A 131,752-nucleotide genomic window follows, 5' to 3' on the forward strand; every position below is an offset into this window, starting at 1 on the left:
GATAGCTTGTGTCATGTGCCTACGCTTTGCACATTATCAGATTTTTAAAAAATCGCCTTCCATGTTAAACCGCCACATCATGCCTATTTTATCAGAATCGTGCCTAATTTTTTTTTACTTTTAAGTTCTCCCGGTTTGAGAACGCGTGGACCTACAGGGATGGGAGTTGTACCCAAATGTTGGTTAGAGTCCCCGCTTCCTTTTGGCATTAAAAATTTTATTTTCATTTTCTTCAAAATTCCGCGATATAGGCGTTCGAACGCTTTGATCTAGAGACAGGGGAGTGGTGCCATATGAAAGCTTATATTCTCAGCTACCCGATAGTGGTATAATCCGGTTTTTCGATTTTTTTCAAAATTCCGAGAAAATCGCCTTCGAAAGTTGGGGTAAAATTTTTTTTCGAAAAATTCCCGAATCTTTGAACGCTCCTAGAAGCTAAACCGCTTGAGAGCAATTTTTGGGAATGATGCCAAATGATAGCTTGTGTCATGGGCCTACGCTTTGCACATTGTCAGATTTTTAAAAAATTGCCTTCCATGTTAAACCGCCACATCATGCCTATTTTTTCAGAATCGTGCCTATTTTTTTTACTTTTAAGTTCTCCCGGTTTGAGAACGCGTGGACCTACAAAGATGGGAGTTGTACCCAAATGTAGGTTAGAGTCCCCGCTTCCTTTTGGCATTAAAAATTTTATTTTCATTTTCTTCAAAATTCCGCGATCTAGGCGTTCGAACGCTTTGATCTAGAGACAGGGGAGTGGTGCCATATGAAAGCTTATATTCTCAGCTATCCGATAGTGGTATAATCCGGTTTTTCGATTTTTTTCAAAATTCCGAGAAAATCGCCTTCGAAAGTTGGGGTAAATTTTTTTTCGAAAAATTCCCGAATCTTTGAACGCTCCTAGAAGGTAAACCGCTTGAGAGCAATTTTTGGGAGTGATGCCAAATGATAGCTTGTGTCATGTGCCTACGCTTTGCACATTATCAGATTTTTAAAAAATCGCCTTCCATGTCAAACCACCACATCATGCCTTTTTTTTTCAGAATCGTGCCTATTTTTTTTTACTTTTAAGTTCTCCCGGTTTGAGAACGCGTGGACCTACAAAGATGGGAGTTGTACCCAAATGTAGGTTAGAGTCCCCGCTTCCTTTTGGCATTAAAAATTTTATTTTCATTTTCTTCAAAATTCCGCGATATAGGCGTTCCAACGCTTTGATCTAGAGACAGGGGAGTGGTGCCATATGAAAGCTTATATTCTCAGCTACCCGATAGTGGTATAATCTGGTTTTTCGATTTTTTTCAAAATTCCGAGAAAATCGCCTTTGAAAGTTGGGATAAAATTTTTTTTCGAAAAATTCCCGAATCTTTGAACGCTCCTAGAAGGTAAACCGCTTGAGAGCAATTTTTGGGCGTGATGCCAAATGATAGCTTGTGTCATGTGCCTACGCTTTGCACATTATCAGATTTTTAAAAAATCGCCTTCCATGTTAAACCGCCACATCATGCCTATTTTATCAGAATCGTGCCTAATTTTTTTTTACTTTTAAGTTCTCCCGGTTTGAGAACGCGTGGACCTACAGGGATGGGAGTTGTACCCAAATGTTGGTTAGAGTCCCCGCTTCCTTTTGGCATTAAAAATTTTATTTTCATTTTCTTCAAAATTCCGCGATATAGGCGTTCGAACGCTTTGATCTAGAGACAGGGGAGTGGTGCCATATGAAAGCTTATATTCTCAGCTACCCGATAGTGGTATAATCCGGTTTTTCGATTTTTTTCAAAATTCCGAGAAAATCGCCTTTGAAAGTTGGGGTAAAATTTTTTTTCGAAAAATTCCCGAATCTTTGAACGCTCCTAGAAGCTAAACCGCTTGAGAGCAATTTTTGGGAATGATGCCAAATGATAGCTTGTGTCATGGGCCTACGCTTTGCACATTGTCAGATTTTTAAAAAATTGCCTTCCATGTTAAACCGCCACATCATGCCTATTTTTTCAGAATCGTGCCTATTTTTTTACTTTTAAGTTCTCCCGGTTTGAGAACGCGTGGACCTACAAAGATGGGAGTTGTACCCAAATGTAGGTTAGAGTCCCCGCTTCCTTTTGGCATTAAAAATTTTATTTTCATTTTCTTCAAAATTCCGCGATCTAGGCGTTCGAACGCTTTGATCTAGAGACAGGGGAGTGGTGCCATATGAAAGCTTATATTCTCAGCTACCCGATAGTGGTATAATCCGGTTTTTCGATTTTTTTCAAAATTCCGAGAAAATCGCCTTCGAAAGTTGGGGTAAATTTTTTTTCGAAAAATTCCCGAATCTTTGAACGCTCCTAGAAGGTAAACCGCTTGAGAGCAATTTTTGGGAGTGATGCCAAATGATAGCTTGTGTCATGTGCCTACGCTTTGCACATTATCAGATTTTTAAAAAATCGCCTTCCATGTCAAACCACCACATCATGCCTTTTTTTTTCAGAATCGTGCCTATTTTTTTTTACTTTTAAGTTCTCCCGGTTTGAGAACGCGTGGACCTACAAAGATGGGAGTTGTACCCAAATGTAGGTTAGAGTCCCCGCTTCCTTTTGGCATTAAAAATTTTATTTTCATTTTCTTCAAAATTCCGCGATCTAGGCGTTCGAACGCTTTGATCTAGAGACAGGGGAGTGGTGCCATATGAAAGCTTATATTCTCAGCTACCCGATAGTGGTATAATCCGGTTTTTCGATTTTTTTCAAAATTCCGAGAAAATCGCCTTTGAAAGTTGGGGTAAATTTTTTTTCGAAAAATTCCCGAATCTTTGAACGCTCCTAGAAGGTAAACCGCTTGAGAGCAATTTTTGGGCGTGATGCCAAATGATAGCTTGTGTCATGTGCCTACGCTTTGCACATTATCAGATTTTTAAAAAATCGCCTTCCATGTTAAACCGCCACATCATGCCTATTTTATCAGAATCGTGCCTAATTTTTTTTTACTTTTAAGTTCTCCCGGTTTGAGAACGCGTGGACCTACAGGTATGGGAGTTGTACCCAAATGTTGGTTAGAGTCCCCGCTTCCTTTTGGCATTAAAAATTTTATTTTCATTTTCTTCAAAATTCCGCGATATAGGCGTTCGAACGCTTTGATCTAGAGACAGGGGAGTGGTGCCATATGAAAGCTTATATTCTCAGCTACCCGATAGTGGTATAATCCGGTTTTTCGATTTTTTTCAAAATTCCGAGAAAATCGCCTTTGAAAGTTGGGGTAAAATTTTTTTTCGAAAAATTCCCGAATCTTTGAACGCTCCTAGAAACTAAACCGCTTGAGAGCAATTTTTGGGAATGATGCCAAATGATAGCTTGTGTCATGGGCCTACGCTTTGCACATTGTCAGATTTTTAAAAAATTGCCTTCCATGTTAAACCGCCACATCATGCCTATTTTTTCAGAATCGTGCCTATTTTTTTTTTTTACTTTTAAGCTCTCCCGGTTTGAGAACGCGTGTACCTACAGGAATGAGAGTTGTACCCAAATGTAGGTTAGAGTCCCCGCTATCTTTTGGCATCAAACATTTTTTTTTTTCATTTTCTTCAAAATTCCTAGATATAGGCGTTGGAAGTTGGGGGCGCTCACTTTCAGCTCAGCTCACTTTCAGCTCAGCTCAAATGAGCTGAGCTATGGTACCTAGCTCAAAAGTGAGCTAGCTCAAATTTGAGCTGAGCTGTGAGCTGAGCTGAAATGTGAGCTTTTGCCAATTTTGCCACATGGAAATTACCACATGCAACTTGTCACATGCAACTTCTCACATGCAACTTGCCACACGCAACTTGCCACATGCAACTTACCACACGCAACTTGCCACATGCAGCTTGCCACATGCAACTTGCCACACGCAACTTGCCACATACAACTTGCCACATGCAACTTGCCACATGCAACTTGCCACATACAACTTGCCACATGCAACTTGCCACATGAAACATGTAACTTGCAACGTGTTGTGTGTTTTATGTTTGCCGTACTGCGGCGTACTGCATTTTTAAATACTAAAGTACTGCCTACTCTAAAGGTGAAACGACAGCCCTGCTACCCAGTGTGATCGTGATCGCGTCATAATCCCTTTGACATTCTTGTCAAAAAGTAAATTTTCATACTCACCCTCCCATAAGAAGTATAACTTCAATAATTGTTGAAATCATTCAATTCAGTTCCAGGAAAAAGAGGAACTATGAAAATAGGATACATAATATGCTTTTTGAAAAAAAGCCTAATTTTCTTGTTCCCCATAAACGACCTTTAGGAAAAATATTCACTTTCATTATGTTTCAACTTTATCTGATCAATATAACCGGGTTATTTTTTCCACACCTAAACAATTCATTACAAAAAAACACACACACAATTAACAAATATTAACTTTTAATTCACAAAAGAAGTTTTACATTACTTTTTTGTTTAATTTCAAAATAACATATAATCAGTACATTCAAATTATTCACAGAATTCAAAATTTAACAACAGCTTATAGCACCTTCACATTTTTATCTCAACAAAAGTCTTAGTAATCTTCTTCTTCTTCAGATACATGCTTTTGCTTCTGACCTTTTACTCTTTTGATTCCCCGGCTTGCATAGTATTCTTTTTGTTGTTCATGGGTCAAATCTGTAACGGCACTCACATGCACTTTTAAATTACTCTTATCAAGTTTGAAATCCCCATTGCGTTCATTTAGAGCTTTCAAGTTATCACAGAATGTGTAAAAGTGGAACATATCATCTTCGGTTGAGTTGTAGCTTTTGTCGTATTTTTCCTGTGAAATTCAAATTTTTCGATAAAGATATAAAATTTTACAAAAAAAAAAAAATTATATTGACAAACCTTATATTCCAACCACATTTCATCAGTGCAAGCTGTGCTCAGTGAGACATAAGCTAACATCAATGATGCAACGATCAAGACTACGAAATGTGACTTCATTATGAATCGGTGGAAAAAGGTGTGAGTTAAAGGAGAACTACTATAGCTTTAACGATTGACGATCTGTATTGCTTGGTAGGCAATCAGATACTAAAAAATAAATATCGAATTGGTTGACATTTAAGCTGAAAGATATTGTGCAGAAATATTTTATGTTCAAGTATGGTAATAGCCCTAATTACCAAACTGGTATAACTGAATAGTTTTGTTTTAAGGGGGAATGTATTGGTTTTAAAATAAAAATAGTTGCAGATTTTGTCCTAACTATTGTAACAAAGGAATGATTGCTTTCAAAGGCATTAATTACCATAATCGCACATTAAGATTTCCTTAAACTTGTTTTACTAGATTAGATTAGTTTTACAGATTATCAGATTGCTTGGAACCGGTGCTTTTCTTTGTGTATTTTTCCATATACTCGTAAATGACTATTGTGTTGAAAATGTCTGCAAGACTCTCAGACATTTCTGGTAAACAGGTAAGATAGCTATGTATCTATAAATTGCTTTTAATAAGTTCGAAGAATCGAAATGCTCATGCAAAAATTATGTTGCATGTACTTCCTCTTACACTGTGAAAATTAAAAGAAAGAAAATTAATTTTTTCAAATTGCTTGTGATAGTGAATAGTGAATGGTAAATAGTGAATAATGAAAAGTGAATAGTGAATAGTGAATAGTAAATAGTGAATAGTGAACAGTGAATAGTTAGTAGTGAATAGTGAATATTGAAAATTTAATAGTTAGTAATTAATAGTGCATTGTAAATAGTAAATAGTAAATAGTGAATAGCGAATAATGAATAGTGAATAGTGAATATAGTAGAGTAACTAAAGCAAATTATTAGGGAACCCGGCCGAACAGATCTGATTTTGACGATTTTTTTTTTTCAAACGTAGGTAATTTTGAACAAAAAAACCATTTTTTTTGCTTAAATTTCATAAAAGAAATGATAGCAATAGATTCTCTAGGTAATTTAAGGTAAACAAATATAAGGGAGTAAGGGACAATCTTCCATCGTTTAAGCGACAAATGCAATTTTCTTACAATCTGACTTCAAACACCAAAAAAATATTTTGAAAACAACGGCAACACCTACAATATTTTAAAATACATTTTTTAAAAGCCAGAAGCTCATTCTTTTCTCTTAAATTTAAATCCACTTAATTTATTCAATAGTTTTTGAAAAAAATGGTCCTCAAACTCAGAATAAAAAAAAAAAATTTAAAATGACTTTTTTCCAAACTTTTTCTCATAAAATATGAATTTATTTTACAAACATTTTTGGCCATAAATATAAATAAATAAATAAAATTAAAAATTACTTCAATTACTTCAATAAAAACATTTAGCTATTCAGCTTTCAACAATAAGGACTATTGAATAAATAAAAAATAACTTTATTTTTAAATGTTGAACTTAAATAAAAAAATACTATTAAAAAAAGTTCTTCGAAAATGAAATACTTTTTATTTTTTTTTTCATAAACCGTATTACATATTGACAATTTCTTTTATAATTTCAAATCATAATAAATGTGGCCAAAAAAAAATTGAAAATAAATGCATTTTATATTACGAAAAAGTTTTAAAAACGACATGCTAAAATTTTGTCAATAATTTTTTTTTCAAAAATTAAAAAAACAATTTTTTTTGTTCACAAAAATCTTCAATTAAATATAAAAAATCAAAACGGCAACACCGGCAATTTTTAATCTATAGACTTTAAAGTATTTTCAATTACCGACCGACGTTTGAAAAAAAAGATCATCAAAATCTAAGCTGTTCGGCCGGGTTCCCTAATGTTGCCAATTTTTGAGCTTTAGTTACTCCACTAATAGTGAATATTGAATTGTGAATAGTGAATAGGAGAAGAGGAAGAAAAAGAAGAAGAAGAAGAAGAAGAAGAAGAAGAAGAAGAAGAAGAAGAAGAAGAAGAAGAAGAAGAAGAAGAAGAAGAAGAAGAAGAAGAAGAAGAAGAAGAAGAAGAAGAAGAAGAAGAAGAAGAAGAAGAAGAAGAAGAAGAAGAAGAAGAAGAAGAAGAAGAAGAAGAAGAAGAAGAAGAAGAAGAAGAAGAAGAAGAAGAAGAAGAAGAAGAAGAAGAAGAAGAAGATCATGATTTCGTATTCCTTTCCATAGTTCCAAGTGTATCCGCATACGAATATCTTTAAATTCCACTATTTCTTTAATGCAAATTCAATAAAATGTTCTTGTTTACATAAGGAAATACCTGAAGTGCTTCATTCCGTCAATCAACAATATTCTCGTCAACGATGACTCTGTTAAACCTTTGCATTAATATTTCACCATAAAATACACAAAAAAAAATTGAATAAAAACTGTCAGATAAAATGTCAAAATTACTCATCGCTTATGATTCTCGCTTCGTTGTTGGGTCAACAAAACACGATGAAAACGATGATGACAAGAACGAAAGATTCGTTTCATTTGTTCTTTAAACTCTTGGTTGCATCGTGGTGGTAAGAATGGCACCTTATTCTTTTGATTATAATCATGTTGGTTAACAACCAGATGGCTTGATATAAGGTAGATATGCATGTTTGTTGAAGCCTCTTGAAATAAAACCTTTATAAGATCCCACGTCACAAATGAAAACAAAAACGAACCTAAACGCCCAACATCAAATCAACAACACAAACAATAACGAAGAAGCAACACTTACCATAACGATAACCCAACATAATAATTTTCTGACCAGTCATAGTTGCAGCGAACCCCAGGTCTGCGCGCTCCACAGACCATCAGAGACCACCCGTAAGGTATTGATGGGCATCTTGAAGTGGGAATGCATATCCACGGACACAAAACAAAAATTGAAGTTTGGTTTTTTGGCCTCAATTAAAGAGGTGGCTGATTATAATGACCGATAGTGTTAAACGTCACTTTTGACATTCGTGTTGACAGCCTGCGATTATTATTATATCACCAAGATTGGATCGAATGAGATTGAGATTTATATAGAAATCAATTTTAGTATGTGTGAAATGTTTCACTCTTTAGTCGGTATGAATAAATTTTAAGCCCACATCATCGGCAACAAAAGCAAAGGGTACGAAGGACGAAACGAAGACGATATTATAAGGAATTTGCAGATTTGCATTTTCAACAATATATTCTATCTCCTTGAAGACGCCCCATAAAAATGTATAGAATCAGAATGTGTATAGTGGATGGTATGATGGGGGTAAATTGGGTGGATGGATGTCCTTAACCCTGTCATCGAGATAAGATGAGGCATTTTACAAGATGATATTGCTTTTATTGTAGTATGGGAGGGATATTGTCTAACCGCATTGTCCTTATGAATATAAAGCACGTTTTTTGCAAAAGAAAAAGGGTGCAGTTTCGAAGAAAATAAAAAAAAAAAAAAATGTGTATAAAAAATTGTTGTTTTGTTTTTGTTGAATAATTTTTTTTTTCCTCAAAGGAAAGGACATGAATACAATAAATCGAATCAGATCGAAAAGGAAGGATCTGTATTTGACTCGGTTTATTTTTTCGTGATAAAAAAATCTTAAATTCAGTAAAACTCCACATTGTGGAGTCTACAAGTTCAGTTAAGACTATTTTTAATTACAAAAACACTATCCACAGCTTTAACAAGATTCAATCGAACATTAAACACTTATGTTGTCCGGTTAATAGGAGTCGTCCAGTAGCTTACATTTTGAATAGTTTCATTATTTTATGTTTTATGCTTTTATGACTTTGGTAATTTCTTTTATGTCATTTAGTGAACTTTTTCACTTTGTGCATTTCGAAGAACTGGTTGCCCATGCCCATAAGTAGTATCTATGTATTTTATAATAATGTGATATTAATTGGCTTTTAATAGCATGTAACGCCATTGAAAATTAAATAGCTTCCCTCCTTTGCATATGCAATGAATTTTGTTGGTATTCAAAAAAGTATGGAGAAAAACTTGAAAGAGTCGAATAACAATAATCATACCTGAGGAGCTTGTAAAAATGCTACGACTACTCGTATTCATTGAAATAATGATAAGCCTACAATTGGATGAAGCAAATCATGAGGTGGGTAATGTATTGGCCTATGAACTGGCTTGGTCTAGGATATAGGTTCAATACTCACGGTGACGTGTGACGGTAGTCGGCAAATATATTAAGAACTTGTTTTCGAATTTGAAAAGTAAACTTTCTTAAATTGAGAAATCAAACATAGTCTATAAAATATGTATAGGTAATGTTTAGGAGATGGGACAAACTATTGTCCCTCAGTTTATGTACGCGTAGAAAAAAAAGGCACCCTAAAATAAAAGGAAAAGGGTTTTTTTTTTGAAGGGACAGTAAAAATCCGTAATTGGTCCCAAAAAGCCAATGATTCATTGTATTTTTAGTTTTGTTCTCAATGACAAATTGAGCGTTTATATTTAAGTTCTAAGGAGTTTTACGCGAATCATTGGCTTTTTGGGACCAGTTACAGATTTTAGTGGCTATTCGAAACAAAGCATCCTTACAACCAATTTTTTTTTATGAAAACTCTTTTTCTTTCTTTCTATTCCAAATGCAACGTTTTTACGAAATTTCTATAGGGTGGCTCATAAATATAATTTTACTCAAAAAAACACCCTTTTAACCATAATATTCTTAAAGGCGCATAAGTTCCTTGTTTTCAATCTCAAAATTAACATAATTGCTAAATTTCAATAGGCTACCACTACTGTTACTTACTTCGCTTGGACTTATCGTCACTTTTCCTTATTTGACGATAAAAAAACCACATAAAATATTTTTATAGACTGCTTATATTCTTGATTTCTGCTATAGATTCTACCATTTTTGTCCCAGTTTTTGTGGTACTTATCCTGAATTCCATCATTTCTTAAAAAAAAAGAAGATATAATTTTGCAGACACTTAAGAGATTCTTTGTTCTTATAAGAAACGAAACTTTTTCACCAAGTTTAAATAAAATAACAAAATTTACGTCAGCTGTTATGATACCTTACTCACACATAACTCAGCCGTCAGCCCATCAAAAAAAACACCGTTTCACCAAAAAATTTTATATGAACTTTATGAATACTTTGTCCTTGCTTTATTTAAAACCTTCTTCCCGAATTATAACATGCATCATGTTTTCCACATTTGTTTCGGTTATATTTTTACCTTTTGAAGTAAAAAAACATGCACCCTTGTTTTTAATCGACAATAACTTTTCTTAGAGCATTCGTATTGATTTTATTTGTATGTCATTACATTCAGCATAAAAAAAATATCTTAAAAACAAGTTGCATATGATTATATTCCACAATCTTTGGTTATGAAGTTGTTATGAAGATGTGAAAAATCGACATTGATATCACGCCGGCGGCGCGGCGTTAGAAGTTATAGAGGCCAAAAGGTCGCGAAAATCGTTTTTCGCATATATCTCGCGACCTGTTGCTCGGAGGTCAATAAAGGTCTGAAGAAAAATTGTTCATCATAAAATTATCTACAAATATTGTCTTATGCATTTTTTTGTAAAATCAACCGTTTTCGGAATAGTCCTGATCAAAATCGTTCATCTTGACTTTTGTATGAAAATCGCAATTTCGCGACTCTTCAAGGACGTCTGGTGTCTGTAATGCCGTGGTTAAAACGTTATTTTCTATCAAGGGGTAGCTTTAATTTTTTAAGAGGTACCACCAGGTGGTTAAATTTAAGAGGAAAGAAAATTTGCTTAACTCTTTTCTGAAAATGAATTCCAGAATTTCAATGATGTCTGGTAGGGTGAATGCCGTGAATAAAACGTCTGGGACCCAGATTTTTGTAATCATGGTATTTTCCCTGATTTTTTGATATATCATACTTGTGGTTATATCTCCGACATCAAAAACTGATTTTTTTTTTTACTATTTTCGGGAACGTCTGGCAAGGGTAATGCCTCAAATAAAACGTCTATGAAAGAACTTTTTGCAATCAAGGTATCGCCCTCTATCGGCTCTATATGAATTTAAGTGGTTATATACTCGAGACAAAAATCGGAATAAATGCATTTTTCAACTCCCCATAAACCATAGAATGCCGTGAAACAAACCTGCCAGACTTTCGAATTCTTGATCAGAACGCTATTACCTACACATACATATGACCCATTTTCGATATAATCTGCTGCGGTCTCTCAGTCTATAAACAATAACAAAGAAAAACCAACAAAAGCTTGAAGTTGTTAAGATTGAATTCTTAAGATTTTCACCTTACGGCTTACGCAGACCAATTTTGATTTTTGTGACTGTCAACTATCAACAATCATCTTAGCCTATTCCACCCTTGAATTATATTGAGTTATCATTTTTCTTTGCGAACAAATTCTTAATTTCCCATACTTCTCATATGATTTGGGAGACTCAGACTACAATTAAAAGCAAAAAACAATAAAGGTGGGCTTGAGAATCCTCAATAAATAAAACTGGAATCAAAATAATCCTGGAAAATCCCTTAATGATTGCCGATGATGTTTTTTTCTCCTATTAAATAATATAAACAACAAAATCACCAACCAAAAAAAAGGAAGAAATCAAATTTCTAATATGACAGGATTAATCCTCCCCGCATGTAAACAATTACTCGAGATTTGTAGACTGTTTTCCAACGAATATTTTTCCCTTTAAAACCTGCAAAGCACTACCGTCACTAATCACCGATTAATTTAATCGCGGACTTAACCTGAATTGAGTGCACGTGCCCGGAGGGCACGTGTTTGTTTTGGCAGGGACAACCAAGTGAAATATTGTTCCCTTCATCGCATCGTCGTCATTTGAAACCTAACAACATTTCCAGAAATCAGAAGAACATTCTCACCCCCTGCCTCCTTCGGAAATGTTTGGTCCTTCGGTCTGTCATCAGTGGGCGCTATTCGAAAGGGCTGATGCTGTTTCACACATCATCATCATATCATAATAATATCTGGAAACTCGATGACGCTCGAAGGATCTGCGATTTATTATTGGGAAAAAATTTATTTGATTCCTTGCCGGTGTTCGAACACGTTTCCTGGGCGCGGTCGAGAATGCATAAACTTATAAGGACATTCGATAAGCGAGAAAGAAGGGGTGGGCGACAGCAACACACCTCTCGCAAGGATCCATTGACGCATAAACGTATGGAAATAAGGATATCTTCGGAAAGTCCTTTTTTTTCTCTGCTTTCATCCAAATCGTGTGTGTTATTATTTTGATGTTGCCTTTGTTATGACAGGATATGTTCTCCATTCGAAGATTAATGAGTTTCGCATGATCTCTGATGATTCGTCGTCGTCCTTGTTGGTGTTGTTTTTGTTATTTTTATTGATTTAAGTTTGCTTTTGTTCGGAATTATTTATTCTTTTGTCGTCGGTAAATGGGGGTTGCTTGGAATTCTTGGTCCTTGGTGTTTTTATGGTTTAATCAGGATGAGGCGTCAGGCGGAATTATATAAACTTTGTTTTTTTTTTTTTTTGTTGGCACACAAAATAAACAAAGCAAAAAGGAAACGACCTTAACAAAGGCAATTAAAAATTGATCCACTGTTTTCTGTAGAAAGAGAATAACAAAAAAAAAAAAAAACAAGAGATTGAAGGTAGATTGAGTTGGTTTCTGTGGATTTAATGAGAGGAAAAATCTTGACGAAATCTGTTTGGACGGACGACGACGATGACGACGACAGGACATGCATTGCATATAGAGAAGACCAGAAATAGACGATTTGCTGCTGGCATACGGATGATGTGCTTGTTGGTGGTGTGTACGAGTAGGCAAGTGAAGAATATTGTAGTCTTTTGTTTATGTTTATTGCTCTCTAATTGCTGCTCCTTCCTCTAAATGCCATCGGGTTGGTTTTAATTGGCAAAGAGAACAGAATGTGTTTTGTGTATCTACACAAATGTAGATAGTCGTAGGGGAATATAATTTTGCATTTTTATATGAATATGGATTTTTTCAAACAGCAACAGGGAACCAAGAAGGTCAAACTTATTCTAATAAACCGGTTTATAGTTTTTATTTTATAAAAAAAAAAAATAGTTTCATAATTACTTACAAAAAATCTCTAAATCTTCACGAAGAAAATACACCCTCAGGAATAACTTTACTTCTCGTATATTTAATCATAATATACATAGTTAAATATACCAGAAATCATTTAAATATACCAGAAATAAAGTTAAATATACTATTTGTAAAATTATCTTCTCGTTGTTTTTGTTCTCTGTGTTTCAAACAATTACACAGGTCAACACGAAATTTGTGCTTGGGTTGTGACTATAAAATTATGATAGCTATATTGATACTCACCTGGAAAACATTTTTCTTTTTTTTTTTAATTTGCTTTTGAAGTCAGCAGAGCAATTTCCAGTATTCAAGAAAATCTGTCTTTTACAAAAATTGTCGGATGTAATTTTGGCAAAAACTCGAGAATGTCTTAACCGATTTGGCTGATTTTTGTTTTGCTTTCATATTCAGGAAAATAAAAAAAAAAAGAAAATTAAGAAGAAAAAAGAAAAATTAAATCGAAATTTTCGTTTTGTTCGAATTTTTATCAAATGGGAGCTTGAGGCATTATTTGATACCTTCTATTTTCAATATTTATGATAGAAGTAATTCACTCTGATGGTATTTTTAATCTACAAAAATAACTGTATCCAAACTGTAGCCAAACTAGTTCATATTGAAATTCTTTATTTATTGAAACATTAAATTAATTTGTTTGCTTAGTATTTTTATTATTTTGTTGCATATACAGGGTGTCTAGAAAGTAATGGATCAAACGAAACTTAAGATCTCTCAGAATTTGGTAACTTGTTCAGCCCAAATCCTTACGGTTTTCGATTAAATATGCAGTTCTTGTGAAATTTCCCTACTTTGCATCAGTATTTCGCTTCCTCTGCCCATAATTGATTTTTGTTTTTTACAGTTCTTTCAATAAAACATTGCTTAACAATAAGAAACAATTAATTAATAAAAATATTTCTTATTTCATACGCCATTTTTCTGCAAATTAATTAACAGTTCCGAGTTTCGTAAAAACTCAATTTTTTGCTTTTATTTCACAGCAACAAGACTAAAAAATTTGTATTGTGTAACTCTGGTTTATTATTTTTAAAACTTATCCCGGTATCGCAGTTTTTAAAAAAGTATTAAAGTTTCCAAAGTTGAAGTTAAATAAAAAAATATTACAGTTTGAACTCAAAAAACAGGGTTTTTTCAGAGCAAAAAAACCTTGTATTCATCAAAACTTTTTTGTTATAATCTAAGTCGAATAAAGTGCTTTAGCAAAAATGTAGATGTTTCAATTAACTAAATTTTATGCCCTAACAGTTTTTTTGTACAATGCATGGTTCTTGAACTATAGCTCATAAGACTCGAGTTAGACTCACATGGTATGAAAATTGTATTTTTGTTCCATACACTACAAAAGCAAATCTTAGGAGGGGAAAGGGTGATTATCTATTGTTTTGGTTTACAATGAACCCAAAATGTGCAAACTAAACCCAAGCACAAAAAATATTTTTATTTTTGTCGACCTGTGTTATTGAAATTTTTTTAACATTTTTGAATTCAATTTATTATTATATAGTTTTAGCGTTCAATATATTTCTATATTCGACAAATCCAAAAATTAAAAAAGAAAATAGTGATTTAGCAATTAATGTTGTTAAAAAAATAGTTTAAATACTAAAGTGACGATATTTCACTATTTTATCAGCCTATAAACTTATTTTTGATTATTTAATATCCTTCATTGCCTCTGATAATAAAATATTGCTTTTTTTTTCAATTTAGTGGAAATCTAATAATTTGTTCGTTATTGTTTTTAATAAAATTTGGCAGTTCTATTTGAAACTTTACCATTCAAAGACAAATTCTTCAAATGAAGACTTTAATAACTCGGTTCCAGTTAATTTTCGAAAGATTTTAGAGGATACAATAAATTTTTTGAGACCATGGTACAAAACACAATTGCACCGTATTTTTTTCAAAGATTTTTTTTCTTAGATTTTTGGTAAATTTTCAAATGCTCGATTTAAGAAACATTTTGATAGGGTAGGATGGTATAAGAATGCGCGGTTGATAAGAGTGCGCAAGGCCATTTTCTACGGTTTGAAAGGGAATATAAGACTGAATGCACTTATTTTGGAAAGATCTAAATGAGTTTGATCTGCTGTCAAAATTTCATGCAAATGTGTTTGTAAACAGAGGTGCTAGTTAAGTTTAAGTTTTTTAGCACTTTTTTTCCCAATATTTCTTGCCAAACAAATTAAATTTTCCGCTTAACAACAAAAAATAACAATTAACAAAGTATGGGACATTAAAAAGTCGACAAAAAGAAACATTTGAGGAACACGTAAGACTGGTCATAAAGTGCATTGTGAAATATATATATATTCTTCGATTACATGTCTGAGCGTGTAAGAGTGCGCACCATGATGATGTATAAGAGTGCGCGGGTTATAAGAGCAGTAAATGCTATCCAAGGCTTTAAAATAACTGGCATTTGTCCATATACCAGCAAACAGCAGCTAGAAAAAGCAATTCCAACCAAAAAGAAACCAAATAAAAGTTTTACAAAAAACAAGCGAATGAGAGTAACTAGGAAATATTGAAATTTTTTCGGAACCAGTAGTCGAAGACTAAATTGATTGTTCCTCATGCAAGGAGTGATGGGTTGAAAAATACTCTGTTTATTTAGAGATAGGCAATTTTATTTGCGACTTTTGTGCGAACTTACACCTGTGCGCAGCTGCGCACTCTTACAAACTAAGCCGCGCACTTTTACACAATAGTGTGTATAAGAGTGCGCAAATTTCCTAATGTGGTATTTTGTTTATAACTTTTGAATTAATACATTTTTGTTACCAGTTTTAAGTTTTTTTCGTTGCTTTGATTATAAACTAAAAACTATATATAAAAAAAGTAGTTAAATTCTTTTTGTTATTGTTTTATTTGGTATTTTGTCTAAAATGCGCACTCTTATACCACCTTACCCTAAATGAGTACTATTTTGAATTCAAAACTCCGAAAATGTACGGTATTTATTTATTTTTGGATGAAACAAACACATTTCGTACATTTCTGTGTTTCACATTTCGCTTTTTAAGTATTTCTTCTTCTTTGGAAAAATAAGATCAATAAAGCAGTACTCTTTCAGTTTTTCATTTAAATTTTATTTTAAATTCTTGTTGATTTTTTTCTCAGTTTTTTTTTTTGCATTTAAGTATGTGTACAAATTTTATATTTAATTTTGTTTCATAAATATTTATGTTTACATATTTATATCAATTTATATATAATTTTATATATCAATAGGTAATTATTTATTTAATAAAACCTTATAGACCGAGAGCCCAGAGCAGATTTTGGGAGTTTTTGGATAACCGAAAATGGGTCATATGTATGTGTAGGTAATAGCGTCCTGATGAAGAATTCGAAAGTCTGGCAGGTTTATTTCACGGCATTCTATGGTTTATGGGGATTTGAAAAATGCATTTTTTCCGATTTTTGTGTAGAGTATATAACCACTTTAATTCATATAGAGCCGATAGAGGGCGATACCTTGATTGGCAAAAGTTCGGTCCCAGACGTTTTATTAGCGGCATTACCCTTGCCAGACGTCCTTGAAGATTCGCGAAATAGCGATTTTCATACAAAAGTCGGAAAATTATTTTTTGCAAGATTTATATGCGTCTGGTGGTAGCTCATAAAAAAATCACCACTACATCCAGATAAAAAATAAATTAGTGTGTCACGGCATTACCCCTACCAGACGTCCTTGAAGAGTCCCGAAATAGCGGTTTTCATACAAAAGTCAGAATATTATTTTTTGCAAGATGTATAACCGTCTGGTGGTACCTTTTAAAAAATCACCACTACCCCCTGATAGAAAATAAATCAGTGCCAGACGTTTTAACCACGGCATTACCCCCGCTAGACGTCCTTGAAGATTCGCAAAATGGCGATTTTCTAACAAAAGTCAGAATATTATTTTTGCAAGATATATAACCGTCTGGTGGTACCTCTTAAAAAATCACCACTACCCCTTGATAGAAAATAAATTAGTGCCAGACGTTTTAAACACGGCATTACCCCCGCCAGACGTCCTTGAAGAGTCCCGAAATAGCGGTTTTCATACAAAAGTCAGAATATTATTTTTTGCAAGATGTATAACCGTCTGGTGGTACCTTTTAAAAAATCACCACTACCCCCTGATAGAAAATAAATCAGTGCCAGACGTTTTAACCACGGCATTACCCCCGCTAGACGTCCTTGAAGATTCGCAAAATGGCGATTTTCTAACAAAAGTCAGAATATTATTTTTTGCAAGATATATAACCGTCTGGTGGTACCTCTTAAAAAATCACCACTACCCCTTGATAGAAAATAAATTAGTGCCAGACGTTTTAACCACGGCATTACCCCCGCCAGACGTTCTTAAAGAGTTCCGAAATAGCGACTTTTATATGAAAATCGCTGTTTCGGGACTCTTCAAGGACGTCTGGCAAGGGTAATGCCGCGAATAAAACGTCTGGGACCGAACTTTTTGCAATCAAGGTATCGCCCTCTATCGGCTCTATATGAATTAAAGTGGTTATATACTCGACATAAAAATCGGAAAAAATGAATTTTTCAACTCCCCATAAACCATAGAATGCCGTGAAATAAACCTGCCAGACTTTCGAATTCTTCATCAGGACGCTATTACCTACACATACATATGACCCATTTTCGGTTATCCAAAAACTCCCAAAATCTGCTCTGGGCTCTTAGACTATTATTCCCGTCTATATCTTGACGGAAAAGGTTTTTTTCTTTTCTTAGATTTTAAATTATTTTTTGATTTTTTTTAATTTTTACTATGGAGAGTTTTTTTCAAAACTGTTTATTTTTTTTTTTTCAATTTATTCTATCACTTAAATACAGCACAATTCCATGTTATATTTTTTTTAATTGAAAATCTAAATTTATTTGTTTGTTAGAATTTTAGAAGAACGAGCACTCACTACTCAGTTAGCCAAAAGGTGAAACTGCAAAAACTTATTTATTCACGAAATAAATACATACAAAAATTTTATCTCCGAGCAAAACTTTTTCACTTATTTTCATGGTGGTTAAAAAAAAAAACATTATTTGTGGAGTCATTAGCAAAGAAAGCACCTTCATTGTAGCCGGGGTCAGAACCATTTTATTTTCTTTAGCAAGGATTATAAATAATTCGGGTACCAAAAGTATATTTAGTCACTTCAGACAGCTACTTCAACTGTTCAACTACGTCAGTTGCCAATTAATACTTACGTCATCAGAGGCGCACTTTGAATACTTATCGACTTAACAGAGATTTTTTTTAAATTTCAGCAACTTTGTAATCTGTCCATTTTTTGCAAAAAGATTTTTTATGACTTTATACGAGATTTTTCATATTAAATATTCACTTGATCTAAATAAATGTAGTAATTCAAATATTTTTCATTTCAAATTGTTTCACCCTCTAAGCAGTACCTTTATTTGTTTATTTACTTAGAATTTGACGAAGATTTGATAAAAAAAATTAATAGTAAGAAACCTTTTAACGAGTAAAAATTCTCAGAATATTATTACAAATATAACTTTAGCATGAATTCAATGAAATTTTTGCATTTTCAGGACCAACCATTGAGAACTAAATAAAATGGCGTTATGGCAATGAACTTTTTGCAGGAGAAAAAAAATACAAGATTCAGTCGCACGTACTACTTGATATTTAGTAAAAGTTATTCTAAGCAACTTTTAACTTTAAAGCTTCTTTTAAAATTCATTGAAGCATAATTTTAACTTTATTTTATAAGAACTTTGATAAAACCTTAAAAAAATGTTTGCTCAATTTTATCATTAAAGTTAATAAAACTTTTTAGTACAAAAATTGAAAATTGGTTTATAAAATAAGGCAGACTGCAAACAAAAACTCTTCTATGGCATGTACTGTTATTAATGGCCAAAAAAATATTTTTTTATTTAAAAAATGTGACTTTATTTGCCACATTACATTTTGTATTTTTTTTTTTTATCAAAATAGAGCAATTTTTGAGAAAAACAAACTTTTTCATTTGGGCAATTCTGGTCCTAAAAATAAATTTTTGATTTCCCGTCTAGAGTATCACCAAATTCATTTGAAGTTAATAGAGCTTCAGTGGTATAGGCTGAAGCCAAGATAGAGACAGAGAGTCAAACAGACAGAATTAATTGCAAGTCACCTTTTTTGTCTTTTACCGAAAGAACACCTTCTGATTTGGAATGTTTGGATGGTAACTATTGGATCGTGTGTCTTTTCAGATGGATTGATGAATGTTTCTTTGAAATGTAATTTTATCATCTTGGGAATCAACCAGAAATTTGTATTTGTCATCATTTTTCCATTTCTCAAAAAGAATTCCATTTTTGACGTAGCAACGTAGACATATCGCTATCAGTGGCGTATTGAGGGGGGGCGGCTCAGGGGGCTCAAGCCCCCCAAGCCTTCAAGATCATGTTATTTTTTAGCTAATTTCATCATAATGTATATGGTTGACTGAAACTTGTTCGTAAATCTTATAGATTTAGAGGCAGCTCAGATGCTCGAGCCCCCTCCAAATTCTGAAACGGCTTTTTGTGTTTGTTTGAGTAAGAGCCTTAGCTGACGTTGAGGGGTAGGGTACTTTTTTCGGATTTTAGTCCGATTCGGAATTCTTCAGATCATTTTTTTAGTATAATACGTACGTCGAATAACATGAAAGTTTAATTTTGTAAAACTTCTTATTCTAATTCTATCTTAAAATACTTTTTTCAAAAATAATATATAAAGCTTTTGGAAATAGAAATTTTTGATATCTGCAATTCTTATCTGGAATTTGGATTAAAAAAGCAACATATTACGAAAAAATATATATTTTGGAATAAATATCAAAAATAATTTCATTGAAAATTAGTTTTTTCGACTTTCACTTTCTTCATTTCACTTAAGCGCATTTACTTGCCGAAAGTGAAATAAGATGTTCTGCATTTTTCACTCATTTAGATTTTCTGATCGAATTCAATTTACTTTGTTTCTGTTCGTGAATTTAGTTCCTTTTTCAATGAATCTGTAATTTTTGGACAAAATATTATCAAAACTTATATTTTAATTGTTTTGTAATGTTTATTTGCTGTTTATTTAATACAAAATGCATAAAACACCATAAGGCATGAAATATCAGAATTCAACACTGCCTCTGTGTTTGCAACTTTATTCGCTTTACGCTTTACCTAATTTTCTGCATTTCAATTACATATTTGATTTGTCTCTCAAAATGTGTCTTCTTATTTTTTCTTTATGCTTTTTTTTCCATTAAAATTGTCGATAAAATTGCATCCAGCAGCAATAATTTAACTTCAGAAACAAAATAAAAATGGATGATTCTTCAGTTTGACAGTTCGAATCAATTTCTAAGTTTTCGAAATCGATCGAAATGAAGAATTTGATATTTTATTTCACGTGAAATTGAAAAGTGATTTCAATTTACTTTCGGTCGAATTGTGAAACATAAGCGTTTTCATCGAAAATAGTGATGACTGATGAGTATAGCCATTGAATAATTACAAATAGAAGTGGACACCCAGGGAAACTTCCGCTGTAAAGTAATTGTCGCTTGTATCGTGCATTGAATTAAAAAAGCAAATCCAACAATCCAAAAGCAAAGCCAACAATCCAAAAGCAAATCCAGCAACCCAAAATCAAATCCTAAACAGCTTATACATATAGATAAAAGTTTTCCCATTACAAAAAGCGGAGATAGCCTAGAGGATAAGGTGAATGTCTGATAAGTTTACCTGCCTAGGTTCGAATCTGACGGGAAATTGAGATTGTTTTTTTTTTTTTACATTACTAGAATAAAAATTAATTAAATTTCTCAAAAAAAATCTCCGCAAAAACAAAAAAAAAACAATTTCAAATTTTACCGGTATTCGAACCTAGGCCAGTAGGAGCAAAAGGCATCGTCCTTGTTCTCTAGACTAATATGACTTTTCAAAATACGAAAACTTATATCAATATAAGCTCTTTGAAATGTATAATAATAAATTATTAGTTTTTGTATGAAGGTTTAAAAAAATTATTAGTTAAGATTCAACTCGAAAATACAAAATAGTTGAGGAGCAAACATGTAGTTCATCTATCTTCCGGTACTCTTATAGTTGCAGAGTAATCTGCGGTGTCACTTCTATTTGTAATTATTCAATGGTATAGCTCAAAAACTACACGTGATAGGAATAAATCTGTGAACAGTTTTGAATTCAGCACCATGACAAAGATCGAACAAAATTAAGTGTTTTTCAAAAGATGACTCAACTTTTTGTTGTTTGTGTAAAATGCTTGGGACACAAGAACTTTGAAAAACAAGAGACGGTAGTACGAAGCTGTCGATGTCGAGAGCAGTTAAATGCTACTATGCCACTTTCAGAACTGCAGCAGAGCGCTTCACTCTCGATCAAAAATGAATAAATTAGAGAGAACATTTTTTTGTAAATTTACCCTCTAAGAAATGTTTGAAAAATTTTCCAGCCCCCTCTAAATTTTTTTCTGGATACGCCACTGATCGCTATTCCCTATTTTTTAAATCTTTCAGGGTATATCGCTGGGTAAATTAACGGGGACTGCAACATTTATCCAGCTGCGATTGCAATCCTTTATTTTTATTTTTCAGGCGCTCATAACATAAGAGGCTCATTAGCATCACCACGCTATTTATCAGGTTATTCATTCAACTTATAAGTCGTCTGGACCCCTTTTAAATTATGACTGCTAACTCCAAGGATAAAGATGTTTCCCTATCAATAGACATTCTTTTAAACAGTTAATGGTTATTATTTTTCACCTTCGATGGACATGTTTGATTGTCTGTTACAATACGTAACATAATTTAAGCAAGTACCTACAGCTTAAGGTACATAACGGTAGCCGAAATGCTTTCTAAAGGACTAAAAATAGTAACAATTTTTTTGTTATTGACTATCCCGTTGCATCATTTTTGAATGCCATTCAACCGAAGTTCTAGAAAATCTTATTTTAAAGTTAAATCTGTAAAATACTATTTCAGTTTGAGGTTTTTTTATGTCTTCAAATTTCCCGACAAAAGATAAAAAAAATGTTTGTTTTAGATTTTCAAAACATTTTCAATCAATCATGGATGATGGTAGAAAAAATTTCAAATATATTCACATTGTATTTTTATTAATTCTTTTATTTTATTAATATTAATTTTTATTATAATTTTTTTTCTATACATTTATATTGAGCTTAAGACTAAAAAAAACTACATTATATTTAAAGTGGAAAAGACAAAAAATTATCATTTTACTAATTTTTGTTTAAATCTAATGTCAACTATTAATATTAATTCATATTGTTTTTTGTTTTTTTTTTTTTTTTTTAATTTTTCCCTTAAAGTTATATATCTATTTATAATATAATTCGAAACAAATTTTGTATTTACAAAAACATTTTTTTTTCTGGCTATGTGAGAGTTTTTTCTTTATTTCTTTTTTTATATAATGTTGTATTTCTTTTTATGTTTTTTTTTTTTTAATGATAATTTTAAAAATTAATTTTTAATACAAAAATTATATTGCCAATTAAATTAGCACAAAACTACGACCGGCAGTTGGTCTAAATTCGAAAGTGGTGTTTATGGTTGTGTTGGTATTTTTTGAGTATTTGTTTTTTTGTTTTGTTTTCTTTGTCAAAATAACAAAAATTTTTGAAAAATTTTAAAATTAATAAAAAAATGATTTAAAAAGGAAAAAAAAAAAAACTAATTAAAAAACGAACTGATACAATCACTTAATTATTACCAAGCCCTACCCTGCAGCGGCAAATAGCCACCGCATTGCTGCTGATGTGAATTGGTCATAAAGTTATTTTGATTTCTATAGGCCATTGCCAGACTATTTGACATTAGGGAATTATTGCAGGGCTGTTGTAGCATCTGGGCATTGTGCCCAGATACGGCACCATTGTACGTGGCCAGGAGTGTTGATGATGTGTCCGGTGAATGGGTGTGTGGGGCATCACCGGTTAGCAGATTACTGCCACTGGTCACTGCACCACCGGAACTGCTGCCACTGCCAGTCGAACCGCCATTACTGGCGCCACCTACTTGTTGTTGTTGCTGCTGTTGTTGTTGCTGTTGTTGTTGTTGTTGGGGCGTTGAATTGGAACTGCCCGAACATGGTTTGCCATCTTTGACTAAAACTGGTACAGCGACACGTCGTGGTGAACTCGCTGACTGAACAAAAAATACCCACAGGATGCGAAGGAAGTCAAGTCAATTTTTGGGTGGAATATGAAAAGAAAAAAAGAAAAGAAAACAAAGTTTAATTTAAGTTATAATTTAAAGGGAAAATAATACAAATAAAAATAAAAAGTATTAATACAGTCAAATAAGGAGAAAAAAGGGGTAAATCTCGGAATTAATGTTAGTAGAAATTTTTTTTGCTCAATATCTTCCTTTTGCCATTCTATAACATATCTCAAAAATCTAGAAAAATCTCATGTCCGCTTGTCGCGATTTCAAGGTCAAATCGCGAAATGGAGATTTTCAAAATTAGCAAAAATAGGCTATGGTATTATATACACATATGATACATGATTTCAAGGTATTTTTTAATGCTGATTCCAAAAAATCTAAAATCAAGACAATCTGACGTCTCTGGAAAAAGTTATACCTGTTTTTCATCTGTCAACTCATATTATTATAACAGTTGCAAACTTACTGCCGAAAACCCCTTAAAAGTTATGGTAGATGAACCAAATTTTGCATGAAGATTTTAGAATCCATCATTATTAAAAATCAAAACAATCCATTACAAAAAATATATATACCTACGAAATAATGGTATTTTTTGAAGGAGGGGCAAATTTTAGGATATGCACTAAAGAAGCTTCTTGTTCATCTTTGGGATAAGTGGTAATAGGCTAATTTTTTCATTTTAATCTTTGTTTGGATATTCTTTAACTACCCTCAAAAATATAAAAAAATCTCATGTCCGCAAGTCCTAATTTTCCTGGTTTGAAGATAAGGTGCAGATTTTAAAAAATTGAAAAACAACACTTCAGATATTTGTGTCAGATCAACATGAATAAGGTGCATTACTTTTCAGGGATGTTCAGGTTGACTTATTGTGAGTTTTTTTGAATAAGTGTTAAAAAATACCCTTAAATCATGTCGCTTATGTTGGTATACATATACAAATTTAAACTTTTCTTGCTAATTTTTTTAAGTCTGCACCTAACTTAGTTTAACCTCCAAAATTAGGACTTGCGGACATGAGATTTTTTTAGATTTTTGAGGGTAGTTAAAGAATATCCAAACAAAGATTAAAATGAAAAAATTAGCCTATTACCACTTATCCCTAAGATGAACAAGAAGCTTCTTTAGTGCATATCCTAAAATTTGCCCCTCCTTCAAAAAATACCATTATTTCGTAGGTATATATATTTTTTGTAATGGATTGTTTTGATTTTTAATAATGATGGATTCTAAAATCTTCATGCAAAATTTGGTTCATCTACCATAACTTTTAAGGGTTTTTCGGCAGTAAGTTTGCAACTGTTATAATAATATGAGTTGACAGATGAAAAACAGGTATAACTTTTTCCAGAGACGTCAGATTGTCTTGATTTTAGATTTTTTGGAATCAGCATTAAAAAATACCTTGAAATCATGTATTATATGTGTATATAATACCATAGCCTATTTTTGCTTATTTTGAAAATCTCCATTTCGCGATTTGACCTTGAAACCGCGACAAGCGGACATGAGATTTTTCTAGACTTTTGAGATATGTTATAGAATGGCAAAAGGAAGATATTGAGCAAAAAAAATTTCTACTAACATTCATTCCGAGGTTAAACCCTTATTTGACTGGATTATATACATATTTTAAAATTAGAACCTATAGATTTGATCAGAGAAAAAAAAAACTTTTAGAAAGACCTTTATATAACTTTTATGTTTAGAGCCATTTTCTTGATTGCACAAAATTTTAGTAAAGGTTTTTTCTTAATATTCTGATTATAATTTATAATTTCAAAAAACCATGGGAAACATATGACTTAAATGACAGAGCTCTGAAGCCTGAACCATGGTTGATAAAATCTTTTTTTTTTTCCATTACAAATTAAAAAAAAATATTAATTCCAAATAAAAAAAATTTTCATTGCAAAAGAAGTTTTTATTGCATTTAAAAAATTTTTGCATTAAAAAAAAAATAAAAGCATTGAAAATAAAATTTGTATTGCAAATAAAAATTGAATGCAAAATGTGTGCACTAAATATTTGTTTTCTTACAATTTTGACTATTAGACCATACATAAGTTTTGTCAACTATAACATTTAACCTAATTATGGTAAGATAGTTAAAATTTTAAGATATTCTACGAATATTTAAATTAAAATAATTAAAATATTTATTTATTTTTAATGCCGAAATTTTTTTTTTTCAACAAATTTTTTTTTAAATGCAAAATATTTTTATTTGCAATAAAAATTTTAGTTTCAATGCAAATATTTTTCAGTTGCAATAAAAATTTCTTTTTTAATGAAATTTTTTTTTTATTTGCAATACCTAAATGTTTTTTTTTTTTTCAATTTGTAATGGAAATCAAATGCATTTAAGAAAAAGTGATTTTTACAACCATGATTCAGCGTCAGAAGTAATAATGATTTTGATAAGAGGCTGCTCAAGCCAATTACTGTTTTTGTTTTTTTGTAATTTCAAAATTATGTATTACAAAGTTTTGTAAGTGGAAAAAGAAAAATTTTGTTAATAATGAAAAAAGAACATACATAATTCTGGAATACAATTTTGATATAGGATTTTGGATTTACAGGATTTTTTGAAATTTTGAATTCTGATTTTTCAAACAGAATTTTTAATATTCAAACAGAATCTTGGTCATACAGAAATTTTAAATAAAGAAAAACAACAATTCTCCAGTTCTATCCTCAACTGGATATAGAATCGGACTATGCTACTAATTCGTTAAGTGACAAAACTTGGTTCTTAAAATACTTGGTTACAAAATTCTGAATTTTAAAGTTTTGTATTCCTAACTTTAGTAAGTGATGATAAAAAGCAAAATACAATGGACGTCCAGTTTAATGAATACCCGATATACTGAATTTCGATATCACGAACGCTTTTCAGATTTACATTAACATTGACCGGACTAATATTAGTTCGTCAAAAATGATTTTGACGATATTAAAGATTTGCAGAAAAACATTAAGATCCAATTTTTGAATGCTGATTCAACTTAAAATTGTGGCGATCAGAATTTACAATATTAAATTAAAATTAAAAGCATTTCTTTAGGTAATCTAGAATTAACTTATATTCAGATTACTCAGCAAATTTTAGTTCAAACTAAAGTATTGAAAATTGATAATAGAACTCTTATGACACATCCTACAAATTTATGAACTTTCTGTTATATGAAATTTAAACAATTTATAACAAAAAATTAAAACAATTTTAAGAAAATACAATTTCCAAAAATCCTTACTTTGTTCTATTTATATAAACCATTTTTTATTTTATTATTGATTTTATTAAATTATAATTAAATACAATTTGTTTTCATATTTCAAGCTTTTATAATGCGAAAACAATATATTTACCTGATTTTGTTGATTTTGTTCAGCCATAGCTTTTTCCTTGGCTTGCCGTTTACATTTGTATCGATGATTTTGAAACCAAATTTTCACCTGAAAGAATACAAAAAAAAAAAATACACAATTTAATAAAAATTTGAAAAAAAAAAACTAAATATTTGATAAAAAAAAATTCCAGTTTCTAACAATATCTTATCAAATGCCCCCTCTCATTGTTGTAGTGCTTTGACAACAAACAATACAAAAATTCATCACCTGAATACGCTCGTAATGAGATTTTAAAAACACAATCATCAAATCACCCAAAAAAATATATAAAAAAAAAAAATACAAAAACCCCTAAAGTCCGATTAAGTATTGTCAACGAAAAAAATCAAAAAAGAAAAATCGAAGTCTGCTTTGGAGAACAATCGAGAGTAATCACAAAAAAACCACACACTCATTCACACCTGATCCGGTTGATCAGAGAGTTATAAAAGAAGGCTAAGTAGTTACAAGTACCTAATATTTTGTGGCAGTAATAGAATTGTCATCTTAGCACTTTTCAGGGTTTCCATCATTTACTCATAAATGCGCCATATATTTTTTTATTTCTTTTTTGTATTTTGTCTTCTAAGTCTTCTACTGATACCCAGATTACATGAAATGTCCTTCGAAATCATCATCAACATCATCATGATGTAGCAAAAATTGAACTCGTTTCGAGTCGAAACTATGAAAGTACCTACCTACCTTTACCTACAAATTCTATATAGATACAATGTAGTCTACACCTTAGTTTTGAAAATGCAATGGAAGAGTGGAATCAAATAAAAGACATTCAAGTGGATAAAGTATCTTCCTTTCTTGTGTCATCCGTCACAGTATTTCTCTGTCGCATAAGGCTTAAGACATATAGATACTTGAGTGTTGGCCACTGAATTGCGGTGCCACATGAGTTTTTTTATAAATGTTTTTTCTCTTTTTGTATCTTTTTTGTAAAGGATTATGACTTAATTCAAGTTGAATCTATCTTTTTAGTTATTTACACCGGGCAAGGTTATACTCAAACTCAATTGTTCGATATTCCATGACCCTTTTAACACCCTGTATGGATTTTATCTTTTTTAGTAATGCAGTAGCAAGCAAACTGCTTCTGGAATTAAAAATATTGATTTTTCATTTTGTGTTTTTTTTTTTTTCTTTCCTTTAAAGTGCTTACCTAGACATGAATGTTTGTTTTTTTTTTTTTAGTAAAGGATTTTTTAATATTGGCATTGAGCTAGCAAGGAAGGATTTTTTTGCAGGAATAAAAGACCAATACGAAGACATAAATCCTACCCATATTTTCAGGTCATTCCCATCGAATTCCACTTAGTTTATTGGCTAAAGTTGTCTAAAGAAAATCAATTCAATTACTACAAAAAAAAAGTAAAGTGTATAATACCCAACCTTGTGGAACTCCACTGTAAATTTTATTCCCCGTTCTCCATCGATTTAAACTTAGAACAAAACGTTGTAAGACATCTCAACAACATCAAAAATATCCATTTATTAAAAACAAAGAAGTTCTTAACTGGTATTGCCTCATGAAACCCGTCGGCAATTAAATTCTTATAAACAGGCTACTAAAACCCAATTCATCCCTTGTTTGAAAATAGTGTAGGTTTGCACCAAATTATATTGCTTACTAATAGAATAACAGGGATAACAATCATGATAATAATCAACACATTTAAAAACCAATTGTCGGAAGGTTCAAAACCGACAAACCGGAAGACGATAAACGTCAAGCCTTCGAGGTATTGCCAGTAGCCCTCAAGCTATCATCACTATGCCATCATCAACAAAATAATTGGGTTGCATATTATTCGAAAGCAAAGCAAGATGGCATTTGTGAGATTGCGAGAGGATATAACATAGAAAAACACCACTTAAATTTTTGGGGGAGATGACGACCATCCTGATTCTGATGGTGGTAAGTCTACAATAACAAAAAAGAAACCCTTAAAAAGCAGAAGTAAACATAGATAGAATTATAATTCTTGGACATTCCAAAAAAAAATAAATTGCACGACTGGGGTCGCACGTACTTGCTCTTATGCTTAAAGTAACTATAATGTTAAAGCTTTTATTCAAGAAATTTAAAATTCGATATTTTGAAGAAATTTCATAAGTAGTATAAAAAAATTAAATCTGTTTTTATAATTAATAAAACTCCGTTTTAAAATATCTTAAAAAAAAAAACAAATATGCCATTTTATTTCTCGTATAAAAAGGTATTTTTGGAAAAAAAATTTTGAAAATTGTAGGAGCCGTTTTTTAAAAAAATAATTTTTTATATATAAAATTTTTTTAACATTTTTCAAAAAAAAAGTTGGTATGCCATTTTGAAGAAATAATTAATTTACACATAAAAACTAAATTTCAAAATTTTTCATTGATCCGTTTTCAAAAAATTGATTTTTCAAAAAAAAATTTTGAAATATTTTTTAAAAAACCAAAAATGCGTTTTTTGAAAATTTTCTAAAATTTAAATATTATCTTTACTTACACACTTTTGTATAAAAATTTTCATTTAAATCGGGTTAATTGTGTACGAGATATTCAGAAACGAAAAAAACCGTTCTATGACAGGTACCGTTAATAACGGTACAAAAAATATTTTTTTTATTTAAAAAGTTGGCCCTTATGTGTAGTATTACACACAAAAATTTTAATCAAAATCGTTAGAGCCGTTTTTGAAAAAAATTAACTTTTCTATTTCCGTTATATGGCAGGTACCGTTAGTTTTGGTCATAAAAAAAAAATTTCAATTTCCCCTCTAGGGAATCACCAAAAACTGCTAACTACCAAGTTTGAAGAAAATCACTTCACTCGTTTAGGCTGCAGCTCCAGATAGAGACAGACGGACAGACAGACAGACAGACAGACAGACAGACAGAATTGCCGGACCCACTTTTTTATCATTCTCCATCATCGTAATGTCATGTAAAATTGTTATCTCGAGTTCGATTTTTTTTACGAATCCTAAACTTGCCCTATAGTACCTATATCGCAAGTAAAAATAATGTAACATTTTGTGGTATTGGTGAATTGAATTTGGTGACAGACCTCATCATCAACAAACTACGACAACGAGAGGGTATGAAATTTGGAAAAAAGGCCAGACATTTGTTGGGTGTTTGGTTGAAATTCTATTGTCATGACACTCGCACACAGCAATTACCCTTGGGTTGTGTTTATTTTTTTGCACACTTTAATTTTTTTCACCAAGAAGGGTGATTTTTTTTTGAGTTGGTATTTCCCTTTGGACAGATACCATGTGGAAGGGATTTTCGTTCCAAATCGGATGTGTTGTTTTTTTTTATCGTTTTTCTTTTTGGTTAGTATAGGTACAAAGTATATAATAGCCAAGGGTTGAAAAAAAAAGGAAAACAAAAATATCACAAAATCAATTACCGTTAAATAAACCTTATACGAAATGTAGTTAACTACCTACAAAGTTGAATAGATTTACGCATCATTTAAGAAACAAGTGGAGGCTTACAATTTTTTCTTTTTTGATTTGGGTTCAGTAGAAAAGAGACTTATTTTTTTATTTTTCGACACATTAACTGAAATTTTAATTTCAAAGGTAAAACTTTGATTAAAAGAGAAAAATTATAAATGAAATGAGTGAGCTTAGTAGAAGAAAGTATAAAGTCGAACCGAAATAACATGGAGATATGTAGAATTGTAGATACATACATACATACATAGGTACCTATAAAAGATTGTAAAAATTTCGATTGAAAAAAAAATGCATTTTAAATTTAAAAACAATTGCATAAAAAAATTTTGTATTGCAGCTCAAAAATATTTCCATTAAAAAAATATTTATTGCAAGTAAGAAAAATTTTGCATTAAAATAATGTTATCTCAACTAAAAAAATGTTTGCATTGAGAAAAAAAAATTTATTGCAAATATGTAAATATATTTTGCTTAAAAAAATTTTAGTGCAAATAAAAATTTCCTGCATTGGAAAAAAAAATCAATGCAAAATGTAAAAATACCCAAAATTGTAAGAAATTCGACCAATTTAAAAAAAAAAAATGTTTCGCATTTTTAATGCAGAAAATTTTTTGTTTGTAAGACAAATTTTATTTTCAATGCAAATATTTTTTCAGTTGCAAAAACATTTTGCTTTGAATGCAATATTTTTTTTATTTGCAAGAAATAACTTTTTTAAAGAAAATATTTTTCAGTTACGATAAAAATTTTTTCTTTTAATGCAAACATTTTTTATTTGCGATACCTAAATATTTTGTTTTAATTTGTAATGGAAAACAAATGCATAAAAAAAAATATTTTTTACAAACCTGCTTTCAACAAATAAGATTCGAAGGTTTTACATTTTTTTTTTTAACTACTCTTTGAAATTTATCACATCTTAGTTACCTATTTGAAAAAGGTAAAAAGTTCTATAGCCTATGCTATTTTATCCCAAAATATATTCGAAAAAGTAAGTCTTTTTTAGTATTATGCATTAAAATAAAACAGTATATGCATTAAAACAAAAAAAAAAAAATAAACTAAAATTATTCTTATTTTATTAAATATAAAAATAAAAGTTTTTTTTTTATAGGTTTGACAAATTCATTATTTCTTTATTTCGAAACATTGCCAATCCAAAATGATGCATTTTTTTCTTGTAACCAAATATTTCTTCCCATTAAACAGTCTTAATTTCATTTCAAATATGTAGATATCTAAGACCATTTCACAGATCCGGTCAGAAAATATTGAAAAATATGAACTCCTTGAAAAAATGTATTTTAACCAAAATCCCTAATCTGTTGCCTTAAAAAAGCAACAAGTTAATAGGATTTGCTAATTCTTTAAAATAATATTTTGACTTTATTTAATAGAAAATTTCTTACCATCTAACCAAAAATAATAAACGGTTATTTCTTTATCCTAAACTAACAACACTTCCATACAAAAAAAAAAAAACACCCCAAGTCAAAATTCAAAAATCAACAACAATTCATCGTTTGAATATTACTTATTGGATTAACCAAAAAGAACCTGTGTAAACATTCTAAACCCGCATCAGCGCAAGACCGTATATATTCGGATTTATATACCTGTTTTTGGGTTGTGTTTATGAAACATTTTGCATCTTTTATGTGGTTTTAAAATGTTAATCCCCAATCAAAATATTGTGGGTAAGAAAAATATTGCAATAATAATAGAATAAAATTATTATCTCCTTCTCAAAGCATTATAATCTTTTTTTTTATCCCATCAAAGAAATAAAGTTGAAATTCCCACGTAGCTAACTAATTATGTTGATTTGGTACAACAAAGAATATCCCACGCATTATATTGATTATAAGATTTTTTTTTCACGTTTATTTTGAAATTGAATGATGAATTCGAGTTAGCGGCTTTTCTTGCTTATGAGCTTTTCAAGTAACAAATTTAACAAGTTAGAGTTATTTCGTAAGGACATTGAATTTGTATTCAGAAAAGTGCATCGAAATGCAATCTGTGGTTGAAATATTTTTCTGTTTTTTTGTCACTTTTGTTCTAAGACTCTATCAAATTTATTATTTTTGAAAATCTCTATTCGATTCATTCTAACTTTTTTGTTTCCCTTTTGAACTAATAAAAAAGTCCTTTACCACAAATTACTTCTTCATGATTGATTCCTCTCAAAGAAAGAAAACAAAAAAAAAAAAGATAACAAAAAAACCAAATCCTATCACCTCCCTCGCATAATTCTTTCCTTAAAATGTTATTACAACTTGTTCAAATGAAGACAATCCCTTTTATATCCTCAAGCGCACATTATCCATCATCATCTATTGTAAATACACATCGATATTTCCTGTCAACAGAAAAAAAAAAAAAATCATAAAAAAAAGTAACAATAACAACAACAAAAGAAGAAGGAATATTCACAGCCCCAGGATATGCATGCAAAGGATATTTATATTCAATAATGTTCTCGTACATGAAAATTTACAGCTCTTTTAACCTTAAAAAAAAGGAATATAAACCCGCGTAAATCCGATAATAATGCGGGTAAATATTTGACATTTTAATCCAAAATCTCGCATGTACTTGTACAAAGGGAAAAAAATAACATCATCACCGTCATCATCATCACCATCATCGTATTGAACCTTTGAAAATGCTACTTGTTCGTGTGGTATTGGAATATTTTTTTCTTTTTTTTTTCATTTTCATTCACAAAAAAAAAAATTCAAAATTCAATCATGATGATGTAAGTAAATATTAAGCAGGTTACAGGAGGCTCAAACAGCTTATATAAAAGATTAAGGTAAAATTATCTGATTATAAAAGAAAAGGATAATTGATAATATTGTTCCATAAAAATAGGAAAAACCACAAAAAAGAGACGAAAGTTAGTGAAGCAATGAGTAGTTGGTCGATGATCTGAAAATGTTTCTGCCATTCAAGCGCCTCTCGCAAATGTTTCCTGACCTTCTCGAGAATTGAACATTTCTTAAATTCTACAAAAAACTGAATCACTCGCTCGACGGACTCGTTTTGAGCTCTAAGAAATGTTGGAAAATGATGATGAAGATGAAGAGGTGGTTTTCATCTATCGATGTTGACTCTCGTTCCTTCTCCAGTACTGGGCTTATTTTCAACTTTTCAGATCAAAAGGCAAAAAAGTAGGGTTTAGTTAGATAAATCAGTAAACGACTTCTCCTTTTGAAGATACCTTGATAGGTTCTTGTTAGCGATATGTTTAAAAAAACAAAGAAGGCGGTCGCATATGAAAAATAATACTGAGGTTCTTCTGACATGCTTTTGCTTAACTTTATTTCACAGATAAAATGATAAAAGCTTTCTTTAAATTCTCTTTACAAGGTTTGAAAGGTTCTGCTCAGCGATTACTATACCTTGACCTCATTTTGGCCAGATGATTGGAGCTCTAAATTTGCATTAACTCATGACTTATTCTGGCTGCTTCTTGTTTGAATTTCGGACGTTGTCATTACTGAGAACTTGTTGCTAGTATAAACAATAGGGTGAGTCAAAAAAATCGAAATTATTTTTTTTGATTTGGTACTCCGAAAAATCGATTGCTAGACACCTCTAGAATATACACACCAAATATGAGCTCTTAGTATTAATTTGAAGGTCCCCCGCTACGCAATTTTCCATTTTTACATCAAGCTTCTACTAAAAAAAAATCATTATTTTTTAAATCGACTTTTTAGCAAATTTCTTTACATATTCTTGTATGCTCTACAAAAAAGGCCCTAACTACTTTTTTCGTTTATCTAACCGTTTAATAGATATTTGAGGTCCAAAAATCAAAAAAATCTTTAAAAATTCGTTTTTTGTTCTTTATTTTGTAACAAATTGAAAAATTATAATAATCAAACGCGCAAGACATATTCTTGTAGGAAATAGATTGTTCCACAAAAAAGATCTTATTAACTTTTTTCATTAATCTAACCATTCTAAAGATATTCGGGGTCAAATTTAAATAAAAAATATAAAAACATTTTTTTCTTTTCAAAATTTTCTAATTCACTGAAAATTCATTATTTTCAAATTAATAAGATATATTCTTGTAGGGGCACGTCCTATAAAAAATTCCTCGGAATCAAATTGATTGCTTTAACCGTTTAGAAGATTCAAAAATAATATTTCCAACAGCTATAACAATTTTTCGTTACACTTTGACTAGTTCAAAAGGTTTTTTTTCAGCAGGCAGCAGCTATTTATTAGTTTATAAAAATTTCTGTTATTAAACCTTAAGGACTGAATTTATTTCATGATCATATGGAAATTTAGCAGGTCTTGTCTTATACTAAAACGACCTTATAAAGTTTAAACTCATTTCAGCAAGAAGGGGAAAACAATGTTTGAATCAATATCACTTTTGGGTGTTTGGATTATCGATGAACCATGGCAGCCACCACAAAAAAAGTGACGCCATTTTCTCCAGTTCCACTTTCGCACTGCGGAAAATTTTTCAATTCAAAATTAAACATAAACTATTAGAGGTACAAAAATCTTCTATAGCTTATTTGAAAGATAATAACCTAACCTAAACCTACTTATTTTGGGGTATTTTTGGGTGAGTTTTAATTTTTTTAAAATTGTTTGTAGCATTCAAAAAATCTCAAGCTTAAAGAACATGTAGTCTATGACTGTGCGCATACATGTGCAAAAAATTGGTATTTCAAAATGGTTTTTGACCGAATAACGGGAAAACAAGTTTTTTTGTCCCAAGTTTTTTGACCTTTTTTAACCGTTTTTTATTTTTATCTTTTTTCTGTCAACAGATAAATAAATGAAATATATATTGTAGAATGTAGATAGAATAGACAGGACTATTTCTGCGCAAAATTTCAATCAATTTTGTAGTCACAATTTTGAGATAGAGGTAAAATAAAGTTTTATTATTCAACAGTTTCTATCTTTTGATCTAAAGCAAATACAAATTTGATTTAACTTTATTGAGCATCCTGATGATGTAACCTTTCATTTGGTATATCACACATAACTGTACATTCACTACAAGCTACACAATGTTAAATTAAAAAACTTGCGAAATACCTCAAAACACCTGTGGAGATCTGTTGATCATGAACAGCCACCAGTGTGGGAAGTACCGTAATCTCAGTTCATCTCAGAAAAAATTCTAAATTTTTTCTAGGCATCGCAGAAATAAGATTGAAACGTCATATGAAAGGTAGGTGAAATTATAAGCTTTTACATGATATAAAATTTTGTATAGGTTGTCTAAAAAAAATTGATTCAATAGCGTGAGAACATAAAATTATATGTTTTTTTTTGCTTTTTTGATGAAAATTGATTCAGTTCAAAAAATTCTAGCTCTTTTTGTAGATGCCTAATAGACATGATCGATATATATATTTAGAGCTGAAGCAATAAGCTTTCACGTGGTATAAAATTTATTATAGGTTGTTATATCAAAAAAATGAATTTTTGGGTGATGGAAATGATTTTTTCACTTTGTTCATAAAAAATGATAAATTATTTTAATACTTTTTGCGCATTGTAAATATTTAAAAATGGTTTTATTATTTAGAAGAAATATTTGGCTTTTTAATGGTATAATTTTTTTTTGCAAGCTTTTAAAATAAAAAAAAATTAATATAATGAGAAAAGTAAAAAGGTAATTTTTTTAAAGCTTTTTCTTGTAAATTATGATTGTTTGAAATAAAAAAACGCTGCAATTGACTCATTTTAAAAGCACACAACCTGTTTTCTTACGACGTTATCACGTAAAATCATCGTCCGTAAACCGGTTTTACAGACAACCTCTTTTTTTTATGAGATCCATTGTTTGCTTCTCATGGAGACAAACTATGTGATTATTGTAATGGTAAAACAATAATAACGAAGAAGAAAAGCTAGGAAATAATCGACCCCATTGCAGTCAAGGCCTAATCTTACAACTCTCAACCACTCCTGTGTAATTTTAACTATTTTAACTAAGCTGATCCACTCTTTCATAATAAAATGACATTCTTGGAGATTTTGTCAGTTCGTATAACAAGTGATAAAGCTCCAGAAAAAAATGTGTATGCTCTAGGAAAAGAGGCAGGATTTGAACTCCGAAGCTCTGGTGTGACAGGCCATCACATTAGCCACTTACCCATGAGATTGATTTTGATGCATCCGATAAATAACTAAATTAAAAATGAGGAGTTTGAAAACTGATTTATAGGTTTTTCAAAAACAAAATTTAAAAAATTGAAAATGTAAGTATTTTTAGAACAGTCTGTAAAATAATAACCATTTACCAAGTAAGACACACGACTCAAATATTATGTTTGCACCAGCTTAGCCACCGACTTTAATGTGTAGTAAATGGCTTATAGAATGAAATTATGGGGTTTTTGTCGGCGTTTTGATATTCCTACTCATAACGCTCAGTGCTCAAATGATTTTATATTTTTTGTGTTCATACATGACGACCTCGCGCTCTAGTGGGAACGACACTTTGTCAGCGTTCAATTGGATAATCGTGTTTCCAGCTTGGGATAAAGAGATCGAGAGTGTTGTAAAAAAAGGTGCCCGTCGTCGTTATCGTTGTCGTGTTGGGGTTAATATGACGTGATTTAAATGCAAAACTGTGGGGTTGGGGATGTTTTTTCGAAGGAACAATATTTATACTTCCAGTGAGCTTATATTCGTTCATCATATTTTTCATTATTAATATTATTCACGCTAAATAGTGTAACGAAACGTTTTTTTTTTTTTCTGCAATCATAATATGCATAATGCAGCAAATATAAGCAAAAACGTGTTGTAGTTATATGGGATGTTTTGAACTGAAAACTGGTGCTGTTATGCCGGTTGTGCTCTGAAGTCTTCACAATGATTGACGTTAAAATCCACTTAAGAGCCTTTTTCATTTAAACATAAATGAGATGAACGGGGCGAAATAATCAAATTATAAAAAAGAAAAAATACAAATTACGTTCATATAAAAATATGATGATGATGGAGGCAAGTAAAATGAAAAGAGAAAGACCTCTGGATCTGGAATCTGAATGCGGACAGACAGACAGAATTTACTGAAACGAGAGTAGGTACAGCATGTACTTCAGATATACACTTCAGGTGGTATTTGAATTGTTGAATGTATGCTGCCAGTTATATTTTATGAATGTGATGCTGAGATATATGATGCGTTTTGACACGAGTTTATAGTTGTGAAGTAATTTTTAAATGAAAGAGAAAGAAAATACAATCTTATTTAGACTGAAAAAAGGTATTAATGCTTTTTGTTGCTAGGTTGTTTTATGAGATATTAATAGAGAAAGTGTCAATTATTCCTTTCCGGTTCTCTATTTTAAGACATTCATAGTAATGTAAAATAATTTATTTGTTCATTAACTTATTAGCAATATATGCGCCAACTAAATTTCTTTGATATTTCACAAAGCCAAAACAAAAGTAAGTGCCCTCTCTCCTTTTTGGAAAAAGTATGCCCACTGGCAAGGAGAAACATGTTTCCAAAAAATTACTTGGAGTTTTTAAAAAATTGAGCAATGTTTGTTGCAAGTTATTCAATTTTGGATAGTAACAGTTATTAAGAAGGGCTGTCAAAAAGTTGAATTCACGTTGTTGCAAAAATGGAGTGAGTCATATTTAACAAAGCAACAAATTTTCAAATGCAATAAGTACATAAAAAAGTTTAAGGCCAACACTGTTTAGTAAGTTGAACAGGAGAGAAAAAGAAAAAAGGTGAACCGAAAAAAATCCTAAAAAGTCCTTAGACCAAAAAACCACTTAAATTAGATCCTTTAGATTCGTATTGACGAAACAGAAACATTTTTGGTTTCAAAAAAAGCTTTGTCAGAATCAGAATATCGAATCTAGATCGGACGAAGTTGAAAAATTTAAAAACAAAACTGTACAAAATATATGAACTTTTATAAATAGGAAATTTTAGTCCGCGCCAAAGGGCACTTAGAATCATGAGAGTTCAAAGTACGGAAAACCGCAAAAAACCGAGAACAAAAAAATACTAAAAACTGAAAGATCTGAAATCTCCGAAAACATTCTAGTCCCTAAATCTTGAAATCTGCTTTTTGCCCCCGTATTTCAAATAAAAGAAATTAAGTTCTGAAAGCCACATATTCTAAAGGTTCCAAAATCGAAAGGTATTAAACCAAAAGTCTCTAAAGCTTAAAGTCCAGGAAAATTTATATACCAAAAGCCAAACACAAGACAACTTTTTTCCAATCATAAAATCAGAGAAACCTAAATCCTTAAAAATCGAAATTCTGAAATCCTCTCAAGAAAAAGAGCACACAACCGTAATTCTGAAAACTCCAAAAAACCAAAAAAATCCAACCTAATATATGTATAAATAAATAAATAATATTAAAACCTCTCAATAGAGTAAGTAAATCAAGAATTTTAAGAACAACTAAAAATTCATAAAACCCGATATCTTGAAAACATTATCCAGAATTTCCAAAACTCAAAACATAAGAAATATCAGGACCAACTATGGACGCGTATTTTTAAGTTCAAAATATTTGTTTGAAAAACTAAAAATGAGAAAGACCAAAGCTACGTCAAACCTAAATTCCCTAAACCTGAACTCAAAATTCTCGAAAATAAAAAAAATAGCTCAAGATCTAGAAGATTGAAATTTAATGCTCTACTGCATGAATAATGAACGAAATGAAATAAAAATTTTATTAACAACTTTTTAGGTTTATTAGGGGTTAAAAAAATTATAACATCAATTTTTTTATTTTTTTACATATATTTAAATTATTAGAAAAATAAACCATATATGGGTTAGTATACAGCAAGTCGATTTCCAGCAAACAATTAATAACCCATATATGGTTTAGTATGCATTCAAGGTATGTTTTGTAAAGTATGTTTTTATTACATTGGACTTTCCTTATTCATGGAATTTATTCAAACTCTTTCTTTTATTATTGTTGCAGAATGAACACCTTCCATTTTCTACACGCACACAAAACGTTTTCAGTCCGCAAATTTGACATATTGGTGTTTTTGTTTGCCATTCAGGGATATGGTCCATGTTTTCAGTAAGCATTGAATTCAACGGCTTTTGCCCTTGGTTGTTGTGAGTGAATTGAAATTTCGGGATTAGATGGGGCTGGACTTCCGTGACTTGTAACTCCCGTAACTCCCTCAGCTTTGTTTTGTTCCATCTCTGCTTTGATCACCTGCCAAACCTGAAGGGCATCCCCTTTTTCGTGACATTGTAGGTGTTACAGATTTGCAAAAATGCTCGGAGATGGCTTGTTTGATGTTAAAAAGGGTCAGAATCTGAAGCTAGATCGTCATCACTTCGAAAGCCATCACCAGTTTTAGCATTATCACACTTATTTTTTCCATAGAAAGTCTTCGAATTCATTTTACAAAAAAAAATAAAATCAGTTATGTAAGTCGCCAACGCATGATAACCCATATATGGTGTTTTGGAAAAAACGCAAAAAAAAGACAAAAATTGTTAAAAAAAAAACAAAAAACAAACTTCTTAAACATATAAAAGTATAATAAATTCATACGAGATTTATTTTTAATTGGATGCAACTTACTTATTTCTTATAAAAAAACACTTGAAAAGTTCGCACTTTTATTCACTGATTTTCACTTTAGACATGCTCTTGAAACAATGAGTTTATTTCAGAATCACGACTTTCTTACTGATAATAAAAACCGGTTAATTATAAAAAATAGACATAGTTTTATTAAAGTTTTTTCTTTTTGGCATTTGGTGCAATATAACGGGAATAAATCGATATGAAGTCAATAAACCATATATGGGTTAGTATGCGGTAGAGGGTTAGAAGTTCAAAAAACCCAAAAACTCAAAAGCAACATCACGAAAATCTTTACATAGGGAACATAAGATTCTTGAAACCAAACAATCAAAAATTCAAAACTCCAACGTCTTGAAATCACAAAAATACCAAAAGCTTTAAATTCAACCAAAAAATTAAAATTCTTAAAACTTAAACTATGTAGGTATGTATGTATTCGTCATGAGGTTAACTAAAAATCCAAAAATTTTAAACCATGAAAGTAGGAAAACTTGAAATTCGGAAAACTCCAAAATCCTAAAAACTAAACAATCTCGATATTTTAAAAAACAAATCAAGGATCTAAAAACACCCAAAGGCTGGAAACTCTACACACTGTAATGAAGAAACGCAGAAACCAAATCCCAAAAAAAAAACTCAAAAAATTCCAAATGCTTGAAATTAGATTTAGAGATTAGAAAAAAAAATTTCCCAAAATTCAGTATCTAATCTGAAAAACTTGGACAGTTTTGAGGATTTTGAAACACTTTTGCTTCTTAATTAACTTTTGACATTAGTGTGTTGACAGTTTATATGATGCATTCGAAATCAATTCGCAATTCCATGAGCCCAAAAAAGGACTTATAATTTGTTTGTACTAGAATATCTCAAAAAAACGTGACGGTACAGAGCTTAATTTGAATTCAGCAAACTCAAATTTTGTAGTACAGTATGATCCGGCTTATATAGGAGAATTATTTCTTAATTTTGGCAACCTACCAACTTGATTGAAGGTATAGATATTTTGGATAAGATTGGATTGAATAAAATACCGTCGGAAGAATTTAAAAACTTTCTGAAGGCCGCCGCAGTTTTTTTTTTCAGAAAGAAATTCGGTCTATTGTGATGTGTAATGATACTTTTTGATGAATACCATTTTTTGGCATAGCTTCAAAACTTCTCGAAATACTGCATTGACAATATTCTTATATTCATGATCACTATAACTAACTAAATCGTTTGTTAATATTGTTTTATGTTGTCTTGAGCAACAGCTGGTGTAAATTAAGTGGAGCACATAATTTCAGTGCCCACTTAATAAACGGTTCCACGATTCTGATTTAATCTTTGGACTTAAACGTTGCGTTGTATAGGCGAGATTAACATGTACCTAAAAGAATTTAAAAAAAATAATTTTCGGAAAAAGTGCGCGATTAAAGCAAAAAGCGTGTTAACAAAGCCTCTTCTGGTGGCTTCAACCGTCCGTCGGCGGCGGTGGTAATACTGGCAGGCGACCATTTTAATTCTTTTCAAAAACTTATTTACCCTAAATAATAAAAAAAAAAAAACTTAGAAAAAACCGTGTGCCACCACTAAACAATACCTAAGGGTAGGTAGGTTCTTTTCGTTCTATATACAATATTCTCTACATTTTTATATAACCAACGTACCATATTCCTCTAACAACTTATTTCGCCAAAAACCAACAACTGCTATGAATTTTATTTTATTTATTTTTATTATTATTTTAACTCAGAGAGGACGAACCATCAGGGTGAAAACAAAAAAAAATATATACCAGCAGCAGCCACTTGAAATCACGGACGATTATTTTATATGAATTTTTCGTGTGCGTTACCTTTCTATTTTATTTTTTACTTTATTTTATTTTTATTCCCCTTCCCGTGGTGAACTCTCAAAGTGAGGTCGTCCTTTTTGCAATTATTCGAATGGAATTTCATGATGTTCGTATGAAAATTCTTCTGTTCTAGTTTCTGATGTTGTTGGTATCCTTGTGAATATGTGATGTTTATTTACCAGTTTGTTGTTGTTGTTTTATTATTTTTATTAAAAGACCCTGTGTCAGATGCTTCATCCTATCAAAATCAAGCTGGTGTAAATGGTGGTTATAGAATATATTTTATACCTTAGCGTGACATATAGTAAGGCAGCCAACAAAAATAGGCTGAAAACATAACAATACAAAAGTTTTCAAGTAGTTTTGCACTCTCTTAAACATCTGCCCGATATATTTGGTTTCTTTTTTTGTTTTTTTATGAACCTACCTACTGTTATTTTTTTTTTGTGCTGTTAAAGTTTTTTGCGCGTTATAATATTTGATTGTAGGTCAATTACCTTCAAACAAACACACACTTAAAGGTTTTTCTGTATAATTTGAGGTTTTAAAAATTTTGCCAAAAATATTTGGAGTCATTCTTAATGTCTATCGAATTGGTAAAATACAGCAACGCAACGGTGAAACTCATTTGATCGCACCACGCCGCCAGCAATGGGTTTCTGTATACTTGTTTTTCAAACTTGCAAATTGCATGTTCCAAGTTTAATGCTATTAAAATTTAGAAAAGGTTAGTGTATTGCCTTTTCAATTAACTTTCTGGTGAAAATAGTCTTTTCGGACAACAGATTAATCCGTTTCATTTGATTTTGATACTTCCGTATCACCTATCCACTTGATTTCTAACTTTGTGAAAGCCAACATTGGTGTTCCTCAAGGTTGAACACATGGTCCCATTATCTTCCACATGTTTATTAAAATTTGCGATTTTGGCATTTAATTGTTGCCAACTATGTTTTAAAGCAAATTATTTAAAGCATATTTCAAAAATTTTTTAAAGTTTTTTAAAACAATAAAAAGTAGATTTTGAACATCAGAATTTTGAAAAACAGAATTTATAAAAGCATCATAATTTTAATCTTTGTTTCTGAAAGTGTTGCCACCCCTTAATATCATCAGTTTATGGCTAAATTTAAGTACAATGTATTTTTTTAATTTAAAGATTTTTAAGTGTGTTCAATTTTTTTTTCTAAAAATTCGAATATTTAATTTATAGCTCAACTGTTTGTAAGCGTGCTTAAATATCAAACGAAAATTACAAGGAACTCTAACTTTCCCTCAAATATTTGAATGGAAATGTGTCATAGTTGTTTCCTTCGCTTAAACCCTGACTTCTATTACCTTCATCTATCACAAAACACTTAGCCTTGGCCTCAATACATTACAAATCACTATTGATTTCGTATTCATTTTTTTTTTTTATTTTAAAAAAATAATAACTGAAATTTTTTCCATGAAAAATAAATTCTAAAAGTTTTCAGTCTCATACAACACATTTTCCATTCAAGACTAGTAAACACATGTTGTTTCATAAAAAATTTATGTCAAAGAAAATTTTTCAGTTAATAAAATAATGGTGGCAAGATTTCTATATATTATTTATTTTTCTTTTAACTTTTTCTTCAATGAAATTTTATTTTACATTTTTATAATAAAGACCGAACTTATTTCTAAAAGACAAACATCACAGAAAAAAAAAATATTCTCTAAAGAAGGAAAAAATTAAGTAGGTACAAGTGTCTTTCACATTTTAAAAATTAACCTTATCACCTCGAAATTGAAAAGCCTTCAACCCCATCTTCAAGTTTTTTTCTATAGAAATATTCTGTTGAATAAGTTTTGCACATATTTAAAGAAAAAATAAAAAAAAAAAATTACAAAAACTTGAAACAAAAAAAAAATCACGAGTAAAGAAATGTAATACAAATTAAGAGCCCATTTCGTCCCATCAACATAAAAGCCTTCTCGTCATCTACATATCCTTCACTTCTCCCATAGCATCATCATCATCCTCGTCTTCTCATCCTTGCGCTCGAATGCAATTTCTTCTTTTATAAAGGACCAACAAAATCTGTGGTGTATTTTATTTTGTTGTTTTTTTTTTTTTTTGTTTTTGATGAAGGATCTTGGAACAACATCCGAAGCATTTCCTGAAGTAGGTGCAATGAAATGATGCAAATACCGTGCTGATGCGCTACGGGGCAAAGGTCCTATTCAAAGCCAACTAACCCGGACTTAAGTGCCTCAGTGTTATGTCACAATATAATTCATCATCATATTGCATATAAAATCAACAGGAATATACACACCAACATCATAGCAAAAGGAAGGATGCATACTGCATATCCTTTTCTTTTCTTTATTTTTTTTAAATTTGTCCCTCCTTGCAGAAGAGGAGCTTTTTAATGCAAAATGCCAATAAAATTATCTCTCTTAGCGATGCACATGATTCGGTTGCATATGTGCGGTGTTTTTTTTCATACATTGCATAAGTAGGTAGGTATCCTGCCTCCTTTGCTGGGGCAATTTTGCATTCTGACTGAAATCTCTCATGTTGGCCTCCTAAATGGGTAATTCATAAATAAAGAACACACCAAAGACAACCTGACACAGGGTAACCACATTTCATGATGCTCATCCTGATGATGATGATGGTGATGATGGCTGAGAACAAGGAAGAAAAGCCACGTGCTTTTGAATGATAAAAAAGAACTTTCCTTTACTTTTTTTTAAATTAATTTTTTTTTTTATCCTGAATGTTGGCAATTTAAACAACAACACCACAGATTTATATCATAGCTATCTGTGTGTATGGTTTAAAGGAAGTGGTGTGAGTTAATTTTTTGTTTGTATCATGACACAAAATGTGCAAAAATTAATTTTATCTTGTTTTTATATTTTTTTTTATTTTTTTTTTTTTTGCTTTCGTCCCTAAAGTTATAGTAGATTGCAGGCAACACTTGAAAAATTTTCCCCCGCAAAAAAAGGATACGATCTTACATTAAAAATGAAAAAAAAAAATAATATGAAACGAAACGAAACACCACTTGAAGAATTTTATGACGATAAAATATAAAACAGGAAACTGAAAGATAAAATATATTAAATGCATGTAGGAGATGTAGCATGGTTTTATTTAAGTTTTTTTTTCTTTTTTTTTTATATAAAACATTTTTTACTGAAAGTAATGTGCTCCTTTGCATCTGAGAGATACAAAAGCTTGCACAGATAGAAATGTATTAAATTTAAAATGAATGCCAAATGGATTTACTTTGAGCTGAATATTTTCATATTCATATTTATTTTTTAACGTAGTTATTATAGATATTGTTGCGTAGGAAAATATAAAATAGGTAAAAGTGGTACCTACTCTTTGTTTCATTTTAAATAATAGGTTTTTTTATTTCATTTTAAGCAAAAACTCATCCCAAACAAAATTGATGGGCCACCCTAAAAAAATTTGGAAAAAAATTGCATTTGGGATAGAAAGCAAGAATAAAGAGCTTTTTTGGATTTTACTTTCTCTTCGAAAAAAAACACCCTTTCATCTAATTTTTTTTTTATAAAAACTCTTTATTGTTGCTTTCTATACAAAATTCAACGTTTTTAACGAATTTCATTAGGGTGGCCCATAATTTGTATTTTCACTCAAAAAAACACCCTATTACTCATGATATTCTTTAAGATACTTTAGATTCTTGTTTCCAATCTTAAGCTACCATTATTATTAGGTACCTACTTATTTTTTCCAATAAACGAACATTTTCAACACCTTAAAAATAATTCCAATGGCAAAGACATAATTTCTTATGAATTCCGTAAGGGTACCACCTTTTAACAATTGTTTTTTTCTGATTTTCTTTATTTCCCAAAAAAAAAAAAACACCCTTTGACCTCAAATATTTTTGCAGACTCCCTAGATTCCTTGTTTCTGTTATAAATGAAATATTTTTACCAATTTTTATTGGGATACCATTTTTGCCTAGTATTTGTGGTAGGTAATAATTCTTATTTTCATCATTTCATAAAAAAAACACCCTTTCACTCAAAATATTTTTTTTAGACTTTTAAGATTCTTAGTTTTTTTTTTTCATTATTATATTCTACAAGCAATTTTTTTCACTGTTTTGTTGATCTTCAAAAAAAAAACATCCTTCCACCCTATTTTTTTGTAAAGACTATTGCATTTTTGGTTCTTATTCTAAAAGCAAACTTTTTGCCAAATTTCATGAGGGTAACAATTTTTTTTTATCAATCGATTTTTATAATTAACAAAAATTGATAAATAGAAATTTAAATGCTCCCGAGCATTTATTTCTTGAATTTATTTTTGATAAAAAAATTCGAACCAATACTTAAATGATTTCATTTTTAAAAAAATGTTATTCAGCCAGCATTAGTTAATAAGGACTTTCGCTGGAACTACAACAAGTTACTTAACTTCTATAAATTGCTAGATATGTAAGTTCATCTGAACTTACAGTTGCAATCGAGAGAAGGAGGTGCTTTTGGAGGGGTAAGAGTCCCACATATTTACGTTTTTTCGGTACACCAGAATTAGAGTAAAAACGTCATAGAAAAAGAAAACAAAATTTATTTAAAAAAATATTACACATACACCACAGTGACCATATAGATTTTTATTTTATAAACGTTGCATAACTTTATACAACTGTTTAAATTTGTAAAATTTATTCAAAAACTTTATTTATTGTTGTCTTATATAACCGTGAATAATGTAATATTTATTTTTTTTAATTAAAACATTTAAAAAACAATTTAAAAAAAAGTTAAACAGTGTCTATGTGGACAATAATCTAATAAATACGAATGTTAAACTTTGTACCATGCAGACAAACAAAATTGTTTATCCCATTCCCACCAGGAAGCCAAGAATGTAACATACCTTATCTAAATCATAACCAACTATTAACATGTTGTAAATGACAACTTTGTTTGCAGTGGAGGAGTAGAAATCTCTCAAATAATTGCTTGCATTGAGAATAACAAAGGAACAATAATGAAAATCACTTTTATTTTAAACGGAGTGATTAAAAATAAGTCCAAACGACCTTGGTAAACCTTTTTAAATCTTTACAGAAGTAAAGTATCTTTTAAAAGCTGAAAAGGGTTTTGGGTATTGACGTAAAAAAAACAGAATTATTTTTTAATTGATAGTTAAATTAACTATGCATGTAACCAACCCAAAATTTGTGAATTTAAACAAATATTGACAATATGCAAAAACTTACCTGCGTCGGCGTTAAATGTATTAAACTTGCTAAATGTTCTCGTTCAGGCGCTGACAGATATCGTTGTTGTTTAAATCTTCGCTCCAGTTCGTAAACCTTGAATAAAAATACAAAAAAATACAAAAAACTTAATCAAACTTAACAATATCCAAGTCAGACTTGACTAATTTTAAATGTTTTGATTACAAAAAAATCTTCAATAATGATCAATCAGCACGTTTCAAGACCTTATAATCATATATTTATACAACAAAAAAATCAACAAAAATCAAAAATCAACCAACTCTGAACGTTAACCTCAAATAACAAATCTAAGCCCCCTTCTTTTCAAAACTGCGATGCTTTAAGTGAGTACGTCTATAGAAACTTTGAAGTCTTTCTTATAGCTTCTTTTTTTATAAAAAAAACGAGAAACTCTGTTGCTGCTGCTAACGTCAATTAATTGTCATTTAGACAAATATTGACAGTTAATGAAATATTTGCCATTTGTCAACATTATGATGCACACACTGCGCACAACCGCATTTATGTCTGAGGCAGCGCAGCGTAGCGCACCATATCGATGATCATCATCATCATCATCGATCGCATCGCGTATGGAGGATAACCCTCGTTGAGTGAAATTACCTGAAAAGGCCAAACGAGGCATCAATATACCGCAACGCTAAACCAAACGTCATTAGAAAAGGCATTTTTTTGTATGCATAATAGTTCCTAGGTAGACCGTTTATTTGGTGTGGCGCGGTAGTGACGGGTGGATGGCGGCGTTTCTATCTCTCTTTCTACATCGAATGCGGAATGTAAAGAACGTATAGAGTTTGCGAATCATTCGCATAACGCATGCCGCAGCATCTCGCATATCGTCCTCGGCCTCGGTTGACAATTTAAGCTAACATTGTTGGTTTTTTATATTTTTTTTGAAATATTTATTTGTCATGATGATTATGGAAAAAGGCGCACAATAATATTTATGCAATGGATGAGTGCATTTTGTTGTTACAACAACAAAATATTCTCACTAAAGAATATATTTATTTATACGGTTTTTTTTTTCTTTGTTGCTTTATTAATATTTGCGATTTAAAAAAAAAAGCGCGCTTCCAAACAGTATGTTGTTCGATGGCATTGCATTGCAACGCATAAGTGTTTTTCTTTGGTCAATAAAATAACAACGGATTTTTGTTATTGTTGGAAAAAACTCTTCCGCCATGACTTTGGGTTTTTTAGGGAAGCACATTATTTACATTATTGGCATTGGTACAGGAATGTGCTGAAAATTTGGAGTTTTTTTTATCTTCAAAAAATCAATAATTCTTGTTTCCGCCAGAAAAAAAAAACCTTAATATAGAAATGCTCCAAAGAATACTCCATTGGATCTTTAAAACCGCTTAAGAAAATTTTAACATAAGAACCTTCTTAGAGCTCAGTTGCACAAACACAAGGAAATCAACTGCAGTGTACGGCTCATCTCCAACTAACTTTAAAAAAATTTTCTTTTTTTTTACATTCCAATGAATAACCGGCAGCTTATTAAATATTATTAAAATATTGTTCCAGTGACAAAGAAGACAGACAGATTTACAATTGGAGGTAGCAGTCCGACTTAATTCGATAGGAAAGTATTTGGAGCCTTTATTATTAGATGCAACTTAAATGAAAAAGATTCATAAAAAGTGTAATTATTAATGAATACATAAAAAACTTGCCATCATGTTTCATATTTTCAGAACAATTTGTATTAACAAATAAGATATCAATATAAAAAAGTTACACATGCGCCACAGTGACCCGCTGCAGTTAAGATGCAAACAAAATAATTAAAACAAATTTATATCTGACTAACAGTTACACCAATTCAACTTTGTTGACCATTCAATAAATGTCAAAATTTTACATATGGGATGTTTAGATTTCGGAGCCATTAATTAACCCTTTCAAACCCAAGCTATGAAAATCAATATTAAAAAATGGTTTTTTTTTGGTATTATCGGGTCAAAAACATCACAAAAGCAACATGCACTGCCTATGACCACCAAAAAAAGTCGGAGAACTGAGATAATAACTTTTTATGAAACTATAATGTATGCTACTTCTTCTAAGCAAAAAAAACAAAACACTTTCTGCATTAACATTTTTTATATCTTTTTTTTCAAAATTATGACCATATATAAAAAAAAATTTTTTTGCAAAAAAAAAATGTGAATTTTAGTCCCTTTCTCGATAAAAAAAATTAAAGGTATGATATTTGACTAACTTTTTGTAATAATCCAGTAACTAGGCATTATTATCTTTCAATTAAGCCATCGTAACCTAAAAAATTGTTTAATTTAATATTTTTTACGAATTTTTAAAAAAATGTTACATGAGAGTAACGCTGGGTCCGAAAGGGTTAAGTATTGCAATCAAAAATGAGTAAAGTATTTCTTACCTGCATGGGTTAGCATGCAAAAAACAAATCATAAAATAAAATGTCGGAAAGTTGCAGAACTTTTTATTTACATATATTACCTTATAGTAAAAAATACTGCAAAAATTATGTAGTACTATGTTTTTGATACCAAGGGCTACTATAGATACTACTATTTTGTTAATTTTTCTTTTTCAGCTTTCGTGCAAAAAAAAAACAAAAAAAATCCACCTTTTAAAAAACTACATTTAAACAAAATCGCAAGCACTAACTTTTGGCTTAGAATAAAAGTAATGGTTAATGTGTTTGTCACATGGTGCAGTGCCTATTTAATGGTGAGGTATTCGACAATTCCTTATGTTAAACAGCACTCAAATTTCAATAAAATCAGTCGCACACAAGCTGTTTCGGTCTTGTTCAATGACATAAAACTGAAGAATCTTCAACTACTGGAACTTTTGCCGACTGTTTAATAAGACCTCAATGTGAGTCTCTTGATTACCAAATTCAATCATAACACTGGTCAACAAAATCAAACTTTTTTTTTGTTGCCGGAGCAAAAATATACTTTTCTAAAGGTTTTCGGTGTGCTGAACTTGAATCCGAAGTCAAAAAAATTCTAGCAGCTCCCGTTTTTGAGATATTACCGTTAGAAAATGCAGCACTTCGGACCTTATTCTTTTATATAAGGAAAATTGTTTGAGCAAATTTAGTAACGGTTTTTATAAGAATTATTTGCCACCTTTTTAAATCTGTTTAAATCTCTCCGATATCTTTTTTACTTCCCGAGATATCCTCAGTTGTTTGGTATTTTTATAAATTTTATAACGTCATTATCTTCTTTATGATATATGAAGCCACACCCACTGACTTCAGTTTAAGATATCTCGGGCAATACATAAGATATTGAAAAGATTTAAACAGGTATCGAAAGATGGGAAATAGTTCTTATAGAAACCGTTACTAAATATGCTCAAACAATTTTCCTTATACAATAGAATAAGGTCCGAAAAACTCAAAAAAACGTTTTTTTTGGATTTTCTAACGGTAATATCTCAAAAACGGGAGCTGCTAGAATTTTTTTGACTTTGGATTCGGAAAGATGGGAAATAGTTCTTATAGAAACCGTTACTAAATATGCTCAAACAATTTTCCTTATACAATAGAATAAGGTCCGAAAAACTCAAAAAAACGTTTTTTTGCACTTTCTAACGCAAATATCTCAAAAACAGGAGCTGCTAGAATTTTTCGAGTTCAGCACACCAAAAACCTTCAGAAAAGTATATTTTTGTTCCGACAACAGAACCCTTGTTAACCAGTGTAATTTATCAGGTTTATCTAGGAGCTAACGATTTTTCTCCAAAAATTGTTCGGTTATTCACCAGTTTATGATTAGATTTTTCATTTTCAGGAGAAATTTACAGTTTAGCTTGATAACTATCAGTTTTAGCAGAAATGTATCACTTTTAACTTAAAAATGCTACTTCTTTCGGCTTATAATTTTAGCTTCTACCTAAATTTTCCCAATATCGCAGAAATTTAATAGTTTCAACTAATATTAACGAGTTTCACTAAGCATTATTGCATTTTAGTAAAGATTTCCAAGATTCTACTGAGATTTACCAGTTTTGAGAAGAAACTTTCATTGCAATAGGTAAGATTAACAAGTTTTAGTGAAAAAAAATGTACTATGTTTTAACGGAGATTCCTTAGATATTTTCTGCTGGGAGTCTAGCTAACTTTCTCTTTAAATTTCAGCTTGGATCTGAAAACTACCTGCTTCTTCTGAAAATGTATGTTTTGCTGCTGAGAAACTAAAATAATCCAATAAGAGGAAATCTCCAATTACTTGAGAAATTAAATCGGAGTAACCGCGAAGACTGGAAGAGTGTATCTATTACATGAGTTCCAGATATCCTATTAAACCACGTTTAAAAGTATGTAACGACTTGTAACAAGAAATGGGTTTTAAATAATGTCATGTGCAATAGAAATGTTTTTTTAACACCCCACTGTTGATTGACTGAATTTAAAAGAAAGAAAGAGGATTATACTGAATTTTGGCGATGCTTAAAAGGATTCAATTAGGAGTTTTTGAGTTCGCATTACATTAACTCATATTCTCGTCTTTTTTACAGATGATGGTTATATTTCCATTTTTTGTTGTTGTTGTTTTTTGAATTTTTTAATAAAAACACAAACAAAGTGGGTAGCAATATTGTAACGTTATTCATTTTAACCATCATATTTGCACTCAATCGCGAATATCCAATAAAACTTTTGTATTTATACAATGAACAAAAAAAAAAAAACAACAACAAAACATACATATACAGGGTGTCCCACAGTCACCGCCCCAAATGAAAACCATAGATTCCTGAGGTCATTTTAAGTCGAAAAACTTAAGAGGCAATTTTCTCGTTTTGGTCCCGTTTTCGAGTTACCACGGTTTTTATGATTTTTGCTCTCTTGTCCTTTAACTGGCCTTATCTTTGCCAAACTACGTTTGATTTGAAAGATTTTTTTTACAACCAATCAAGAATTTATTACAGTTTAAGTTTGTCTCAAAACTTTTTTTCTGCGGATAACCGTTTCTCCGCCATTTTGCATCAAACACAATTTTCTTCGTTTTTTAAGTTGTTGCTTACACTTTCATATCAATTAAGTAAAAAAAACACGTTAATAAGTATTAATTTTTTGTGCTTTTTATTAAAGCCCAATTTATTTCCATAAAAAAAAATAAGTTTCATTTCTTAAAAAAGGCTACTGAAAGTAATTAAAAAAAATAAACAAACTGAGTGAATAAAAAAAAAATAATTTTTAAATAAAAAAATAATTTAAATGATTTAAAACTTTTTCTGAGCTTTGTCTATTTGTTCTTTTCTTAACCACAATAGCTCAGAAAAAGTTTTTAATTCATTTAAATTAATTTTTTATTTAAAAATTATTTTTTTTTATTCACTCAGTTTGTTTATTTTTTTTAATTACTTTCAGTAGCCTTTTTTAAGAAATGAAACTTATTTTTTTTTATGGAAATAAATTGGGCTTTAATAAAAAGCACAAAAAATTAATACTTATTAACGTGTTTTTTTTACTTAATTGATATGAAAGTGTAAGCAACAACTTAAAAAACGAAGAAAATTGTGTTTGATGCAAAATGGCGGAGAAACGGTTATCCGCAGAAAAAAAGTTTTGAGACAAACTTAAACTGTAATAAATTCTTGATTGGTTGTAAAAAAAATCTTTCAAATCAAACGTAGTTTGGCAAAGATAAGGCCAGTTAAAGGACAAGAGAGCAAAAATCATAAAAACCGTGGTAACTCGAAAACGGGACCAAAACGAGAAAATTGCCTCTTAAGTTTTTCGACTTAAAATGACCTCAGGAATCTATGGTTTTCATTTGGGGCGGTGACTGTGGGACACCCTGTATATAAATCTCTTATACATTATGAAGGTTGGTATAGTCCTACCTACTGTACGTGTACATTTTGTATATATTTGAGGAGAGTCAGAGCAGAAACAGCAACAACAGCATCGATATTGGTACTTGAAAAATCCATTAACAATAATGAATTCTCAATTTCAATACTCTGATGATTTTGAAAAAATAAGGGTACGTTATATGGATGGGTAGATACATGTATTGGAGAGGGGTAGGTATGATGGAAACGCATATATCGCGTTTATTGCGATTTGTGGTTGAAGAGTTTGTATATGCACACGTAGGTATAGATACATAACTACTTTAGGTTTCATTCTCATCGAAACCAATATTGCAATTTTATATCAACGGATGCTGCTGCAGCAGCCATCAGTTGTGATTCCACATTGATTCGTGGCAAAAACAAAACAATAACGAATATGGAATTGATTGAAATCATATACACACACTATAAAACATAGTTACACATACAAAGGTAAAACAAAAAATATGTGAATATTAATATTTTAAACTATTATTTTTTTAATTTTTGTTTTTTGTCGTTTTAATCATTGGAAATATACCTAATTTTATTCCACAATTTTGCAGTGTGTATGTGTGTGCGATTTTATTTATTAGAAATTCGAGAAGGGAAAAAAGTTAGATAAACAAACAAAAGCAAATAGGTGCCTATAGGAAGAACGAAATTTAGTTTAAGTTAATTAAGGATTTTTTAAGAATTATTTGTTATGGAATTGGAATTTCTAGATTTAAGAAAATTTAAATATTTGCACAGCTTTAGAAGTCTCTAATGAATTTTAGGGAAGTTTAAACTATTTCTATTTGTACATATATGAAATGTAGTGACTGCTGTCAAAATGCAGGAGAATTACCTATCAAATCAATACAACTATTTCTGAGTAACTCACTCAATCTCGTAAAATTTTTTACGAAGATCGTAGGTTCTTTACTAAGCCCTGATTTTTCAATCATTAGACTATCCAACGAATAAAGTCATAATAAAAAAAATAGATATTCCTAGGAATAAGCTCTAACTGAGGTTTATTTGACTATTGAAAAATTTGGCCCTAAGTTTTACAATAGGTTTCAGGGCATGAACTAAAATTTTTGACCGCGAGAAAAGTACCTACGAAAAATTGGTTTGAGCAAAACAGAACGTCAATTAAAAAGGTGAATCGTCCAATAATAGAACAAATTAGCCTTGCTCTGCCTTTGATAGTCTTGTGTGAAGTGTTTTAACCACTTCAACACTACAGATCTTAAGGCCAAACTTATTGAGCACAAAGTACGTGTTGAAGAAATACTGTAGTGTTGAAAATGATCAAAAAGTTATCAAATTTGTGTATTAACTTTATGGAAATTTATATGAACAAAGCCATTGATTACATTAAAAATTTAGTAAATGATGACTGTCGATGGACCTCAGAAGGGTCTTTTTGAGGGTTTTTTCTTAAATGGGCTCAATTTGGCTCAGCATACCCTTCATCGCAAAAAGGACCAAATATTTTTTCTTTGAAATGTTTTCAGTATAGCCGGACTTAGTAGAGCAAAAAATTCGTCTTCGCAGTAAAAGGAATTTCGAACAAGTTTAAAAAAATTGACTTGAAGTTTCCTTAAATCAGCAACACGTTTCTGACCTAAAATTAACATTAGCAGGAGGATTCCGGTTTTAGATCCTGCTGCCAGTTGCTTAGCTTTATTTATAATATAATAATTGTAACACCTTTATCAGACAGACGCATCAATAAAGCTTTCATAATCATACCACGAATTATTTTTTGCAGAAAGTAGGTAAATTATATTGTATAAACATACCGCGATAATGTGAGATCAATATTTGCTAGTATGCTAGTATGCAATACGGCCATTCCAAAGTAACGGAGAGAACATAAGACGCTTGTTATGCAGTTTATTTCGCTGAAGAATCAATCTATTTCCTTGAATTTTAATGAGTCATGAGGGCTCATCATAAAGTTAATATCTTAGAAATTTCACAAAAAACTAATCATTTTTTGTCAAAAATCAAAAATGGCCGAGTTATTCACTAAAACTTGTTTTTCTTCAAATCCAATATGGCGGCCCTGGCTCCATATTGATTTCCCCAAAAAACTGGTTTTAAGCTCCCAGTGACCCTCTCTACCGTTTTATGAAAAAAATTTCACGATTAAACAGTGACGGAACTTTCCTGGAAAATTTATTAAGCATCAGTAGATAGACTTGTAAAATTTCTAATATGTGTATTTTTTTTTTATATTTTGACAACTTACTTTGGACACCTCCATAGAATCAAGACGGAGCCATGCAGAAATCTGCTTAATTTAATACAGATTCTATTTGTTCAAAGCATACCTTTTTTCACTGTGTAAATAAAAAAACGTCTTGGAACGAAAAAGAAGCAAAGACAAAATTATATTAAAAACGTTTAAAATAAAATTGCAAGATTTTAAATTGTCAATTACTTTACAAATTGTAACAAGGCTAATTTTGAAGAAGCTATATCTTTGCCAGAAAACAAATGCACACTAAAAAATAAAATTGAATAAAATTACTAGATTTTTCTAAATCCATTTTAAGTAAAAATAATAACAACTGATTGTTTTGCAACCCCATTTATGACCCTATCAACTTAAAAGTCATTCATTTTTTTTTTAAATTTTAGAAATTTGAAACTCATTTTAACCCCAAAGCAAAGCAAAAAAAGCAATATAGTTAAATTACATAAACAGAATTATATGAATCCTTCCCATATCATTTCTACTGGTTGGCTTGGTAGCAATAATTTTGCTCAGTTGACGATTCTAACAACAAAAAATGTAAACCTTTCGGTGGTATTCTTTCTCCCCCATAAATAACTACGACAACGGACGTCCATTCGGATTAACGCAGAATAAATGAAAGTTTGTCGTCAAATTTTGAATAAATATTTACTCTCCCAACCAATCCGCGTGTGCCAGGATGCGAGGACTGAAAGAAAAAGAGTTCCCTGTTTCCCCATTTTTGTTTGAAAAATGTTCTACCTTTTTGCTATTTTTGTGTACATTTGACAAATAAAAATTGAAAAAGACCTTAGGGGATAGGTATGTAATGTATTACTTTTTCGTTTGGTTTTGTTGAATTAAGATTCGCATATTTTTTTGTTCATTTTCTAGAATTTGTTTTTAATTTACGAGTAAATGAATTTTGTTCGAGACTAATAAATTTATTACTTTTTGGAGTAAAAAACAACACAGCAAAGGATGAATTCTTTTGTCCGAACAAAAAATTATAACATAGCAAAATTGGCAAGGATAGAATTTTTCATTTCATTTTGTTCTTGATATTTTTCTTTGTTTCCTTAACTGAACATGAACAATAATAATAATAACGACGACGAAAAAAAAAACAAAAACTAAGGTCAGAGAAAACATTTAAACAGGGGCGGACTTATTTTAGTGTAATGTAAAAATGTTAAGGCCCATTTGGTCAAGCTAATCAGTGACTTTTTGTCCAGTTACAGTAACTTACTTAAAGGGTAAGGGCCCAATTTCTTTTAAAGTTACCAAGAATTTTCCAACATTGACACAGGGATTCCACTTACTCAGGGCCTTAAACGATTTACAATTTATTCTAATGCGGTTTTTAAGGTTTAATTTTGTTTCTCGAAACTAGGTTTAATTTTGTTTAAAATGCTTCATTTTATGTCTTTTCAAGTACACTAAGTCCGTCCCTGTATTTGGATACAAATTCAACAAGAAAAGAAGAATACAAAAAAAATATATTTATATTGCATTTATCTTTGAATCTAAAAAGATCCAAAAGTTTTCCTCTTTTCTATATATTCGACCCCCATACAAACATATGTATATGCACAGACCTCTGTTGGAGAAAAAAAAAAAACATCAAGAATCCTTTTTAGTAAAAAGCCTTAAACGCTTATAGAAATAGAATAGAGAGAATATATATTTTTGTATAGTTGAGTTAAGAGAGAGAGATATACACGATGAAGAATGAATGTATATTTGCGAAGCACTTAAGATGCCAAGTTTTCTACTAATACAAACAATAAGAATAATAATAATTATATATTTCTCTCCTCTACTAGCAAACGGTCTTATGATATACTCATAGTCTTTGTACAACACAGAGCTACTGTTTTTGGTGGCATACAGTACAAACCAAGTATAACATAGGTACATAATAATAAAAATAAAAACTTATGTGTGGGCATAGATACGAGTTATTTATATATGATTCCCCAAAAAGGAAACCATTATCATCGTCATCATCATCGTCAGCTTTGAGCCTCTTCAAGTCTTTCGTATCTTTGATGTAGATATAACAGATACATAGAGCTCATAAGACAAGATACATTATTTAGATGTTTTTGTTATTTTCTTTTTGTTTTTATTTTTATTTTATTTTGTTTCTTTGTTTTTCTTTCATTTTTGTTTAATTTAGAGTTGAAGCATTAAAGAACAACAACTTTTTTGATGGTCATTTTGTGCCACAAATATACAAATACCTATTTCAATATAATAGTAGGTATGCGTTTGTCAAGGTTTTGTTTTGTCTTTTTAATAAGGGGTAAGGGTTAAGTAAGTAATGAAATTAATTTAGTTGAAATGAAACATTTACTTTTTCATTATAAATGTCTGCTATTTAATGTAATTATTAATTCAAAGCATTGTCTGGATGCTCTTTTACTCATTGTTGCTTCACAGAACTTGAAAATGAAAACGTTTGTTTGCTATTAACCAGAAAAAAATTTTATCAGTTAAAGGAGGTATTTCAATGCAAGAAAATTTTATGCAGAAGAATATTTTTAAATATCAAGTAGGTATCTGTGAAAGCTTTGCTTACTTTCCATTGTACATAATTTCCAGAGTATCATTTTTTGACATTTATCAAGCCACATAAGACATAAAGTCCAAGACCTTCGGATGAACAAGAAATTTAAAGTTTTCAGGGTTTCAATTTCAAGAGAGTCTTACCCATATTGACGATATTGGATCTGAGCTTTAGGTTTCTTTTATTTTCGAACTGGTTGACATACTGCATTTTGACGTCCCTTACTTTAGCGGAACACTTTTTGAAGAAGTCAAATAGAATTAATCTAATAAATTGTTGCTAATAAAGTTATAATTTGTTGCGCAAACTAAAAATTTGAATATTGTACCTATGGGTTTTGAGTTACTGAATTTTCCGCTTAAATATGTCTGAAGTTAGCGGACAAAATCTGAAATTATTAAAAACAATAGGTTTGGCTGACCTCGAAATTTGTAGCTTTTTAATTCTTTTCAATTCCATAAACTTGGTTTTTATTGCTTTAACAGTTTTTTTTGTTATTCAAAATTCCGCTGAAATATGACTGAAGTTAGCGGACGAAAATAGGAAATTTATTATTTTTTATGTCCAAATTTTAGCAAATTTAATGCTAATTTTTTGCGCAAAAATGAATATTGTAGCTCCATTCAGTCATTTTTTATTTCAACTTAAAGTCTCAGAAGTGCACTTCCGGTTTGATCAGGCCAGTGAAACATTAAAAAAAAAAATAACTTTTTTTAATTTTTATATTTTGCCAGTAATTAAGGCTTTTGAAAACAAAATCTTTGATACAAACTTCAGTTTTGAAGCTCCAACATTTTTAAAAATATTCAAGATTAGACATCAATTTTTGGACTTAGCTTAATCTAATACAGTTTTAGGCCCAAATCCAACAAAAATTTTTTATCATTCTGGCGGTGTCCAACTCAGATGATCAGGGGCGTAGGGTACAACTGACAATATTTTTAATCTTTTTTGGATAATGGCATCGTTTCTTCATTTCGCACCATTTTCTTTACAATATGTTTTCCTAAAATTGAGGAAAGTTAAATTGAAGTTTCAATTTTTGTTTACAAATCTGAATATTATTATTTTGAAAAAGTAATGATGCAGATATATCATTTACAAGATCCCTTTTAATATACATATGCTGAAGTTTTTTAAAATAAAATGCACGACTGGGTCGCACGAACTTGCTCTTAGAGTTAAAGTTGCTTAAATTTTTAAGATTTTTTATATAGAAATTTGGAAAAAAAAATAAAATTCGTTTTTTAAAAAAATAAAATAAAATCTAAAATTAAATTGCCCTCCAAAACAAGTATGCAGTTTTGATTGAAATATTAACATGTATTTTTAGAAAAAAATTTCAAAATCGTTAGAGCCGTTTTTAAAAAAAACTAATTTTTTATAAATAATTTTTTGGAAAAAAAGTTTTAAAATAAAATTGGTATGCCATTTTGTAGAAATCACTAATCGACATCTAAAAACAAAATTTCAAAAAAATTCAATGTCCCGTTTTCGAAAATTTGATTTTTCAAAAAAAAATTTTCAAATTTTTTTTAAAAATCCAAAAATTATTTTTTTCGAAATTTTATTTTTGGTTTATATTTAAATTATATAAATGCTTCTTCACAAAAAGTTTCGTTGAAATCGAATAAGCAGTTTTTAGACCTTAGCTTAAAACTAACATTTGAATTTTTTAAACAAAATCGTTAGAGCCGTTTTCGAGATATTTCAATTTTACTAAAATTGGTATATGAGAAGTACCGTTATTTTTGGTCCAAAAAATTAATTCCAAAAACCCCTCTGGCGAGTCGCCAAATAACGCTACATACCAAGTTTGACATTAATCGGTCCATCCGTTTAGGCTGTAGCTCCTTATACAGACAGACAGACAGACGGACTTCCGGGACCCACTTTTTTGACATTGTCTACCATCGTAATGTCATGGAAAAATGTTATCTCAACTTTTTTTTTTGTACGAATGCATAACTTGATATGTATATAGTACCTATACCTATCGCAAGTAAAAATTGTGTTGACTGAAAACTTTAGAGCCATTTAATCTTCAAAAATTAACTTGATCCAAAGGTGTTAAGTCAAGAAAAATCTTTGTTTGCACTGATAACAAAGTTTAATTTATAAAAGAAAGTTGGAAATATCAATGTGATTAATAACCAAATGTGAGAATTCTTTTTGAGCTAGTATAATACTGTAGAAAAATGGCTTTACGTCCTTATATTAGTACCACATAATTTTAAAATTTTTTGACTTCAACCCTTTGTACCGAATAATTTCTAACGGAAGAAGATACGCTAGAGCTTTGGCAATAGGACCAAGAAAGAGAAAAAAAAAACTGACTGAAGTCCAATAAAAATCAGAAAATCGATTTTTTTGACTTAACGCCTTTGTACCCGCCAGCAAAGATACATATGTTAAAGAAGTTGCTAATCATCTTGTCTGAAACCTTTCTGATGCAAAGAATTCAGTGGTGCTTTTGTCAGCTTTAATGAGTAGTTAAGAAGTTTCTTTATAGTCATTCTGCATAAGGGTACAAATATATAAGCATAACGCAATGGCTCCTTAAATGCTTCAGCTTTTTGAGAAAATTTGGACAAAATAGCTGACAAAATTGTATTCGTTATATTGTATAGACTCATATTTGTGTACTTTCTCATTCTTATTATTTCTCATAATTTCGGTTGAATTTTGCTCTAATTCATACATCTTTCGTGTCTCGGTTCTCATACAATTTGTCCAATTTGTCAACTTAAATCTCAGAACCATTGTTCAACTAAAATTTATATATTGACAGAATATAATCCTAATTTTCATCAATTAAATTTGCCGCCCGGCGGCTATTAGACTTAGAAGTTCGGACTAATAAATTTCCGCAACCGATATAATTCACTTCCTATACATTGTTGAGGTACACGAGTAATTTCAGACTCACAACATATCTAACCACAAAGTATTGTATCGTTTGCGGCAAAGCTTCTTTTATCGTCTTATTCTCAAAGTCTACAATAAAGATAAATTCTTCGAAGATAGCTCGTGTTCATGAATTCATTGAGCAGCATGTTGTCGCTTAAATAAGTTCTTTGTATATTTCTTTGTTTGTCTTGTACTGGAGAAAAAAAATTTATAATAAAAAATATCGTATTTTAAGATCTGAGAGATTTTCATTCAAGATGCGGGTATAGCTCAGCTTAGAATAGTTCCCCATATTTTTATACGAAAAAGAATCTTATCGATGCAAGTGTTTTTTTTTTTTTTTTATTCCGGGGTGGATATATGGATAACAATAGTGGAAGTATCAAGCTTATATGCAGGACGTTCCTTATATTTTTTTTTCCATATGAGACAAATAATGTGTGTTTTGTTCTAAATCGAAAAATAAGCGGGGTCTTTTATATTTTTTTTCTCTTCGAAGATTAAGGAGATATGATGTGTACGTGACCTGGATCGATTCTGTTTATATATAAAAATAACACAACACAGAGAAAGAAAAATGCAGAATTCCTTGGGATATTCTTTTCCTTGTTATGAAATAATATTGAACGGCACGAACTTTTGCAGATAAAGATTTCTATTTTTAAATCTATTTATCCTTTGATGACACGGGACGTTATTTTACATTAAATTTAGTTATATTTCATTTTTACAACTTTTTTACCTTAGTGCAAGGGATGATGGTGATGAGATATTATATCATATCGTGGTTTATCTTATTCAATTGAAGATTCAATCAACACGTTTGGAAAGAAAATAATCAGCTTGGAAGGAAAGAAAAAACTTTAAATTCCAAAGTTATGAAAAAGAACACAGAAAAAGAACCTTCGGGAATAAAGATTTCCACTTTAGGGGGATAAGAAAGAGTTTTTACCCGCCTTTGCCAATATGTTGTTTAATTTTGGTTAAAGTCGGATTATAAAGGTTTTTTTTGTGATTTCAGTAAGCACCTTGAGTTTCGTTAATGTGTATCACAGGTTTCCCAGAAGGTATCGCGGGTTTTCATGTTAAACATCGTTGGTTCCCCCGGTAAGTATAAGGATTTTCCTTGAGAGGTGTCAGAAAGGACCCCTTAAGTTTATCAAGTTTTTCCCTTCAAGGACGATGAATCGCTTTCATACAGGTTATTTTGGTAAAACATTAATGGGCTGCCAGGGTTAGTTTCACACGTTTCTCAGGTAAGTATCACGAGTTTCGGGTTTCTTTTAAGGGCATCAAGGGTTGTTTGGTAAGTATCATGGGTTCCTACGGTAGATTTCAGGATCTCGATTTGATTCGGTAGGTATGTATCACTACTACCGGGCTGCCCCGGTAAATATCATGAATCATCCTCAAATGTATCACAGGTTTCTTCTGTAAGTATAAATAGGTTTCTATTGTTTACTACTGATTACACGTGTATCACGAGTTCCGTCGGGTAGTATCACGGGTTTCCTACATATTACCTGGTAAGTATCAAGGATTTCCACATTAAATATCACAGGTTTTTCCGATTTCTTTGGTAAGTATCACGGGTTTATGTGGTAGGTACGTATCAGGAAGTGCCTGTGAAGTATCACAACTACCCTCGTTAAATGTCACTGGTTGTCGAGGTAAGCATCGTTGTTCATCCAGTAAGTACCATGGACTGCAATCTTAAATATCACAGGTTACTATGATATATATGATAGGCAGTTAGTTTTAGTATTACAGGTTGTCCAATTAAGTATCACGAGTTTTTTTCTTTAAGTATCACAGGATTCTTTTTTAAGTGGGGTAGTTATCAAAGGTGTTCTTCGAGTGTCATGAGTTTATCTTATAAATATCACAGGTTCCCCCGGCAAATTACAGGTGTTTCCTTGGTAAACATCAATATTTTGTTATCTATGGAAATAAGTTCCTCTAGAAAGCTCTTTTCTTATATTAGGTATATTCGGAAACAGAACAATTGTGATTATTTTTGACTGAGCACCTTCACTTCTATCAAAATATCAATCCAAATGACCCAAAAGTATGGAATCTTCCCAATTTTTTCGACCGTGAACACACCAAAAAAAAAATAAAATGCACGACTGGGTCGCACGTACCTACTTGCTCTTGTAGTTCAAAGCATCTTTATCTTAAATATCTATTGGAAATTTAAGATTTTGTGGAGAAAAAAAAAAATAAAAACAAAAAAAAAAAAATCGAAAGTTAAAAAAATTCAATTTTTTAAATATTTTTTGAAAAACTTTTTTTTAAATTTTTTTTTACATTTTACACTTCAATACCTATGATGTCTGTGAATTTTGAAAAAATTGACTTATGCTTTGATGAAATATATGAACTTAAAAAACATGTCAATTTTTGAAAAACGGCAACGCCATATTTCCGCTCTCGGCATTTTTTGAGAAAAACTAAAAACGCAGTTTTGTTAGAATCAATAAGAGTACTGCGCACACCAAATTTAAACGAAATCGTTAGAGCCGTTTTCGAGAAATTTGAAATACCTCGAAAACGTTATATGGGAGATATGCGTTAAATTAGAGATATTAAAAAAATAAAAAAAACGTTCCTATTGAATTACGTAAAAATCATCTGTACCAAGTTTCAAGCAAATCCATCCATCCGTTTAGGCCCTAGCTCCATGTACAGATGGACGTACAGACGCACAGACGCACAGACCGACGGACGGCATGACGAAAACCACTTTTATGATCATCTCCATCATCGTAATGTTGGTTTTGATTAAAACCTCGATTTTTTTTTTCTACACGAAACCAATACTTGCCCTATAGAGCAAGTAAAAAATTGATAGTAAAATAGCTATCAAATTAACATTTCTGAGTGACACAAGTCGTCCAACAATTAAAATATTAATTTTGATATGGGTATCATATCATTATGACATTTTTTAAATTTTAGGTTGATAATGAAAATGTCACTCTGATAACACTGGTCTGCAAGGAAATCCTCCTTTAAATAAAATTATACTTTTCTAAAGGATTTTTGTATGCTAATTCCGAATCCGAAGTCAGAATTGACCTAGCACGTCGAGTTTTTTAGATTTTTCCGTTAGAAAATCTCAAAAACCCATTTTTTTTTGCTGTTTTCGAAGAAATGTTTTGGCATAATGTAATCTTTTTCAATTAAAATTGTTACGGTTTATGAAAGAACTTATTTTGTTCTTTCAAATTTCTCAATATATCTTTTCTTCTTCCAGATATCTTAATTTAAGTAAATTTAGTAGGTTTGGTATATCTTCTCCTTAGAACAAAAGTATACTTTTCGAATGAACTTTAGTGTGTTAATTTTGAATCCGAATTCAAATAATTTCGTTCAACTCTGGTTTTTGAGATATAGTAGTTTTTTTTTAATTTTCTAAAAAAAAAACTTGATTTTGTGATGCGAATATCTCAAAATCATAACGTGATAGAATTTTTTGGACTTCGGATTCTAACTCAGCACATTAAAAACTATAAAGCATACTTTTGTTTCTAGGAGAAACAAATCTGGAGCTTTACAAAAGGCAGTTTTTCGAATGATTAATTGCAAATAAGATATTTCTAAATAGAAAAATAGTATATAAAATTAGAAAACACGTGCAAATTTTGTTTAATGTATTTTATTATGGATTTCTTTACATATTTGACTTTTTAAATATAATGGACGTTGATATTTTACATTTTCCTTAATTAAGGTGTTTTTGTTCATGTAGGATTTACTAAAAAGTGAAGGATTTCGATATTTCTGCTTTTTTTGTCAATCAGTATTGTAAAATATGAGTGAACATTAATGTAAAAGGACATATTTGGTGTCAATCAATAGGTCATATTATGAGGAATAAGTCCTCCTTGAGCTCAATGCGACAAATAATTTTAATTTTATACAAGTTCAAATGAATCTAAAAGGATGATTTTTTAGAAACTACCCACATTTTTCAAAAATCATTTTTACAAAAATGGTACCTGAAAAAATTTTCTGAAACAAGATTTAGATTCAAGAAAGTCTAATCTTTCATAATATTAAAAAATAATTTGAAGGAGAAAAAAAAAGTTAAATTTTGCAGACCAGTGTAATTTAAATGTCAATGTTGACTTGGTTTTATGTTTCAGTTTCTTATAATGATATTTCTTTCTTTTTCTTGTTTATTAACTTAAGGGCTTTCTTTCTTTTTTCTTTAAAATGAAACAAAACATTACAAAGTGAATATTCTTTATGTATAATAATGGTGATAAACTAAAATCTTATTGCCGATCAAATTTTCTCAGTAATTCATATATTTTTATTAAAAAAAAAAACACAAAGCGCCTTTAAATTTGTGCAATTTAAGAGTTTTTTTATTTAATATTTGTAAATAATAAGAAACAGATGAAAAATTAATATGACAAATTGATAACAAAATATCAAAAAAATTCAAAAATGTGATATTTAAATATCATCCAATAAAAATATTATTTTGATACATATTTTAATTATCATAAAACACATTTTCTCAGCATTTTTTGCTGATATTTAGAAAATGTTAATTTGATATTTAAAAAATGTTAAATTGATATTGGTTTTTTTTTCGGTCCATCATCCTAGAAAATTCCTTTCTAACTTCTGTTTCCTAGGTGGTGGTTAGCAATCAGATTCAGGGATAAGAAAAGGCCTTCGAGCAAATCAAACAGTGACCTTCCCATTCTCATTGCGCATTTTACCGCATTGTTTTTCTTGAACTAAGTCACCTTTTATAGTTGTGAAGTTCTTTCGACAATCGCGGTACTAGCCGTAATAAGTCCCTTCATCAAACAACCTGTTAAACACCTGTGATAAAAGTCTGTGATAAAAGTCTGTGATAAAAGTCTGGTTGAACACACACTTTTTGTGGAAACCATTTAACTTATGAAAATTATTTTTAACCATTCCAAAATATCATCCCAAAATGGCTCCAATAATAATAAAAAAAGAAAACAATCACTTTCGATGTTTATCACAATTCCTCTGATACTCAAGCCATCTTGAATTGGACGACCAACAGTCTACGTATAAATTTCTACTCTGCCATTTGATTTAATTAATAATGGCTGCCTGCAATAAAAAAAAAATGAGGAAATACAAAATAAAAACAAAAGAAAAAAGAATCTAAAGATGGACAGAAAGTCAACCAGCCAGATTTCAGAGGAAATTCAAACTCAAAATTAAAAAAAAAAAAACAAAAAAAGGAATAAAAAGACAAACATCTTCATTGACAAACTGGAAACCACACACACACACACATCCGTCCGTAGGCGGAAAACGAAAAGACCTGAATCTCCAGAAATATACCAGAAATTCAGATCAAAGTATCTATAGAGATACGTTTTTTTTTAGAATTTTATTAAAGTGGACGGTTGACGGGACGAATGCGACGACACGGTGGCGATGGCGATGGCCACTTGAAAAACGAGTGAAAGATGTGATAGCAAAGCTTCTTGATTTTCATTTGTCAAATGATAGACAGACAGAAAGTCGAGATGCAGAGAAGAAGAAATAAAAAAAAAAAAACAAGAACCACTTGAGGAGAAAGACTTTGAGAGTCTTGACAGCATAAAGCACTTGGCCTGGTCTCTGCTGATGTGATGGACGACTTGATTTCGTATATCACATCTCAGCTATACAGAGCTTCACCAGAAACGAAAGTGCAGCACCATTTCACTTTTTTTTATTTCTTTCCCCGAATTATTTCCAATTCTCAGGGTAATTTAATTTCTTTTGACTTCCTTCCTGGCAATTTTTTTTTTCAGTTTGGAGAAATGAGAAATTTTTTATTCCAAACTAACTATTAATTTATTTAATTCAATTTAATTTAATTGTATTTGATTTAATTTGATTTTTTTTTTTAAGTTTATATTTTATACTAACCTGTGCCTGTGTGAATAACACTCGTCGTTTCCTTCGTTGCGCCAACGGAAATTGCATTGGTTTTGAGTCACTGACACTGCACGCCGCTAAACTTCCCATATTACCCATGTGTCCCATTGAGCCACCCGCTGAACTTCCCATTAATCTTGAGACTGGAAATAAAAAGAAAGAAACGAATTTGTTAGAATGAATTCAATTGAATTCTTATGTATTTTTTTTTTAATTTAAAGACGAGGTTAGACTAATCAAGTCCTTTGGAAAAAAGTAAAGACATAAAATGAGTTCCATAGTTTATTTCAATTAGGATAAGCCTAATGAAATGAACACACAAGTGAACGAATTATTTTTTAGGCTCACATACAAGGACCTGTCTGGAGTAAAAATTTATAACTCATTTCAAAAGCTATTTCGAAGAAGTTCAGAAGGTATAGGTACATTAGAAAACTTTATAATAATTAAATGGATAGTCGCCAAAGACATTCGAGATTATGGTTTAATGTTTCGATAGGAAGAAATTTTAAACTTGGCAATATTTTCATACTACTAGTAGGTACAGTCTAATACACAAATAAAAACTGATGTTTAACCTATCCAAGCTATTCAAACCAATTTCTGTCTTTCAATTATTTAAATCGATTTATTTAAATTTTTTGGGAATAGATTGAGCAAAAACTAATCAAGCTCAAATTTTGAACACTTTATATCAAGGCTTCAACGTTCTCTAGCTACTGCTTAAAAAGATAGAGGCATCATAGTTCCCAAAATTCATAATTTCAAAGTTTTTAACATGTCATGAATGTGAAGTCCTAAATTGACCAAATTTTAACGGATCCTAGATGTACAATTTAAATTAAACCATTTACTGAAAATCATTATTCAAAGCGAAATTTCTCTTTTTTTTTGTCTTTATGACTTTTCTCCCAAGAAAAAAAAGGTTTTATTTAAAATTATGTGAAATTGAGAAGTTCTCATTGAGAACAATAGTGGAGTAAGTCATCAAATTAAGTTTTGAGCTAAGAGAGATTTAAGAAACAAGGTTCTTTTAAAACAACACTTTTTTTGGATTAAAATTACGCCACTATTGTTCTCATAGCCTCATATCTAATCCAAACATGAATTTTTTTTTTCAATTTTTTTTTTGTGTCTGATCTATTTTAATAAAAACGGAGAATACAAAATAAATAAAAAGAAGAAGATGCGAGCTCTACTCAAATAATCGAGATAATTTTAGAAAAAAAGGCTATGTCATCCTTCAGTAATCCGTATTTTTGTTGAAAAACTAAAAACGCAGTTTTGTTGGAATTTTTTAAAAAATTAAAAACTTTAAATTTCATCAAAATCGTTTAAGCCGTTTATGAGGGATTACAATAACTCGGATATTTTGCATAGGTTGTACATGATCTAAGCTTGATATTATTTTAATTCAAAAGAAAACGACTTTCGCACGGTAGTGTTTTGATGTTTCTTATGCAAAGATGTCAGTAAAAACAGGGTCACTCGGGCGTATGCGTAATATTTTTTTATTCATGGCATGGTTAATATTCCTCTTATTAATTAATCATATACTTTTTGGCCATTTTAACTTTTCATTTTATATATAAAATTAAATTGATTGTTCTTCAACACTTAATAAATTAGCAATGTTATGACTCAAAAGTGAGCCACGTCGAAAGCATCTTATTATGCCCTCATCTTTGATGTCGAACTGCCTTTATTTTTATACCAATTAGTTATTAGAGATTAAAACCTCGAATTTTGTCTTTAAACGAGACCAATGCTTACAACAATTTACTAGAGATGTATCTAGTAAAACAATAAGTTTAAGTAGGCAATAAATACCTTAAAGTAAAATTAAAATTTTGTATGAAATTTACTAACAAAATAATTTTGAGCATTATTTAATTTAAATTATTGTATAGTTTTAATTTACACTTTTTTTTAATCAAAAATATTAAGTAACAATATGTATATAAAACTTGACAAAAAATGTAGAAACAAAATAACAACTAAATCCATTGGATATCGTTTTTGTCATTTTTTTTTTTTGTAATTTTTAATAGGGAAAATAATTAAATATTATTGTTATTTTTGAAGTTTTTTTTTTGTAAATACTAAAATTGAGGGTCTAAGAATGTTGATAAAATTTTTATATTTAATACTGAACTTTTGAGTCCGTGTAGCAGAAATAATATAAATAACGGGCGGTTTAATGCAGTTGTTGAGAAACAATTGATAAATCTAATTGCAAATTTAAGATGCAGCATCAGCGATCTACATTGACTTAAGTTTTTGCTTTTTATTTCTGATTATATACCTACAAATATCAAATTCTGGATTTTTTTGTATTATCTTTTGCTCTTCCCTAAGTTCTCCGATTTTACAAGCTATAGCCCTCACTTTCGATGGTCGTCACTATGCTTCCTCGATTGTGACATAGATCTTAACGCAGTTATGGAAATGGATTTGATTCTTAATGCAATAACGTATTTAACCCAATAGTAAATTCATAATTGAATAATTTTTGAGAATTAACCCTCTGTAGGCACACCTCTTTTTTGCGAATTTGGTTTATACTTTTTCATGTCGTTAGAACTTTTTTCGGTCTCACTATTTTATAAAGAATCATATATGAAATTGATGTAAAATATTCCGAGGAATTCAAATATTGTATTCACAATTTAAAAAAATGTATTTTCACCCTTATAAAGACACTTTTTTGTGACCACTTTTAATTTTTGTCCTGCCAAATTCGCACCCGTGTGCCGACAGAGGGTTAAAAATGAAAGCAAAAATTATATCGCTGGTTAACATATTGAAAGGATAATCCATTACCAATTTGTCCAAGAAAAACACATGACCATACCAAATCATCGCAGTCTAGCTTCATCACATTCTAATGTTCATAGAAGGTATTGTTGTTATTTTTATTCCAAAAAAAAGAATTTCAAATAAAAATATGAAAACTTCAATCTCAATATTTATTTTAAAAATTGCTTAAATCCAAAAAATATGTATGTACCTACGTCAAAAGAGGCAAACGACATGCCAATACCCACGAGTTCAGTTCAGGGCAACTGTCATCGTCATCGCCATTGTTGTCACATCGTTGTTGGTCCTCGGACTATGTAAACATTTCCCATTTACACATGAAAAAAAAAATCTTTTTATATTTTGATTTGATTTCATTTTCTTCTTCTGCTCTTTCCCTGGGTTTTGTGTGTGGGTTTTTGAATGTTATTATATTGGGAATACACATTTTTTGAAGGTCCAACAAATTTCAAAGTCTGCATAAACATACGAGAGTGAGTGTATATTGATTCAAAGGATGATGCATGCATCAGTCAGTGAGCCTTTTTTGTTGATATTTTTTTTTTTGAAAATGGACATTGGACATGTCCAGAAATTGATTCGACGATTCAACTTTCAAGTGGCCCAAAGAATAATATTGGAAAATTGAAAATAAAATCCTTTCAAGATGGTCGTGTCGTGTCATTTTTTGTATTGTATTGTTCAGTGATTTCTATTTCTAGCGAAATTTCTTAGAAAAACTTAAATGGGAAGGTAAAAAGCATAATATTTTGAGAAATGATGAAAATAAACAATCAAAACGAGTTGAAATATCAATATCTTTAAAAAAATATCTTTAAAAGAATTGAAAAAATTCCAGTACATTTCCATTCAGGGGAGTGTTAATATTTGCGAAGAATTCTTTATCATTTTATAAAATCTACTACAATTTCTTTCATTTTGGCGAATGCCAGACAAATTATTTTTTTTTTTTAATAAAATCTTGGTTAAAATATGAGTTTGACAATAAAACGTCAGCAAATTTGTGTGGAAACTGCTAGCTTTTCAGTATTGGAAAAGAAGGTGGCTTCCCCAAACCTTTAAAATAAAAATAGCTTATAGCCAACTTTTCTATCTCAACTCAAAACCAATATTAAGGCCTTGCTATAACAGGAAAATAATGAAAAAGTTTATGTTTGCGTCAGGAAGTACCTTATACGACGATATCGTTTCGTTATTCTATGAGGTAAGCAATTCCATACAAACACTAACACACACAAACTTATAAAAATTCCTTAGAAAAAAAAAAGTAAAAGATTGAAAGAAAAATCAATTTCGAATAAATTTTCATAAATTACTCTCAATTCACGTTTGAGATTGTTTACCTTTGGCTTCAACATCCGACAAAACGTCAGAGCACACACACAATTCCTTTCCTTGGTGCCTTGCTTAGCCTATTGCAATGTCACAGAGAAAGGAACTTCATATGAAGGTTTGAGGTGAAAAGCCATTTTGCTTCATTCTTCTTTTTATATACGTTTATGTAGTAGAATATCAGCGGAAACGATATAGAAGGGCATCACGGAAGGGATTTGAAGTTTGTTGGTTGACTTTAAGCTTAACATGCCTACCTTCTCTGTATGTTATGTTTGCAGGTCTTATAGGCATTCTATACCCTACAAGTTGGTATATGTATAGGTAGTGGTTCGTTTAGTACAATATTTATATTTGATAAAAGAAGCTAAATCAGCAAATCTTCTGGATAGAAGGACAAAAATCTCACACACATATACATTAAATCCACATTCATGCATAGAAACATGAGCAATAATGCAATTCGGGTACTTATGTTGTTATACATTATATTCTCATTGATTTTTCAGAATTTTTAATGTACATACATTTTTTTTATTGAAAAATTTTAGCAATAATTTTGTTTCATTGATGATGATAATGTTTTTTTTTAAGCTAACATGTCAGGATCAGGACATTCAACTTGGCTTTATCAAGTCAAATTAAACGATGGTTTGCTACGAATGATTTCTCATTAATTTTATGTGTATTCTTATTGAAATAAAAAGATTTAACAAAACTAAAAGGATGTTCACCTTAACTAAGAAGGATTCTTTTTTTTTTTAAATACATTTCATTTCGCACGGTAGATACTATGTTAAGGTGGGAGAAATTAAAAAGATTTATCGGCTTATTTTAAGACGGCAGTTTTTTTGGCAAAAAAACCTTGCAGAAATTGCCTTAATTTAATACAGATTCCATTTGTTTTAAGCATTTGTTTTTTTTCTCTGTGTAAGGACGGAATTCATAATCGTCACTATGAGATATGAGAAATATTTTAGGCATTCGCTAAAGCGAAGTCATCACTTAAATTTACTTCCTAGTAGTTGCCACCAAAAGCACTTTAAAAAAGTTCATTTGATCTCAGTATTGATGTTTATGATGACAGAGGTTTTCCTATAACGTTTTATAGTTTTTTGAAGGCATTACATTCTGGGCCCTATTTCACCAAGTTACAAACTTGTAATAACAAGTAATTTTCACAATATTTGTGAAAAAATCGACTAATTTTGTTTCACCAGTTTCTTGTGATCACAAAATTGTACTTGTAATCTACAATTTTAAATTTGTGAAAAAATCCATTTTCTGTTTCACCGAAACTTGTATTTTACAAGTAACAAATTTGTGAGCTTTTAAGTTTCTTGTGGGTTTCTGTTTCACCAAAAAAAAAAAGTTACAAGTTTCTATTTATTTGTGAAAATTTTCTACAAGAGTCAAGACGTATGGCATTTTTGATACAAGTTTGTAAAAACCGTATTTAGAGTGATTAAAGTGTTTAAAATGGCCTTACGCCGAAGGCCATTATTATTATTTTTAGAAAAGCTATGTTAATGTTATTCAGGGTTGTAAAAATGCATTTGAATTTAAAAAAAAAATCATTTATTGTATGTAAAAAATTTCATAATGAAAAATATTTACATTAAAAAAAAATATTTATTGCAAATAAAAAAAATTGCTTTAAAAAAATGTTATTGCAACTGAAAAATATTTGCATTATTAATATTTTTATTGCAAATAAATATATTTTGCATTACAAAAAAATTATATAACAAAAAAAAAAATGTTCTGCATTAAAAAAAAATCTATTCAAAATATGTGTATTAAATATTTTTTTTTAATATTCGTCGAATCCCTTACAGTTTTGACTGTTTGGCCTTAGATAAGGTTCAATAGTATAGGTAGTTGAAATAACTAATGTAGGTATGGTCAGATACCCAAAATTGTAAGAAACTCGACGAATATTAAGAAAAAATATTTAATGCACACACATTTTGCCTTGATTTTTTTTTTCTATTGAGAAAATTTTTTGTTTGACATAAAATTTGTTTATATATTTTAATTTATAATAAAATTTTTATTTTCAATGCAAATATTTTTCTGTTGCAATTACATTTTTTTTTTGTAATCCAAATTTTTTTTTTGCAATAAATATTTTTTTTAAGGCAAATATTTTTCAGTTGCAATATTTTTTTTTAAATGCAATTTTATTTCAGTTGCAATCAATAATTTGTTGATGCAATTTTTTTTTTTATTTTTAGTAAATATTTTTTTTTTTTTTAATTTGTAGTTGAAAACAAATGCTTTAAAAATTTGTATTTGTGTTTCAAATCGAATGAAAACATCATAAAATATCTGTTTTAAAAATTTTCCTGATCGCTATAACCTGCCTCTTAAGTATAAAGTATGTATGCAAAAATTCGTTCTCTTGTGATCAAAGAGGCTTGTTTTCATTTCTCATATTTGTAGTTCTTCATTCCTTAAATTATTTTTTTAATTTTCCTCACTATTTACAATTTTACTATTTTACCTTTTGTTTTACTGCTATAAATCCATGGATGTCATTATAAAATAATAAATATAAAAATAATCTAGCAATACAAAAATCTTATTTACAATTTTGTTTGGCATTTAAAAAATTTTCTTATTTGATCAAACTACTAGGATATGACAGTATTAGTTATTTGACAATTTTCCGTTTAAAATAGGGTTGCCAAATAAGAGCACAAGTTTTAAAAATGGCAATCCTATTTTTTCATATTCAATATCAACTTAGTTTTAATTTGAAACCAATTTTAACCTCTGTCGTTATGAGTTAAGTAACTCAACGGCCACCGCTAAGACTATAACGAGCTTTACAAGTTTGTAGGATAAACTTGTTGTTTACAAGAAAAAAATATATTTGGTGAAACGGTAATTCTACAAACTTGTGGTTTTCAAAAGTTAGTTGTAATTTTTTTTTTCGATAATCACAAATTTGTGAATTACTTATTTGTACTTTGTGAAACAGAATTCCATTGTACAAATTTGTACTTGTTATCTACAAGTTACAAATTTGTGCTTGTAACTTGTAGTTGGTGAAATAGGGCCCTGATCTACATGGAGAAAAATGATCGGTTAAAAACAACGTAAAAGTCGTGTAAAATTAACAGAGAAGATTTTAAATATAGCACCGGCAAACTAACCCCGGTTAAAATTACACGAGTCGACTCGGTTATTCAAAATGGTTTAATCTTACTCACTTTCTCGGTAAAATTTTACTAAAATTTCAATATAAACAAATTGATCGGTTAAAATAAAATTCTAAAATGGTAATTTTAAACAATTTAACTTAACCGAGGCGACTACGTTTATTTTAGCAACGAAAACTACGTAGTTTTTAACCAAGACTACGTTATTTTTAACACATTTTTTTAACCCACCGAAAAAACTTCTCGTAGGTCCATTATTTTTCTGCATGTAACGGCTTGTAACAATAGGTAATTAATAAACTCAAACTCACAGTCCAAACTCTTTACAAAAAAAAAGAATTAACTTTATTAAAACACCAAAAACAAAAAACCTTCCAATCTCGATAGCTTTGCCTTTTTCACAATACGGTCTCTGTCTCTCATGATTTGCAAATCTTAAACCACTTGCTTCATGAAATCAATCCAATACCTATATAGCTCATGATATCAAAACTACAAATAATAACACCTGAAATTTGATATTTCTAATTCGATCCGCATAGGCTTAGTCATGATTTCATTTGACAAGTGTTAACAGAAGCTATATATCGTGTCTTCACTTTACAAAACGTTTATTCAAAACCCAAAGAACAATTAAAAATCATATCGAATTACTGTATACTACTGCTTTAGGGGTGCACGTCTATGAAAGAATACCCTTATCATAAACACACATCACTCCCGCCTCACTTCAACCAAAGTCTCGCATCACTTAAGAAAAGGGGATTTTATTTATTATTTAGAATGTCCTAGAGGCTTTTCTCGGGTGTGGATAGTGTAACCTGATACAATCATTAGTTTAATCACCTATTTATTCTTCTCTGTTGAATGACATTTGTTTAGATGACTTCAATTAACCTGAGGGTTTTTAGTTTTTTTTTTTTTTTTGTTTTTTTGCTTGCTGTCATTGAATATTGTCATAGTTTGTTGACAGAAACACACTCATTTGACAGAATAAACAAAAAAATAAAACAACTACAATTTTTTTTTTCTCTTATTCGGTAGCTTAACGCCATTTTGGTCACATTTTAACTAGACAAACAAAAAAATGAAGACCAGTAGCTTTTATAAATAGATTAAAAATAAACAAAAAAGAGAGGGGCTATTTATATGTACTTAAAAGTTTAACGCTTCATAGTGACTTAAGTCATTCTTCATTTTCTTCTCTTATCAGCTGTCAGGTAGCACCTGTCAACTCTTTTAGTGCTTCTATAGGTCACCAGACAAAAGCAAGTGTGGTTTCAAACTTGTCCATCAGCCATTGCTTCACTTCTATACCCTCTTGGATATCTTTATATATTATCGTCTTGTCTTGTTTAAACATTCAAAAGATAATGTTTGCACTCGAAATTGAGGTTTCTAGTCTAAATCAAATATTAAAACCTTATACTATGATGGAGAAAATTAAATGATGACAGCGTGAGGGCTCAGAGGCTATAAGAACAGAGAGGACAAAACAAAAATAGAGATAAAATACAAAAACAAAAAAAAATGAGTAAAAGGGCCAAAGGAGGAAGATGGAAGATAAATATTCTATATATTCAACAGATACAAAATCTTCAAGCCTATACCACCAACAATTTGTATAGATTTCCAAGAAGAGAGAAGGGAATGAAGACGAGACTAGTATAGAATTGAGAAGAAAAAAAAGAATGGTTAAGGGACAAAATGGGTGTTTAATGCAGTCGATATAGATACAAATGGGGTGTGTGGCGGTGGTCTATGGTAAAGTATGATGAGAGGGTGCGTGTTATTCTATGGAATTGTTGTCTATAATTTATTTGATTACTTAAATGACATACCAAAACCAACCTATTTCAAATGCAAAAAGGGTGGAATTTCATTATGATGGTTTTGTATTATATTAACTGGCTTGGCTTGGTGAGGGAGGAGGAGGAGAAGAATGACGATGATGATTTTTGCTTTGATATTGTTTTATCAAATTTGATAAAATTGTTGTAAGCCAGAAAAAAGGTAAATTCAATTAACCAAAGCAACACTTAAAATTATTGTGTTAAATTGGATGAAGTTAGTTTTTATTGTGACATTACATCTGGAGAAATTCTTAGCACATCAGATGCTGTGTGGTCAGGTCTCTTACTATAAACTTGGCTAGCCCTTTATGACAATACCTTCCGATTAATTTCTAAAATGTTAACACTATAGGAGAATTGTAGATTTCTTAAATTCCTGCGGACTCTATAAAAACCTATTTAGAAAGTAGGCCCTGGTTTTCTAGACCCGTACTTCTTGCACAGGCTGGCTCTGACGTCTTTGTTGTTTGTTGGTTTTGTTCAAGCACTTGAATGATGTTTATTATTCAATATAATTTTAATAACTTTGTATTATTTTTGTTATTTTTTTCTTCGTTATGATGTTTATTATTATTCTTCGTTTTTTTCGCATCGATGCACGGTCATCAGCAAAACTATTGCGCTGAAATCAGAGTGGAGAAGGATAAAGAAGCATAAACAAGAGTTGATTTTCTTGTTGAAGTATTGTGATGAAAATTGGTTATTGTGTCGTCCAATATCCTGCACATTTTTGAATATTGCAAGAATAGCGAGATCAGGTGTGTGACGGTTTAAAAAATTTCACACTTCGTACATATATTGCTTCTGAAATCTGTGAGAAGATAAAGAGCATTTGCTTATAGCAGAGACAAAAATTCGGAATTGGATACCATTTAATTATAGAAACAGGATTTTCAGAGTTCTAAGCAATACGATGTTCCCTCATCTCAGCATCCGCGAAGGAAATTTACGGTATATGAACGTTCAAAAAAACCTTTTTTCTAAATCCGAATAGATCACTATAAACTACGTCGGGAAACCATCACTAGAACCTGCAAGAAATTGTGAAATTGAAAAATTTCACTGGAAATTTACTAGACTCCCATCAGGAGTATCAGGAGATGAAGAAATGTTTGCAGAAACTACACCGAGCATTTCACAGGCTAAAACCAACCCAAAATGGGAGGTTATAAGTTGTGGCTCTATAATAATAGCTATCTTGCAAAGTTAATGTAGATAGAAGATACCATAGCAATCGCCTGAATATGAAAAATAAAAAACTAGAAACTAGCAGAAATCTAGTGCTAAATTATTACCGAAAATTGAAAATCAAACAAAATAATTCGCGTTCATTTTTGGAGTCTAACAATTTAAAAGGGGTGGTACCATAATGAATGCTAAAGCATTAATCACAATGTAAAGAAACCACTTTAATCAGATACTGTGATAAAGTATAAAGATCAATATTCACAAGAAAGCACACACCAACTAAATTTCCAAACTGATAAAAATAGTAGGTATTTCAAATTGAAATTTTCTACAAATTTACTTTTTTCATCATTAATCAAATCATTATATATGAAGACTAGAATGCTCGCAAAAAAGCAGTGCAATTTTAGAGAGTGGAAAACATTTTCTAGAAAAGAGCAGTAAAGTAACAAAGAACAGAGAGCAGATTTGCTTATAAAAGCACTGAAATCTTTAAGATTACACGATTTTTGTAAGGTTGAAGACTGAACAGTATGGAGCTATATTGAAGTGCAATCGCAACTGTTCTCTGCTCTGTGGAAGAGCAAAGTGATTGAAATCAGCTATCGCAATAGCAGCCTCAGCTTTTGCGAGGATCTGAAAATAAGCATCTTGAGTCTTAACCCTCTGTCGGCACACGGGTGCAAATTTGACAGGACAAAAATAAAAAGTGGTCACAAAAAAGTGTCTTTATAAGGGTGAAAATACATTTTCTTGGAATTGTGAACACAATATTCGAATTTTTCGGAAAATTCTACATCAATTTCATATATGATTCTCTATAAAATAGTGAGACCGAAAAAAGTTCTAGCGACATGAAAAAGTATAAACCAAATTCGCAAAAAATAGGTATGCCTACAGAGGGTTAATAATGGAATCGTGGAGAAAGAAAAAAAAGATATCTACTGAGGGTGTTCACCGTGTTCGGTATCAAATTTGAGTACTAAATGTTCTTCCAATTTTTAGTAAGATTCGGGCTATGTTTCTGGCAACCGCAACAAATACAATAATGATAATAGTTGGTTTGTGTTCATTTTTGTCAAAATATTACGATATATTATGTCAGTACCCGCTAGATATCAAAAGTGTTTTCGTAAGAATTCATAGTCTAAAAATTGTCAACTATAACTTGTTTTGAAAGAAAAGAGCATTAAGATAAACCTTTTCAAAGCTGGCCGTACCAATTCAAAATGAAAATAAAAGTCTTATATAAAATATATAAAAACCTTGATATTATAAAAAAAAAGCCATAACATAAATAAACCACTGCTAGCTATATGTACTCGTGCATTACATACATATTTATACACTTCAACCAAAGTTATAATGAAGATTAAATAAAAAAAAAATCATAATTTATTTTTCTATTATGATTTTACAAGTTCAAGTTGAATAGCAATCGCACCCATTCAATTCCTCAGACATCAGGCTCTATCTGATAAATCAACAAAAACAACAAAAATATTCAAGTTGAATAATGTAGACATTCGTTTAGAGTATAACAACAATCTTGAATCAAGAAGTTCACCTTCCTCCTGGTCTACAGTACAGACTTCTATCTAGCGTACATAAAGACCACACAAACCAAACCCAATAAAGTAAATGAAAATATATAAAGAAAAATATTAAACATTTATTGAATAAATTTTTAATACAAATATTTGAATTAAAAAAATACCCCTGCAACTTATAATTGATTCGAAACGAATCAATGACGATTAAGTGTTAAGTGTGTCTATTTATAAAAAAAAAATACTGTATTCGCGGATGTTTAACTACGCGCCAAGGCTTGACAAGGTCCCACGCTTTTTTTCATGGACTTCCTTATAATAAAGTTCCATATAACTTGTCAAGCTTCTTCTGGATAAAAAAAAAACTTCGTTTTTATTGAAGGTTTTTTTCAAACTTGCCTGTGTGTGTTTAAATAGTTTTACGCGTATTTTCATTGATTTTATTCGTTTTCACTGGAATTCTATTCGAAAACGACAAAAGAAGATTTAATAAAAATACAAAAATATTTGTGCTGAATGGTAGCTGAATAGGTGTTCGGAATCGAATTCAGACTCTGGGAATTCATCAATTCACGGTCATTATTCTATTACACAACTCATCAGTGTCAGTTTGTTTTTGTCGTATCAACTTGATTCCAAAAAAAAAAAAAATCACCCAGTCATTGAGGTATATTGTATTCCCGACTATCAACAACTTTGGAGGGTGATGATGTGTGTGAGAAATGAAAAAAAAAAAACAAAAAACAATCTCTCTCATATGTCATGTCATGAGCCCCCAATGTTGTCGAGATAATTGAGGGGGGATCATCACTTAAATGACAGCGATGAGTCGATGATAGGTGAAAGTTTATTGTGTTTGTTGTTTTTGTTATCAAAATTTTCTTTTGAAGATTTAGGTTTTGATTCTTCTCTTCTTTAAATGATTTCTTGAAAGATTTCTCAAAAAGAAATGATAATAAAATTGTTCCTAGAAAAATGACACCTCTATAAGAATCCGAAAGAGGTGACATGATTTTACTTTGGGTTATGTGGTAAACCCTTTGACATTTTTTTTTTTCACAAACCCTTGATATCAATGGTTAAAGTCTGAAGGTTTTCCACAATTATTTTGAAATTGGTTTTGTAAGAGTGGGTTATTTTATAGGTAGCTGAATTAGAAGACCACAAAAGAAGCTTTTAAGGTTAAAAAAAAAAAATTTTTTTTTCAAGTTTATGTCAAGGTAAATTATAATTTCAAACAGTTCACTGAAAACAAAACCACTGTATTATTTGACTTTAGTTTTTATATTAGGAAGAGGTTAGCATTTCGAAAAATTATAGATATTGGTAATTAAATCAAACGCTTTTAAATTTATTAATAGCTAATCTTTAAGATGTTGCAGTTTTTAAAAGACACTTGATTTACTATTTTAGTAGCAAGAGAACCATTACTTATATAGATGAAGAAATTTAGTAACGCATTCTTGTACACAAACATTATAACTTAAAAAAAAATTCAATATCTAAGCAACTTCACCATCTCAAAGCTAGATTTTGAAAATATGCTGCAGTTAGAACTTTCTTTTGAAGGCATAGAACTGCGTTACTTTACTACAAATTTCAGTTATATTTTTTTTATTTATTAAAATTAGAGCTCTCATATACCTATGACAATTTTAAACTTTAGTAACAACATAAATCTCCCATAAAGTTTAATCAAAGACACATTAATTTCAGTTAAATATCCTAAATAGTTTATATCAATCAGTTACCAAAAATGAACTTACAAATTTCAACTTTTCTAAAGCCGAAAAAAAGAAGAAAAATTAGTTCATATAAAGGTTAGGGATGGATGAAGCGAAGACAATTTAAAGTATCTAATCAAATATAATCAGAAATGCTTTATAATACAGTCAAATAAGGTGAAAAAAGGGGTTAACCTCGGAATAACCTTTTTCTTAATTTTAGATTTTTTGAAATTATTGTATTATATGTGTAGTGTATATAATACCATTGTCTATATTTGCTTATTTTGAAAATCTCCATTTCGCGCTTTGACCTTTGAAAATCGCGATTTGCGGATATGAGAATTTTCTAGACTTTTGAGGTATGTTATAGAATGCCATAACAAAGGTATTGAGCATTCATTCCAAGGTTAAACCCTTATTTGACTGGATTATTAAACAAATTGACAAAAAGTAACTCATGGGCTAATTTTTGTACCAGAGTAGATTTTTTTTTAGCTAGAAACAATTTGTGCTTTCATAAGGTTGTTATTCCAAATTGGAAAGTTAAATACAAAAATATTAAACGTAACAGAATATTAAATCTTTCTTCAAATTTAAAGCAGCGAAGGAGTAACGCAGTTTCATATACCCAATTTTACCGTAAATATGATCTTAATTGAAAAAGAAACAGCAAAAATGCTTTCACTATCAAAACTGGTATTTAAAAAACTCTGTATAAGTATAACAATAATACAACATATTGTCATAATTTATCTCTCAAATGCGGTAACTCAAAGATAACGCACTAAACACTAGCACCTCTTTCGCTATGAAGCTATACTAATTCACCTTGCATATTCCTTTTGAACAATAGCTATTATTTATTTAAAGAGTTACAATAAGTCGTGCAAAATGCTATACATTTAATAAAACTTCAGTAATTCGTAACGCAGCTGCGCGCAGGTTAGTTAATTGTATGTATGTATAAATATTTTTTCTTGTTTAAATTATATGTGAAACCAGTTTCTCCTAGGATATAATAAAGTTGAAAACTCATTACTTTTCGGCAACTGTATTCAAGTAAAACGTCGTATACAATATATTATGAGAAATGCCCTTGAGACTGAAACTTATGGTATATTTAACTTTATTTCTGGTATATTTAACTATATTATGATTAAATTTACGAGAAGTAAAGTTATCCCTGGCGTTTTTTTTTTTTTCTCCGTGTAGACGGAATACATTTTTCTTTAGTTTTACAGATTTACTTAAAATATTTTCAGTAAATTGTCAACATAATCATTATTGTAATCCAGAGCAAATAATCTCATCGATAAATTTGCTTAAATACAAAATTAAAAATGGCGCCCATTATTATTTTGCTAGAGATATTTGAATGATAAGTAGAAATAAATAATAATAAAAAAAAACACATAAGTAAAAAAGCAAATATTATCATCATTCCAAGGATTATCTTTTATGTATGAGCGTATTCACAATAAATACAACAAATAAGAAAAAAATCGTCGATCTATTTTATTATTATTCAAACAACAATTCCGCAAAAAAAAAACTTCGAACATCAGCGACAGGGATGAACTGAGAGTAAAAAAATGCAAAGAATAAACAACGATTGTGTCGTATAATCCTTTAGCAATAGATTTTTGAACGATTTGCGAGCTCGATTTATTATTCAGGTTTACAGGAAATCCGTAGGTACATTAAAATGTATATTCATTTTGTATGTTTTTTTTTTTTTTTTTTATTTTCATATTTCTGATGTGTAGATGGGGGCACGAAATAAAAAAAATATATGTGTTGTATAATGTTCCTTAATAGTTGTGTATATGTCCTTTCTGAAGGAATATAAAAAAAAATGTTTAAAAAAAATAATAAATGTACGGAATTCAAACGAAGGCTCGCGTCTATATGGAAGCATCAACGCTAAAAGCATCCTGCATACTTTTTTTTCTATTTTTTTTTTATTTAAAATACAAACGTAAATATGTGTGTGCAGATATTCTTTGCATACATCAGTATTTTTTTTTTTTGTATAAAAATGGAGTTCATGGGTCCTTTTGTTCGTTTTTTTTTTGTATTTTTATTTTTTTGCTTTATTTTGATACGGAAAATGTGCTCTTAGTGAGAGAATACAATAGGAAACGTCATTTGAAGGATTGAGGGTACAACTTCTAACCGAGAAAGAGGACTTATTTTGTACCTACATTTTCTAAATGGTGAGCTGTTGTTTATTTTTCTTTCTTTTTTTGCATTGATTTCAGCTTTTAAGCTTTTTTTTTCTAGAATGCAGACAATTTTTTTGCATTTTTTTAAGTAAAAAAGAATTTTGTATGAAAAAAACTTTATCTGTCAGTGTCTTTTTTTGCATCCTTTTGTCTGATCCTGAGAACAAAAAGAAAACAGAAAAGGTGCGTCATGCTTTGTTTTTACACTGAATATTTGATTTTCAAAGAAGTTCTTCTATTTTTAATTGAAAGCTATTGTTACCCATCACGATTTGATAAACGTCAAAATAATAAACACCATTTTGAAGAATCCTTCTCCTTCGCAACTGAACAAAAAAAAAAAAAACTATCATGACCCCTCTTCATTTTTTTTTTTTCAGTTTTGAATGAAAATTAGTTTTCCATTAGTAATGTCAAACAAATTCCATGAGCCAATATGTCAACAGTAAATGACTAATTTTGCTGATTTAAAATTCAATATTTGCTGCTGTTGGCTGCGGCAACGCGGCACGGCGCACCGCGACAACAACGACGACGACAGCGGGTTTAAAAAATTAATTTTTTATTCATTCAGTCTTCAAATTTGATTTTGTATTTGCTTTTGGTTAAGTGCTTGGTAAATAAACTGAAGATTGGGTTTTTTTTTCTCTTCTCATTTTGGTTTGTTCATTTGACTACCTTTTTTTTCTAATACTCTGATGTGATGATTTTTCTCTGATTTGATTTTTCAGGGAGAGTTGGTAGGTACTTGAAAAATTTTTACATAATAATATTTTTATTTATGATTGGATTGAAATGATTTATTCATAATAAATTTTAAACAAGGTTGTGTGTAGGGTTAAAAGAAAAAACTTACTTGCAAATCGTGGATCGTTAGCTGTTGAACCATACCAACCAGCTGAACTTCTCATGTCCGTATAATGACCGGCCAATGATAAGTTGTCAGTTGGTCCACAATAACTTTGCACACCCGGACTGTGATAGAGTGGACCCATGGCATATGGATTCGCCATGCTGCTACTACCTAAAGCACTGGGTGAATTTATACTACTTCCGCTAGAGTTTGATCTGCAAATAAATGATAAAAATTTTATTATAGTAAGATGTCGAGTTTATATTTTTTAATGTTTAAAGATATAAAAATATTTTTGTCTTTTATTTTTAAAACAAAAAGTAAGGAAAAGTTTTTCAAATTGATGGGATTTCTTAGAAGAATTTTTTTGAAGGATTTCTTTTATTTTAAGTGATACCTTAAAGATGAAATATAAAGATGAAAATTAAAATTCCCTAATTCTTAAATTTCTTGTTTATGATAAGAAACTGTAAATCGTCGTCTTAGAATGAAAACCTACTATATGACTGTAAACTACTAACTCTACATAAAAGTGATTGAATAATAATTCAAAAAGCTTTCAAATCTCATCACTTCTTTTACGTTTAGTAGTATCAAGTCTAAAGAATAACTTTATATTTTTTTGGACTCAGAAATTTAGAAATATATTTTTTTTACAATTTATCTAAAAGATGAGCTAGCTGTTTTTCTATTAAAGCTCACAATATGTTATTTGAAATGACTTTTATAGATAAAATAGGGATACTGTAATTAATTTTATGGCAAACAAAAAAAAAATTCAGAGCAACAGGCTATAGAAGTTGGTTTTGGTATACCTTCATATAAGCACTTTAAGTGTAAGTACATAATTTCTAATGTTTTAGTACGGAATTTGTAAATTTATTGAAGATAAATGTACACTTTTAAAAATCTTTTAGGGAATAGTTTAATAATTGTCTGTGAGAAATCTTAAATCTAAGCAACTAAAATAAATAAATAAAAAAAGATGATATGTATTTCGGAGCTTTGGATGCTTTTTATATTTTTGTATATTTATGTACAAAAAAAAAATTGTAAAAAAAAAGCGGGCGAGGGTTTTTTTCTAGTTTACTTAAAATTAATTTCAAACAAAAAACAAGACAGTATTCAAAACTTTAAAAGTAAACATTTAATTTTTTGGTAACTTTCTTAAATTATATTTTTTTTTAGAAGAAGCGTCCTTTTCTAGAAAATTTCAGACAATATAAATAAATGGAGACTGGCAATATAAATAACTTCATCCACAGAAACAAAAAGGAAAAGACAGTAAAACGAAAATAGTCAGCAGTCAGTCACTTCGAAATCGTATTTCATACGATAAAAAATTTACCGAAAACCATAGCCCGGAATTTTTCGAACTTACTAAATTGATATTTCCTTCCCCCCACCGCATTTTGAATTTTTGGTTTTCGTCAAATATCTCGGTCTCTATTGGTCTTAGAAAAATGTAACATGACTTTTTAATTTATCGATAAATTCGAAAAAAAAATTATTTTAAAAAAACATGAAAAATTCACTTTACATTTTCAATGTCTGACAGACTTTTTTCTACGACCTACCTAAAAATTGGACAACAACTAAATTCCAAGATGGCAACGAAAGATTATATTATTTATATAGCACCATTTAATTTTGAAAATTAAATAACGGGCTTACTTGTACGGTTAAGACATTAAAGACAGCGAATGATAGGATGAATAAAACCTTTATATCCACCTCCTCCTTAAATTGATTGTCCCAAATATAAAAAGAAAAAAAAACTAAACTAAAACAAAAAACAATAAGTTTAAATTCTTATTTTTGTATGAAAAAAAAAATTATTTTAAACAAAATAGGGACTCTGAATAAATACCTTATTCCCTGGTGAAAAAGTGACTATTGTCAACCTTGCACTATATTTTTACTCACAAAATGTATTTAATCAAAGCATACAACTATTACATATACTATTTTTAAAGTCCCAACATTATTCACATGTGTTTTTTATAAAATGACTTTTTTGTTACGTATACGTCATAGTGAACCGTAAAATTGAAATCTACTAAAAACTAAATAACTAAATCATTATAAATATCACGATATTTTAATTAATGATAAGAATGAAGAAATACAACGGTTCATTATAATATGTCGGGCGGATGGATCTTTTTAAGGGGATGAGGAAAGAAAAATGCTGATGAAACTACAAAAAAAAATTTTGTTCAGCTTAATTATTTTACATAATTTTAATATTGAATTTTATGAAATAAGATTGTAGATGGTGCCTAATGCTTTTATTAGTTTTTATTATTACCATTACTTGCGTTGCTTCGCATAAAAAAAATATCACTTGTATAGCAAAATAAGGTTCCAAAAACACGATTTTTTAAGTTTGTGACCACATGTAACCAACTTTGATCGCATGGATTTAGTATTACCATAATTCAACCGTTCATTCTACCGTTCTTGAAAATTTTTCCTTATGAAAAACCAAATAATATTAAAATTTAATGTTTAACGCTATAGTCCGATTTGTAGCAAAGAAAAAAAATGATTTTGTAAAAACTTAATAGATGAGATTAAAAGACAAGAAATAATTGGAATATTTTGTATGTAATTTGAAAACTTTACTGAATTTAAAAATTGCATTCAATTAAATTTTCTTACAAAAGATACAATTTTTGTAATTTTTTGAAAAAGAATAATGTGGGTAAGATGGTTGAAAAAAAAGTTCAAGAGGTTTAGATATCTGCATTCTAATATTTTGTTTGTCTTTTTTTCCGTTTTTTTTTTTTTCAAAACAACTTTGTAAATATAACTTTTGAAAACTTTAGATTAAAACTATCAAGTAAAAACAATCAAAATTTTAAATTTGTGAAATAGTAGATTATTAGTTTTTGCTGTTATTTTTTATCATGGTGCTTTTATTTTCAAAGCTATTCAGTTTAAGAAATTCTTAAAAAAACTACTGAACTCAAAATGTTGATTTTAAAAACTAAACATTCAACTTTTTTCCAACTACATTTAAGCTATAACAACACCTCAGTTTTAGAATTTAAAAGTTCTGATAAGTTCGTTGGCAAATCTCAATTACGGTTTAAATTAATTCAACTTGTTTTGAGCTGCGTGTTCTGAAAAATATTTTTAAAACTCAGAAATAGAGAGCATTTAATCAAAATAATTTTGCATTTGGTACCAGATAAAGAATTATTCAGTACCTATTTAATTGCAATCAGTAGATTGGACGAACAGAAAAAAGTATAAATAAATAAATAAATTATTTCAGATTAATTTTGCATCAAATTCAGTGAAGTTCATTGAGAGTTCCAGTGGTTTTTGAGCCCGAGAAAGGATATTTCAGAATTTGGTGATTCGAAAAATTCTTAAAAGAATTGCGATTATGTTAGAAGTGATTTAAGCTAAATGAAGAACTTAAAATGATAAAGTGTATAAATATAAAGGTAGGTAGGTACCTACCTACCTATAAATATAAAAGAGGCAAAATGAAATTCCATAGACCAAAATGTATTAATAAAATAAGCCAATTTACCAATTAAAAAGATTAAATTTATTAAAACTTAAAATGTGATATAACATTGAACTTATAAAGAAGGATTATTTAATTTAATTAATTTGTATTTTAAGCAAAAAACATTCAAAAAGCCAAAAACAAAAAAAACCTATCCTAATCACCAAATATTATTCCGTATTTAACATATTTTTTTTTTTTTTGTGAGAGAAAGATAATATGTGTTGAAGAAGAAGTAGAACATACCTATAGTTTAATTTGAGTCGCATAATTTAGTAGGTATTTTTGTAAAGAAGTTATTTTTCTGTTCTCAGTTTTTTTTTGTGAAATTTTCTAGGCAGCAATGCCACCACCAGCCACCACATCAACAACCAACGATATTTAAACGTTTGTAGGTATTTTTCTCAGAATCTTAAATCCGCCGCATCTCCATCATATCAATGCGTCCTCATTCTGATGACATCAATTATATTTACTCGCGTATTTCTTTTTTTTTTTTTTCAAATGCAAATACGACAAACACGTAGTAGGTACGTCGTCATCTCGTCATCATCATACTCAAAACCAAAGTATTAAAGGATATTCATTTATACGTTAAAAAACTCCTCTCACACATATCAGTCCTCTCTACGTTTTTTTTTTGTTTTTGTCTCTTTCTCTCACATCTCACCAAGAACATAAAGTACTCATATTTAATTCGAAAGCCCTACAGAAGATGGCATAAAACCCTTCATAAATCCTTTAAGGACACTATTTACAAGAATACAACAAGAAAAAAAATTTTTGAAAAACATAAAAAAAAAAATAAATCCTTTTTACATATTTATATGTGAATTTTTTTTTTTGTGGAAAGGTTTTTTAAATGCGTGTGAAGAGGGTTCTCTAAGTATAAATTACTCACCTATATGGCGATGGAGGATTCGTGCTAAGCTCCAGCTTGCGATATGATTCCTCAATCGGACTCAGTATGTCTGTCACACTAAACGGCGTCGAATGACTGCTATTCAAAAGCGTATTCTGATGCTGATGGTGCAGATTTTGTAAGTGCTGGAGATTGCTCAAATTATGATGATGATGATGGTGATGGTGGTGATGGGCGGCAGCAGCGGCTGCGGCAGCGGCGGCGTTTACGGATGTCGAAACGGATGTTAATGCAGATTGCTGTTGTTGTTGCTGTTGTTGTTGTTGTTGTTGCTGTTGTTGGTGCTGCTGAACAGATTTGGGCGATAAACTCATAACCAAATCGACGCCATTTAATTCGGTTAGGAGACTACTGGTATCCTCGTGATGTTCGGGATCCTCCGCAAAGGCTCCAGAATTATTATTCTGATGGATATTGGCCAGTGTGGCTGATGACATACGCGTTTATTATTATTTTTAAAAAAGCACAATTATAAGCGTGATTTTTCATCAAAAAAAGAAATTTATATTTTTTTTTTGTTTTTTTTTTAACACTCGCGATATAATTTTTTTTTTGTATTTAATTTTCTATTTAATAGACGTTTTAGGTATTGACACTTTTTTTGTTTTGAACACTCTGTTTGGATATAGATTTTTTTTAAAGGATTTTCACAGAATCACCATCCATATAATTATCCTGCGATATAAATCTGGAAGAAAAAAAAGGACACCAACAAAAGATATTGTAGAAAAATATTTATTTTTAATCGCGACAAATATTTTAACATTTATTATAAATGCATCATCACACAAAGGACACACAAAAAAAGAAAGAAAATTATTTATGAATATTTATTATAAATAAAAAAAGGACCGAATTGCATCAACGTCCTTAAGAGCCCGACCGAAAACTAAATCCCAACACCTATCACAAGAAATAAGAACCATGGTGTCATCTTGACGAAAAAAAATGTCCTTTTTTATCCCTTTTACCAGGTAGCGAGATATATTCGTAAGGTATTTCTTATTTTTATTTTTCTAATTAGAAAAGAAAGTTACATATATGTACATTTATATGCATTTAAATAAAAAAATGAAAGAAATATAAAAAAAAAATTGAAGATATAAGGAAATGATATCCTTTTTTGCATATATGCATACCTACATAAAATATACATCTATTTCCATATACCACAACCAACAACATCATCATCAACATTCATCATCATCATCACCGGAAAGGTTGTTACTTTTTCTTATCTTGCGGATGGATGGAAAAGATGGCGCATATAAGGGGTGCAAATAAAAGGAAGGAAACAGCATCGCGCGACAACGACGGTGATGGCGATGGTGGGTACTATATACTACGATGAGTATAGTAGGTATAGAATTTCGGAAGGAGTGAGTGCGAGGCCAATGTTTATATATAAATACAAACATTAACACAACAAATTTGTATCTTCACAGCATCTTCTTGCATGAGCTCCAGCCACCACACAAAAATGTATAAGGTGAGATTGCATCTTTAATTGAAGAAAATTATGAATTACCTGTGTGACTGTTTGTTCTAGATACATATGCGCGCGCTTATCGCGGTTTTTTCCTTTTCTTGTTGTGTTTTTTTTTTTTTGCAATGACATTTTTCTCTCATTTTTTTTGCAATAAGATGTTTGAATATAATGAGTTAAGAAAAAATCAGGCACTACCTATAAGAAACATTATCCTAGATATGATTGAAACGGGATGGTATTTTCTTTTTGTAATTCTTTTTTGTAATGTTTCTAGTTGAAACAGTTATTATAGCAGCTTCAGTTTATTTGTTTTTAAATATAAATGAAGTCACCAGGAAATATTTAGTTCTTGAGAATTTAGTTTCTTTTCAGTTGAAAATTTAATAGTGGAAATTAAAGTAAACAATTTAATTAAAAAAAAAAAACTTAAAAACAAAATTTAAAAACAAATTAAATTTAATTTAATTTTAAATATTCTGTTTCTGTAGAAAAATTATACAATTCTGGCAGGATTACATATTTCTAAACCTAATATTCCCTTTTCTTCATAAGATACCTGTTTGATTATAGAAAAATGTTCATACCTTTTTAATTCTTGGTTATATTTACTTTTAAGTTTCGTTTTATTTTTTACAGAAAAATATAAATTCCTTGTGAAATGCAAACAAAATTTAATTTATTTTCAATATGATATGCTATTTTATAGAAAATTTTCAGCTCAAAAAACATTAACAAATTTGTAATTGTTCCCTTAACTCAAAATAAACTTAAATTAATATTCAAGTTTAGTGTTTCTTATGTAAAATTCAAAACTTTTATGCATAGGCATGGGTGTTCTTAAAGTAATGGTTCAAACGAAATATGCTGATAGGCCAACTTAACCCTTTCGAACCCAAGCTATGAAAATCAATATTAAAAAATGTTTTTTTCGGTATTATCGGGTCAAAAACATCACAACTAAGAAATATTAATAGCAAAAAGTTATTTTCCAAAATAATAAATAGGAAAACTAATGTGTTTTTCTCATAACTTTTTATGAAACTATAATGTATGCTACTTCTTCTAAGCAAAAAAACAAAACACTTTCTGAATTAACATTTTTTATATCTTTTTTTCAAAATTTTGAAAAAAAAATGTGAATTTCAGTCCCTTTCTCGATAAAAAAAATTAAAGGTATGATATTTGACTAACTTTTTGTAATAATCCAGTAACTAGGCATTATTATCTTTCAATTTAGCCATCGTAACCTAAAAAATTGTTTAATTTAATATTTTTTACGAATTTTTAAAAAAATGTTACATGAGAGCTACGCTGGGTCCGAAAGGGTTAAGTTTGTGTTTGTCGTTTGATTTTTTTTGGATTCTACATCGCGAAATGTGGACGACTACTTTTATAAGTTTTTTGAGGCTAGCCAAAGAATATCCAAACTTTCCATTTTGCTAATTTTCTTAGCTTTAAAAAAGATCTTTCAGCTTTGCTGCAGTACAAGTAGCAGGCAAAAATAACTAAAACAAAACAGATTTTGAAAACTTAAAAGAATAACAAATATCCTTACATTTTGCATAAAAATCAATTTAATTAAATGTTGAGTGGAAATATCACATGAGGCTATGGGACACCACTATTAATTTTTACGGAAGATTTTCAAAATTTAAAAACTAGAAGAATATACCAACCTACATAGTTACTCCGAAACGGTACTGAGGAGGTTAAAAAATTCTTCTTCTTCTGACAGCTAATTGAAATGAATATTGATCTTATTCTATTTTTCAGCAAATTTCTGGTCAATACTCAACTCATCGCACCCTTTCGTGTAATGCATGAAATCATATTCCAACTTTGTGATATTTGGTGCTTTTTTAAGCTTTTAAGGTTGATTTAATGAAAAAACATTGCATTGATTGAAATTAGAAGTTGATATTTAAGTTAACAAAAACCGACGGCAAATTTTTTACTAGGTACACATAAAAAAGAAAAAGTTGCAAAATAGAGCAAAATAAAGTTTGATTTAGGTATATGACGTGTTGACTTTGAAAGAATTTTAAACTCAAAAATAGCTTTGCCTGATTTTTAAACAATTGATGTCAACAAAATTATTTTTAAAGCTGCCATGTTTTTAATGTTTTATTTAGAATTTAGATTGTCTTACCTTTACAATGATTATCTACTGCTATTTAACATAATTGGAAAAGTATAGATACGAGCGTTGCTATTCAAAGATATATGTAAGCGAACATTTATTTCAAATTTTTCCTCATAATTTTGAAGTTATTGGCATGATTTGCCGTTTTCTTATTTCCCAATAGAATAAAAACTATAAACTTTAAGGGGGTCTACTGTTTAAGGAACGGTAGATATCAGGTTTTGGCTAACAGTTAACAGATAGCATTCAAATCTAATTTTCAGAAAATATGAAGTTACACACTTTTCTGGTTCCACCGACGATATGCACTTATTTCAACTTCATTTAAATGTTCGCTCATATGTACATAGTTAATTTCCAGAAAAAAAATATTATATTTTGTTTGCAGAAAATTCTGTTGATTTGCGAGCATTTCTGCAAATAAGCGCAGGTGCGCTTAACATCAAAATAATTTAAAAGCCAAAAGTTTAAATGACCTCAACTCCAATGCGTTTCTCTCTTGTACCACAGAGGGCTTATAAATTATTTGCTTTCGTATATTTACTAAAACGCAAAATTTTGGTGGATGATTAGAAAATTAGACCAGAAAATTAATTATACCTACTTTGGATGCGGACATCAACTCTCATAACAATGATCGTTCAATAATCTCGTTTATTTAAGGCTTACGTGATCGGTGCTCTATTGTACCAATCTACAAATTACAATTTATCACATTGTGAAACAAGTAACAAATTTTGTTGCACAAATTTTTAAATAGGTGCAAAAAATTACAAACTTGTTAAAAAAAAAAACAATAACAAATTTATGCCATGGGCGATCATACCAACGCGATAAGACTGTTCATGTAACGGTGTAAACTCGTAGCACAAATGTCAATTTTGTCATATGTGTCGTTTACCGCATTCACATCGACAGTAGATATTTATCCCTATTCAAAGGTTTTTGTTCTAAAACAAAGTTCCAAAAATATTACAATGTACAAACGCTTTTGACCAAAACAAGATTTTGAAGTAATTTTCGAACTCCTTCGAAATTGCATCCACAAAACTGGACAGCAAGTAAATATATATGAAGGGTATAAGGGAAAAACAGCACAAGTCTATTCCAATTCATTTTGAGAAAATTGCATTTTAAATTAATTAATTAATTTATTTAATTTTTCAGCAAGTCTTAAATTTGTTTTATAAAAGTAAGGATGCCATCAGATAGTGCTCAGTAAATACTATAAGACCTCATCATTAGTTTATTTTTGACAAAAAGTGGACATGTACCGTTTTTTCCCCCGGATCCTTCATATTTATTAGAAATTAATGTTTGTAAGTTCAGATATAGGTATGTTGCATATTCTAGAACTTTTTTATTTTTAATTACAATCGTTTAAAGTCGGTTTACATCAAAAGAGCCAACTAAAGTTTGTCTATCTTTATACAGTCTTTACAAACCGATTAAGCCTAAGTTCAAAACGATATTTATATAAGTACAAAATATACCTAATTTCCCTAATTTTCGTATGTTTTCGCCAGAAAACATTTATCAAAATGGTTTCTCTTGAGATTTTACTCGCTCAACTAAATCTCTCCGAGTAGGTACTAATACAAAATGTACAATTTTAAAACAACTATCTCCTACTAGAAATATCTTCCGCAAAGAAACTCCGCATCTTTGCAATAACTTAAATAATTGCGATTTACATGAGCTTTTTTAAGGTAGCATTTTTCTTGCATAGTAATTTTTTTTTTTATAATAGGTATGCCGAACCGACGGCTTTTTTTTCCAGATAGTTTAAGCTTTTTTAAAGAGCAACACGTACAAATTTTCTATTTTTTACATATTTATGAGGAGTTCCATGCATTTCGTAAATGTAATTGATTTATTCCTAAAGGAATACTGACAGCAAATTTTTAACAAGCAACAGAATATAACAAAATGCGAGTATTACATAGAATGAAACACACATATTAATAAAAACAAATATTTATAAATATAAAATTACCTATAACAGAGCATAGTTTTATCCAATTGAAGAATGCGTTGAACAGGACCAAAGACGAACAAAGTTTATTACTTTTTCTGTCAAATTTCAACCGTAAAATATGAAAAAATTGACAGTTCTTAGTTATAAATCCTTTAATATATTTACACTTTTATTCTTTTAATTATATTGGTTTTCAAAATTAATTGATACACTACTTTTGTTTTTGTATTTATCAAATTGCCACTTATAGCTTATATCCTGGTTGAAAATTTATGTCAATTGCACTTGATCTAGATATAAAGTAGGTAGTAGATACAATTGTTATACACTTAACAAATAATACAAAAATAACGATAAGTATTTTGTTTTACTGTAAAAATCACTCTCTTATCATCATCACATACACAAAAAAAATGTGTTACGCGGCGCGACGGCAATTCAAAATATTCAAGTAGAAACACACAACAGAAGGAGGCATAAAAAAAGTGTATTTCAACAACACACAACAAAAAATGTACTAGAATTTCAAACAGAGACACAGAGAAGGGTTTTCGTCTATGATGGCGGGCGTCAAGTGTAGATTAGAGTACCGTTGCACTTCGTGGGCAATCCAACTTCCTTTTTCCCATTCAAAAAAAGCGAGAGAGAAAAAATAAAACACAGAACAAAATACTAGGCTAGGTATCAACAGAGTGATGTTTAAGTACCTAGTTGTGATGGAATGGAGTTCTTCACGCAGAATTTGTACAAAAAAAAAGTAGTTATCAAAAGGACTAGAGTATTATAGATAGGTATCACACGAGTTTGTTTGTTTGTGGTTGAGAATATTTTTGTCCACTGTTCGCTAATATTTAATTAATATGATAATGACGTTGATGATGATGACATAAAGATGATCACTACGACAACGATACTAAGAAAAAAGAACAACGACGACATAAAGTAGGTTCTTTTACTTTTTTTTTTTTTTTGTTTTGTTTTGTATAAATTAAAAGAAATGATTGTTATCTTTGCTATCAAAAGACGATCACGGGGCGAACTACTACACGATAATGTCAACGATTGACATTAGTGGCTGAATGGCTATTACAAATGGCGGCACGTCAAATTAACAACCTAGAACAACCGAAATAATATACACAAAACAAAAAGTAACGGCGGTCGGTCCCAAGGAACAGCAAGAAAGAAAAGCAGATCAAAAAACCGTGTAACTATACAAGACAACAGAAGAAGCAGAAAAAAAACAACATATACACAAAACACTGCTGCTGCTGAAACAACAATTCAGCTCTCAGTAAATTTATTATGAATATCCACTCGACACGATTCCGTCAAATGAAATAAGAGGTCTGAACAGTACTGACGAGTGCTTCTCAGATGGCTTCTGGATAGCCCTCGAATAAAACTTTTCCATACCTAGTACTTTTACAAGAAAGGAACAACAACAACAACAACACAACACAGAATCACACAGCTTCCAACAATGATTGCGACGTGTTGTGTGCGCCTCACACACAGTTGCATTTGAACAACACCGTGAACCCGGTTGCCAATTGTATAAGCAACCCTCTAGAGTTAACAGAGGGAGATGGCACTCTTGACTGATTGTACTAGATGTAGTGTGTAGATGGCTTTAGAGAGAGAGGGAGAAAAGAGACTTTGTGTGTAAAACAATAATGGTTGCAGCAGTTTGAAGAGGTGGGTCTGGGTGGGCAGGTTTTATGCGAGTGTGTGTGTGTATGTGTGTGTGTGTGGGGGGTGATGCCGAATTATATTATTTTCGGCACCAAAAACGGTACTGGCAACAACAACAACGGCACACTGTCAGCGCCAAGAGAGAGAGCGGCGAATTCCACCATTGCATGCATTTGAGAAGAGGAGTAGAGTACAGAGAGATGATACATTTGTATCTGGCTGTTTGAGTGTGTGCGGTTCGATGAGGTATTCCGTTTGTTTCACAATTCAGTGGGTACCGTTGTTTTATGGGATTTCCGTGCCGCCACCGCTGCCGTTGTTGTCGCGTCTCATCGGTCTTCATCAGAAGCAGTATTCAGCACCCCCGTTACGTTTGTCCATCGCACACAGAGAGTATAGAGAAAGAAGAGTGTGTGTTGGAAAATAATGGGAACCGAAAAGTACCATCCCACTTATGTGGGCTTGAATGAGCCGAGGAGCCTTCCGTCATGAGTGTGTTCGTTCGTTCGTCATCCATATCGTCGAGTGTATCCTGTAGAGATGAGCAAAAAATCACGACCTGTGATTTTTAACCTGTGATTGACAAATCACAATCACTACCTGTGAACAGTCTTCAAAAAACCTGTGATTACCTCAACCGTGAATTGGATATTCACTTTTTACTTTATAGTTCGCACTTAGCACAAATAGAGCATTTACCCTGAATGTCGTTTTTGACAAGTTTGTTTGGGATATGGCGTGATTTCTCTCACATAGATCAATCATAAAAAAGATCTCTATGTTTGAACTTTGCACTATAAGTGAAGCAAAATTTTTTGTCAAAAGTAAATTTAAGTGCATTTGCGGGTTCAAAACAATTCCCTTTTATACTAGAACTGTTGAAAAAAGTTATTTTTTCCAAAATCACAAGTCATTTTCAATGCGTTTTCGTGAATTCCGCTTAAAATAATTCACGTTTACACTTGACTTGTTGCAAAAATTTATTTTTCCAAAATCACAGGTCAAAAGTCATTTTCAATGCGTTTTCGTGAATTCCGCGTAAAATAATTCACGTTACACAAGTGCATTGGAAATTCAAAATATAACCTGCGATTTTTCAAAACAACTTTTGCAACAGTTCTTTATTAAACGTGAATTGGTTTGACTGGAATTCACGCAATTGCTTTGGAATTTTTTTTAACTTGTGATTTTTCCTAAAACAACTTTTCAACAGTTCTTGTTTAAACGTTTATTGGTTTGACTGGAATTCACGCAAATGCTTTTGAATTTTTTAACCTGTTATTTTTCACAACTTTTGCAACAGTTCTTTTGTAAACGTGAATTGTACTGACCGGAATTCATGCAAATATTAAGGATTTTTTTTAAACCCGTGATTTTTTTCAAAATAACTTTTGTACCAATTCTTATGGAAACGTGAATTTAAAGCGGAATTCACTAAAATGCATTGAAAATTACTTTTGAAAATTATAACCTGTGATTTTTCCCAAAACAACGTTTCAACAGTTCTTTTGTAAACGTGGATTGGTTTGACAGGAATTCACTTCACAAGTGCTTTGGAATTATTTATAACCTGTTATCTTTCCCAAAATAACTTTTCAACAGTTTTTGAGTAAATGTGAATTGTTTTTAAAAGAATTCACGCACACGTTCGGTAAAATTAATGTTTTGTTTACCCCCTACAATCACGTATGGCTCCAGAAGAATCACGGTTTGCCCGCGAATATTTGCTGTGAAATCGCAGGGCAAAAATCGTAAAGAAATGTGTATATTGGAAAATACAACGTTAATAATGCTACGTGTAATTTATTTTTGGGGGGATTTTCATAAAAAAAAATTGAAATCACGGTTAAAAATCACAGGTTACAATCACCGTGAATTCAAAATCACAGTCACAGGTATACCTGTGATTGAAAAATCACGACTTAGCTCATCTCTAGTATCCTGTATCGCATCGTCATCATATATAGATACTTTTTTTCATTTATGCGTATGCGTGTGTGTGTGTATGTTAGTGTGTGTGTGTGTGTGTGTGTGTCGATGGTTTGTGTGTTTGTAGGATATTTTATGAAAACTTGTCATCGCACTCGAGCGTGTACTTTTAGAAGAGGCTAGTGAGTGTCAAACACAATGGCCATAGAAGAGAACCGTTTCGTCGTCGTAGTTTGTGTGTAGCATAGCAGCTAGCATGTGGAAGGCGAACGTATGAACGAAATGGCGAGAGGGGCGATTAAATGGGCGCTCAATTGAGTACGAGTGAGATCTATATAGAGAAAAGAGAAGAGGCCCGAAATCAATGAAAAGGTAATTTTCAAAAGGCGTCAACCCAATGGGCCACACACCTTTATCTCTGGAGATTTTCTGGACCCGTTTTTTTTTTTCTGTTTCTGTTTTTTGGTTGTTTTGTTTTGTATTGTGTGAGGTGCTTTAAAGTGTGCAATATATTTCTCAAATTAGATTTGAGATGGATTTTTTTTTTTATATTCGTATGCTCCTTTGTTGTTTTGACTGTTGTTGCAATATTTCGTTTGATGCGTAGATACATTACCTACATAGCTATGGTTGATGTTGTTGTGTTATGGCCAGGACATTTGGGTTCTAGGATGTATACGATTTGAAATTGGTTTGGTTGGTATACTAAAACATCGGAGAGAGTAGCAGATGATGATGATGTGTTTTTTTTGGACGCGCTAACACAGAGCTACATATAGATATGAATTTGAATCTACCTACCTATCTAGAGCTGTAAAATTGAAGGGGGTACTTAACAAAATTTCTAGTGGCACTAAAGACACCAAACAAAATTCATATAGAAAAAAAAAAGTAGAAAGAATAAAGAGAGAGTTGGATGGTTAAGGTAGGTTTGTTGGGTATTAGGTACGTTAGCTTAGCACCTTTTTTTCGTATATGGAACGGGAATTCATACGAGTAAGCAAATGGAAAATGCAATGTGACATAAGCGCCTGGCTCTTCATCATGCATGCATAGAGTTTTGACTTTGTTAGTTTCTTTTTTTTTAGAAAATTTGTTTGTGTTTCAATTTTTATTTTTCCTTTGATTTTTTTTATTGTTTGAAGTTCCTCTATTTTTTTGTCATTATTAGATATTCTCTTAAAAATGAAATTTAAATATACAATAGATAAGTACGTTGCACGTAGGTTCCTATCTCTTTGAAATCTTGATCAATATTAAAAAGCGGAAATGAAAAGAGAAGGTTAAAAATATTTTATACCTCTGTACCAATTGATCATTATATTTATAATTGATGAATAGGTACTAATAGACACGTTAAGAATGTACTAAAACAACAATACCTTACAAAATTTCAATAAATGTTAAAAAAATTATGTGTGCAATTCACACGTGGTAGAAATGAAACCTTAAAAATCATTTTTCTTGGAAAAACAAAATCGAAAAAATCTATCTTTTTTTTTATTCCATCATCTTTAAATCCATTTTTTTATATATGCAAACCTACAATCAATTTTATATCATCTGTTTCTTATTGTTTCAGCTCAAAACATTTATATCGACTAGTCTATACATCAAAAAAGCAAACAAAGCAATCTTTTTTCACTTCTAACTGCATTAAATGAATTTTTTAATTGACAACTTTAAATAAATTGTATATCATCTGAAAGCCTATTATTTCACCTTTTACATGACGCTTTAATCATATTTCTACGATGCCTACAAAAAAGTAAGAATATTTTAAAGCCAACGATGTCGAAATATCAAACTTAGATTACGGTACTTCCTACATTGGTAGCATTGGCAACAGATTGCACAAGTGTTTTGAGGTATTTTTCAAGTTTTTCAATTTAAGATTGCGTAACTTGTAGAGCACGTAACGTTATATGTGATATATCAAATGAAAGGTAATATATTATCAGCATGCGTATTAAAGTTAAATCAAATTTGTATGTACTCTAGATCAAATGATATCACGTGTTTAGAAAAACAACATCTTTCCACCGTTATCTCAGGATTTGCACAAATAGTTTATTTAATTACCTATCTGCAGCATAAATTTCATTCATCTATCTATTAAAACAAAAAAGTTATAATCAATTGATTTTTCCTGTCGCTTTTTCGTTTCATCTTATTTTTTCAAATCACTACGATACTAAAGAAGTTTTTACTTCAAAAATTACACATGACTTTTAAAAACCAGGATAATTGAACACTTCGAAAAATTAGAAAAAATTAAGTATTTATAAGGTCTAAAAAGCATACTTAAAGTCGTTTTGGAGACCGGCGCGGCGGCGATGACATAGTTAAAGAGTATCAAACGATAAAAAACAAGATCATGTCTTAAGCTTGAAACAAAATGTTGGAATACTGAAAACATCAGAGTCCGTTTCATACTTGTTAAAAGTTAAAAGCATATACAAGCCTTCTACTATGCCATAGAATAAGGTAAAAACGTTCTTGCGGAAGAGTTACTTGGTAATATCAATGAATTTTAAATATTTTGAAGTTCAATGATCTTTGGATATAGGTATCTGAAGCTGGTGATGCAAGAAAAGATGTGGAATATTTTCAGTGATTATGTTTGTGACTTGTGAAAAAATGACTTCCCCATTGACCTTATGAGCATTTGAAAGAATGAGATTTTTGCTTTTAATGGAGTCCTATATCCACAAGTCACAATCCATCCAAACACTAAGAATTTGATGCATTAGCGAATGATTTGGAAAAGGAATAAATAGATACAAACTTATAATCTGCAATGCTAAATTCAAAAGACTGTGCGAGTTTTCAAAAAGATCAAAAACAGTAGATTTTGATAGTACATATTTTATCCACTTTTAGCCGTATTCAATTTTTTCAATATCTATAAATGCTCAAATGATAAAAATAGACCATTTAGTAAAAACATCAAAAATATTTTTTTTTTTTCTCTTTTTTGTACAGTTGTTCTTAAGTTTTTTACAATATTTCAATTTTTAATTTTTTTAAAAGGATACAAATCGATAGGAAATTCAATTATCTACAAAAAATTAGTCAATACAAATTTTCAAATTCGGCTTGCTTTTCAAGTTATAGACAAAAACTCAAAAAGTAATAGAAAAAGTCGAAAATATTGATCGTTACAAAAATGGTCATATCTTTATAATTAAACCATAGATTTTAAAGAAAATTATCTTTTTATCTTATAAAAATGTAATGATTTTTTCTTTCAGTAATAAAGTTTTTTTTCAGAAATTTTCTTTAAAAACTCGATTTTTTTAAAATGTTTTAATACATTGCACTTAAACATTTAGAGTGACCCAGAAAAGTTGTTCTAGTGTTTGTTCTTTATTTACTCAGCTTCCAGGCGCCGGCTTTTCTGTTCATATTAGCCGTTTATTACTCAAGAAATAGCCCGAATACTAAGTACCTACACAGAGAAAAATATGATTCGCTAAAAACTAACAGATTGCCATATTGTTTTACCGTCCACACATTTCATAAGTAAATCTTATTAAAATCAACGATTAATAAGGTTTTTTTAAGGAGATTTCTTATTGTTTTTATAGAGAAAATCTTATTAAAATTTGACTGAAAAGTTGATTTTTTTTGCAACTTAGCACTACACAGAGAAAAATAGACCACATAAAATAGAACAAAAACAATAAGATTTCTCTATGGTTTTCATCCAAGAAGGAAACCTTATTAAAACAATCGGGTTTTCCTTATTGTTTTAAAATCTGCAAAAAAATAAAAAAAAAGATGACCAGGCTGGGAATCGAACTGGAGACTTCAAATCTTTAGTCGCCCACCTTACCACCTGAACCAACCTGCCATGAAAATATTGATCGCGATTTTTGTTCTAGTGCTAAGTTGCAAAAAAAATCAACTTTTCAGTCAAATTTTAATAAGATTTTCTCTATAAAAATAATAAGAAATCTCCTTAAAAAAACCTTATTATTCGTTGATTTTAATAAGATTTCCTTATGAAATGTATGGAAGGTAAAACAATATGGCAATCTGTTAGTTTTTAGCGGGTCATATTTTTCTCTGTGTAGAACAAAAATCGCGATCAATATTTTCATGGCAGGTTGGTTCAGGTGGTAAGGTGGGCGACTAATGATTTGAAGTCTCCAGTTCGATTCCCAGCCTGGTCATCGTTTTTTTTATTTTTTTGCAGATTTTAAAACAATAAGGAAAACCCGATTGTTTTAATAAGGTTTCCTTATTGGATGAAAACCATAGAGAAATCTTATTGTTTTTGTTCTATTTTATGTGGTCTATTTTTCTCTGTGTAGGCTGGAAAAAACAACGACACAAAACTTTGAAAAATCATATCTCGAAAACCTATCCATAAATATTTTTTTAGATAAGATTTTCGAGTTTTCTGGGCTCAAATCTATACGAAAAGTATAACGGCACTTGGTGTTCAAAAAATTTGTATTTTTTTGTAAACTAGTGTTATATCTTCAAACACGAAAATAATCCGAGTTTTGTTCCGTAACATCAAACAGACCGAGAGCTGGTGGCAGATTTGTTTGCGCCATAGGTAACCAATTCATAAAGTCGAAAAACTCAAACGTTTAACAGCACATTTTCTTATAAATATTTCATCATCATACTGCGTTGCTTTTGAGAGGTATGCGTATTTATTTAATATAAAAAGCAACACACTGATTTCAATTTTTTACAGGATGTGATGCAAGTGCCGCTTTATTATTACCCTAACTATCTCAATACCAATATGAAGCACAAAGATATTGTTGAGTACAAAAATATTGTCAAGTGGAATTTATATCAAAGGTTGGAAAACAAGTTGATGTTAAAGATGAAGCAAGGAATTGGAACAACGAATGATGGCAATACTTCACTAAGATTTTTCGGAAATGCAAAGGTAGCTGCAGGTATCGCCAAAATAGACATTAGTTTAGTAATCAGACTCACAGTCATATCGGAAGTTATTTGCAGCAATTTTTCAATCTAAATTTAAGACTATTGAAGAGGCAGGGCCACAAGAAATTGGATCCTTGCCAGTTGGATCACTTTTAAAACAGGCCCAAAAATGCCGGTTTAAGAAATGTAGGTAACTTAGGACCTTCTAGTCTAGAAAGTTTTCTCGGTTATCAACGAAATTCAATATATTCCATATAATCATGATTTTTACCAATGAGTCCAAATGTGTGTAAAGCGGCTAATAGGCACAATACTTATTGTGTGTCATGACACCGTACCACAGGCAGCATAGCGATCATGATCCGACACAAAAATTCAAAAAGTTTGTATTTTACTCACTCCAGTTGTACAAAAGTTTCGTGTCTATGTTCCGCCCAGAGCCAAGTCCAAAACATATGTGAAAACATTTATTCCGTTTCTCCGCTCTCCCATACAAATTGATTAAAAGGTTAATCTGCTTATTTGCTATTTACTTGCGAGTTAAATATCAAATAACTCGCCCTCTTGCCTTTTAAAAACAATTATTGCCACGGCAAAATAGTTTTGTTCTCATGTTTTGGCTTGAACTTTAAACTTTAAATTTAGAGCAAAAACATAAAAATCCATTGCATTATTTTCACTCAATTCATTACAAAAATTGGAAAATTTAGGTATCTACTAATGGAAGTTGACACAAGTTGGTTACGCAATATAAGCAATATGCTGTAATGATACTATTGAAAGACGGAAACTCACGGCAGGTTGACCATCTCCGGATGGATCAGAATCTCGTAGATCGTCCAATAACGTTTTTCCAAAACCGTGAAAGATATGTTTTCATATAAGAAGGTATTTTGATTGAAGGTGATATTGAGTTGGTTTTTGTGCCTGGTGAAGAAGGTTGAGCTTCTAATTTTCAAATTCACGATATTTTAGAGGATCCTGATAGTTCTATGCTGAATGAAGAGAATCCATTCTAATGCACGATAACGCCCGATGCACAGTGGACCGATCCATACATGCTAGACGTAAAAATTCTTTCTCTCGGTTTAATGTTTTTATTTGACACAAAATGTAATTTAAACACGACAGTTTGTAATAAAAACAATTTTCTACATCTTTATTGCAGAAAAAAGCTTATTTTATTTTTAATCTGCTTGCAGATGTCGATATTTTCTTCTGAAATATTATATTTATCCAGAACATGTTCAAAAATTTTAACTTTTCGGTTCTTCTTTTGATTCGAACGCCAAACGCCATAAAATTTCATACGTGAAATTCCAAATTCTAGTAGGATTCAAACCAAAAAACAAAGGCCTTGCAAATTAGTGCGAAAGAAAAAAACATATATTCTTGAACTTTGACATACTCATATTTAGATTGTCTAAAACAAAAAACCATTTTTAACATTTTTGACCACAAAATAAGTGATTCACTGAGATCTCATTTCCAAGACAAGTAAACGGGACACAAGATATCAAACATGTAAAAATATCAGAGAACAAACCGACTAATACACCTGCCATTTGTTTTAACGTAATTCTTTTTCGATTCAAAAAAATAAAAAAAAAATTTGATTTACTTTAAATTTCAAAAATTTTATTCAAGAAATATTACGAATTGAAAGTTTGAGTTTGAAGTGACAGAACTTTTTATTTAACTAACCAAATGTCATGGATTGAAGTTCTAAGATCAGCTGGGTGTTCTTATTGTATCTTACAACCGCATGCACAACGGTGAGTCGCAGTTGACTTTTTTACGTCTGGCATGTATAGATCGGTCCACTGTGCGATGTTACACCACTGCGCCAGAACTTCTAAATTACTTAAAGAATTTAGTAGGAATCGACTTTCAGTTTGAGTCTTTCCCCAGACTTTGATTCACAAAAGCGATAGGTAAGGTAACTACCTAAGCTTCTAAGTCCAGATACTTCACAGCATAAAAAGCTCTTGACCGGACTATTACTAACTGTTTATTCATGCTATCAAATACGTCCTCAAAAGTTTTAAGAAGCACCAGAAATTGGAAAAAGAACCTATAAAGTAACTTATCTAGGTATAGCAACCGATAAATTATACTTGTTCTCCCGGACGAAAAATTTGTTGTTTACGCCGCTGCGCTGTTGTTGCAATCTGTAAGGGTCATTTTTTTTCGAGAGAGTAGGTATTTAATAGCTTTTATGGTTTCCGAAAATTAGTGTTCTTCATTTCGGGTTTAGTACCTACTATAATCATTGATTGCCTAAAAACGCCTTTTCTAGTCTTTTCCTATTCCTATAGTACTTTCAAGTCTCAAAAGTTTTGACGCGTTCTTTTCCGAAGATCCAGTGAAAACCTGCTGATAAATTGTAGATAAGTAGGAGTAGGTATATCACGTTCTTCTGCTGTTTTGAACTTTTTCTATGTTTTTCCTTGAGCACATTTTCACAAAAGTTGATAACTTCGAATTAGATGTAGAGTTACCAAACTCTTGTTCCAACGCATGGTTGCCTCTCGGAACCTTCTTACCTACCTTCTTCATCTGTATTAAGAAACTATTTTGATTTAATTCTCCGAAATTCTTTCCATTCTTAAACTTAATTCAATCACGAATCACCTTCAATAATATAATTCAATCTACCACAAAACTCATAATAAGACCACTTTTCGATATTTTCCAGAAATTGCTGAATTGAAGCAAATTAAATTTCAATTAAAACCATTTTAAAAGTCCCAAGATGGCTCACAATTATGTAACAGAATATACAGAAGTTTATATCTGTATTAGATACGTTAGTTCCCTATATATTTCTGATATAGATAGGTTTATCTCTATCTCTAAAGGCAACGCCACACAAAAACATGGCAGCTAAGAAGTTATCTAGATACAGAAAAAAATCCATATCTACTTTCAAAATGAACAAAAAAAAAAAAAAAACTCAAATAATTCAACTGCACCCAATTATATTGTGGTGACAAATATAATATCCTTTTTTTTCCGGAAATAAAGTTGAAGAGAAAAAAAAACTGAAAAAAAAACTTCTCCAATCTTTTATCCGTTTCTGTATCTGCCGCACGTTGGATTATGAAAATGATAATGTTTTTGATGATTAACGATGTTTCGCGGCGCAATGCCAAAATGGAATTGCCAGACGTTCTGCAACATGGCTCAGATTCTTTTTTCCCCACCTTTGCCAGCAATACACAAATACATTCAAGAAATCAATTATCACATCAGAAATACTGTCGTCTCTTTCTCTCCTCCGAGTCAATAACGGTCTCCGTTACACACTGCCATTGCAATGCGTCTGTATGTTGCTCAGACAAAAAAGGGGCGTGGCACACAATGGTGCTTACCAACCAGATGATACAAAATGTTCCTCTCTTGCCACTCAAGCGACTTCAATTGGCTTTCATCGAAATGCACGAGTGTGTCAGGCACAGCGCCTGATGTGCCTGTCATCGCACACAATCACACAATGATTTATGACACACTCATACACACAAACACAGTGACACAATACTCCTTCCATATTGCCAACTGCCATGGCATAAAGTTCGTCCAGTGAGTGTGTATGGGTAGTTTTTTGAGCAAAGGTGTGAATAAAGTGTACCTCCTTGGGATTCTGCTCGGATGAATGGTGGATTTAATGTTGCCTATTATTTGATGTTTGATTATCCTTCCTGAGTGTTTTTTTTTTTTTTTTGTTTGCTTCTTTTTTTTTGTGCTGCTTCTGTCGCACGAACCCTTTGGTCTCCCCCGACATGGGTTTGGATTTGTTTTTTTGGGGGAGAATGTTGATTTTGCCATTTAATGGCGAAATTGCATAAAAATCTGTTAGTTTTTGACCTGGCCTTTTTGGATGGTTATGGTGGTCAACCATCAGCTGAAACGGCGTTGTTGGATAATTCATTTCCGCTACAATTGCAGACTTTAAAAGAACGAATGGATTTTCTTTTCTCTAATTGGAATTGGATAATTTAAAGAATTTATTTATGCAGATAGAAAACCTACCAACCTAGCTATTACCTGGTTAGAAAGGTGGGTTTTTTGAGATACCTATCTGCCTATTAGGTAAATACTGGTGGAACATGTCCCAGTTTCATCAGTTAAAGAATTTTGTTTTCATTTTTTAAATTTATAAATACCTACGCATGCGGATTTTTTTTATGTAAATATCTAGGTAGCTAGGTACCTGTACCTACTTGAGGATACCTACCTAGTAATAAACAAAAGATTTGCTTAGAAAATACGTCACTAGACTTCTTTCAATACCTGCATAGGTATATATAATTTCTCCAGACAAGTTAAATGCATATATAAATGCATTACCATCAATCAATGTAACACAAACAAAAAAGTTCTTTTGATTAATAATATTTTGCTTCTTTTATAACCGAATTCATCCTATTCTATTATGGTTCCTTATATTGAAATCAACTATTTGCTTTCTTTAATATGATATTATAAATTTATAACCTAATAGCATTTTTTCGCTACAGCCTACAGCCCAAATGAGATAATTTCGTAAATAAGGTCTTCAAACTTGATAGTTAACAGTTTTGGGTAATTCCCTAGAGGACAAATTGAAATTTTTTTTTTAGGACCAAAACTAACGGTACCTGTCATATAACGGAAATAGAAAAGTTAATTTTTTTCAAAAATTTTGTGAGTAGTGAAACACATAAAAGCTTTCTTTGGAAATAAAAACAATATATTTTGTACCGTTATTAACGGTACCTGTCATAGAACGGTTTTTTTTATTTATGAATTTCTCGTAAACGACCAAACATATTACAACAAAAATGTGTATACAGAAACGTTTAAACAATAATTATTTAAAAAATTTAAAATTTTTTCAAAAAACAAATTTTTGGATTTTTAAAAAATATTTCAAAATTTTTTTTTGAACAATCAATTTTTTGGAAACGGGTTACTGAAAAATTTTGAAAATCCGTTTTTATGTGTAAATTAATTATTTGTTCAAAATGGCATACCAACTTTTTTTTTGAAAAATGTTAGAAAATTTTAATATACCTATAAAAAATTATTTCTCTAACGATTTTAATAAAAATTCCTTTTTATACAAGGAATACATTGGCATACTTAGTTTTTTGTAAAAGATCATTTAAAGTTGTATTTAATTATTTATAATAACAGATTTAATTTTTTTTTTGCACCACTTATGAAATTCTATTTAAAAGCTTTTTAAATATTCCCTTATTTTGTTCAATGAAAAGCTTTAACATTAGAGTAACTTTTACCATAAGAGCAAGTACGTGCGACCCCAGTCGTGCAATTTATTTTTATATACGATTTGACATATTCGAAATGAGATAATTTGCGAAATTATCTGTGAAAACAGGCTATAAAGCTCTGTTTTTAAAAGATACAACCTCCAACTCCAAGTGCGATGAATCTCGTATGGATATGGGAAAACCTCCAAAAGAGGTGCTCGGTACTCAGCCCAGACTCAAAATGAGAAAGAAAAATTAGGAACAATTTAATTAAAAATTGGACCAACACCATAACCCAGTTGCTAAGCTAATCAACTTAGTAATGGCGGGAGAACTACTGCTTATATTGTAGGTTTATGTTTCTCGAATTTTTGATGAAAATATTACATCTACTTACAATTATTATTACTAATACTAAATGTAAATTGTAAGAATAAAGTGAACAATTTCATATAAAAAATACACTTAATGTTTTTAAATATAATAATGTATGTAGAATTCGTTGTTGTCGATAGGAGGTTGTCGGTGGTAGCTGGGTAGATGTGATTTATAGTTCGGGGGTACGATTTTGGAGTCTTCATAGTTTAGGTGTACAGTTGCATAGTTTAGGTGCCAAAAATCTTTTATAATTTTTTTGTTCTTTAAATTTTGAAGTCTATTCTTACTGGACTATTAATTAAGGCCCAATTTATTCACACTCCATTAAATTTAAAGTCTCCATTAAAAACGGGAAATTTTAAAATTTGTATGTGATTTGACAGATTTTTTATTTTTAATGGGGCCTTTAAATATAATGGAGAGTGAATAAATTGGACCTAAGTACGTAAGACTGTGAATTTTAAATTTTTAAGTTAAGGAAACTATTATTTTATGAGCGAAGGGATTGAAAATAATTCAATTATTTTAAATTGAATTGCGACAGAGGTAAACATTGATCAATTATTTTAAATTGAATTGTGACAGAGGTAAACATTGATCAAAATTTTAACGCAGCATCAATACGTAATCTCAAAACTGCATCGAGCTTAAAATATGCTGAATCCTAGAAAAAAAAAAACATCTGAAATATTTTTTTCAATGAAACATAAAAGACAGTTAAAATTCTAATCGAAATTTGTTGGAATTTTGGAAAGAAACCCAAATTCAGGCCAATAATTTTCAAGCGCTCATAACTTGAGAACTTTTAAGTTAAAATTTGGAATTTTTCCAGATTTATTTCATCGAATAAAATAATATCGTCCAAGATTAGATTTGTTTATTTATAGCCCAATTATTATTAAGCGTCATAGTTTCGGAAGGGGATATCCTCAATTTTAGATAAAAATCTGTAGAAGAGCCTGCAGCTCACTACGGGGACTACGGGGATTAGCCGTATCTAAGAACGGCCCAAGAATTACACACCGCACCTGCGTGTTCGAGCAACCAAATAAAGCAAAAACAAAAAACTTTTAGTGAACCGTTACGGGGCTTTATTCATAAAAGAAAAATAAAACAAAGGCTAGTTTTTTTGTGCAAATAGAAACTGGTGGGAAAGTAACCTACTTTACAATACTACTGTACAATATAGTAATTTTTTTAATACTCAGCGATCTATTAAGCTCACAGTATTAAAACTCCTTTGGAGCTTTCAAGTCTCACTCCCAGATGGTTCCCAGAGCTCGTAAAAAAATGATCTGCAAAGTCGGTTTACGGACGATAATTTTACGCAATAACGTCAGAAATATCCTCGAAAATTTTAAGAAGATTTTCAAAAATATTTTCGTGGATTAAGTAAATCTTTCTGCAAGATTAACAACATTGAAATCAAAAAAAAAAAAAAATACACATATGTATTGGGTACCATAACTTTCCAAAGATTTTTTCGGTTCTTTGAACATCAAGAACTTACCAGTTTTAATGTCAAATATTCAAGATCAGAAATTCCAAAAATAAAAATTACATTTCTCTCGGTCGAATCCTGTTTAATTTTTCGAAAAAAATCTTAGTCAACTTTAACAGTTCTTGAAGATTCTTTGAGAGTGTGTTTATACAAGAAGCTTAAAACAATTATAGGAATTTTTTAGTGACCTCTTCAAATAGTAAAAGTTATTAGAGCGTGAACACATGTACTCACGCTCGAAATCTTATAAGCATTTAAAATCTCTGACAAAATTTTTATATGAAAAGCTTAAAACACTAGTTTTTTTCTTTTAAGTTTTACATTACTCCAGTACCAGTTGAACTGGTTTTATCAAAGTATGAACTAAATGTGAAAAAAAGTGATGGAATTTGTTTAAATTACCGTAATTAGTTGAGAAATTACTTTTGAGTACTGTTCGTGTACTGAAAAAAATCATCTCATACACCATTTTATATATTTGTTGTTCCTCTGAAAAAAGTTTGAACAGATTATACTAAGCATGTAGCTTTTCGAGGTAATCATAATGGTTTTTTTGGTTTTAAAAACTCAATGATTTTTGCACTTCAAAAAAATATTTGTATTTTGTGGTTTTTAAGTGAATCAATATCACTCAATTTAAGCAATCTTTACAGGAATGTTATATGGACTACATTTAACCAATTAAAAATTCTAAGTTGAATAAATAACATTTGATTCACAGTGACCACACCAGTGGATTTACTTTTTCTAATTTATAAATTTAAAAAAGGTCACTGTGGTGTATGCGTACTATTTTTTTTTTTTACAGTGAAGAAAAAAAAATTACAAAATAATAATGTTTCTATAATTTTTACACTATAATGTTAGGATAGCGAAAATAAAAGTAGGGCTATCTATACTGGGCTAACGTTGGGAAAATGAACCACAGTGCAAAACCAAACAATTTTTACAATAAATAAAAAAAATTATTTTTAAAGATTTTTGAGGTGAAAAAAAAATAATTTATAATTTTTTATAATTTTAGAACTAAGGGTGGGCTAACGAAACAAAAATGGGGTAAACAAGTGCAATCGAACCAGACAGGTTTGAAAAAAAAAACTAGCATTTGGGGGTGCCAACTTCACATAGCCTATTGAAATCCAAGACAATGAACTTTCCCGTACTATAAGAAGTATTACCTACTTTCATTAAATCATTTGCCACCTTTACAAAATAAAAAAAAAACAATGAATTTGAATACCACGCTATTTCTACAGTATCTCCTTTTGATTGATTTTTTTCACATACAATATACATAGGAACATATAAATTTAGACAGGTTGGTAGGCACGAAGCTAGTACTTATATACCTATCTATAAGTAAGTACCTGCACTACTTACCTCTTAGTTCAAATTGCTACCTTGAGAATTCCTCCTTCAATCAAGTGTTTGGTTCTTTATATCAATATAAAATCAAAGTACAAATTTTTTTCTCGTTTTTTTATGTTTCAAACCAAGTTCATGACCCCATTTCTAGGCTGACATCATCCTCCATCAGCGTTCTTTGCGCATTAACTTTGTATACCATATTCGCATAACCTCATAAAAAAATATAAAATCACTGTAGTAACCAAAGCTCCAGAGCAGGTTAACTCTCCATAAGAACTCTTACACAGACTCAAGCTGAACCCTTATTCAGCAGATAGACCACAACAACTTGAACTTGAAAAAGAAAAAAAAAATCAAAACACACAACCACACATAATCAGACTGAGATTCGAACTTTTGAAAGAATACATGCAAAGCATTCGAAAGGAAATATGAAAAAAAAAAGAAATTTTTCAAAACGTAAATCCGTTTCGATATTTTTCCTTTTCCTCGGCAAAAGTGGTTTAGCTGTTTGCTGCATGCCTATAATCCGCTTGGCATAGTGGCCCATATTCACCAGTTACCCTAGTGAGTCCCTTATCAGTTTTACCGGTTTTATATATTTTTTTTTTTTAATATTTTTGAAGAGGGGGTGGGTGAACTTTCATGACCCTTGAGAGAACAACAAACTTCAGGACTAACAGAGAAATCTCCCTTCAACCATATTTATACGCCACAACCACACTGTGCCAGACAGCCAGCCAGCCTCTCTGCTTCGTCCTGATCGCTTTGCATTTACAGAGAAGAAAGAGAGAGTGAGAGAGGCACATCAGGCAAAACCATCAGGAGTTGTGTAGAATCCGATGATGGCTGATGCTACTGCCTATAATTCCACGTAAACGGTTTTCTGCAGCAGCCATTCACCCAAAGCGAGAGCCTCTCAAGAGGGGTTTGAAGGAAAAGAGGGCAAAGTTGTCGGCAGCAAGACGACTACGACGATGATGATGACGACGAGCGCGGCAGCGGCGGTAGCGGCGGCATTCTACAACATCATAGCGACAAGGACCATCAATCTTCTGTGATTACGTTAGGAGCGCTTTCGAAAAGTTTTTCATTTATATTAAGAGCCATCTATATTCCAGCCATCCGCGACGACCTCTACGTTCTCTACGAAGCAATGCGCTGGATGAATGAATGTTTAAGAGTGTGAGGCTTTGCTACTGTGCGTCTGATTCGAGGACTCACCAGTTGCATCCATTTATCTGGGGATTTTATATAGTATAAACATTGCAAATCGTAGGTATTTTGTATACAATTGTTCATATATGCAGCATCTCGTCTAACCCTCTGATGATGGACACTCATCATGATGACCAGTATATTCAATGTATTAATATGGATTTGATTAGGGAGACAAAGGTTTTCGAAATGAACCTAGAATGAAAGTAAATTTCTTTGTTTAATGAAAAAAACTAAATATGTTTAACAATTTGTAAACAATTATTCGCCATACAAATTGTTCCCTCAATAAAACTTCTTCTTGAAGGAAAACTAGTTTCACATGAACCAAATGATATCATTTCATTGTAATTAATACAAAATATGTAATTTGTTCCTTTATTTATCTAAAACTTCAATTAGACTTTTTTATAGTAAAATTTTAATACTTCTTATAATTTTTATAATACCTACATATATTTAATTTTTAATGTTTAAGACGTACAATTTTAACACAACTATAAATTATGTAAAGATTAGCACTTGTGGTAGTTGTTTCATTAAAAGTAAATGCTTTCTTTGCAAACAAACAAAATTAAAAAAAAAAAGTTACGCATACACCACAGTGACCGGGATTGATTTAACTTTGCTAACTACAATTTTTTTTAAATGAGGTTAAAAGTTTTCATTTTGTATGAGAACCAAGAATCAATAGGGCTTGTTCAAACGTTTAAAAAAGGACCCAACTATATTAGGCAATATACATGAGCTTACATGGGCTGATATGTCAGGATGGCATATGCGAAGCGAAACCACACAATCCCATAAGGCTGGATATAATGCTCATATGCGTTGTTTGTTCAACATTCGATGAGTATATGCCATGTCCTCCAACCCTCACGAATGTTTAATTTTATCAAAATTTAATGAAAACAACATAGAGGCAAGGGGGATGGCATACTAAATTAAATTTTCACTTAGTAAAAACATGGATGGATTTCAGAAAAACCATTTTAGAAATATTTTTCTGTACCTAACTTATTTTAATTTTTTTTTTACAAGAATGATAAAAAATAAAAATGAAAATTTTGACACAAAGTGCCATGATCGATGATTTTGAATTTTAGTGAATTGTCATTTTTAAAAACAACTGCAATTTCACTGGCAAAACATGAAAACAAGTTAGCACTTATCGCAACATTGGTTGATCTTTACTGATTTCCGATAGGGTTCCATTCGGGTCAACAATAGAAGAGCAGCGCTATTGATCAACACGTCAAGATTTCGTCCTTTTTGATCATCATTAATCAACATAACGTGGACGCATTATGATTTCGAAGCAGTTCGTATTTTGACATATAAGCTCATTAAGGCGAATTTTTAACCTTAAATTTTAAATAAGAGCAATGGATGTACTTATTTATATTAAATGCCTTATGATTGTCTGTCAAATCAGAATAATATGAAAATATGTCTTTTTATAACTTAGAGACAGATGCAAATGCATTATTTTTGTAAACTGATTGACATATCAAATAAAATGAATCAAATCGTTTCACTGGTGAGTTTCAATTTTTTCCATGTTCCACTGTACAAACAAAAAACATTTTCGTGTATGTTTCAGTCAGGGAAAAAAAGAGGAAGGTAGCTTGTCAACTGACATAATGTTTCTGATCACTATAAAATGGTCACCAGGAAAAATATTCAATTTCATAGGGTAGGATGGTATAAGAGTGCGCGGTTGATAAGAGTGCGCAAAGCGATTTTCTACGATTTGAAAGATCTAAGTGAGTTTGATCTGCTGTCAATTTATGCAAATGTGTTTGTAAACAGAAATGCTAGTTAAGTTTAAGTTTTTAGCTCTTTTTTTCTAATTTTTCTTGCCAAACATATTAAATTTTCCGCTAAACAACAAAAAAAATACAAAAAACAAAGTACATATGGGTTATTGAAAAGTCGATAAAAAGAAAAAATTTGAGGAACACGGAAGATTGGTCATAAAGTGCATTGTGAAATACATAATACTCTTCGATTACATGTGTGAACGTGTAAGAGTGCGCACCATGATGAAATATAAGAGTGCGCGGGTTATAAGATCAGTAAATGCTATCCAAGGCTTCAAAATAACTGGCATTTGTCCATATACCAGCAAGCAGCAGCTAGAAAAAGCAATTCCTACCAAAAAGAAACCAAATACAAGCTTTGCAATAAACAAGCCAATGGAAGTAACTAGGAAATGTTGAAATTTTCTCGGAACCATTAATCGAAGACTAAATAGAATGTTCCTCATGCAAGGAGTGGTAGGTCGAAAAAACTCTGTTTATTTAAAGATAGGCAGTTTTATTTGCGACTTTTGTGCGAACTTACAACTGTGCGCATCTGCGCACTCTTACAAACTAAGCCGCGCACTCTTACACAATACTATGTATACTGTATACCTAAGAGTGTGCAAATGACCTAATGTGGTATTTTGCTTATAACTATTGAATTAATACATTTTTGTTACCAGTTTTAAGTTTTTTTCGTTGCTTTGATTATAAACTAAAAAATATATATTAAAAAAGCAGTTAAATTCGTTTTGTTATTGTATTATTTGGTGTTTCGTCTAAAGTGCGCACTCTTATACCACCTTATCCTAGGTATATTATTTCAAAAAGAATTCTCACATTTGGTAATGGATCACATTGATATTTCCAACTTTCTTTTATAAATTATACTTTGTTATCAATGTTAACAAAGATTTTTCTTGACTTAACACCTTTGGAACAAGTTTATTTTTGAATACTAAATGGCTCTAAAGTGTTAAGTCAACACAAATTTTTTTTAAGAACGGTCATTTTCTGGTTAACAGCATATGTATATTAAATAAAATGCACGTCTGGGGTCGCACGTACTTGCTCTTGCAGTTCAAAGCACTTTTATGTTAGTTTACTTGTAGATTTTAGGAGCTGGCTCTATATAAATAAAAAAAATTGATATCGGGGAAGAGCCGACATTTAAGGCAAAATTTTTTTTAAATGAAAAAAAAATTTTTTTTATTTGACTTTTTTGGAAAAAATAAAAATGCAATTTTATTGCATTTGCTTTGAATACTACGCCTGTAAAGTTTAATCAAAATCGTTAGAGCCGTTTTCGAGTTATTTGGTTTTAAAAAAAAAATTGTATGGGGAGTACACTTTCTAAACGAGATAAAAAAAAAAACAAAAAAAAACCAACTTTCAAAATTCCATAAAATTCATTTGTACCAAATTTAAAGAAAATCCGTCCACCCGTTTAGGCTGTGGAAATGTGTACAGATGGACGCACAGACGGACGGACGGAATTGCGAGACCCACTTTTTCGGAGTTCTCCATCATCGTAATGTTGGTTTTGATTAAAACCTCAATTTTTTTTTTTCGACACGAAACCAATACTTGCCCTATTGAGCAAGTAAAAAGATCTTATAAATGATGTTTCTGCATCATTACTTTTTCAAAATAATCATATTCAGATTTACAAACAAGAGTTGAAACTTCAATTTCATTTTCTCTAAAACTACCTTTTCTGACTTAACACCTTTGTACCCGGCGCTAAAGAACTGAAACTAAAAGTTTTTGGAGGTCAGGTTCCTAAGCTATTTAGAACCAAACCTCCTTTTATGTTTCTTACATTTCGAAACCGATATCCTTTGACCAAAGTCTCGAAATAGTTAATGAATTAAGGATATGATTTCATAATCCACAAACCTATGCATTTAGGAAAAAAAAAATAAAAATTTTTTTTTTTTTGGATTAAAAAAATATAAATAGGAAGCAAACATTAATTATTAATTTTGTTTAAATTCTTTAATTTGTTATGTTTAACACTCATCTGCAAAAATGCTGGATCTCCAATAACTTCAGAATAGTCTTCATCTATACCTACTTCTATTGGTGCAGCTTCATCAGTTTTAGGGCGCTTAGCTTGTTGGGTAACTGTTTCATCTAAAACAATGAAAAAACATATTAGGTAAATGAAATTAAATGTGGCAACCCTGTTTTATTATTTCTACAATGCGCATAACGTTAAGCACTTTTGATACTAATTCAACGAAAGATTTGCTGTAAAAAGGTATAGCAAATTTTTGAGAAAAGTGCATCAGATGCATTTTTAGAATTTCTGATGCAACGCCCTTGCACTTTTGCTCTTAATTTAACGAAAGACTTGCTGTTCAACGGTTTTGAACATTTTTCAAAAAAGTGCATCAAATGCATTTTTACCATTTTTGATGCAAGGCCATTGCATTTTGCTCTAAACTCAACGAAAGATTTGGGGTTCAACAGTTTCGAGCATTTTTGAAAAAATGTGTATCAAATGCATTTTACCAATGCACTTTTACTCCTAACTCAACGAAAGAAATTTGAAAAAATGTGTATCAAATGCATTTTACCAATGCACTTTTACTCCTAACTCAACGAAAGAATTACCGTTAAGCTGTTTTGAGCATTTTTGAAAAAAAAGTGCATTAAATGAATTTTTACCATTTCTGATGCAACGCCATTGCATTTTTGCTCCTAACTCAACGAAAGAATTCCCTTAAACTGTTTTGAACATTTTTGAACAAAAGTGCATTAAATGCATTTTTACAATTTCTGATGCAAGTGCCATTGCATTTTTGCCCTTAACTCAACGAAAGAATTACCGTTAAGCTGTTTTGAACATTTTTGTAAAAAGTGCATTTGATGCATTTTTACCATTTCTGATGCAACGCCATTGCATTTTTGCTCCTAACTCAACGAAAGAATTCCCTTAAACTGTTTTGAACATTTTTGAAAAAAAGTGCATTAAATGCATTTTTACAATTTCTGATGCAAGTGCCATTGCATTTTTGCAGTTAACTCAACGAAAGAATTACCGTTAAGCTGTTTTGAACATTTTTGAAAAAAAGTGCATCTAATGCATTTTTACCATTTCTGATGCAATGCCATTGCATTTTTGCTCCCAACTCAACGAAAGAATTACCTTTAAGCTGTTTTGAACATTTTTTGAAAAAAGTGCATCTAATGCATTTTTACCATTTCTGATGCAACGCCATTGCATTTTTGCTCCTAACTCAACGAAAGAATTCCCTAAACTGTTTTGAACATTTTTGAAAAAAAGTGCATTAAATGCATTTTTACAATTTCTGATGCAAGTGCCATTGCATTTTTGCCCTTAACTCAACGAAAGAATTACCGTTAAGCGGTTTTGAACATTTTTGAAAAAAAGTGCATCTAATGCATTTTTACCATTTCTGATGCAATGCCATTGCATTTTTGCTCCCAACTCAACGAAAGAATTACCTTTAAGCTGTTTTGAACATTTTTTGAAAAAAGTGCATCTAATGCATTTTTACCATTTCTGATGCAACGCCATTGCATTTTTACCCCTAACTCAACGAAAGAATTTCCATTGAGCTGTTTTGAACATTTTTTGAAAAAAAAAGTGCATTTGATGCATTTTTACCATTTCTGATGCAACGCCATTGCATTTTTGCTCCTAACTCAACGAAAGAATTACCTTTAAGCTATTTTGAACATTTTTGAAAAAAAGTGCATCTGATGCATTTTTACCATTTCTGATGCAACGCCATTGCATTTTCGTTCTTAACTCAACGAAAGTCTAGCTAAATGGGAAAAGTGCATTTGATGTCTATTAACTATTTGCCAATATTTCTTTTGCAGTTAACTCTTGAGGCAGTTCAAAATTTCTTTAATCGAAACCTCCATACGAAATCGATTACCAACAAAATATATCGGTTTTTGTTTAGTAAAGACCCAAACCTAATTTTTGTAAATCGATTTTGGTTCGATATTCAATTTTTTTTATTTTTACAATTCACAGCCACTTATGGTCAGCAGTTGAATATAAGTAGCGAATTTGATGAATATTTTCAGTGTCATCGACTTGAAAAATTAAAATCGATAGAACGCAAAAAAAAAAAAAAATCGATAACAAAAATAAAAATAAAAAAGAAGAACTGAAATTAAAAATGGACAATATAATGGATAGAGCTTTTTTTAGAAATGTAAGTTTTAATTATATTAATTTTTATACCATTAATTATAATATTTAAATATTTTTAATTAGTTTGCTAGCATGCAGTGGTCAAATCCGCGGCATTGGTTCAGGAGGCCAAATAATTTGGTAAGCTATAAATGAAAAATTGAATTTTTTGTTAAATATATATAAAATTTTTAATATTTTAATGTTTAGCAACAAATTACCATGGTCCAAGAACCTGTTCAAGCCATCGAATTGATTGGGGATGGACCACATGTGCTGGTAAGCTGTCATTTACATATATAAAATTTATTATTTCTTGAAATTTGGTCTTGAATCTTCATTTTTTTACCTTTTTTTAGCCCAACTTAGGCGTGGTATATTATCCACAACAGCATATAATTGTTTCAAGGAGGAGAGTGGCCAGAATACGGCGTAGGGTCCATTTCTCCGTAAGAAAATATATTTTGACATTTAATTTTTTAATAATATTTTTTATTTTTTGATATTTGATTGCTAAGTTTTTTTTTTTTTTTTCAGAGATTTAATTTGTTTCTACAGTGGGTGAGGAACAAATATTGGAAAGTAGAGCGATGGCTTAGGAGGAATTTCAATAGGAAATCACTAATGGCAATATTGATCTCAATTTTCTTTCTTATAGGATTAATTGTTTATTAATTTATTTGATTACTATATTTTATTTAATTATTCTTTTATTTATTTTCAGGTTCGATGTTTTTTTTTAATAAATAATAACTTCTTTTGCAGTTTCATTTACTTAACCTTTTTGACTTTTTTTTTGGTGGATATTTTTCTTTGCTTTGATTTTTTATTGATGTTTTCAGGTCAAGGGAAGAATCTTTTCTACATAAATGACTGAGCAAAATATATTAAACGATTTCAATCTACAAAGAAATTTGAATATTTAGGAGTTGAACAAAAATATTTATGGCGTTTGACTCCCAAATGGAATGGAAAATTGAATTGAAATTTCTGAATTAGGTTTGGAATGGTTTAAAATTTTTTCTCAACCATTTTTTTTTAATATATCGTGGAATTCGGAAAGAAAACATTGTTTATGTAAGTGAGTATATACTTCAATTTGTGGTCAAAAAAAGATAAAAATAGAATTCAAGTCCAGTGATAAATGCTAAGTGATAAGTGATATAAATCTGCTGAATGTTAAATTAAATTCTTTTTGTAAATAGTATAAATATTATATAATTTTTTGTATATATGTATATATTTATAACTAACTAATAAAAAGAGGATTAGGCCTACTGGGGAAACCTCTATAAAAAAAACGCATCTGGTATTCTACCCCATTGGGTGATGTGGAAAAGAATACGGCAATTTTTAATTTTTGTTTACGTTTTTGAATTAAAAAAACAAATGAGTTTTAGTGCACAAAAAGTTTGTTAAGTACATTTTAATATTATAGTTATATAAATTTATTGAAATCGATTTTGGTTGAATTCCAAGAATAAATGTAAAATATATAATGTAGCATTTTTCTGACCCCCTATAATAAAAAATACTCAATTTTACATTATATTTCATAAACCATGTCTAAGAAACTCTCTCTGTAGTGAAAATCATTTTTTTTAAAGGTAATAACGTCTTTTTGAGATATTCCCGTTAGAAAATCGAAAATGCCGCTTTTTACCAGTTTTCGAGGTTCCTTCTTAGCGTTTGGTTATTTGTTTTAATAGAATTTGTAACGGTTTCTAAAAGAACTATGTAAGTTTTGTCTTTCTAAATCCGTTTAAATCTTTTTAATATCTCTTAGTAATCTTAAGTTGAAATCAGCGGGTTTGGTATATCTCGTGTTAATTTACTTTTAATAGCAAATCTCGAAAAGTTCCTTACCAATTGCTCTCAAATTTTGACACAACATTTCATTTACATTCCTGTAAGTTTCAACATTATTTTTAACATTAAAAAAGTTATAATTTTCTGACTAGTAAATTTTTAGTACAAATACTTGACACGGTCACGCTTTGCTGTATCTCACGGCGATTCACCAATTTCGTCAATATAAAAACTTACGGGATTGTAAACGGAACGCTGTATTTAAATTAAAAAGCGATTGGTAAAGAACTTTTCGAGATTTGCTATTAAAAGCAAATTAACACGAGATATACCAAACACGCTGATTACAACTTAGATTACTCGAAGAATAAAAGAGTTATTACGGATTTAGAAAGACCAAACTTATTTTTTTTAGAAACCGTTATAAATTTAATTAAAACAAATAAATCAAACGGTAAGAAGGAACCTCGAAAACTAATAAGAAGCGGCATTTTCGATTTACTAATAGGAATATCTCAAAAACGTGTTGTGATAGAATTTTTCTGACTTCGGATTCGAAAAGCCTATGGAAAAGTATTATTTTTGTTTCTGTAACAAAAAAATATGTTTAATTTCGTTGACCAGTAATATACAGGGTAATTCAGGAAACATGTGCCAAAAAGCTAGAGCGTGTAGGTTAGGTCGAGACAAGAAAAAATCGTACATGAGGGGGGTCCATTCCCCTTCGTTTAGCGGGGAGGGGCAGTTTAAAAAAAAATTAACTTAATTTGGAAAAAAAATTAAAACAAAACATTAGTCTTTTACAAAATTTTCAAACAAAGCCATTGTGCCATAACACAGTTTTTGAAAAATTAATTTTTAAAATCAAAATTTTGAAAAAAAATTGGAAAAATAAAAATTTCAAACTAATTTTTTTCAAAATTTCATGTAATTACGTACTAATTTAATTTTTAAAATTCGATGCTCTTATTTTATTTATTTTTAAACAAAAACAGAAAAACAGATTCAAAAATATCTTGTCGTTTTCGAGAAATTAACAAAAACCAAAACGATTTTTTACTTGCGATATAGGTACTATATGTATATCAAGTTATGCATTCGTACAAAAAAAAAAAGTTGAGATAACATTTTTCCATGACATTACGATGGTAGACAATGCCAAAAAAGTGGGTCCCGGAAGTCCGTCTGTCTGTCTGTCTGTCTGTCAGTCTGTCAGTCTGTCTGTCTGTCTGTCTGTATAAGGAGCTACAGCCTAAACGGATGGACCGATTGATGTCAAACCTGGTATGCAGCGTTATTTGGCGACTCTCCAGAGGGGTTTTTGGAATTAATTTTTTTGGACCAAAAATAACGGTACTTGTCATATACCGATTTTAGTAAAATTGAAATATCTCAAAAACGGCTCTAACGATTTTGTTTAAAAAATTCAAGTGTTAGTTTAAAGTTAAGGTCTATCTTCTAATGAAAAAAATTTTTTTTGAAAATCATTATTAACGGTACCTGCCATAGAACCGTTTTTTTCAAATCCGATTATCTCCAAAACTAATTATTCGATTTCAACGAAACTTTTTGTGAAGAAGCATTTATATAATTTAAATGTAAGCCAAAAATAAAATTTTGAAAAAAATAATTTTTGGATTTTTAAAAAAATTTTGAAAATTTTTTTTTGAAAAATCAAATTTTCGAAAACGGGACACTTAATTTTTTTGAAATTTTGTTTTTAGATGTTGATTAGTGATTTCTACAAAATGGCATACCAATTTTATTTTTAAACTTTTTTTCCAAAAAATTATTTATAAAAAATTAGTTTTTTAAAAAACGGCTCTAACGATTTTGAAATTTTTTTTTCTAAAAATGCATGTTAATATATCAATCAAAACTGCATACTTGTTTTGGAGGGCAATTTAATTTCAGATTTTATTTTATTTTTTTTTAAAAACGAATTTTATTTTTTTTTATTTTATTTTTTTATAAAAAGTCTTAAAAATTTAAGCAACTTTAACTCTAAGAGCAAGTTCGTGCGACCCAAGTCGTGCATTTTATTTTTTCTAAAAAACCTCTTTATTTTCTGTTTTTACGTAGCTGGACTTGTTGATAAATTAATTTATGAAACATTAACCATTCTTCAATTATTTTTTAAACATTCAGACTTAAATAAGGATACAATAAAGTGATACCATATTAGATTAACCCTGAATTGATCAACTTTTTTCATTGATAACACCTGAAAACTTACCTGAGAATTTTTCTTACTATGTCTAGGGTGCTCGCTGCCCATGGATTTTTAAAAAATCTTGTAAATTTTTCAGATCCTTATTTTAACATTAACCTGGCCCCTAAGACAGTGGAAAACGTCAAACCAGACTTCTAACTCATATAACTTTGGTAATATTTGCTCAAAAGTTATAAATAAAATATAGTAAATTATATTGTGTATAAAACGGTATGATTTGAATACATTTTTGAACACAAGTTTTCTTTTTTCTAAGTAAAAAACACCTCTCATTTGTCTGCCCTTTTCTATTGTTAGTTTATAATACTCATCACAATTATTACATAGCAAAAGTGAATACTTTTTTCATCAACTAAAAAAAAGTTACTCATACACCAGAGTGACCAGTAGTAATTAAACTTTGTAAATTACAATTTTAAAACTGTAACCAATTGGAAAGGCATAAGGAGTGCCTGTGAAGTGATAAAATGAAAAAAACGCTGTGAAAATTGAAATGATATTATTTTCATCACTTCACAGCTTCACAGATCGGGAATTGACCCCCTGTACGAGTAAATTAATTCACTTAAAATTCCTTCTATTTGAACTCAAAACTATTTTAATTCTTTCTTGAAACAAAAACTTGCCAAACTGATGGATGTCAATCATGATTCATAGTGGTGCAAGTAAAAAAGGGGTAAATATGTCGAAAATCCAGATCTGGAAAATTGATCTGAGATCAAAAATAAATCAGTTTTTTTGGCCAAACAAAGGCAAAAATTGTCAAAATCAATTTTTTGACAGACCAAATTAAAAAAAAATAAATTGATTTTTGTACCAAACGAAAACCCCATTAAATACTTTGCTTTTGATTATTTCACCTAAGATGTAAACATGCTTAAAATCACAGTGCTAGATGAAAATTGTATAAGATTAAAAAAAGAGACATAATATTAATAAAATAATATAGAAGAAAAATAAAAATTAAGCGTTTTTTTTACCTAAAAAAAAATTACATTTGTGGTTTTCGGTGGCGTATACGTAATCTTTTTCTCATTTTAACACTACGAACAAATCTAAAATCAGGATATTCTCCTCTTTTGTTATTATTATTATTATTTAAGATTACGGTAGTAACTTCTTACTCATGTTTCGGGTTTTTTTTTTTTTAAATCCACACATAAATGAATATAGTTAAAACAAAAATATATTTTCACGCTCCAAAAATTTTTGATTCATTTTTAGAATTCAACTTACTTAAAACTTGGATAAATTTAAACAAGTGAGTCAGATCTTGATGTGACCTTTCATTCATTTTAAAGAAAATGTTTCTTTTATATTGCCTTTGTGTCTTGTTAATGAGAACACGTACCTATACAAAACTTACGTCTATACATCACCTACTTATTTTGTTAATTCTTTTTGAAAACATTTTTGTTATGTTTTTGTTTTTTTTTTTTTCAAAAACCTCTAGTCTTTATGTCTATACAAGTAACAAGAGTCCTAATGGACAAAAGTTGAGAAAATGTGTATGTCCATTATGCAACAACTATATTATACAACAGCCTCTCAGCGAAGCGAGGTGCGAGTTGCCTTCTTGTCTCGCTCGTTCAACTCAAACACATAATACACCTAAAAAACATACACACACAAACACACAGATATATGTATGTATTCCTACATTTGTCGTTCTAAAGAGGAGACACTCCCGCACATTATCCTGAATGATGCTCGACTCAAATGAGTGGAGGAGCGACTCTCATCACAAATAGCCCCATTTCGCGGTGTGTAGTGTGTCTATCGTATTTAAATGCGGGGAAGGGTATTCCTCAGTAGTAGCGTGGTGCCGCGGCGTCTGATGATGGCTTTGGCTTCGTGTAATAGAATTTCTTTTTTTTTTTTCTTCTTTTTATACTTTTTTTTTCGTTCACTTTCATTTCAATCCCTCGTCATCGTGTGCAGCAGCAGTAGCGTCTAAGTGCATTATGTACTCCAACAGGATTCAAGGGCCATACACACTTGCTCATGATGACCAGGACCATCGCCCGGCCGGGCATCAGTACTGACCAGGTTTTCTAGAGAGTCCTTGCATCAAACTGTGTCTCGTTCTCAACTGAGGCTGTGTTGATCTCGCTCTCACTATATGATGAGGAGCCACTCGAGAAGAGGTGTTGCTGAAGGACGCTCTAACTTATAGCATAACGAACTTTTAAGGACTCTGTCCGGTTGTGTGTTTTTTTTTTTTTTGCATTTTTCTATATTTCATACACTCTCCCTGTGGTTAAGGTAGGTTCTTATAGCTGCCTTGCCAGGGCACTCAGCGAGCGTGGAACATGCAATTTGAAAAGGCCGATGTTGTTGGACTATCACATTGAAACTTTGGACACAAGGATTAGCATCTTTCCTCGCTATGGTGGTGTCGTTCGTAGGAGGACGTCCGTCGTCCGCTTGAAACCGCCTCGATTCCGTTTTGAATTGAAAGTGTATGTGGCGCAAGATTCTATAGAAAGCTTGCGATAGAAATTGTACCTTGGCTTCTTAATAGAATTGCATTGATGGCGGCTGTGAAGGCGGCAGGAGTAGCAGAGGTGGCGGTAGCTTTAGTGGCGAATGAATAGCAGAGTGAATGAGATTAGAGGTGATGGCATCAAGCAATAAGAATTTCGTTGAATTACACTGAAAGGTTGAGTGAGCAGATGATTTGTATTTGTCCTTTTTAATCAAAATCAAAAGAAAATTTGTATATACTAACCTATCCGTCAGGCAGGGTTATTTTCCATCATCGCACGAAGCTTTTTTTCCCTTGTGATGCGACTTGATGATGATGATGGTTGGCTGGTTATGTACCTCGCCTCGCATGCATCGGAAGTTTTGAATAGAATTATATTTTCGTCTTCATTATTTGAGAGATGTCCTTCAAAAAAATTATGTGAAGCATGGCTCTTGAAAGGTATATATATAACATAAGGATTCGTTATGAAGTTGATTTTATTATAAAAGAGAAGTGCTGATGGTGAAACGGCGAATTGTTCTTTGAAGCATGTTTGGCTTTATTAGAAAAGTTATCCTGGAAGATTTCAAGATTTTTATTATTGGTACTCTTATATAGAAAGTAAGGTTTAAGAGCAGATTTATTTGAATGCTTGGATGTTTATCAGATTGATCAGCGTAGCCATTATGTTTCTAAATGTTATGTGGTATAAAATTACAAAATTACATATGCAATAATGTTTTAATAAAAAAAATTCAAGAATAAAATTATTATACCTTTATAATGTGCCATACCAATGAAAAATGGAAAAGTTTTAGTTTTCTGTAAAAAATAAGAAATTTTTGGTACATGGTGGCGTATACGCAACTTTTTTTTATTTTTCGATATTTTTAGGAACATTTGCATCTGATGCGACAAAATGCTAAATTTGTAAATATTGGGTTGATATAACAACAGGATTGTAATAGAGGGGGTAACTTGACTGACTTTCCCCACTCTCTTTTGACCTTAAAACAATTTTCTCCAAAAAGGGTCTTAAAATAAGATGATGCCCACTTTCAATCAGATCCTCGTAAAACAATAAGATTTCCGCTTAAAATAAGTGGAATCCGCTTAAATTTCTCAATTTAAGCGTTAAGGTGAACTTCATTTTTTATTTTAATATATGAATTTTCATTTTAAAAAACCGACTAAAAATTAAAATTTAAAAACTATTGTCAGATTTCAGCTTTAGTTGCAGTTTATCATACTTATTTCCAACCGTGAGATAGACTGAAGGTAAAGCACGCGCCTAGTGACCCAACAGTTGTAGGATCAATTCCCATTAGCTGCGCGATTTTCTTTTTTTTTTTTATTAAAATGTTTCCACATAAAAATAAGAGAATTTTCATCTTAAATCAAAAGGGTTTCTTTTAAGAGGTTATAATCTAGTTGTAAGTGCGAAAAATCGTACTTTTTTGTTTTGTGCATTTTTTTTTTTTTTTGTGAGGAGACTTTCTTTTAGATAAATACATACAATAAATGGATATATAGCCAATTAAATATATTTTAAGAATTTGCGATGTATTAACAAATATAGAGGACTTCCACCAAAAAGGGTGTCTGGCGGTGAGGAAGATATCTCTGATCCAAATTATTTAAAATAAGAAAAACCAAAAGAGAATAGATGAATACAGGTAATGAACGAAGGAATAGTCAAAATGTTGATTTTTGACAAAATAGCGTTTTTTACCAAAAAAATTTTCACTTTAAAGTGGCTGAAGAAATCAAATTAATGTCAGAAAAATTATTCCTTCGTTCATTACCAGATCGTGTGAAAATTTCAAGCCGATCGGTTCAGCCGTTTTAGGAGAAATTTTCTTCACCGACTTTGAAAAAACCGTTTCGAGAAAAACGCATTTAAAAATTGTGGGAACAATGTAAACTAAGTTAAAACGTCTTCATATATACACTTATTTCTCCGTAACTAATTGCCGTATCAATGTAAAATTTTCGGATAACATTCATAAACACATGTTCATTCGAAATAAATGTAAAAAAAAATATTTGATTTTTTTCAACATTTCCCCTTAATTTAGCACATTCAAGAAATTAAGTAGATATTTCCGCTTAAGGCGTCTGTTATAGCGATCAGGGAAAAAGAAACAGTATGAAATTGAATATTTTTTCCTGGAAAACTTACGTCAGTTGACACCCACAAAATCTACCTACCTACTCTCTTCTTTTCCTGATTGAAATACACACGAAAAAATTCTTAGTATGCAGTAAAACAGGAAAAATTTGAAACACTACAGGGGAACGATTTGTTTCATTTTGTCTCAAATGTCAATCAACTGGCACTGGCCAGTGGCGTAGATAGGGGGGGGATCAGGGGGATATATCCCCCCCCCATTGGGATCGATAATTGTGCAGTATAAACAGTCATGAATAAATAAGTTGAAGAAGCGCACTTTGATAAAAAGTTCTTGATTAGTTTAAAGGTTATAAATATGGTTTAACAACTTTCGTTGCCATTAAGTCGGTGTTTCAAAGAGTGAATTTAGACTTGGTCCAAGCAAAGGAGCTCGCTAAAGATTTAAGGGAACAACTAAAAATTAAACGGGCAGAAGACGACTCATTTTCGAAAGTTTTTTGTATATGGGAAAAATTAGCTGAAATCCTTGATATAGGCGTTAAACATAAGAAAATAGTGAAGCGACAAAAGAATCGTTCGAACCCTTCGGTTCAAAGTACAGTAAAGAATATTTTCGTGTTACTGTTTTCAATCTTTTTCTCGATTTCTATGTAATGGGCCTTGGAGAAAAATGTACAAACCATGAAAACACACTAAAAGGGTTTCCGGTTCTTTCAAAGGATTCTTCGTCTGAAATAGACCAAAGCAGCTAAAAAATTTAATGAAACTGTTGAGTTTTACCAAAAACTAGACCACATAAAATAGAACAAAAACAATAAGATTTCCTTATAGTTTTCATCCAAGAAGGAAATATTATTTAAACAGTCGGGATTTCGTAATTGTTTTACCGACTTCCAAAAAGGAGGAGTTATTCAATTCGTCTGTACTTTTTTTTTTTGTGTTTGTCACCTCATAACTTTGGACCGAGTGAACCAATTTTGATAATTCTTTTTGTAGGTATTGAAAAGCTGGTGCCTGTTCAGTACTATTAGAAAAACCATAAAACCCAGTTTTGATCCATGGAAGTCGGTTTTGTTTTTTTAATAAAAAAAATACGATCATGTACGGGATCACCTATTCCAACTTACTATAGAAATATTGGTCACAATTTTTGTTCTAGTGCCAAGTTGGAAAAAATATGAAAATTTTACAAAAAATTTTGAAAGATTTTGTACATGAAAATAATAAGAAATCTCTATGGAAAAACCTTATTAATTGTTGATATTAATAAGGTTTCTTCATAAAACAGTTCAATAAGGAAATCTGTTGGTATTTAGGTGGTCCTGGTCATATTTTTCTCTGTGTGAAGAATTAAAAACTCAGAAAAGATATTTGATCAGAAGGACAAATAGGTACTTCCTATATGAACTCATTGAAAGCGCTCGAAAGCTGCACCGAAAAAAGTTGTCCTGGTATTTATATTTTATTAAAGATATTAGCTACACTGCTGGTTTCTACGTCAACTACCGAAAGAACTTTCTCCAATTTAAAGAGAATAAAAATAATACAAAGAAGCATTATTAAAACTTAAAAAAAAAATTTGCGAACTAGATCTATCCCCCCCCTTAGCAAAAAGCTATCTACGCCACTGGCACTGGCACGAATTTGCATCAGGAAAACAAATAAATACAATTTTAGCAAAATATAAGTGTTCCATTGTAAATTTTCTTTCGAAAAAAATTCTTAAAGTCATTGAATAAAGAAATTTGGTGTCTGTCCCATGCGATCTGTAAAAATCTTAAGTAAATTTAGGGCGATTTTGTTCACTAGAAGTTGAACATAACTTGGGGATTTTTATTGTCAACTTGAGAATTCGGTTTTGTTCACTCAAAGTTGACGTTTATAACTTTCGGTTTTAAACTCGAGAGTTTACAAACTTTTGATTTTCATAACTTCCCGAAAAAGGAGAAGTTAAGAAGAAAACTTTTGTTTTATATATTAAAAAAAAATTAAACTAACAAAAATGTATCGAAGAAATTATTTTTGGGAGAATAATTCATCTTCAAGCAGCGAAGATGAAGAAAGTCTGCAAATTGAGAGACGGGAATATAAAATGTTCCAACGCATTCAGTTAAACACGTGGGATGACGTAGACTTTTTGAATCGTTTCCGTCTCTCAAAACGCACGACAATGATGGTGCTGGAAGAAATAAAGGATTCCTTGCCGTGTGATGAAAGGAGGTAAAATTTTCTCATTTTGGTTGAAGTGTGGAAGTGAAATATTTTTCATTTTTCTAAAAAGATCACGCGAATTACGACCTATCACGCAATTGCTAATTGCATTAAGGTATTATGCGCTTGGATCTTTTCAACTAGCAATCGCGGATTTTTCAGGGGTTTGTATTACAAGTGTACACGTTGTGTTGAAACGTGTGTCCAGAGCTCTTGCCGAACTTTCTCCGCGGTATATTCAAATGCCCCAAACGCAAAACGAGCGCTTGAAAGCAGCTAAAGAATTTTTTGCAGTGGCAAAGTTCCCTCGGACTATTGGTGCAATAGATTGCACCCATATTCGAATTCAATCGCCAGGTGGAACAGATGCAGAAAATTTCAGAAATCGAAAAGGGTGGTTCTCGTTGAACGTCCAGACGGTGTCTGCAGCTAATTTAAAAATTAACGATATCGTGGCTCGGTGGCAGGTACAGCTTATGCTCTTTAAAAATGAAAAATTTCGTAAAGATATTCATCATTATTCTCTTTTGAAAGGGGTCTGCTCATGATCAGCGAATTTTCAACATGTCGAGTCTAAAGAAACGGTTTGAAGACGGAGAGTTCGAGCATTTTATCCTTGTTGGAGATTCGGGCTATACAAATACCACCTTTCTTGCAACACCATTTCTCAATGTCACAAACGCAGTAGAAAACTTGTATAACGAATCACAAATTCGAACTCGCAATTGTGTGGAACGTTCATATGGCGTTTGGAAAAGGCGGTTTCCAGTTTTAGCAACTGGATTGAGGTGTAGGCTTGACACTGTTCAATCAGTAATAGTGGCTTGTGCCGTTCTCCATAACATTGCCATCGACCAAAACGAATCCCAACCGCCACCGGAGATGTATGATTTTGCTAATATGCTGGCCGCTACAGATGTTCCTTCAGATACGCTTTTGGGATCAGCTTCCGCAACTACTCATAACGTTCGCGCTCGATTGGTGCGTTCATATTTTCAGCCAATGTTAGATAGCTAAATATGATATTTTAAAACTTAATCTTCACATGAAAACTCAATAAAAAACATTGGTCGCTTCAACAAACTTCATTTAATAAATAAAATCTTATAATAAAATATTTTACATTTAATTTAATTTATATTCTTTTTTTGCCGCCGCGGTTAATAGTGGTACGGGATTCAATCCAGACATTAAGGAGGCCATACGGATTCGATTAATCTCTTTTTCATGTTCTAGAGCAAGTTTTGAGCGCTCCAACTCAATGGCAGAACGTTCTCGGTCATATTCAGCCTTTTCGCATTCAATTTTTGCTCGTTTGAGATCTAACGCAGCCTTTTCATGCTCAAATTGATACCGTTTTTTTTCACCCTCTAAAATTTCCATTTCCATATTGTTCTTACTTTCGGCATGTTTTTGCTTCTCTTCCGATAACTTACTTTGAATTTCATCTCTGTCCATTTTTCGTCGACGGCATTGCAACAACGGGTTTATCGTCTTCTTTAATTTTGAGGGATTCACCCTCTCCCAAGATTCATCACCTTTTGGACTTTTAACTGACAATGGCGACTCTGCATTTTGGTTTTTGGTCGTTTTTGAATCTCCGACTTGGCAGTTAAAAGTGGCCTCGCCGGTCAAAAGTGTTTTATTACTTTTATCCGAAGCATCGACTACGATCACATTCGAATTCTCATCTTCCGAATTGAGACAAAAGGTAACATCGTCCACAATTATATCCTCCAAAGAAATGTATTCCGTTTGATCGGTAGGTGCAGTGATTTTATGGCAAGCGTATTCCAATGCCGATTTGTTGGCCGTTGTATAGTCACTATCACCTACTACCGCAGGAAGACCTAATGTCGAAGTAGTCAAAAGAACAGCTAATTCTTGCATAGCTTCGCTTAATGGTGGTGGTTCTTTTTTGGGTGGTCCACCACCTGTCTTTTTTGCATCTCTTGAGAAACAAAATGCTCGATCTCTTAACGTTTGCTTTATTTTAATATACTTTTCGCGAAGAGATTTTAGATTTCGTTCCTTTAAAAAAATAAAGAGATACATAGTACGATATGAACATACAAAATATCTCATTGGGTACTTACACATCCTGGCGGTGCAACATTGAATGCACGAGTTATTTTCTCCCATGCCTTTTCTTTATCACGATTGGTTACTTTGTCTGTCTTTTTATTTTCTATCACTGATTTGTATAAAAGAGCATTTTTAACTAACCAATCCTCCTCTTCGGGAGTATAAAGCACTTTAGACATCCTTTTTGTCGTTTCCTTGTTATTCATGTTTATTATTTTTTTTTTTATTGTTTTTAAAATCAAAACATCAACAGCTCGTTTGCTTTTCAAATTAAAAACTGACATAATTTGTATTGACTGTCACAAATATCCCAAGGATATTTTCAAAACTGAAAGTTGGCCAACTTTTGTTTTTCAAACTCGAGAGTTATGAAAAAAATAGTGAACAAAATAGATTCTTAACTTTTGTTTTAACTCTCGAGTTATAGTCAACTCTCAAGTTTGTCAACTTGAGAGTTTGCTTCAAGTTAAGCAATAGTGAACAAAATCGCCCTTAGGGTGATTTTGTTCACTAGAAGTTGAACATAACTTGGGGATTTTTATCTTCAACTTCTGAATGTTTTGTTCACGCAAAGTTGACGTTTTTAACTTTCGATTTCAAACTCGAGAGTTGATAAACTTTCGGTTTTCTCAACTTCCGGAAAAAGTAGAAGTTTGCCAACCAAACATGAGATTTTGCTTCAAAATTATTTTTTTTTTTAATTTTCCTGTCAAAATTTAATTTTACTGTTATTGTGAAAGCAAAATTAATGTTCCAAAGTAACGAAGTTTCGAAAAATAATCCTATTCTTTTAAGAGAAATCGATACAAAATGTTGCACCGCTAATTTTAAGAGCAAATTCATAAACATTCTTTTTTAAACAAAACAAAAACCAAAACAATTTTTAAAAAATTGAGAGAATTGCATAATATATTTTCTTATGTATTTCAATAAAAAAAACTTTAAATAAAAACATTCTATTCACGAAAATATACAAATATACAGTATTTTCTGGTGGTATCGATCTTGCAATAAGGAATTTTTCAGGTTATCTTTAATGATTTTTTGATAAAAATTTCTGTTTAAGATTACTGTCGACGAGGCGGACGCTAAAATGTTTTCACTTCCATCCAATTACATTTACTTCAGTTCAGTTATTACGCACTTTATATTTTTTTTTAAATTAACCATGAATTCGAATGCTGAAATTAATTTGATTTGGATTTTATGTAGACTTTTGAAAAATTCGTCATTTTGAACACTAGCAATGCAAAATAATACACAAACTTTAATAAAATTCTAACCGATGACGTAAAACATTCAAAATATGATTATAAACTGTCAATATTTTTGTTTGTTGTCACAAATATCCCAGGGATATTTTAAAAACTAAAAGTTAGCCAACTTTTGTTTTTTAAACTCGAGAGTTAAGAAAAAAATAGTGAACAAAATAGATTCTCAACTTTTGTTTTAACTCTCGAGTTTGAGTCAACTCACAAGTTTGTTAACTTGAGAGTTTGCTTCAAATTGAGCAATA

The 131,752-nt window shown here is 30.7% G+C and overlaps 4 protein-coding genes and 1 long non-coding RNA gene across 5 annotated transcripts; 1 reads left to right on the plus strand and 4 right to left on the minus strand.

Annotated features, from left to right (window-relative positions):
- Positions 1–4,365: 4,365 nt before the first annotated feature.
- Positions 4,366–5,037, minus strand: LOC129915916 (uncharacterized). The gene is made up of 2 exons (XM_055995620.1): positions 4,842–5,037; positions 4,366–4,773 (listed from the first exon to the last, which is right to left on the minus strand). The coding sequence occupies exons 1-2, from the start codon at positions 4,938–4,940 to the stop codon at positions 4,522–4,524; spliced, it is 351 nt and encodes a 116-aa protein (XP_055851595.1). The 5' UTR covers positions 4,941–5,037; the 3' UTR covers positions 4,366–4,521.
- A 17,443-nt stretch (positions 5,038–22,480) lies between these two features.
- Positions 22,481–87,980, minus strand: LOC129913987 (homeobox protein Nkx-2.1). The gene is made up of 6 exons (XM_055993001.1): positions 87,424–87,980; positions 83,000–83,211; positions 66,273–66,424; positions 46,765–46,860; positions 26,599–26,685; positions 22,481–23,202 (listed from the first exon to the last, which is right to left on the minus strand). The coding sequence occupies exons 1-6, from the start codon at positions 87,879–87,881 to the stop codon at positions 22,765–22,767; spliced, it is 1,443 nt and encodes a 480-aa protein (XP_055848976.1). The 5' UTR covers positions 87,882–87,980; the 3' UTR covers positions 22,481–22,764.
- A 29,069-nt stretch (positions 87,981–117,049) lies between these two features.
- Positions 117,050–117,824, minus strand: LOC129916290 (uncharacterized). Its single transcript, XR_008772425.1, has 3 exons — positions 117,644–117,824; positions 117,516–117,578; positions 117,050–117,440 (listed from the first exon to the last, which is right to left on the minus strand). It is a non-coding gene; the product is annotated as an uncharacterized LOC129916290 (long non-coding RNA).
- A 9,947-nt stretch (positions 117,825–127,771) lies between these two features.
- Positions 127,772–129,168, plus strand: LOC129916734 (putative nuclease HARBI1). The gene is made up of 3 exons (XM_055996841.1): positions 127,772–128,160; positions 128,222–128,618; positions 128,686–129,168. The coding sequence occupies exons 1-3, from the start codon at positions 127,943–127,945 to the stop codon at positions 129,166–129,168; spliced, it is 1,098 nt and encodes a 365-aa protein (XP_055852816.1). The 5' UTR covers positions 127,772–127,942.
- A 20-nt stretch (positions 129,169–129,188) lies between these two features.
- Positions 129,189–130,718, minus strand: LOC129916733 (uncharacterized). The gene is made up of 2 exons (XM_055996840.1): positions 130,248–130,718; positions 129,189–130,182 (listed from the first exon to the last, which is right to left on the minus strand). The coding sequence occupies exons 1-2, from the start codon at positions 130,518–130,520 to the stop codon at positions 129,277–129,279; spliced, it is 1,179 nt and encodes a 392-aa protein (XP_055852815.1). The 5' UTR covers positions 130,521–130,718; the 3' UTR covers positions 129,189–129,276.
- Between the last annotated feature and the right edge of the window lie 1,034 nt (positions 130,719–131,752).

The sequence above is a fragment of the Episyrphus balteatus genome, chromosome 3, assembly GCF_945859705.1.
Source record: "Episyrphus balteatus chromosome 3, idEpiBalt1.1, whole genome shotgun sequence".
NCBI classification, from domain to species: Eukaryota; Metazoa; Arthropoda; class Insecta; order Diptera; family Syrphidae; genus Episyrphus; species Episyrphus balteatus.

Excerpts from the sequence above, each read along its gene's own strand:
- LOC129915916 (XM_055995620.1), bottom strand. The coding sequence starts at position 4,940 with ATGAAGTCACATTTCGTAGTCTTGATCGTTGCATCATTGATGTTAGCT. Across the intron at positions 4,774-4,841 it reads AAATGTGGTTGGAATATAAG|GAAAAATACGACAAAAGCTA; the intron begins GTTTGTCAATAT and ends TGAATTTCACAG.
- LOC129913987 (XM_055993001.1), bottom strand. The coding sequence starts at position 87,881 with ATGTCATCAGCCACACTGGCCAATATCCATCAGAATAATAATTCTGGA. Across the intron at positions 46,861-66,272 it reads TGTTATTCACACAGGCACAG|GTTTACGAACTGGAGCGAAG; the intron begins GTTAGTATAAAA and ends TTTTTATTCAAG. Across the intron at positions 26,686-46,764 it reads TACATTTAACGCCGACGCAG|GTGAAAATTTGGTTTCAAAA; the intron begins GTAAGTTTTTGC and ends GTATTCTTTCAG.
- LOC129916734 (XM_055996841.1), top strand. The coding sequence starts at position 127,943 with ATGTATCGAAGAAATTATTTTTGGGAGAATAATTCATCTTCAAGCAGC. Across the intron at positions 128,161-128,221 it reads TTGCCGTGTGATGAAAGGAG|ATCACGCGAATTACGACCTA; the intron begins GTAAAATTTTCT and ends TTTTCTAAAAAG. Across the intron at positions 128,619-128,685 it reads ATATCGTGGCTCGGTGGCAG|GGGTCTGCTCATGATCAGCG; the intron begins GTACAGCTTATG and ends CTCTTTTGAAAG.
- LOC129916733 (XM_055996840.1), bottom strand. The coding sequence starts at position 130,520 with ATGTCAGTTTTTAATTTGAAAAGCAAACGAGCTGTTGATGTTTTGATT. Across the intron at positions 130,183-130,247 it reads ATGTTGCACCGCCAGGATGT|GAACGAAATCTAAAATCTCT; the intron begins GTAAGTACCCAA and ends ATTTTTTTAAAG.